Consider the following 144,179-nt stretch of genomic DNA (forward strand, 5'->3'; position numbering starts at 1 on the left):
TGCCACTGAAAATTAGCAGAGACTTTCAGCGCATAGATTGAATTCCCAAGAGAATGTTCCTGGCCAAACTCATATTTTTAATTAGGCTGCACAAACCCCCATCTCTGGCCAATTCACGGACTAGTTATCCTCAGGTCAGGTTCTTGGCCCTGGTGGGATCAACCACGACAGGTGCAGGGAGGATGAAGCAGGTCATGTGACATCAAACATGGCTTCCTGGGCAGGAGGGCTGGGGTTTGTGCAGTTTTCCTTAGAAGGAGTTTTGAACCAGGTGGGCTTTGTGACTCTCCAAGGATGCTTGGAGAGGACAGATGTAAATGACTTAGTACACAGAGTCCTAGAAATAGGCAGCTGGCCAAAAATTGATAGTGGTGATGATGATGATGATGGATTATGCTCACTTGTGATGTGAGCTGACCCCTAGAGAATCCCTTCCAGAGGATTTTTCTCTCAGTGATGCTGATTGCATTGGGAAGGCAGAGAGCTGGGATTCGACATGCCCAGGTCAATAGACCTAGGGAACAAGGGTGTTTTATGAAGGTACCCATTTAAGAAATTAGAGGAGGGAAAATAAAAGTGCTCCTTAAATCATAAAGTGCAGGTAGGTTTTCGGATCTTTGAGAAAATGAACATCTCTAATAAATACTTTAATCACTACTAAATACAGATATTGTACAGCAACCTGAATAGGAATATTGTCTGAATGATTATAAAAGTTGTTCCTTTCATCTCATAAATTTCTGTAATTAAACTAATGTCACAGTTTGCTCTTGCATGGAGGAAACATGACAGAAGTGGAGAATTTTTACTCTGCTGCTGGCTAATTAGGATGGCATGTGATTCTATTTCTTATTTTCAAATGTTCTTTTGGATTTTGTGCTCCACACCCCTCCCCTTCCTCTTTCAAATCCTGATGTCTGAGTCGTTATAAATAAACTCCCAAGCCAGAACATTTTGAAGGTGGTTTGACTTTTATTCTCTTTTAATCCCAAATTAGTTTAGGTGTCAGTAACAATTTAAAGAGAGTTAAGAAAAGAAGACATGACCTGAATTCTGGAGAAGGGGATATGGAGGTTCTGCTCCATTCAGGACTTGGCAAAGCAGGACATAATTTGGTTCCAGGGTGAGAAAGAAAAGTCTAGACATATCTGGGTCTTATATTTGTCTCTTACATTTGAGGAGTTTCTTTTAAAGGAAGTATAACTTTCTCCCAAAGGTAGCAAAATGTTGTAGAAAAAATGTTAATAATCATCTGGGATATAGGCTACCAAATATGGAACTTTAACCACTGGAGTCCTGGTTTCCTCATTTGTGATGAAAAGAACTTACACACTTCCATATACCTACCCATCCATCCACTCATCCACTCACCCACTTACCCATCCATCAATCCATTCACCCATTCACCCATCCATCTATCCATCCATCCACCCATCCACCCCCCATCTACCCATCCACTCACCCACCTAACCATCCATTCATCCATCCATCCACTCACCCATCCACGCACACATCCTCTGGTCCACTCACCCACTTACCCATCTGTAAAGAAATCAAAAGGAGATAGAAAAAGGTGCAGAGGAAGAATGGCTAAATAGCAAAATGGCTGCTCATCCAAGCTGCTGGCTTTATTTACAACAATGGTTACACTTGGTCACTCGCATCAGTAGTACATGATTGATTATTATATAACTAAGCAGGTTACTATAGGTTACAATATAAGATGTTTTGGTTATAGTTATATATGTGCTCCAGCCAAGCATGCATTGGTTATTGTAAGAGTGCCTGGGAAAAACTGCAAAATATTTAAGCCATGGGAAACAGGGGTGCGCTCACCAAAGGAATGCTGTTCTGTATGTTCCCATAGTCAGAACCCTTACACCCATCCACTCACCCACTTATGCATCCATCCATCCATCCATCCATTCCTCCATCCATCCATCCATCCATCCACTCACCCCCCATCCATCCATCCATCCATCCATTCATCCATCCATCTATCCATTCACCCACCCTCTCACCTACTTACCCATCCATCTACCCTCCATCCATTCACCCACCCATTCATCCATCCCTCCATTCATCCATCTATCTACCCATCCATCCATCTATTCATTCATTTGTTCATCTATCCATTTGCTTATTCTACTAGTATTTTCAGAGAACCTAAGACATTCATTTAGGCACCCACATGGGAAAGATAGTGTTTGGCTTCAAATAAATTCCTAGCAGGAAAGAGAACACTGTATGGAGATGAAGAGCCCAGATTCTGAAATTAGATAGCTGAAGTTCTGTCTCCATCCTCTTATAAGTTGCAGACCCTGGCCTAAGTTTCTTCACCTTTCTAAGACTTTTTCCTTATATTTAAAAATGAAGATATTTCTATCCATATCATAGGAAAATATAAAGGTTAAAAATGATAATATCTACAAAGCACACCATTTAGCAGAACAATTCATATAAAATGTGCTAAATTATGGCTAAATGAATTTAAGATGCTCTGTTATGGGTTTGTAGGTAATGCTTGGGGGCCACTAGGAAGGAAACCAGTAAGCCCTCCTGGGATGCACTAAAGGAGCACAGGCAGAGTTTTAAAGGAGGTGATACTGGGTTAGGTTTTATAGGGTGAGAAGGAGTTTATAACAGAGAGATAATGGTACAATAAGAGCAGAGGAGGCCATATATGAAAATATATAGAGACAAAATATTTTTAAGTATGGACAGTAATGTTTTAAGGTTAAACTGCTAGCATATACAGAGAATAGCAGAAATAAATCTAGAAAGGACTTTAATATACTACCTTATAAATAGCTTATTAGTCTGAGGCTTTCGGTTGCAATTAGCAAAAACCCAGCCAGAATTGGCCCCAAAGTAAAAATATTTTCTTTTTGGAATAAGTAAATTTATGACATTTAGAGGATTTTCAAGATGTCAGAATAGAGGAGGTCACTCCTGGCTGCTCCATGGTGTGAAACCAAGAAAGCAGATAAGCAGCTTCTCCACAAGGTGGGTGAACAAGAAAAGGCAGGAAGGGACTTTACTGGAATTTAAAACTGGACATGCAAAGCAGACTGGAGACTCAGGAGGTTGTGTATAATAAATTAAGGAAAAAATCCCCAGGGGCATGCCACAGCCGGACTGGAAGCTCCAGCCAGAGAGGTCCTTCCATGAGCATAGTGGAGGCATAGGGGAATTAAAGGAACCCGTATTTTTGAGAGGTCCATGGCCTGTCTGGTATAGAGTGTTTAGAGATCAAGGACATTGCCCAATAAACCTGAAAGATGCACTACATAATATCCACGTGCAGGGGAAGAAGCCGCCATCTTTCTAGGCAGCATGAAGAGGACAAGGAAGAAACCATTGTGCAGCTGCAGTGTGGGGGCCAACTCCTGGCAAACCAAAAGACAAGCCCAGTAAACACACACTGCATGATATAGAGTGTGCTTAAGTGACCAGGAGAAAAATCAAAAAGGAGAGAGGCTTACACAGGAGGCAACTGGTCATGGAAGCCCACAGGGCTCTACCCTTCCCCCTGCAATCCGACTGCTTGCAGGACCTGCTGGGGAGACACATGGCCAGGAACTCAGAAGGGCGGGGGAGGGGGTGGGACAGGAGAGATTGTTTGGAGATTGACACTAAAACTAGGAAACATGGGGTCTGCAGGTGATGTAGAGGACTAAGAATTGTCTCCCCCAACACAGGAGCAGAATGCAGGGGAGATCCCCGGGGTACAGTCTTCTATTGTGGACTAGCAAGTACTGGGCACTGGAGGAGCACTGCTTTAAAATCTCCAGGCCAATGGGAATTCAGCAGAGAGCCTGGAGCCTGCCGAAGCCTAAACCCTGCCTCCAGGAACTCATCTACTGAATTATGTCTCTCACTCCAGCAATACAGAGGGTGGAGCATCACACTCCAGAAGACCCCACCTAAAGCTGCTGAGAAAAGAAGCTGAGAATACTTTGTACTCCAACAGAAAGAATTCTTTAACTTTTCAACAGAATTTCTTTACTTTTCTTTTTTGATTCTTTTTCACTATTTTATTGTGACCTTAATGGTACATGAATATTTATAATTTTCATATTTGTTCTTTTCTCATTTCTAGTATTTTTGACACCAGATTTTTTCATGGATAAGTTTTTTGTGAACTAAGATGTTTGATTAGAAGATTTTAGTTTTCTTTTGTATTCTTTTATTTTTATTTTATAAAAGTTTTTACTTTATATATAAATTTTTTTCCTCCTACCATTTCCCTCGATTCTCGCTTTTCTTTTGCTAACAGTCAATCTCTGTTGTTCTCTGTATCACTCTTACTTTAATTGTTTACTTCTTTCTTCTCTCCTCCTCCTCCCTCATAATCATCGCATCCTATATCACTTCTGTTCTCTCTGTGTCTGCTATTTGAAATCGTAAAACTTTTTGCAAACTTGCTGTTTTTATTGTAGGTGATAATTGATCATCCCGTTTCTGTTTACTGTGATAATTAACGTTGTACATGTCATAGTATTTGGTTTAATGCTGTATATTCTTTGCTTTAGTCATTGTTTTTATTTGTCTCCCCCTAAACAGTGAGGTACCATAAATACTCAGGAACACTATAAGTCCACCAGGTAGAAACTCTACTGCCTCGGATCCATACTAGTAAACGGGTAGACACAAAAACAACATAAAAAAGCAAGGAAACAAATTGCCCCAAACAAAATTATATACTCTAATAACAGAATTTGTTAACACCATAGTGGAAGAAGTATCAGAGAAAGAGTTCAGAATGCACATAGTTAAACTAAACTGTGAAGTAAAGGATGGTATAAGGAAACAAATCAGAGAGAAAAATACAGGAAGCAAAAGATCACTTCAATAAAAAGTCATAGATTCTGAAGAAAAAAAAAAACAAGCAGGAGTCCACAAAATGAAGGAAATCAACAAAATTAAATAAAAATTAATAGCAACAGAATAGACCACTTAGAAAACCACCTGCACCTCAGAGAGAGCATTAATCTCCAGGATATATAAAGAACTCAAAAAACTTAACATCAATAAAACAAATAACCTAATCAATAAATGGACTAAGGAACTAAAGAAGAAGAAACAGAAGGTGATATACAATCAATCAACAAATATGGTAAAAAAAAATGTTCAACGTCTCTAGTAATTAGAGAAATGCAAATCAAAACTATACTGAGATTTCATCTCACTCCAGTCAGAATGGCAACTATTAAAAATACAAACAACAATAAATGTTGGCAAGGATGTGGGGGAAAAGGCTCACTCATACATTGCTTGTGGGACTTCAAATTGGTGCAATCACTCTGGAAACTGGTATGGAGATTCCTTAGAAAACTTTAAATGGAATCATGATTTGACCCAGCTATCCCACTCTTTGGTTTATATCCAAAGGACTTAAAAACAGCATAGTACAGTAATAAAGTCACATCAATGTTATAGCAGCCTAATTCACAATAGCGAAGCTATGGAACAAACCTAGGTGCCCTTCAACAGATAGATGGATAAAGAAATTGTGGTATATATACACAATGGATAACCGGGGGGTGAGGAACGACTTGTGTAGATCGATACAGCAGGAGTGGGAGCCGTTTATTGTAGGACAACAGAGGTATTTATACATTCCACACAGCTTATCTTAATTAACATAAACGAGATACATCAGTCAACCAATAAGAAATCTCCACACTTAATGGCTCGCTGGTGTTACTTCACAAACCACTCCCTCTAGCATTTTGCCAGGCGCCATCCAGACTTGTTTACAGACTCTAACAATTCCCCCTTTTGTTTAATTTAAATAACGACCATAGTGGTTTTTACACTAACATCATAAATAATCTTCTACAAGCAGAAGGGGAGGATACAAAATGCCACAATACCAAGCCACTTGATGGCTCCATGCAAGAAGCCCTTGGAAAAATTATACCAGCAATGACACCGTTTGCAAAGATACTGAGTTACAATTTGTTGTAGATTACAGTTTGTTGTCTCAGTCCAGGTAAAGCAGTGTCTCAATAGATTAACTCACAGTCCGAGTAAATCACAGTCCAGGTAAGTTCTACAGGCAGCTAGCTTAAATCACAGTCCAGGTAAGTTCTGCAGGCAAATAACTTGATCCGAAGTCTCGTCCGGTTTTCAGCAACACTGGAAATTCTTCCACCCTCGTTTTCACCAGCACTGGGACGAAGGCAGTAACTCTTGCAAAGATGCTAAAGAAAATCCTGTAGCATTCCATTAAGAAAACAACCTTCTGAACAATTTAGTACATTATCTCAAGGTTTTTTACATTTGAAATAAACCTTAATAGTGCTCATTACTCATTAGCTTCCAGGTGTGGGAGAACCATTGTTAGCTTAGTTATTGGCATTGAAAATGACCAAACATCAGGGACGCCAGTAGCGTCTTTTGCTGGCTGTAGCGTCCTGGGAAGCCCCAGATGGCCCTGGGGAGTGTCCCCGACTCAAACTGCTACTGGGCACAGGGAGCAAGAGCCTGCGAGACTGTGCCTCCAGGTCAGGTCTAGATTTGGGCTCGCGGCAGTGGAAGAGCCAGCTCCCCGGCCAGGAGGCGGGGAAGGGCCAGTCGCCGCCGCCTCTTGGAAAATCCTTGCTGCGCTGTGACCAGCTTGCACACTCGGCAGCCGCCTCTCCGCTTCACGCACCCTCCGGTAACGAAAAGTATTTAGTAATAGCCTTTTGCTGCAACTTTTTTCCTGATAATCCTTCTTCTTCTTAACTTTCTTTTTCTTTCTGACTAGAGTTCCTGGGCTTCCATCAACACACGCCCTAACTATTCTTGGTTCCACTGGGGTGCCTCTTTCCCTTATCAATTTACTTAACACCCCTCCCATATTTTCATCACAAAGACAATACAACATTTCAAGACAAAACAAGACACAAACATACTGTATCAATCTTCTCCATTTTCTCAAAATGGCCATTTTTCCTCTCGCCCTATCTGCCTAGGGACGAGCAGATTGCCCCCTCCTATCTATGGGCGGGCAGCTTTTTTTTTCATCACTTACCCCCGAGTGTCCCGGGGCTCCCCGTACGGGCCACCAAATGCCGCAGTCTGGCTGGGCACAAATGCCGCAGTCTGGCTGGGCACACAATCACGAGCCACCACACAGCTTGTAGATTCAAACAGCAACTCTTTATTCCCGAACTCACACCAGCCTTCTACAATCACGTTCTGGGGAAATCCACGTTCTCTGCCCAAATCCACATCCACTGGGCTTCTGTCTCCCAAAAAATACTGTCTGAATCCCGTGAGAACTCAAGGGGAACTCAGGCAGCAGGATACGCCCTATTCCCAGCAGGAATAATCTTAAACCTGGAACCACCCTAAACCCGGATAGTCCTAAACCGGGAACGCCCTAAACTGGGATCCGCCTTGGTCCTTGAGCAAGGTCACCTACATGCAATGTCACTGCAAAATGTCCTATTTCCACGAGTCCTTCCACTAAGCAATATGGGGTACGCTGGCAAGGAAATTGTAATATCTACTTGGCTAATGGCTCCCAGCAGGAATTTGCTGGTAAATGGATGGAACTAGAGAATATAATGCTAAGCAAAATAAGTCAATCCCAAAGAACGAAAGACAGAATGTTCTTTCTTACATGCAGATGCTAATTCATAATGGGAGGGGATAGGGAAGAATAGAGGTACTTTGAGTTAGACAGTGGGGTGTGAAGGTAGGGGAGGAGTATAGGGATAGGAATGATAGTAGAACAAACCGTACATTATTACCTTATGTGCGTATATGATTACATAACATCATGTATAACCAGAAGAATGAGAGGTTATACTTTGTCTATGTGTGATGTGTCAAAATGCATTCTACTGGAGGATCCAAGAAGGCGGGCCAGAGGGAGGCAGCATTCTGTATCATTCCATGACCTGGAAAACAGTAGTGAGAATACTGCTTCTCTGCAAGTGATATCCCTGCTCCTGCACAAGAATCATGGTCACCATGCCCATTCAGGGCTCCAAGCCTCAGCATCAGAGTAGATCTCCCAACTACTCACCCATGCAGGACTACTGGGTACCCGAGCAGGACAATCAGCATCAGCACCTGAGCAGAACTCTTGGCCACCCACCCAAGCAGAAATCACGGACGCCACTCCCACGTAGGACACCCAGTAGCTTCTCACACGCAGGAACTCAATGAATGAATATACTTTCTTCTAAGCAGTACATGGATCCTTCTCTAAAATAGATCATATATTATGACACAGAGCAACTCTTAGCAAATATAAAAAAGTAGAGATACTACCCTGCATTCTATTAGATCACAATGTAATAAGAAATAAATAATAAAATGAAAAATAAAGGCTGTTCTAACACCTGAAGACTAAATAATATGCTACTGAATCAAGGAGGAGTTAAAAAATTCTCAGAGGCAAGTGAGAACACAGATACAACGTGTTGAAATCTCTGAGACACTATGAAGGCAGTACTAAGAGGAAAGTTCATTGCATGGAGTTCATTCCTTACAAGAAAAAAATGTCAACAAATAAATGACTTAACATTGCATCTCAAAGCCCTAGAAAAAGAACAAATCAACACCAAGAGTAGTAGAAGACAGGAAATGATTAAAATCAGAGCTGAAATCAATAAAACTGCAACAAAAGTAACAATTGAAAAAATGGACAGAACAAAAAGTTGGTTCTTTGAAAAAATAAATAAAATTGTCAAACCCTTGGCCATGCTAATGAAGAGAAGGAGAGAGAAAACTCAAATTACTAACATACGTATTGAAAAAGGAAATATTACAGCAGATGCTACAGAAGATAATTAGAAATTATTTCGAAAACTTATACTCCAATAAAATAGAAAACATCAAAGGCATTGACAAATTTCTAAAGTCATATGATTGGCCCAAATTGAATCAGGATGACATACTCAATTTAAAAAGATCAATTTCAAACGATGAAATAGCAGACACCATCAGAAGCCTAGAAAACCAAGAAAAGCCCAGGACTGGATGGATAGCTGAGTTCTACAAGACCTTTAAAGAAGAACTAATACCAACACTTTTCAATTTATTTCAGGAAATAGAAAAAGAGGGAGCACTTCCAAACTCATTCCCTGAGGCCAATATCACCCTGTTTCTAAAACCAGGCAAAGACACATCAAAGAAAGAAAACTTCAGACCAATATCTCTAATGAACATAGATGCTAAAATTCTCAATAAAAGTCTGGCAAATCAAATACAAAAACATATCAAAAAGATAGCACACCACGATCAAGTGGGGTTCATTCCAGGGATGCAAGTTGGTTCAACATATGGAAATCAATAAATGTCATTCATCATATCAATAGACTTAAAGATAAGAATCATATGATCATCTCAATAGATGCAGAGAAAACATTCGATGAAATACAGCATGTTCAAAACACTAGAAAAACTAGGGAAAACAGGAACATATCTCAACATCATATAGGCTATCTATACTTAGCCCCAGGCCAACATCATTCTAAATAGAGAAAAATTGAAAGAATTCCCTCTAAACATGGGAACAAGACAAGGGATGCCCTCTTTTACCACTTTTATTTAACATAGTTCTTGAAACACTGGCCAGAGCAATTAGACAGACAAAATAATTTAAAGGGATAAAGGTATGAAAAGACCTCAAATTAGCACTATTTGCTGATGATATGATTCTTTACCTAGAAGACCCAAAAAATTCCACCAGAAAACTTCTAAAACTAGTAAATGAATTCAGCGAAGTAGCAGGATACAAAATCACCACCCATAAATCAAAGGCACTTCTGTATATCAGTGACAAATCCTCTGAAAGGGAAACGAGGATAACTACCCCATTTACAATAGTCTAAAAAAAAGAAAAAAGAAAACAATACTTGGGAGTCAACCTAACAAAAGAGGTGAAAGACCCCTACAATGAAAACAACCAAACACTAAAGAAAGAGATTAAAGAAGAACTTAGAAGATGGAAAGATCACCCTTGTACTTGGATAGGCAGAATTAATATTAATATTGCCAAAATGACCATACTACCAAAAGCATTATACAGATTTCATGAAATTCCAATCAAAATCCCAATGGTATTCCTCATAGAAATAGAAAATGCAGTCATGAAATTCATCTGGAAAAATAAGAGACCCAGAATAGCTAAAGCAATCCTTAGCAAGAAGAGTGAAGCAGGTGGTATCCCTTTACCAGACCTTAAAGTATACTACAGAGCAATAGTAACAAAAACAGCATGATATTGGCACCAAAATAAACTGGTTGATCAATGGTACAGAACAGAGAACACAGAGACTAACCTACATAATTATAGTTATCTTATATTAGACAAAGGTGCCAAAAACATTCATTGGAGAAAAGACAGCCCCTTCAACAAATGATGCTGGGAAAACTGGAAATCCATATGCAAAAAAAATTAAATTAAACCCTTATCTCTCACCATACACAAAACTCAACTCAAAGTAGTTCAAGGACCTAGGAATTAAACCAGAGACCCTGCATTTAATAAAAGAAAAAGTAGGCCCAAATCTCCATCATATTGGGTTAGGCCCCAACTTCCTTAATAAGACTCCTATAGCACAAGAATTAAAATCAAGAATTAATAAATGGGATGGATTGAAACTTAAAAGCTTCTTCTCAGTAAAAGAAACAATCAGTGAGGTGAATAGAGAGCCTACAGTTTGGGAGCAAATTTTTACCACTTGCACATCAGATAGAGCACTAATCTCTAGGGTATATAAAGAACTCAAAAAGCTAAACACCATAAAATTAATAACCAACCAATAAATGATCCAAGGACTTGAACAGACACTTCTCAGAAGATGATATACAATCTATCAATAAATATATGAAAAAATGTTATTAGAGAAATTCAAATCAAAACTACTCTTAAGATTTCATCTCATTCCAGTCAGAATGGCAGCTATCATGAAGACAAACAACAATAAGTATTGGTGAGGATGTGGGGAAAAAGGCACACTTATACACTGCTGGTGGGACTGCAAATTGGTGCAGCCAATATGGAAAGCAGTAGAGATTCCTTGGAAATCTGGGAATGGAACACCATTTGACCCAGCTATCCCTCTCCTCGGGCTATACCCAAAGGACTTAAAAATCAGCATACTACAGGGACACAGCCACTTCAATGTTTATAGCAGCTCATTCATAATTTGTAATTTTGGGATTGTCTAACTTCACTTAGCATGATATTTTCCAATTCCATCCACGTATTTCTGAGTAAAATTCCATTGTGTATATATACCACATTTTCTTTATCCATTCATCTATTGAAGGGCATCTAGTTTGGTTCCACGGCACAAATGGTGTGAATATACTTTGTATACAACCAGAGATATGAAAAAATGTGCTTTGCTGTATAATGTGAATTGTAATGCATTCTGCCGTCATATATAACAAATGAGAATAAAAAATTTAAAAAATGCATTCTACTGCCATTTGTAACTAATTAGAATAATAAATAAGTAAAATTGAAAAAAATGCATGACATGTAAAACAATGACGGTCTGATGGTCAGCGTGAACACTGGTTTGCTCCCATGACTCCATGAGGTCCCCAAGGAGCTGGTTTCTTTTGATTTCTACTCTTTTTCTCTTTGATGGTATATTTTGCACACTTTGAGTTTGGATGTGTGGTGTCCCCTCAAAGCTCCTGGGTTAATGCAGGAATGTTCAGCCATGAAATGATGGGTTCGTGGGAGCTTTCATCCAACCACTTCAACCTAGTTTGAGCGGACTGGAGGGTCACTGTGGACAGGTGGAGCTTGGTGGAGGAGGTGGGTGGTTGGAGTCCTCTTCCCTGTGGCCCTTTACCCTCTCTTTCTCTGCTTTCTGGTCACCTTGAGATGAGCAGCTTTCTCCTCCCACCATGTCCTTCTGCCCTGATGTTCTGCCTCACCTGAGGCCCAGAGCAGTGGACTTGGACAACCATAAAACCATGAACCAAATAAATTTTGCTCTTTTAAGTTGTCCAGTCATATATTTTGATCACAGCAAAAAAAGAAAAAAAGATGACAGACACACATACTAATGCTGGACGACCCTCATATCACAGGGGGGCTGCTAACTACAAGCCTAAGTGTTTTCCAAGCAACGTCCAGGTAAAGATGTTGTGCATGTGTGGTTGCTTTGGGGACAGTGTTCCAGGCAGTGGGTTAGACTCAGGCACAGGCTTGGAGATATAACAGGGCTTATGTCAAGATGACGGTCCTAGAGTAGCTCCATGTCACAGTAGATCTCCCAACTACTCGCCCATGCAGGACTACTGGGTACCCGAGCAGGACCCTCAGCATCAGCACCCGCGCAGAACTCTTGGCCACCCACCCAAGCAGAAATCACAGATGCCACTCCCACGGAGGACACCCAGTAGCTTCCCACATGCAGGAACTCAATGAATGAATATAATTTCTTCTCAGCGGTACATGGATCCTTCTCTAAAATAGATCGCAACATCCAGGTTAAAAAAAAAAAAAGCAAGTCTGCTCCTGAAGCCGTCCACCGAGAGTCCTGGGCTTTAGGATGATTGACTCACCCCGAACCAATCTCCATGCCTAGAGAAGGGCACGGGCCAGTTGACAAGCCTGAGCTATATCAGTGAATCACGGTGACAACAGGCACGTGATTGCCCTTTGGCTTAAGACCAACGAGGGCCTCCTCTGATCTGGGAGGATCAGTCTTCCTATACTACGTGGCCACAACACAAAGGTGGGGAGGTGGCCATAAAGGGAAGGAGGCAGGAAGGCTCACCAAGTGGCTCATACCAGAAAACTTGTGGGCTATACTGTGAGAGCGAGTTAGAAATCTGAAGTCACTTGGAAGCAAAGATCTGCATATTAGAAAGGAGTCTGGAGGCAGTTCTGGAGCAGGTTGGAGTAAGGAGTCCAGTTCACACCAGCTCCTCACTACTTAGGTTTCTTATAGAGAAAACATCCTAATTTTATGGGAAAACTGGTATTATGGTCCTGGACCCATGGTCTCAGAAACCTCAGTTGCCAGAGTTGAATTTCAACTCAGTATCCCCAACCTGCTGAGAATAGAGGAGGAATGGTTGTCGTGAAATTCAAGGTACTCTTGTACATGCTGATTTTCAACCTGAAAGCCACTTCCAAGACATGTGAGAGCCACATGAGAGGACCTGTTAGACATGATATGAAGGAGGATGTGAGAGCCAGGACCCTACTCCCCTAGAGAACCCCTGGGAGTGACTTGACCTTGCTGAGTCTCTGTCTATTCCTTTGCAAAACAAAGTAATAGTACTACTCTCATGAAGTGGTCCATTTACCCATTAAGCAGCCATTTATCAAACACCAACCATGTGCCCGTCTTTGCGCTACAGCTCAGGAGTAAGGTGACAAAGCAGATACGTTGCATGCTTAGCAGAGTTCTTCTCAAACCTGGGAAGAAAAAAGGGACAGACCCTCAAAACACCAGGTGAATGGGAACCTCTGGTGATCAGAAAGACAGCCTTGAATAACTCACCTGGTGAAGATTTGAAGCCAACCTAGGTGCCCTTCAACAGATGAATGAAAAATAAAATGTGGTCTATATACACGATGGAATATTTCTCAGCCATAAAGAAGAATGAAATTACGGCATTTGTCAGTAAATGGATATAACTAAAGACTATCATGCCAAGTGAAATAAGCCAGTCCCCAAAAAACCAAAGGCCAAATGCTCTTTCTGATATGTGGATGCTAACACACAATAAGGTGGGGAGGAGAATAGAAGTCCACTGGATTAGACTTTAGGGAAATGAAGGGAAGAGAGGAGGGATGGGAATGGGAAAGACAGTAGAATGAATGGGACAGAACTTTCCTCTGTTCATGTATGAATACACGACCAATGAAACTCCACATCATGGACAACCACAAGAATGGGAAGTTAGACTCCATGTATGTATATGTCAAAAATACTCCTTAACATGATGTATATCTAAAAATAAGAAATGAAACAAATAAATAAATTTTTAAAAAAGATTTGAGAGTTGCCTGAGTCCTCTGAGCTCGTGGTCCTCAGGGTCAGTAGTTATTTGGAGGCCACTGGCATTTATTCCATTCAGGGCTCCTCACCACCCCCCTTGTCCTGGGATGACCTGGGAAGTGCTCTTACTGGATACCCACCACCATGTCACATAATTTCCACAACACCTAAAGCATATGCTTTCTCACTTAAAAAAAAAAAATTCAACTTTGCTGACTTGCCTTTTCTATCCTTTCAAGCTCAGGGCTAGAATGATGTATTCAGAATCCCATGTTTTCATAGAACTTGGGCAAACTCACATTTTAAAAATAGACTTATTTCCTATCATGCAGCGAGCACAGCAGTGCTTCCCTGGTTGTGTTTCAAATGATGGTCTTGCCACCCCCCCCACCGCCCAGAGCCCTGATGAGAAAGTCCTGGAAATAAACAAGCTCTGTGCAACTCACACACAGAGAGGCTTCCTCCCAGACAGGAAGGCACCCCTGGACTGGGAGATGGGGCCCACACATCCATTTTCCTCAAAATGCTAGAGCCAGGGAGAAGATGGCTTAAATTGCTATGATTTGTGATCTGGAGATGAATATGTATTTTTATTGCAGTATTCATTATACAGTGTGCAAAAAGTTTTGCTCAAAGCAATCCCTATTTTCACTCGATAAGGATGTTATATTGTATTTTGCAATGCACAACTTCTTGAAGAAATATTTTAAAGAGATTAATACTGGGAAGTTTGGATCTGTGCTACTGGAGCTCGTTGGAGGGATGATTCTCCTTCCGTCTTTATCCCTGAAGCAATTTGACACTGGGCCGCCATTCTGATAACAATGCTTCACAAAAGGTTTTTGCGCTCTATATGCTCTGGTGAAAAAGTATGGAGCTGAAAATTGAATGGGAGAGCCCACAGACATCAGCCATAAGCTAAAGGCAGCACTATTGTATCAGGGAAACAGAGGGACAATGTGTATACCAATTGTCATTATCTTTAGAATGAAATGATTACATGAATCGAATTGTTCTCCAAATCTATGCAAATTAGGACACAGTCAGGATATACATTTCCCATCAACAATTGGTTGGAGGCAATATCTATGATTTTCTGATCATGGTGTCTATCCTGCCTCAACTTCCTCCAGGAGCTGAAAAGAACTTGTCTACAGTCTCACCTCAGGTGAGCAACAGCATGGTTCCCAGGGAGCAGAGAGTGATTGCTGACCCAAGGCAGGCCCATTTATAGCCTGGTCAGAGACTGCTATGGTGGCCAGATACAAAAGGATCTGGTCATTGGCCAAGAGACTACCTCCCTCTTTGATAGAAACTTTGCCACAGTCTGGCTGGGCACAAATCAGGAGCCACTCAAGAGGAACAAACTTTATTTCTGAACTCCACCAGCACACTCCACACCCGCTCCCCAGGAACTCTCCAGAACACCACGCGGCTCCTCCAGCAACCACCAACCAGAAATCCCTCCTCCGGCACCTCCCCAACCAATTCGAACTCTTCAGGAATCCCTGCGAGAGCTCAACTGGAACTCAATGGGAACTCCGGGAGAACTCAAAAGTCATCATCTTAATGGCTCCCTGGAGTCACCTCTCAACCACTACTTCTGGCAAAAATGCCATGCGTCATCCTGACTCGGCTGTGGCCCTCAACAAAACTTGAAAATTTACAGAGGTCTGGAGAACATGGGCAGGTGTATGGGAGCTTCCGGGCAGCAGAGTAGTGGACAGAGATTTCCATTACTCAGGTTCTAAATACTCTTGGGTCCTCGATGAACATCTTGTTCTCTACTTATTCAGTTGTGATCTTCCTGAGTTCTTATAGCATCCAGTCCCCTGGGTTTCCCCATCTCTATCCTTACAGTTGACAAGAATATGGACTCCACCCACATCCCCCAATTATTTGCATAGATTTGAAGGCTGTGTTTTATAGGGGTCATCTGTCATTTCTCGGGAATAGCATCCACTTATCTCTTATTAAGCTACCAATTCATGCCACCACGGTGTTCAGAGCTATGCATGTGGTCCCCTTCCCTTAAAAGACCCTTCTAGGTGACTTAAAATTTAGAAGCTGTCACTAGTGAGGATTTCTCTCATGCCCTTTCATACTCTCACCTATTGAGTTGGCGTGGGGCTCCCTGTACCCCAGTGTCAGAAGTAGGTAGGTTGGCATGTGATGGAGACCTGACCAATCCGAGTCTCCCATACCACTGGCCACATTGATTGGTTCTGGGATGGACATATGATCTAAACCTGAGGCTTTCATTAAAGGTATTAGGAATGCGTTGGTCTTTCGCTGGGATAATGTAAGTCTGGGGATCTTATGATTCCAACAAGTGAAGGGAGACTGCCTGAAAGCTAAATTAACACAGCTAGAAAAAAAAATAGAGAAATGGATTCCAGTTAACATTATTTGGGAACCTTGACCTAGTCCTATGTTATGGTTTGGATATAAGGTGTCACTGGAAAGCTCATGTGTGAGATGATGCAGGAAAGTTCAGAGGTGAGATGACTAGATTCTGAGAGCTTCCACTTAATCAGTGGATTAATCCATTTGATGGATCAAAAATTCGAAAGAACTGCTGTACCAGGTGATGACTATAAGCAGGTCAGGTGCAGCTGGAGGAAGCATGTCACTAGAGGTGTGCCTTTGGGGTTTATATTTTGTCCCTGGCAACAAGCAGAACTCTTTCCTCCACCCCCGCCCTTATCTCCCTCTCCCCCACCTCCCCTCCTTCCTGGTTGCCATACCCTTCCGCCATGATGTGGCCTCACCTTGGCTCTAGAAAAATAGAGTCAGCTGACCATGGACCCAAACATTTTCAAAGCTTGAGCCAAAAACTTTTCCACCTCTGAGTTGTTCTTATTGGTTGTTTTGGTCACCGTGACTGACTAATATACCATATCTGAAGTTTGTTGGGCTATGGCCTTAAAAATACATTTTTTAAGATTTTTACTTGAGTTTTAGTTCACCAACAATCTGTGAGGATAGGCCAGAGATCTCCCACACACCCCACGCCCATTTTCTTCTGTTGTTAGCATCTCAGGGTGGTACGTTACAACTAGTGAGCCAACATGGATACGTTATTGTTAACTGAAGTTCAGACTTCATCCAGTTTTCCTTAGTTTTGATGGAATATTCTTCCGTTCTGGTATCTCATCCAACAGAGCACATTATGCTGAGCCATCAGGTACCCTGAACCCTCTCTTAGTCTCTCAGTTTGCCTTGCTTCTTGTGACCTTGAAAGTTTTGAGGAATTCTGCTCTTGATACCCTGTGGAATGGCTCCCCAACTGGAGTTTCCGACATTTACCTTGTGACTGAACAGGGACTTGGGTTCCGGGAGGAGGACCATGTGGTGGAAGGTCACTTTCATTATGCGGTATTAAGGGTGATCATCATCGTGGGTGCTGACATCGACCTCCTGGCTGAGGTATGTTTATAGGTTTCCCCGTGATGAAGTTCCTCCCCGACTTCTGTACTGTGCTCTTTGGAGAGAATTCATTTTGTGCAGCTCATACTTAGGACCCGGAGAATTGTGCTCCACATCTTCAAGGACAGTGTGTTTTCGTGAATTGTTCAAAATTCTTCTTCATGGGGAGATTTGTCTATTCTCCCTTGTTTATTTATCTAATCACATAATGGCATCAGGATGGACTTATTTCACATTTCTGTTTCTGAGTCAGTATTTCACTGATTCCATGGTGAGTTTGGCCATGGTGAGTTCTTGCAATTGCCTCCTGGTGTTCCCAACCGTGTGTGTGTGTGTGTGTGTGTGTGTGTGTGTGTTGTGTTCTTGAGCACTTCCTTATTTTCTGGAACTATCAAGTTCTCCAAGCTCATGAACTCATTAACTCTATGTTCTTTGCCGCCAGTTCTTAGAACCAGTCATTTCTCCAAGGGATCCTGGTTCCTTTTATGGTGGAAAGGTTTTAGAGACCAAGATCCAGGTGCTGACTAGAGCTATGGATTTTCTAATTACGTGAGCCCAATCATCCACCTCCCCCCACCAAATCGACTGAATTTGATGTGACTTAAGACCCCAAAACTTCAATAAATAGAGACACAAAGACATAAAACAGAGCTTAACCATCTCCCCCCACCATTGAATCAATTTCAATAAACAACAGCCCCATCCAAATCCTCCTCCACACCCTACGCAGTCTTCTTTCAGTCTTGTCAGTGCAGAAAGAACAAAGCCAGAACCCTGCTCAAGCAATGTGCTTGCTCTCAGACCCCCCTACCTCTTCAGCTCAGTTCTCTCTGCTTTCTCCAACCACCCTTTATCTCCTAAGCCTGTGATCTGTATTTACTCCCTTCCCTTTTCTTCTGGCTCTGTCCGTCTAGGCCACTACATCCCAGCTGGCTTGGAAATCTAGTTCAGTGCAACACAAATACAAATATCATAGGATTCTGCTTTCATTTATAAGCTGCTTCCTGCCGTGTAATCCAATTCATGTCATGGTGGTCGGTTCTCTGAGTGAGGCTCCATCCCTTAAAAGGTTATGTTCCAGGTTTCTTAAAACTTAAAAACCACCCACTAGTGGGAACGTCGCTCAGGTCATCATGTTTTTTTTTTTCCTTCATAGAACCTATTTGTAGTTCGTTTTTATTGTAGTCTCCCTGTCCAGCGTCCATACCCCTTAGTACACCATGAGTTCCATCAGAGAAGAGGAAGTCCTGCTGTCCTTCCCAGAATGATGCCTAGTGTAAAATGAGCGCTCCATAAATATTGGTTGAAGGTGTAGGAATGGATGAATGAGCAATCCACCCTGGACTCACAGCCTCTTTGCCGTCTTAGGTTCTAGAGATATAAGGGGGAAAAAAATCAGTCATGTCTTACCCCAGAATACAAGAGAAAGATATCTAGGGATCCTAGATAAGGGAGTAAATAATGCTATCTAGTGTCAGAAGGGTCAGAAAAACTGCTGGGTGTGGAACTTCTAAGCTAGGGCTTGGATTTGAGTAGGAATTCCAGGTAAAGCTGCATGTGTGTGGTTGCTTTGGGGACAGTGTTCCAGGCAGTGGATTAGACACAGGCACAGACTTGGAGATATAATGGGGCTTATGTCAAGATGACCGTCCTAGAGTAGCTCCATGAAAAGAGGAAGGAGGTGGTGGAAGACTTGGAGTCAAACAAAGGTCAGCCCCTGGGAGTATGCAACAGGTAAATAACATGTACTGATGTGGGTTTCAGGAAGATTATTTTGGCAGATAAAGACGGAGGGACAGAGAATGGAGGTAGAAACCCGATGAGGTAGAATCTGAAAGAGGGGTGCTCAGGTCTGGAACCAGCTCCCTGGATGTGGGGTGGTGGGGTGGACAAGGCTGAGTGCTTGGTGGGTCTGCATGTCCCTAGCAGGGTGGTGTGCAGGGGGTTGGGACACACTGCCCTTGAGAACTGACTCTGGGATCCCCTCCCAGTTCACATTCTGTGATGCTGAAGTCAACCATGGAGGGAATATTTACACCACAGCAATTGGCAAACACTCAGGGAAATATTTTTTTTTTAAATTCTTTCTGATTCCTTTTTTTTTTCCTGGAGAGCTAGCATACCAGCCACTGCCAGAAAACCAATCAGAGATTCTGGGAGAGAAAAACATATTTCTGTTTTGCTCTCTTTCCACTGCTTTTATGGTCCTAAAGTGGGTTTGTGCTGGTAGGAAGCTGTGAGTAAATTGGCTGCACAAGAAATGCTTATGCAAACCAGTGAGAAGAAAAAAAAATAGGGCCTGCCATCTTAGGAAAGAAGACAGCATCTGGATTTAATTAACTGAACCTGCCTGCTTGGTATTTTTTGCATTGAAATATATTTTTTAAACTAATTATTTCCCTCGCTTTGGTAAAAATGGGATGGGGGGGGCGGTGAGAATAGGGATAAAGAGACAAAGGAAAAAGAAAAAGATGAAAGAAAGGAAGAGTGAGAAAGAATTGAATAAGAAAGGAAAGGAGGGACAGAGATAGGAAGAAAAGAAGTAAGGAAGGAGGCAGCTCTCTCTCTCTCTTTCACTTTGAATTATACACTGTATCCTCAAAGCTGTGTAATCATTAAAATAACATAACTGCTATATGCACTGAGACCATAGTTTGTGCCCAGTGCAAGAGTGTTTATAGCCCAAATAATAGTTACTATTATTAGCTATCCTCCATTTGACAGATGAGAAAACTGAAGCCTATAAAGATTAAATAATTTAACGTAGTGTCTTAGTTCGTTTTGTGCTGCTATAACAAAATACCTAAGACTGGTAACTTATAATTTAAAAAGGTTTGTTTGGCTCATGATTCTGGTGGCTAAAAGATCCAGAATTCTGGTATCCTGGCTGCATTACAACTTGTCATAGGAACAGAAAGGAAACTGGTCCTATGCAGAAGGGTCCACAGCATAGAATGCCTTCACAACAAGTCACTCTCACAAGACAGCATTAATCAATTCATGAGGGTGGAGCTCCCAGAACCTTCCCCTAGTCCCACCTCTGATAGGTTCCACTGCTTCAGCACCACCACCCTTGAGACCAAACCTTCAGCAAGTCAACCTTTGTGGGACAAACCAAAGCCAGTCACCTCTCCTAATGAGTCACAGAGTCAGGTTCAAAAGGTGAATCTGAGCCTACTCTGTGTCACCCAATGTTGTGCTATTTTGCTACTGAAGTCTTTCCCCAGACAGAGCGATGTGAGGTTCTCAGTAATACATTGGAATACCCATTCGTGGTATAATGGCATCATGAAAAATGTGGGGATAGTCCCGTCCTCAGGAATCAACCCACATTCAGCACAAGCAAACTGAGTACCAGGGGCAGAAGAACTTGGGGACAATGCGCCCAGCCCTACTCCTTCCCACCTTTGCATTGTTGGTACCTAGTGGAGAGCCTGGCTCCCTACACATTTATTCAATGAATAGCATGCATTTGAACTTGAAGGACTGCTTAGATTCTTCCTTCCAGAGAGGAATCTTGCAGGATGTCTTTGCAAGAGAAGAGGCAGCTGAGCCAGGGTGTGCGGTATGTGTGGTGTGCAGAGGAGCAGACGGGGTCATCAGGAGCAGCTCTCAGAACACATTTCAGAGCCTGGTCTGGTCACTTCATTACCTGATGCCCTCTCCTGGAGCTCTGGAGTTCAGACTTCAGTATCAACTCCATCACCAGTAAGTTGTGAATCTGATCATAAATAAGCCATTTTTGTGGATCAAGATGGTTGTGGACCAAACTTGTTCACAGGAAGATAACAAGGAAGGGAGATGGAGTGGGTATTTAAAAACCCGATCTTTGGTCAAATGGAGACTAGAGCAAAAGAATAGCAAGAGAGGTTTCTGGATGATTTTTAAATAACCCTTTCCTCCAGATTCTAAAGCTCATTACCATCTTGGACTTACTCTTCCTCTTGGCTTTTATCATGCATCAGCTACCAGGTCTTACTAGTATAGATGTCTCCTCTGAGCTCTTCACCTCTCCTCTAATCCGCTAATTATAGACATTTTTAAACCCTGTGCCTGGCCCAGAGAAGGCGATCAACATGCCGGAATGCACTGGAGTTCTGCTTATATCTTCAAGGCCTGGCTCAACTGTCATGACCTCCAGAAAGCTTTCCCTGATCCCCAGGCAGAACTAGTTCCTTCCGCTTTCAGTTTCCATAGCACCATGTGGATAGTTGCACTACAATAATCACCCTCCCTACAAATCAATTGCTCATAGATCCGTCCTGCCATTCAACTACAAATGGAAATCATGCCTTACCCTATTTTATACACACTGCATCTGGTACACCTTAGACCTTCGATGTCCAGTGTGGTAGCCACTAGGTACACGGGCTTACTTAAATTTAAACTGCAATTAATTAAAATTAATCTAAAGGCTAATATCTTCCGTTGCACCAGTCACATTTTTATGTCCTTGATGGGGTTAGAGGCTAGAGCAGTGGATAGTGCCTACAGAGAACCCTTCCATTAGCACAGAGTGTTCTATTGGATAGCACTGTGCTAGACACTCATGGTATGAAAAACATAACAACAGCCACCATTTGAGAGTTGACCAGGCATCACTCATTATGCTAAGTGCCTTATGTACATTATCTCATTTCAATATGAGAACTGCACTATGAGAGGAATCTGAGTCAAACAGATAGGGTAAGCCATTTGACCAAAGTCATACCATTAGTAGAGGGTAGGGCCATATTTTACTGTTTCCACAGGCCAGTCTGCACTCAGTAATGCTTGTGAAATATCTCTTCTGTACCAGGGAATACAGTGTTGCATTCATAAAATGGACTAGTGCATTACTTATTCAAAACCTGAACACCCCTTAGAAAAGGTCTTGCTAAAAATGGAGACAATCATAGCTATTTCCTGGGGTTTTGACGAAGACAGAATGAATAATGTGTACGGTGGGCTCCACAGAGTGCACAGCACAGAGCAGGTCTCCAGGGTTCACCCTCAATATTTTAACCTTTCAGGTGTCAAGAACTTCTTAGTAGAGTTATAAGCACCAAGTTGAGTTATGAGCATCAATAACCTATTATAAGTATTATTTAAAATGACTGATTCCTATTCTGAGATCTATCCCTTTGCTCCTTCCCAGTAGTCTTCTTAAGTGAGTTTTACAAATTCTTGGACCTACTGCCCATGCAATTTATGGACTGTTATTAATATAAGAGGACGGGGGTGTTCAATAGAAGCGAACCTGGTTGGCCAAGGAAACAAGAGCTGGCAGGAAGGTAGCAACCGCTTCCATCAATGGGAGCAGAGGAAAATGGTGGAAATTTAACAGGTTTTCAAGCATGGACCCCTGTAGGGGTACAATGCCCACCTCCTCCTCAATGGCTCAATGCCCGGGTACTGCTTGACAGAAAGCAAATGTGCTTCTTACTCACTTGACAAGAGCTTGTGGAGAATAATAAAAGACACAGTTCAGTCAGGCTGTTACCATACCAACTGCAAGGTCAGACCTGGGAATGAATCGAATCATACAAAATCAAGAAGAAATAGATCGGCGACAGGGATAGCCGGTGATGAGGGGGAAGGCTTGGTTGGGTTTCCAAGGACAAAACACTTGGAAGTAGACCAATCTTTCCAGGCACTTTGTATATTTTTTTCCCCTAATGAAATATGTTTATTCCTACTTCTGGGCCTTTGCTCTTAAATATTCTGAGAAATGTGCTCTTCACAGGGATAGTTAGAGCAGCAAGTGATGTCAAAGTTGGCCAACACCAGTGGAAATCCAGAAGTCAAGTAGAACTCGGAGTCACTTGGATTCAGTTGCTCTAGATCTATTTTCCTGGGGTTCCCTTGGACACCCTTTTCTGTCTCAGATTGAAAGCAAGAGGGTTGGCATGGTTTGGAGCCCCACATCTGTGCAAGGCCATGGGGTCGATTAGACTATTGCTCAGAATATTCACCTTTCCCCAACACCCCCTGGGATGTGGATTCATTCGCTCTCTGTTGCGGGTTGGTCTTGTGATCATCTCCTGTGGTGACACAGCAGGTGGGCTTGAAGCTAAGCATAGTCCTGTGACTTTCTTTGGATAGTGGAATGTTAACCAAAGTGATGGTGCCTAGGCAAGAGCTCCAAAGTAGCAGGCCAAGGTGGACAGCAGGGGTCTAATCTCCAATTGAATGCACATCTTAACATAATCATTATCAACTCAATGGCTTGCTGGCGTCACCTTTCAACCAAAAATGCCATGCTTCTTCCTACTTGGCTATGGCTCTTAGCACGGGGCCATGGTGGATATGAAGCACAGAGACAAAATAGTCCTGCCCTTTTCAACCTAAAGATGAATCCAACATGGAGAAATAAAAAGGCATTAGATAGAATCCCTTTTAGTGGAACCATTATTTGACCCAGTTACCCCATTCCTTGGCATATACCCAAATAAATTAAAATCAGCATACTATAGTGACATGGCCACATCAATGTTCATAGCATCTCAGGCCACAGTAGCTAAGCTAAGGAACCAACTTAGGTGCCCTTCCACCAATGAATGGATAAAGAAACTTGGTACATATACACAATGGAATATTACTCAGCTATAAAGGAAAATGAAATGATGGCATTTGCTGGTAAATGGATAAAACTAGAGACTATCAAGCTAAGTGAAATAAGCCAATCCCAAAGGCCAAATGTTCTCTCTGATATGTGGATGCTAACCGACAATAAGGGAATGGGGAGGGAAGACTAGGAGGTCACTGGATTATACAAAGGAGAATGAAGGGAAGGGAGTAGGGATGGGAATGGGAATGGGAATGGGAATGGGAATGGGAAAGACAGTGGAATGAATGGACCTCACTTTCCTATGCTCAAATGTGAACACACGACCAGGGAAACTCCACATCATGTTCAACCACAAGAATGGGAAATTAGACTCCATGTATGTATAATATATCAAAATACGTTATACTTTCATGTGTAACTAAAGAGAACAACTAAAATTTTTAGAGAAGAAAGAATTCCTTTCCTAAAGCTGGAGAGGGGTGAAGTCAGCCTTGTCTAGCACAGGTGCTACTCGGTGAAAGGAGGAGCATCTATATGAAAGCAGAGATCTTTTTAAAGGGGAAGTGGATGTTGAGATGCAACATCCTCCATCTCCTCTATTCTCTGGGTTCAAGTCAAGCCCTCATTCATCCTCAAAACCACCAGAGCCCTTTGGCCTCCCTTGTCTGCTCTTTTCCACAGAGTTCTAACTGCACTGCAGAAAGGGACATTGGCCCATTGCTCCTCAGGCAGCAACCAGAGAGTTTTGCTTCTAAACATTGAGTTTTGCTTTCAACTCAAGTATAGCAATGTGTTTGAAATCATGGGCTCCACAGTCAAACCTGGTTCAAGTATTGGCTCTGCCATTTATTAGCTCTGTGACTTAAAGGTACTTACTTTCTCAGGGCCTCTGTTTCCTCACATATAAAATCGGCCAAGGATAGTACTAATGATGTAGTCAGCATTTTGGCTGCTATGACTAAAAGATCTGACCAGAGCAATTATAGAGGAGAAAAAATTGACTCAGGCGCTCAAGGTTTCAGAAGTCTCCCTCCATAGCAGGCCAGCTCCATTCCTTGGAGCTCAGGGGAGGCAGAACATCATGCTGGAGAATGTGATGGAGGGAAGCAGCTCACATGATGATCAGGAAGCAGAGACAGACTCCACTCACCAGATACAAAATAGATACCTCAAAGCCACGCCCCCAATGCCCACCTCCTCCATCTACACCCACCTGCCTTCAATTACCACTCAAGTAATCTCATCAGGTGCTTAATTCACTGATTTGGTTAAGGCTCTTGTAACCCAATTATTTATTCTCCGAAACTTCTTGCATCGCCTTACACATGAGCTTTTGGGGGACCCCTCACATTCAAAGCATAAAAAATGACTTCAGTGGTTATTGGGTGAATATACCTGTTACAAAATATTAGCTTTGTTTTGTTGGTGTTGTTTTCTATTAGAAAGAAAAGTCGAATTCGAAGAATTTTTTCATGACAGGCCATTCAGTACTTATTCTAAATCTAGAGGGCAATAAAGTTGCTGCTAAATATTGTCCATAAAATGGTCTCTAGCTAGGTTCAGTGGCATATGCCTATAATTCCAGCGACTTGGGAGGCTGAGGCAGGAGGATCGAAAATTCAAAGTCAGCTCAGCAACTTAGTGAGGCCCTAGGAAACTTAGCAAGACCCTGTCTCAAAATTAAAAATGAAAATGTCTGGGGATGTGTCTCAGTGGTTAAGTGCCGCTGGGTTCAATCCCTGGTACCAAATAAAGAAATATAAAATGAATGAATAAATAAATGAAACGGTCTCTAACGCTCAAGAAGGCAAGTGTTCTCTTAGGGGAGCAAAACAGAGTGCCTGGGTGGATCAACAGAGATGGAAGGAGTTAGCTGTGATTTTCTCACCTTCCTTGTAGAGCTGTTAGTTCTGTATTTGGTGAAGTCGCTTTGGGTGGCTGGTGACAAACATCCACAATATCTGGGTTTACTGGTATGTTCAGGCTTCTGTAATAAACCATCACAGAATGGATGGCTCGAGCAACAGAAAGTATGTTCTCACTGTCCTGGAGGGTGGGAGTCAGAGATGGAGGTGTTGCCGGCTTGGTTACTTGGGAGGACCTTCTTCCTACCTTGTTGGTAGCCATCTCCCCAGCGTCCTCATGTGGCGGGGAGAGAGCGAGCTACTGTGTCCTTCTTCTTATTACAATGCCAGTTCCATCAGATTATGTCCCACCTTTATGACCTCGTTCGGCCTTAGTTTCCTTTAAAAGGTCCCATCTCTGTCACGTTCTTGAATCCTCAGAGAGCATCTTCTTCCTCCGCAGACCAACTTTCTCTGTATGTCCGTCTTCATATCACAATTTTTTTCTACCTTTAATTTCTTCATTTATTTTAAGTGGTGCTGAAGTTTGAACCCAGTGCCTCCCCCGTACAAGGCAAATGCTCTACCACTGAGCCACTGCCCCAGCCCCTTTCATATCACAATTTGTCACCTCCTTTTTTTCATGTCCTTTTTCTAACCATTCTCAGAGATTGACCTCCTGGCCAATAAATCCACTTCCAAACCCTGTATATGAGATTCTGTTTGTCCTCATTCAGACCCGGCATCCCTCCATCCATAATGCTGGTGCCAACCGACATGCCTGGCACCCCTCTCAAAAGTTGGGGCCAGTCTCCGAAAAAGAAAGGACTTCAAGCAGGGCTTCAAAGTATCCCAATAACTTCTTTATTCTGATGAAGAATACTGATTCCTGCCCAGACTACATGACACCTCCTGTCTCAGGAATTCTTACAAAGGACATCTGAAGACTGATGTGCCATTTAGGGTGTTTGGAAAGGTCTCCTGACATTTTAATGATTAACAAGTTAAAGATAAACTAGTTTTTATCTTGGAACATTCACAAATATGGTGGAAAGGAAGAACAAGAAGACTTGTAAAAAGAAGACTGGATTTTTTCAACCGAGAGAAAATAAGATCAAGAATCTTCAAGCATACAGAAAGACTCACCCACAGACCATGTCCAGCTGTTTTCTGTCACCACAAAGAGCAGTACAAGAGCATGAAGTTGGAGGCAAGGATATATTTCTTAACAGGAAAAGAAGTCTTAACAGTGGAAAAGCTCTGTATCTCCGAGTCAGGGCCCGTGTACCTGAGAGTTCATGAAGTAGACCATCTGACCTTTGAGAATGCCACATGGTCCCTGGGTCTATGGTCCCCAGGCCAACTTCAGAGCCAAACCTGGCTTGGAAGCAGAAATCCAGCTCTTCCAGATGAAACTCAAGTTACCTAGAGCAAGAAAGGGAAATAGCTCATTCTCATCACTCTGACTGACTCATTTCCTGGTCAATCAAATTGCATGCTCAATATATTCAAGTAAAAGAGGAACAGGTAGCCAGGTGGGGTGGTGCACACCTGTCATCCCAGAAGCTCAGGAAGCTGAGGCAGGAGGATCATGAGTTCAAAGCCAGCCTCAGCAAAAAGAGGCCCTAAGCAACTCAGTGAGACCCTGTCTCTAAATAAAATACAAAATAGGGCTGGGGATGTGGCTCAGTGGTCAAGTGTCTCTGAGTTTAATCCCTAGTAGCTATCCCCCACCAGAAAAAAGGGGGCTTAGATAGATGGATTCATTCCATAGGCACAAGAGAGATAGTGACCCCAACCCCATCTCCTTTCTTTACCCAGTCTTGATACCAGGGTGGGACGCTTTGAAGATCCAGCATCCCTCCTTCCAGCTGGACATGACCCAGTAGTCAATGTGATGCTTACTGAGGGGATGTGGCCTGGCCCTCACCAGACCTTCAGATGCTGGACAGGAGAGGGTAAGCAGGGGTGGATCCAGGACGCTCTCTGATCAAGCAGACTGTCCCCAGGACACACTCTCATTTATCCACTTGCCTCTTGGTTGTTATATCAGATGGAGTGGGACTTGCTGTCATAATTTTTTTTTTCTTTTTCTCTTTTGGTACTAGGGATTGAACCCAGGGTGCTTAACCATTGAGCCACATCCCCAGTCTTTTTATATTTTATTTAGAGACAAGGTTTCACTGAGTTTCTTAGGGCCTCACTAAGTTGCTGAGGCTGGCCTTGAACTTGGGATCCTCCTGCCTCAGCCTCCCGAGTTGCTGGGATCCTAGGTGTGCACCACTGCACCCGGCTTGTCATAGCCTAGGTCTTACTGCCTGGATGCTTACCAACCAATTCTCCTTCTTGGTGTTCTGACGTCTCCACCATTCTCCACGCAGGTGGCTGGTATGTACAATGAGCCAGGGCTTGCCCTCCAGCTCTCTTGCTCTCTCTCCTTCCTCATCTTGCTTCTTTTGGGGCAGCTGGACAGTGAAAGATGCTGGGCTTTGGGTCTGTGAAAGATTATGGAAGCAGTAGGCTCCATAGAGGTCTCAGGTTTTTAACCAGATATCAAGATTACACCAGCTGCAAATAAAGTGGTAGCTTTGTGGATATCTTTATTCCTGAAGTATGGAATGTTCTCCGGGATCTGAGGAGGGAGGGCTGCAGGAGGTTGATTGGCAAGATAGGACTCAGGCATCCTCAGGTCCTGGGAAGCTTATCTCCCCATTCAACCCCCAGCATGTTGAAGTTGATGGGCGCTAGAGAGCCCACACTGTGGTTCTTAGTTGTACTTTCTCTTCACACGCTGGTCATTTGTTCTCTGATCCTTACTTCCCAGATGAAAATGGAACTTCCCAGAGATCCTACACCCAAGAAAATCAACCTGATATTTTGGAGTTGTAATCCATGCATCTTCCTGCCCACCCACAGTGGACTGTTCTCTGAACTTCACAAAGAAGCCCCAAGAGGAAAGAAGAAAGTAACTGGGATTCCCCCAAACACCAGTCCAGACAGACATAGGGCCCTGGGCCACTGAGCCCTTCTACAGTCACTACAACGCTATAGTCCCGCCTCTCATCACCTCTTTCTCTCTACAAACATACCCCCAGACCCAACATGGGACTTGCCCAAAGTGGGTCCCCAAACTTTCATCACTTGAAATGTTCCTCGGAAATATTTCCTAAGGTTCAACAAGTTTGGGAAATGTTTTGAACTATGTTCTCCCCCACTTTTGGGCATCCACAGAGCATCTTGTCCTGGGACCAAAACCAGTAAAGAAAGGAGATAGAGCTGGGGACACAATCTCTTCTGTTCCTACTGAATGTACCCATTGACATATGCTTCTTTTAATTCAATGAGCGGAGCATGCGCTTTCAGGGCATTCACAGGTTAGCAAGTTAAAAGCACCAGGAATTCCTACAATAAGAGATCCCTCTTGATTTTGCTCAGCTTAGAGAATCATAGAGCTCTTTTTTATTTCATTTTTGCAGGATTCCCATTAAAATCTTGAGAAGTGAACTTTGTCCCAAACATCAAAAGGTTGGCTCACATTAACATCTTAGTGGAAGGCATCTGGCCTGCATGGATTTCTCATTGTCCCCACCCACTCTCATGTCTTTCATGTGACATCTGTCAGTCTCACTATAATACTTGGAATATAGATTTTTTAAAAATATTTTTATGTTTGGTACCAGGGATTAAACCCAGGGGCATTTAACTACTGAGCCACACCCCCAGCCCTTTTTATGTTTTTATTTTGAAACAGGGTCTTGCTAAGATGGTTAGGGCCTCACTAAGCACTGAGGCTGGCTTTGAACTTGCAATCCTTCTGCCTCAGCCTCCTGAGCCGCTGGTATTACAGGCATGCGCCACCGTGCCTGTCTGGAGTATGGATTTTTAACTGTTTTATATGTTGTTATGCACTCCCAGTTCTATGAACTGCCAAATGGATCTCTTTATTAGGAGTCAGAAGGCATTTCAGGCTCAGTGAGGTGGCTCAGTTCTCAAGTTGGGGCATTTCAACAAGTCACCAAGGAACTCCTCATAAAGTCAGATCTAGAAAGTTAAGGCGACCCATTCTTTGTAAGAACGGCTTGCCACTTTATTCCACTACTTAGTTAAAATAGCATGTCTGAAGAAAATATATGTAATTTGCATTGTCAGTATCAAAAATGACAGTAATTGTAATTTCTGTGAGCAGAACAATCTGCTGTAAAAGAAATGTTAATACTCTTAAAAAGTCTAAATCCTTTCCAGGGTGTGGCGTGGCCTATAATATGTGTCTTTGTGTTTCCTTTAGACTGTACTGTTTTTAGAGTTCTATTCACAGACCCCGACACCCCAATTTGAATATGTCTCCTGGGATGGCTATTTGCTGCCCCTTACTGACGAAGGCAGGAGGAAGGCGAGAGGTAATCATTTCTGACTCTTGATGGATAGGGGACTCCTCGCTGATCACAGACTCCCTAAAAATGTAGGGAGGTGAGGGTGATTTTTCCCAGCTTGAGTTCAATCCGGCTATCACAGATACATAGGCACTAAATTAGAGACTGATGTGTGTTCGGAGATGGACATCATGTGTGGCTCTTTGAAATATAAGGGCAGACACAGGAGGGACCACAAATCACTTGCTAAACAGCGCTAGCAAGGCGAGCCATGTGGTGGTCAGAGATGGGGGGACAATCACATCTGAAAGTGGTGGATTGGTAAATGGTGAGGAGGACTAGAAATCGGTATTTATGGGTGAGTTTGCCCCCAAAGTATAACTCTGACAAAGAGTTCCAAAATTGTGCATTTTATTGTTTCTGTCAGCCTTTTTAGGGCTGCTGGAAGGAAGCCTGCTGAGTCCAACAAGATCAAAATGCCCCTGGAAATGTTGGAGAATGGGCTGAGCTCATGGCAATTTGAGCTGTCCCCACGTGGTGCCTTTCTGTGGAATGTATGTGGCAGGAAAGGAAAGTGACTCTGCAGAAAATTCACCCACAAACAGAAGGGTGCCTATTCCCAGGTCTGGACTTTTTTTTTTTTTTTTGTACCAGGGATGGAACCCAGGGACACTTAACCACGAGCCACGTCCCCAGCCCTTTTTATATTTTATTTAGAGACAGGATCTTGCTGAGTTGCTTAGGACTCACTAAGTTACTGAGGCTGGCTTTGAACTTGCGATCCTCCTGCCTCAGCCTCCCAAGCCACTGGGATTACAGGTATGCGCCAGGTGCCCAGTAGTTCTGAAATTCTTCAGGGAGAAATTTCCATGTCCTACAAACTCTTGAAAAACTACTGCTGGCTTCCTCTCAGCCCTGAGCAACCCTTCAAGCCTTTCCTGTCACCATGGTCATGATGTTGTCCCAGCTTCTGCAGAGGCTGAGGGGGTGACCACCTGCTAGAGAATTGGGTAGGAGGTACCCAAGGATCCCTGCAGCCAGAATGGAAGATAGGTTCACACTTCCCCTATGTGATCTGGGTTTTAGTCAAAGGATCTGCAGTTGAATAATCTCTCATATAATTTAGAGCTGTTGACACCTCAAGAAAACACTAAATTGGGGATCATCTTCATTTCATACAACAAAAGTAACTCAGAGCGTTTCCTAAGGAGGTGCAGCTACATAACTTGTGGTGCCAAGGACAAAATGAAAATGTGGGCTCCCTTTGTCCAAAATGTAATAACAACGTCCAGAGAATAACATCAGGGCTTTAAACCAGCAGCAGTGCCCTTCTGAGCCCAGGGACCATTGTGACTGCTGGGTCCCTCAGACTTTCTCTCCATTATCTTCATCTCTGTCTCTTTCTCAGACATGAGGGTACTATCCACAAGACTTTGTCTTCTCCCTGTCCCCCATGGTTCCATGTTCTCCAGAGCAGGTCTGCAGAGACCGTCCTGGTCTGTCTCCTCGCTGGCTCCATCTCTGTTCTCTATCATGTAGATCCGCTGTTGGAGTCAGCTTGTCTGCTGCTGTGACTAAGAGACCCGACCAGAATGATTGTAGAGGAGGAGAAGTTGATTCAGAGGTTCACAGATTCAGAGGTCTCTGTCCACGGACAGCAGGCTCCATCCCTCAGGGCTCAAGGGGAGGCAGGACATCATGGAGGAAGAGTGTGGTGGAGGGAAGCAGCTCACATGGAGATCAGGAAGCAGAGAGAGACTCCACTCTCCAGAGACAAATAGAGACCCCAAAGCCACGCCCCCAATGCCCCCTCCTCCAGCCACACTCACCTGCCTCCAGCCACCACCCAGTTAATCCCATCAGGGAGTCATTCACTGGTTGGGTTAAGGCTCTCACCACCCAGTCATGTCTCCTGGGAACCTTCATGCATGTCTCACACATGAGCTTTTGGGGGACACCTCACATCCCAACCATAACATCCACTTTGTCTCATGCCTCCTGGGTTGTCCCTGTTTATCTGACCCAGATTCAGTGCTAAAGGATGCTATAAATCTCACCTGATCCCAGCTTCCTTACAGGCAGGTATGGGGCAGAGGAGATCATAAACACTCAAGTATTTTTATTAGTATTTTATTTGTTAGTATCAATTCATTATTGACACACATCACTTGCTATCAAGTGCTGAAGGCTGTTTATCATCCCTAAAAAGCACATGTCCACCAGATGTGGCGGCTCATGTCTATAATCCCAGCAGTTCAGGAGGCAGAGGCAGGCGAGTTGCATGTTTAAAGCGGGACAGCAATTCAGCGAGGCCCTGTTCCAAAAGAAAAAGTAAGAAGGGCACGGGATGTGGCGCAGTGTTTAAGCCCCCTGAGGTTTAATCCCTGGTACCAAAAATTAAAATTAAAAAAGCAAATGTCTCTGACTTTTAGGAATTTCTACTCTAAAGTAGATAATAATGGTGATGATGTTTTTTTAAAAGGAAGAAATTGGGCATCTACTCTGTGCTAAAACTTTCCTTCTACACATTAGATCCTTTAGTGCTCACCGCTGTGTGAGGGGCATTTATTATTATTTCCACGTGCAGATGAGAAACGGGAGCTGACAGAGGTGGTTGACCTGTTCTTGTTCACACACCTGCCATCTGGCTCTGTAGCTTGGGTTCTCCGTATTATTAGGCTATGCTGCACACACAAATGAGAGCAATTAGCTTCTTTCCCCACCCTGCCTCTCTGCCAGGCATAAATAAGCCTTTAATTAATATTTATGGAATAAATGAATGTGGTAGTTAGAAAGCAAAGGGAAGAAGATGAAAATAATATATATATAGATATATAATGGCAAAGAATTGGCCAACTCTAGTCAGAGGAAGAGAGAGCTCTGTACAATTTCCCATACTATCTTAATCCTCTGGTTTATAGAGTTTTAAGTAGCAATTTCTGAGCAGCCATTTAGCGTTGAAGGGGTCAGAGTCTGATCCAATTCATTTTTTATATTTGCTGCAGGCTTAGTATGGCACCAACTAGTTGCTCAACAAATATTTCCTTAATTGAATTAATTTGAATTGAATGGGATTGAATTAAATCAAAACTTTTTTTTTTTTGTAAGAACGTGGCTTTAAGCTGAGGAAGCTTTAAATGTAGATTAAACAGAGTTAGTCAGGGCTCTTAACCACTGAGCTATATCCCCAGCCCCTTTTATGTATATATATATATATATATATATATATATATATTTTTTTTTTTTTTTAATTTTTGAGGCAGTGTCTTACTGAGTTGCTTAGGGCCTGGATAATTTGCTGAGTTCTCCTTAGAAGTATATAAAATAGGGCTGGGGCTGGGGCTCAGTGGTAGAGTGCTCGCCTAGCATGTGTGAGGCACTGGGTTCGATCGTCAGCACCACATAAAGTAAAATAAAGACGTTGTGTCCTCCTTAATAAAAAAGTATACAAAATAGCCCAAAGAATGTGAACATAGCCTAAGGAGCCCCAGATACCTGAATCTCAGTTTAAGGGAGCTGGGAGAGGGTCTAGGCCTCCACATACCCAATTTGAGCTTGCGTATTCTCCAGTGGTTATGTATGGATTAAATGAGAGGCTACCAGGCCTTCATGAATGGGTATTAAATGAGATGCCAGCACAACTCCATGAATGGATACTAAAGAATGTTCCTTTTTAGCTACCAGAATGGTTGCGTGGGGATTGTGCCTCATCTTTATGGATGACTTGTCATAATTTCTAGAATGATGGAAACCAATCCAAGCCTCCTTTCATGGCAAGGAAACAGCATACTGAATTTTTCTTCCTCTCCAGATCATAATAGGTAACATGACCTTTCCCTACTCTGAATAAGAAGAGATGAATTTAAATATGTTTACTTGCATAGAGTTCTGAGTTGGCTTTAGGAGAGCAGCTCCCCACCCTCACAGGCCTCTACTTCTGAGGAAATCACCGAGGTGGAGGTGTTCCTCCCATGGAGGCCAAGATGGCCCACACAGTACAGGCTGCTCCCCTCTTGCGCTTAACAGCTCCAGGAGAGGGAGACAGTGTTGCTCTCAACAGCTGGTGATTGGAGACAACTCTCCTTTCCTCGTACCCTTCAACTGCCTGGACTCTGCTTCTCTTCCAGCTCCAATTTCCCAAGCAAGATCTGTGGCAGTTCTCACAGGGTCCTGTGAGATGGAAGCAGCAGTCATTTGGATCAAGCCCCATCCCTCACCACACACACACACACACACACACACACACACACACACTAAGATACCCAACCCAAAGTGCGGTCCAGCTAAATGGTCCCGGGATCTCATTCCCAGGCTCTAGCAAAGCTGGGACTCTTATTCCAATATTGAGATCTAGATTGCAGTAAGCTGGGTTTATTTTCCCAATTTGACCCTAAACTCATGTCCCCAAATCCCACTAGACAAACTCAGTAAAGATAGCATAGTCTTCATCATCAGCCTGTTCTGGTTTTTTAGGAGTTTGCTATATGTGAGGAGAAATAACCTGTTCCAAGTCACACGGACAGAAAAGGAAGCGCAGGTCACTTTTCTATGGAGAAATTAACTCAATAATGGCCCCGTGGCAGAGGTGCCCACCTGCAATCCCAACGACTCCTGAGGCCAAAGCAGAAGGATGGCAAGTTCAAGGACAGGTTGGGCAACTTAGTGAGACCTTCAGCAATTTAGTGAAACCCTGTCTCAAATAAAAATTTTAAAAAGAACTGGGGCCAGGTGCGGTGACACACACCTGTAATCCCAGTGGCTCGGGAAGCTGAGGCAGGAGGACTGAAAGTTCAAAGCCAGCCTCAGCAAAAGCGGGGTGCTAAACAATTCAGTGAGACCCTGTCTCTAAATACAATACAAAAGAGGGCTGGGATGTGGCTCAGTGGTGGAGTGCCCCTGAGTCAATTGTTGTGGAATATAGCTGGGATATAGCTCAGTGGTAAAGGATTTCTGCATTCAATCCCCAATTTTTTTTTTTTTTTTAAAAAAGGATAGGTACTGAGTGGATGTAGCTCAAACTGATCTTGGAACAGATCCATTTGTTTGTGAGAGCAGCACATCATTTAGGAAGAAAAAGGAATCTGATCCACTGGTTTTTTGGTCCCCTGGGCTCTGTTTACCTCCCCAGCCCCTGTGAAAAGAAGATCCAGGCACCAAGAGCACTTGCCTCCTACAACCAGGTGCATGCACCTGCACACATGCCACCCCCAAAACACACACCTCCACAAACACACACAGCATGCATGCCTACACACATATGCAGAACCTGAAGAGGGCTTCATGAATTCTTTACTTCAACCATTATTGAGTCCAGATAAGACTTTGGGAGTCATCCTTGGCCTCTGTAATAGGTCCCTACATATTTTGTGGATGGTTCTATTACACAAAATTTCTGATGGCCCCACCAGAAATTCTTTAGGGCTTCCCTCTAGGACCAGCAGTTTAGTTACAGATATTGTCCTTCACCTTCTTTTCCCATCTAAAACATCCATGTTCTCCTTTTTTTTGGGGGGGGGTGAGGGGTGTGTACTCGAATTGAACTCAGGGACACTCACACTCTGAGCCACATCCTTAGCCATACTTTGTATTTTATTCAGAGACAGGGTCTCACTAAGTTGCTTAGGGTCTCGCCTGTTGCTGAGACTGGCTTTGGATTCGGGATCCTCCTGCCTCAGCCTCCTGAGATGCTGAGATTATAGGCATGTGCCACCGCACCCCACCCCATGTTCTTTTGACTCCTTCTTTTCTTCCACCCTGACACTACCTCATCTTTGGGAGTCGGCAGGTCATTCTCTCCTCTACCCATTTCTGTTCTTAAGAAGCTGGAAGCTCACAGTCATGAGGATGAAACATGGAACAGTGAGCTGGGAGAAGCCATTGGAGTGGCTGGCTCATTATTTTAAACAGGGCACATTTCACCCTGTGAAGGTTAACTTGCTGGTGGACTCCCTCAGATGGCACATGATCTCCATTCTTTCTTGGGATTGTTTTACTGCTGCATTTCCACCCAGATACACTAAGTATGTTAAACTAACTGAAATGGAAATTTATTGTTATTATTTGCAGCAATCCAATACCATTCCTTCCTCTCTTGTTAACAGGACCCTAATCTTCCTTTATAACTTAGTAGAGCTATCAAGGGCTTCAGATCTCATTGGACCATGTGACACCTGAAGCTATATGTGCCCATGGAGTATTCAGATAGAAGAGCAATAAAATCCAGTTTGGTTTCGACTGGTTTGAGTTTTGAAAACAAGAATCACCAATAATGTCACCCCCACCCCTCTGGTCAGATCTTTCTGGCCAAGACGCCATGATGTTTCCAGGTCTCAAATGGAGACCTAACAGCTGGGCAGCAAACCATCACTGACTTTTGCTGGGGGTTGCTAATGTGTGGTCAGCAGCACCTGATCAGGGGAGGAAAGTCCTGGTGGCAGAGAGGCGGAGGCCCCTCATGTAGAGTTTCTCCAGCACAGGATAAGGATCCACAGAATGGCTACTGGCACCAAGGGCTAAGAGTGAACTCTCCTTGGGCCCCAGATGGGCCCCCTGCCCCTGCATGTAACTGCAAAAAGATGAGCCTGGGAAAAGACCATGGTACTGGCTTCAAAGCACTCCCAGAATGTCCTCCAGGTTGGGAGAAGAAGGAGTGCCTGAGGGCCCTCATCCAGGAGGTCTTCAATGCCTTGGAAATGTGAATCTTCTTAATTTAAGGTGAAAGTTACTGTACTATATATTTATTCTCTCTCTCTCTCTCTCTCTCTCTCTCTCTCTCTCTCTCTCTCTCTCTCTCTCCCTTTTCTCTGAAAGGGCTGGTCCACCGTTAAAGGGATGGGTCCCAGGGTGAAGACAAAGTTTCTTTATTTAACTACTGTCCCAACTTTCTTTACCTTTCTTTTACCTCCAGGCCTGGTTACCAGGAGTAACCAAAAATGCAAAGAGGTGAAGGGAGCCCCTTGGGGGCTTAAGGCCCAGAGGGCTCAGCTAGAATCAAAGCTGAGCTCGGAGACATGTTTCAACTTGTTCTGCAGATAATTCAGTGTTCTGGACTCTTCTTAAAGGAAATCTCACTGTGTCCCAGAGAAAAAGCAAAGGAAGGCATGTGAATCTTTATCAGACGCTCTGGCTAGATTTTTTGTTTTATATAGGCTAAATGAAGATTGTGTGCTTATTTGTGCAAATAGCCTGGTGTATGCTTGGCCTGGTGACCCAAAGAGGTTAATGTCATTTGTTGAGGAAGGGAATTGTAAGAAAGAGAAAAAAATTTAAATAGCAGAATACTACAAAATATTTTTTTTTCAATCTAGCCTTAGGAAGATTACAGATGACATAGAGCCAGATTAGAATACATAAACGGGTTATAGGGAGAAATGATAGTATATAAATATTAAAGATTCTAGCTAGGCAACGAAGCACACACCTATAAACCCAGCAGTTCAGGAGGCTGAGGCAGGAGAATTGCAAGTTCAAAGCCAGCCTCAGCAATTTAATTGTGAGGCCCTCAGAAAATTAGCAAGACCCTGTCCCTAAATAAAATAGAAAAGGAGTAGGGGATGTGGCTTAGTGGTTGGGTTCAATCCCAGTACCAAAAAATAAAATAAAATTCTATCCACTGCAACCATATACCCTCTCAATACTTGTGCTTGGTCAGTCTTTTCCCCTCCTTTAGAATCCAAGTAAGTTACCTTCAGTAGGGGAGGCCTTCCTTGACCCCCAGAACGTATCAGCTCCCTTGTTCATTCCCATATGTTCTCCTCAAAGGTATCCTTTTAAATTTTTTACATTACAATTTTTTTATATATTTGTCCAATTATTTGACAAATGTCCCATTTTTCCCAACTAGAAAATGATTTGTAGGATAGGGAATGCCTTACATTTCTATTTGTATTGAGATTCCTGTGCACACTACAGTGGTTGACATACATTAGGTATCCAATATGTTTTTGTTGGTTTATTGGGCAAATAAATGACTGATAAATGAGTGGATGGAAGATGTACTTAGTTCCTGAGCACTTGCAGATAACACCCTTAAGAAAAAGGTCTGTCTGTTGGATGTTTAGTCTTATATTGACACCTATTCTCTCTGTGATCCAGGTAAGTGATTTGGTTTATGTCATTATTTTTTTTAAAGAGATATGGAGAGAGATAGAGGAGAGAGAGAGAGAATTTTAATATTTATTTTTTAGTTTTCGGCGGACACAACATCTTCGTTTGTATGTGGTGCTGAGGATCGAACCCTGGCTGCATGCATGCCAGGCGAGCGTGCTACCACTTGAGCCACATCCCCAGCCCTGGTTTATGTCATTATTTGTTCTTTGTGATAACAAAAAATTTTTGAACCTAAAAGACCCAGAATAGCCAAGGCAATTCTAAGCCCAAAAAGCAATGCTAAGGGCTGGGGATGTAGCTCAGTTGATAGAGCGCTTGCCTTGCATGCACAAGGCCCTGGGTTCAGTCCCCAGCACCATACACACACACACACACACACACACACACACACACTGCTGAAGGCATCACAATAACTGACTTCAATTTATACTAAGGAGCTACAGTACCCAAAACTGCATGGTTCTGACATAAAAACATATATATATAGACGAAGAGTACAGAATAGAAGGCACAGAGACAAACCCACACAGATACAATCATCTGATCTTTGACAAAGCTACTAGATATATACATTGGAGAAAAGACAGTCTTTTTTTTTTAGCTTTAGGTGGACACAATATCTTTATTTTATTTTTATGTGGTGCTGAGGATCGAACCCAGTGCCTCATGCATGTCAGGTGAGTGTGCTACTAATTGAGCCATATCCCCAGCCCCAAAAGACAGTCTTTTTAACAAGTGGTGCTGGGAAACCTGGTTATCCATCTATAGAAGAATGAGATTAGACCCTTATCTCTCACTCTGCACAAAAATCAAACTCAAAATGAATCAAAGACCTAGAAGTTAGACTAGAAATGATGCAGTTTCTAGAAGAAAATGTAGGGTCAACATTCCCACATACAGGCAATGACTTTCCCAATAGGACCTCTAAAGTTCAGGAAATAATGCCAGGAGTTGTGAATGGGATGGATGGAATCAAATTTTAAAGCTTCTGAGCAGCAAAGGAAATCACTGAGAATGTGAAGAGAGAACCTATGGAATGAGAGAAAGTCTTTGCTAGCTATGTTGACATAGGAATAATATTCAAAATATATAAAAAATTCTAAAAACTTAACATCAAAAAACCCCCAAATAAACCAAGTAATAAAAGGGCAAATGAACTAAACAGAATCTTCTCAAAAGCAGAAATACAAATGGTCAACAAATATATGAAAAAAAATGTTCAGGATCATTAGCAGGTAGGGAAATGCAAATCAGATGTCATCTCCAGTCAGAATGGCAGTCATCAAGAATACAAATAATAATAAATGTTGGAGAGGATGTGGAGAAAAGGAACACTTGTACACCATTAGTAGGATTGTAAATTACTATAATCACTATGGAAATCTGTATGGAGGTTTCTCAAATGGCAAGGAATGGAACTATCATATGACCCAGCTCTACCACTCTCAGGTATTTCTCCTGAAGAATTAGTCAGTATATAAAAACGATACAAGCCATGTTTATAGCAGCACAATTCACTGTAGCCGAACTATGGAACCAGCCTAGGTATCTGTCAATGGATGACTGGACAAAGAAACTGTGGTATACATACACAATGGAGTTTTATTCAGTCATAAAGAAAAGTGAAATTGGGTCATTTGCAAGAAATTGGATGGCACTTGAGAATATTATGTTAAGTGAAATAAGCCAAACTCAGAAAGTCAAGGGTCATATGTTTTCTATTATATGTGGAAGACAGAGAGGAGAAAGGAAAAGACAAGACAAGTATGTGGGGCGTGTCATGAAAATCGAAGGGAGATCAGTGGGGTAGGGGAAAGGGAGAGGAACAGGGAGGAGGCTAGAGACAGGGGAAATACTGGGTATTGGCCAAATTGTATGGATATATTGTGGCATGCATGAATATGTAACAATAAGTCCCACCATTATGCATGATCATAATGCACCAATAAAAAATTAGAAAAGGAAAACTAGCAATAAAATATGTGAAACTGAATCTTGGGACTTTACCACTGTTTAGATCTAACCCTTTAGAAGGGAAAACTGAGGTCCTGGAGATAAAGTGGCTTGCCCAGAGCAGGGCAGTGTGTCAGCAGCCAGACCAAGATGTGGGCTCCTTTCCTAGTGGAACAATACTGTGGTCACAACAGAAACCATCCTGGGGTTTGGGTTAGTCCATACGAATCAGCCTGAAATATGGTTTTGGCCCCCAAAGGCGAAAAGAATTCATTGGCCTCTGTAGTTTCCTTTTTTGTTCTTTTCATTTGTATGTATTTTTCTGCTTTTTAAAAAATTAATTTTAAGAGAAAAAGTGTTTTGTTTTGTTTGGGGTATTAAATCCAGGGGCACTGAGTTACATCCAGAACCCTTTTTAATTGTTATTTTGAGATGGTATCTCACTAAGTTTCCCAGGTGAGCTTGAACCCGTGACCCTCCTGCCTCCACCTGCCAAGTAGCTGGGATGACAGGCGTGTGCCATCTCATCTGGGTGTTTATCTCATTTTCATTTCTGATTGATTGTAAGCATTTCTCTAAATTCTTAAAAATGGGGTGTTTTCTTTGTATGCCCTATAGTGTGAAGCTTTTCAATAAGTACACTTTTCACTGAGTTAATTTATAAATAAAAATAATAATACAAATAAAAAGGAAAACTGTAAAAAGAGTACTACGGAGTAGTACAAGAAAGAGAAGTGGCATGGGTTTACTTTAAAAGGAAAACCTAAGGGTTTCGTTTAAGAATACTTCCGTGATGCAAACTTTGGAATTCGAAGAAAAACGGAATGTTGTAAGAGAGTGGAAATTACGTTCTTGAATTAAAACTTTGCGAAACGTGGGAAGAAAAAAATGTTAGGGAACCGACTCAAATGTTCGATGTGAGCATCAATAAAGTTAATTATTGCAGTGATCTGCACAGATCAAATATGTTTAAATCTATGAGTTAATAGTGATTGTTTAAAAGTAAGGACTCTCTAAGGAGGCAAGATGGTGGAGTGGAACTGGACAGCAAATCACGAGTCCTCTGCAGTCTGGAATGGAAGTGAGAGCTGATCAGAGAGAGGGGGTGACGGAGGGAATGAGCTAAGACACAATGAGCTGGACAGTCAGCGACTTGGAGGGACTTGGAAATCCTGGAGCAGCCACAGCCAGACCTACTTAGCTTGAAAGAATTAAATCTACATGGTTTTGCTGAGTGTGGTGGTGCACATCCACAATCCCGGGCCTGAGGCTGAGGCAGGAAGACTGCAAGTTCCAGACCAGCCTCAGCAACTGAGCAAGTTCCTGTTTCAAAACAAAAAATAAAAAGGATTGGAATGTAGTTCTGTTGTAAAGCGCCCCTGGGTCCAATCTAGCACTAACATGCAATGAATAAATAAGTCTGCATGGGTTCATCACACTTACCTATAGCAACTAGCTGAAGTAACTAGCAACTAGCACCTAGCTGAAACTAGCTGTCCAAGTAATTTTTATAAAGGAATCACTTTGGGGCTGAAGGTTGCTGAACCCCTTCTCCCACCATCAACAAGGGCAGTGGGGTGGAAGAAGACAGAGAATAAGTCACTCTCAGGGAGTGTAGCATCTCGGGAACAGCAAAGGCCCCAGCTCCTGGCCACACGTATGGGAACTGCAGCAAACAACGGAAGCTGCCAAGGTCCCAGCAGCACTGTGCAAACCACCAACTCCAGGACCCCCAAAGTGGGCCGCAGTAGCCAGCAGAAGCCATCCATGCCCCAGAAATTGCCACACAAACCACACAGGCAGTCCACTGACACATGTTCCAGGGCTGCTGGCCTCATCAAGATGAGGGTCCAGATGACAGCCCACTGACACACATGTTCCAGCCACGGGTGGCCACCCATCCCTCCTATGAGCCACCCAGAACAATGACCACTTTGTTGCTGAAACTCTACCATGAGTTCCGTGATCTGTTAACCTAGAAATCTACAAGGATGGACTCGTACCTATTTTGACACCTCCACGCACACAAAGCATTATTGTAGGTAGGCACACAAGACTGCATTCCCAGCAAGGAGATACCTGTCAGTAGGTCAACAGGCCATCCTGGGTTGTTTCCTTGAAAACAATCAGAGAACTAACCCCTCCAGAGAGCTATTAGGGTCTGGACACCCCCCAAAGAATGGAAGGAGCCTCCTAGATTTGCTTCAGAGGTGGACTGGTGAGGATGCTACCCCCATGCCCAGAGAAACTTACAGGAAAAGCTAAGGAGATAAGAGAATTTACTAATCCTCCCCAAACTTGCTAAGATTCAAATCTGCAAGGCTCAGTAATAAATCTCAACCCACCTACCCCTCCCCCCCTCTCATAGCTTACAATGGAGAAACTAAAACTCTAATGTCAGTTTCTTGTTTCACAGATATTATCTTCTGTATTGACTTGATGTCTCCCTCTATTACTTGACATTATCTACAATAACACAATTTTATGTTTTTATTTTAGTGTCTTCTTTTCATTTTTTCTCCTTGTTCATGTTTATACTTTTTCTTCTTTGGTCTTTTTCTTCTTGCATGATCTGCTCCTGTACCATCATTTTTTCGTTTTCCACTCCCTATATAGTTGAATAGTATTCTACTTTATTTAATAATTAATTTCTCAGCCCTGTTTGGAACATTACTCCCCTTTCCACTTTGGGGTTAGTGCAGTTGTGGAGAATATTTTCAATATTTTTAAAGTTGTATGAGCTTGGATCTGAAGTGGTCACAGGTACTGGTGGTTCTCTCCTCTCAAGGCAGTCCTAGGAAGGAAATACAGCAGCATGATCATGTTAGGTGGGAGTTTTGACACCTTGGTATATAAACAGCCCAGGGCACATAGTAAAGAGAAGAAAGCTCAGTAAAAACTCCCTCATAGAACAGTACAGGAGAGAATCACCCCAGTAGATGCACAAAAATTGATAGTAATAAAGGGAATATGAGGTAATAAGGTGTCCCCCCAAATTTATAACATTCCAATAATCGACTCCATAGGCATCAAAGGAAACACTGGATAAATAATTTTAAAACCTGATTGTTGAGATAATTAGTCAACTAAATGAAAATCTAAGAAATGAACTAAGGGAGAAAATGTAGATACATTTTCTCAATAAAAAGAGATTCTGAGAAAGAAAGAAGTACTAGAAATTAAAAACTCAATAGACCAAAAACTCACTAAAAGATTAATTAGATCATGTAGAAGATAGAATTTGCACCCTTGACGCAAGATATATGAACTTGAACACCCAGAAAGCAATGAAGAAAAAAAGAATACAAGAAACTAGGGATCAGAATATAACAAAAATTCTGGAACAAGAATTTACCATTAAGAAACAAATCAGTAATTATTGTCAACAAGGAAGGAGGGAGATACAACCAAATACAGGTAATGTGTCCAGTGACATAATAGCAGAAACTTTTCTAAACCTTGAGATTGAGGTGCATATCCAAATTCAGGAAACATTAGAACCCCAAATAGACAAGACCCAAAAAGAACTTCTCCACAATGCATTATAATTTAAGTGCCCAAATATACCAAATAATAATTGAATTCTGAAAGATTTAAGAAATAACAGATCATATTTAAAAGGAACAATCAAAACAACATATGATTTCTTAGAAGAAATCAAGCTCTGAAAAAAAAAATAACTAGCATGAAGATTGCTATACCCAGCAAAACTATCCTTCAGAATTAAAGCTGGAATAAAAACTTTCCAAGGTAAATAAACTAAAAGATACATGACCATTAAGCCAGCATGGCAGAAAATACTTAAAGAAATTCTGTGTGTACATAGAAGATGAAAATAAACAGAAAATCTTTGGAAACAATAACTATTAATAGAAGACTACTTAAGAAAATAAGAATTAGGATCAAATAAAATAGTAGATTTAAATTGAAATAGAAGGAAACAATCAACATTTCTCTATAATAACACTGAATGTAACTGGTCTCAACTCTCCAATTAAAAGACACAGACTGGAAGAATTGTCCAAGAAACAAGAGCCAACTTTAGTTTTTTAGAATAACTTAAAGGCAAATAAATCTAGTCTGAAAGAGAAAGGATAGAAAATGATATTTCAAGCAAATTGAGTCTGAAAGAAAGCAAGTGTAGCTACTCTCATACCTGACAAAGAAAACTTCAATTCAATTTTAATCAGAAGAGAAATAAAAGGTCATTACAAACTGGTAAAGGGAATAATTAAACAAGAAGATATAATGATAGTAAAGATGTATGCCCTCAATACTGGTGCACCTAATTATATAAAACAAACTTACTTGACAGAAAGCCTCAGATATATACCAATACAATTACACTTTGGTGATTTCGATACACTTGTCTCACCAATACCTCATGCAGGTGTAAACTGGGTATGTTAGTTATGTCATTTACAGGAAAATGGATGGAACTGGAGAGCACCATGTTAAGCAAAGTAAACCAGATTAGGAAGTCAAGTGTTATACTTTTTTCCTCACATATGGAAGCTAGAGAGAAAAAATAAAAAAGAGGGTGGGGTGTCCATGAAAATTGAGGAGAGATCAATAGAATAGAGAGAGTAGAAGAAGAGGACTTGGTGAAGAGAGGAGGGAGGGGGAAAGGAGAGGTACTGGGATTGAAATCAATCTCATTATATTATGGACAGGTACAAATATATCACGATATTTCACTATTATGTAAAATTACAATACACCAATAAAATATTTAAAATACACAAATATATAAATATACAAAATATACAAAAATATAAAATATACAAAAATATAAAATATACAAAAACTTTCCGGCCATTTTGGAAGATACTGATAAATTATCTCATTATTTTAATAGAAGAAAAGATTCAAAGGTTCATATTGCTTTTCCTATATGATTTATACCATTGTTTAACCAGAGTCAAAGAGATTTTTGAAGTAAAATATTCCAGCAAGCATATTGTAACATCATATTCCAATATCACCTTGTGAAATCCTTAGTCCATTAACTGATCATTACAAACTATCTTTCTCCCCAAAGGACATGGTGATATTTAGGTCCGAGAGCTACCTGATGAAAGCTTGTTTCAGGGCCTTTTTGGGTTGCCTTAGAAAATGGGAAAATGTTCACCTCTTTTTCTCTGGAATCCCCTCCCCAGGTTCAAGGAATCCTGAAACTGAGAAATTGGTTGTCAGGGACAGAGGGAGTCCCTCTTGGAGCTAGTTGTTTGGTTCTATCAGGAGGAGTGGGAAATGGCATTCCTAAAGGTTCCAGGGAGTGAATTACCCTGTTTTTTCTTTCCTCTCTTCTCCATTCTCTTGTACACAAGCTCCGACGACCCACCTAAAACTCTGAGGAAGGCGAAGTTTCTTCTCTAGTCAAAGAGGTTGCCTCCATGAGTATGTGGAAGGGGGACCCCATTACGGTATGCTTGTTGCTCTCTTTCGGCTTCATGATCTAAAGAAGGCCATCATCACAGGCAACGTGCAGCCGAGTGAGACGTGTAACTCTAGTCTGCTGAATGGAAGATAGATAAGTGAGCACCCTGGGGAGCCAGGAAGTACTGGGGTGGTCATGGAGAAGAGGGTGCTTGGAAAAAATGAACCCAGAAAGTTGTGTTTTGAATTCCTGGATTTCACTCACACAGGACTCATGCACAGATAGGATTCCAAACAATGACCACAGCCAACCCCCCCAGGTCCCAGACGGGCTGCTGGCTGACACACAATGATCTGAAGAGCAACGTAAGGGCTTGAAAATGGACTAGACATGGAAACCACATCCCCCAACGGTGCACTGGAACTTTTGGTTTCAATGACTGTTCAAGCAAAACCATCAGCATTCTTCATGGGGTTTAAATAAGAGCCAGAATCTCATAATACAATATTCAAAATTCTGATGATATAATAACAATATCACTCAGCTCAGGAAGAACCAGAACAATCTCATCTCCACAGAACAGAGAGTCCAAAAATAGACAAGCACAAATATAGCTAATTGGTTTTTGACAAACGTTCATAGGCAATTCGATGGAGAAAGAAAAGTCTCTCCAGCAAATGGTGCTGAAACAATTGACCTTCCATCTACAAAATAAGTAAATAATCCACTCAGATGAATGCATAAAGAAACTGTGGTATATATGCCCAATGGAATATTACTCAGGCATAAAGAAGAATGAAATTATGGCATTTGTGGGTAAATGGGTGGAAATTGGAGACTATCATGCTAAATGAGATAAGCCAATCCCAAAAAAACAAAGGACAAATGTTCTCTCTTATATGCAGGTGCTGGGGGAGTGGAGGTTCACCAATTGGGTAGGAGTGAGTGGGGAGAAGGGAAGGGGGATGGGAACAGGACAGACAGTAGAACGAACTGGACATAACTTTCCTATATTCTTATATGAATACATGACCAGTGAAACTCCGCATCAGGTTCAACCACAAGAATGGGAAGTTAGACTCCATGTATTGTATAACATGTCAAGTAGAAACACATTCTATTGTCCTGTATAAATAAAAATAACAAATTTTTTTAAAAAAGAGGTTGAAACGAGTTAAAGCTCAGGAGAAAGTATGACTATGAAAGGATCTTTTAGAGTAATGGAGTTGTTCCATACCTTAATTATGGTGATTAGAAGAATCTATGCGTGTGTTATCATTCATGGATTTGTGTACTGACTAAAAATGATCAGTTTTTCTATATGTTAATCTATAAGATTAATGAACTATCAGAAAAGTTTTATAGATCCCTCAGCTAAGATCTTTAAAACAGATTTTATCAGTACATAAATATAAACAGTTTTATTATTACCCTAACTTCTACTCCAGTGCATTCTGATGCTCTTTTCCAAACCTGGTTCATCAACATGTGATTCGTTTCAATTTGCTTTACCAAGAAGAACCACGACAGATGTGGTGGCACCTGCCTGTAATCCCAGCGGCTCAGGAGGCTGAGGCAGGAGGATCACGAGTTCATAGCCAGCCTCAGCCACTTAGTGAGGCCCTAAGCAACTCAGTGAAACCCTGTCCCTAAGTTAAACCTTTTTTTTAAAGGCTGGGGATGTGGTTTAGTGGTTAAGCACCCCTGGTTTCAATACCCAGTACCAAAAAAAAAGAAAGAAAAAAGATAAAGAGCCACAAATTTAAGGAGAAGCACCCCCCCTTTCCTCAATGTGACAAAATAAATGTCGGTCCACTTTGACTTGTTCTTCAGGGGTACCATCCTTGAGATAATGAAAACCTGATGACGGGAAGTGCTGTTTGACTGCAGCATGATGTCTCCACACACCGCCATTTCTGGACTGGCTCAGGCAAATTCTTCCCAGGATGCCTCAGGTCAGCAGTGGGAAGCAGTGACTCCCGTGGAGGCTGGTCACACTCTGTGGTTCTCCTAGAGCAACAGACGCCTGCCCCTGAGGAACAGGATAGAGAGATGCCGCTGTCACTGAGACCTCAGTTGAAGACACCATGTTCAGAAACTTGAAATGGCATGGCCAACTATGGGCTCTCAAGGTCTGCTCCCCAATTCTCTCATAGTCCTTCCTTTGAGAGGGGGAGGCCAATTCTCCCCTTGAATGAGCTGAACTCGGTGACTCACTTCAACAGTGGAAGGGAAAGGAAGTCCCGGGTGGGAGACCCTGGAGACGAGTTCATAAATGTCACCGTAGTTTCCCGTCTGTTGTCTCTTCTCTCTCTGTCATGACTCACTCCGGGGAGAGCTGACTGCCGTGTCCTGAGGACACTGGGGCAGCCACGTGGAGAGGCTCACAGAGAGAAGAACTGAAGCCTCCTACCAAGAGCCACGTTAGTGAGGCCCGTCACCACACCCCTGTGGACCTCCGCCAGCCTCCACCTCCTGAGGGACCCCAAGACAGAACCACCTAGGAAATCCACCCCTGTATTCGTGACCCCCAAAACTATGAGATTAAAGATAGACAAAGGGGAGTCAAGGGAAGCCAGGATGGGAGTAGGAAAGAGAGAAGGAATGGGGCATCGCTTTCCCATGTTCATATATGAACACACGACCCGTGAAACTCCACAGCAGGTACAACCACAGAACGGGATCCTAATTAGAGTAAGTTAGACTCCATGTATGTGTAATATGTCAAGATCCACTTGACTGTCATGTAGACCTAAAAAAAAAAAAAAAAGATACTGGTTGTTTTAAGATGCTAAGTTTTGGGGTAACTTATTCTGCTGCAACAGATAACTAATACAACAACCATTCTAATGCTAAACAGCTCTTTGATTTAGAAAGAAGTAAAGAAAGATCATGATACATTTTAACATTTTCACCAAACTAAGAAAAACTCGAATTTATGGATTTCTTTTCCTAAAGATAAGGGAATACAAAGATTCAGGGCATTTCTTCTTTCTTTCTTTCTTTCATTTGTTTTCTCTCTCTCTCTCTATCTCTATCTCTATCTCTATCTCTCATTCTTTCTTTCTGGTACTGGGGATTGAACCCAGGGTGCTTAACCACTGAGCCACATCCCCAGCCCTTTTCATTTTTTATTTTGAGACAGGGTCTCACTAAGTTGCATGAGGCTTCATTAAATTGCTGAGGCTGGCTTTGTACCTGAAATCCTCCTGCCTAAGCCTCCAGATCCTCTGGGATAACAGGCGTGTGCCACTGCGCCTGACTCTAGGGCATTTCTTACAAATGATTTTTTAAGTTATTCATCTGCCTAAATAGATATACTCTCTGTGATGTTCCAGGTGATGCTTAGGGAAGCTACACTGAATATCACCGTTGACCTCTTACCAAAGATGCCAAACTGCTAATTTGATAGACAGCTTCCTAAATAGGATATATTCTATTGACTAGACCAAGAACAAAGTCAAACAAAGAACTATGGCCGAAATAGACTCAATACACATATTTTGGCGTTAGCAAAGGGCTGCTAGATTTATTCTTTTACTTAGCAAACGCTGAGCTCACATGGAGTCCAAAGAACCCAACAAAACCAAATGTAGCACCAAGATTAAAAACGTCACCCTGTTTCTTTGCACTCACACATAAAGAACTTTCTTCCCCTTTGGCATATACCATGAGACAGTTGCCCAAGAAGTTACACTAAGAGAAAATATTTGATGTTCACATCTTCTAACACTGAAGAGGGAAAATCTGCCCAGCAACTCACAAATCAGGAAACACTTGACAGAAAAATATGCTTGGGCAGCATTGCTTGTTGCATTCTTTAAAAGGAAAATTGAAAACATAGAACCACAAGGGTCAGGCAGTTATTATTGGAATCCGGCTCTTATAAAACATAATACATACCATTTCTCCCAACTAAATTGCATTACTTTGTCCAAGTCACCCGATGGGGCCCAGGATAAGGTGTTTTTCTGATGTAGATAACCATGTAGGCTTCCAAAAGCACATCCACTTAAAAGTGGGGCCTCGAAGAACACCAACAGTGACAGAAAAATGATATTTTTCTGTAACCTCAGCATCACAGAGAATAGTTCCCCAAGAAATAGTTGACCAAAAAAAAAAGGAAAACTTTATTATTAAACACATAGAGTGCTATTCAGCAAAATCTGTCGCTGAGGGCAATTTCCAAAACTGGGCCTTCTAGAGAGTCTCCTTTGGAACTAGGCTTTTAGGAAACTAGAAACATTTTACAGATCAAGGTATCTTTATGACTTATGTGTGTGTAAAGAAGAGGAAAAAATTTGAATACCAAATAAACAGCAACTATCAAAGTAGTGGAGGGAAGGATACAATAAAGAACAAGCCGAGCCACAGTTTCACATGAGCTTGCAATTTGAACATGTTTTTTTTTTACTTATTTTTAAAAATGTTCTTTTTAGATATACAGGACACTGGAGTCTATTTTGACATATTACACATACACGGAGTCTAACTTTCTAATTGGGATCCCATTCTTGCAGTGGGACAGAATGTGCATTTATATATAAACAGGAAAGTTCTGTCTGATTCATTCTACTCTTTCCTATTCCCACCCCCTCACCCTTCCCTTCCTTTCCCTTTGTCTAATTCAATGAATTTCTGTTCTTCCATCCCCATTCTCCTTATTATATGTTAGCATCCACGTATCAGAAAGAGCATGTGGCCTTTGGTTTTGGGGGACTGGCTTATTTCACATGACATGATAGTCTTTAGTTACATCCATTTACTGACAAATGCCATAATTTCACTCTTCTTTATGGCTGGGTAATAGTCCATTGTGTATGTATGTCACATTTTCTTTACCCATTCATTGTTAAAGAGCATCTAGATTGGTTTCTAGCTTAGCTATTGTAAATTGACCTGCTATGAACATTGATGTGGCTGCATCACTATAGTATGCTGATTTTTAAGTCTTTTGGGGATATACTGAGAAGTGGGATAACCAGGTCAAATGGTGGTTCCATTCCAAATTTCTGAGGAATCTCTACACTGCTTTCCAGACTGGCTGAACCAATTTGCAGTCCCACTAGCAATGTATGAGTGATAAGAGAACATTTTCCCCCACATCCTCACCAACCTGTATTGTTTAATACATAGTTTAACCATGTTTCTAAGGTCAGCTAGTTACAAAATTCTGCAGATCTCATAGTCGACCTATGTAGGCTTTTAACAAAATGTCACTTGAATACCCTAATTCAGAAAACATCTAATGTCATGCTGGTGTTGAGAAGCTAATGGCCAGAAACAGGAACTGAGTCTAGACTCTGGAATAGGATGCTATTATTGTAGAATCTTGAAGGAAGAACACGTCTCAGTGTTTCTGTCTGATCCCAAACGATATTCCTCTAAATGTACAGCCATCGAAAATGAAATGGGGACATGGTGTATACATTCATGGTGGCCACATGTTTCAAGAGAGAAGAAAAGATGGATGTGGAGACAAGAAAAATTTATTTAGAAACCCATTTTAACCAGGCATGATGGTGCACAGCTGTGATCTCAGCAGCTCAGGAGGCTGAGGCAGTAGGATCTCAGGTTGGAGGCCAGCCTCAGCAATTTAGCAAGGCCCTAACCAACTTATTGAGACCCTGTCTCAAAATAAAAAATCAAAAAGGCTGGGAATGTGGCTCAGTGGTTTAGCACCCCTGGTTCAATCCCTGCTACCAAAAAAGAAAGAACGAAAGAAAGAAAGAAAGAAAGAAAGAAAGAAAGAAAGAAAGAAAGAAAGAAAGAAAGAAAGAAAGAAAGGAAAACTCACTTTATTTCTAGAAATCATCTAGAATTTCTCAACTCAGAAGCAAAAGTTAGAAAAGGGATACCCATTTGGAAGAAGGTAAAATTTTCTCCTTTTCGAAGCAGAACCAGGTTACCCATCACTCTCCCCTCTAAAAGGTCTGATGTATCTCTTACCTCTCTCCATATTGAAAATGAAGCCCAACCTCTTTCCAACAACAGCATCTGCTTAGATCCCATTCCCACCTGGGTTTACATGGTGCTTTAATGTTTCATCCTCAGAGTCAGACATCCAGTAAACAGGTAACAAGCACCTGTGAGCATGGATGCCCTAGACCTGTAGGTAATCTGAAAGTAACTAAGTGACCCTGGGGATAAGAACATGAGCTAATTTCCCGTATGTGAAATCCCCAGTGGCCACTCAGACAAACTTAAATTCTTCCTGAGCAGCAGGGATCCCTGAAAATCTGCTCCCTGGAGGGCTCTGTTGCAACCTCCTGTGTCTCTAGAACAAATCTCACCTTTGTTCATATCCCCACCCAAAGGCAACTGGAAAGCTAAAGCATAGCCTCCGTTAGAATCACCCGAGGAGCAAACTTCAGGACCCTCTCTTCAAACCTAGGGAGGGTGGAACCCTAGGTTTGCCCAGATTGAAGAAGAGTCCACGGGATCATCGAGCACGCCACAGAATGCTCCCCAGCCTCATCCTTCACATCCACATGTGCCCTCGGAACTCAGGACACTTTCAGCAGCCCAGCTGTGGTCCAGGTGTTATTTGTGGGCGCATCCTGCAGACGGTTCAAGTGACTACAAAAGAAACACAGCTCAACTTTGGCAAAGGTCTAGACAGAGCTGTAATGATCTCAGAATGACATTTGCTCAGTGTGGCCAGTAGTAGTGTGATGGCAGGATGTTTTGGTGAGTCTCTTTTCAATCTGCAAAAAAAAAATCACTGTTATTTCCCCATTCTACAGATGAAAAGATGGAGGCTGAAAAGGGGATGAATGATTTATTTGTTCAGTGACACAGAGCTGGGAAATCAGAACCAGACCCTGCTGACTCCAAAGCCTTTATCTCCTTTCCCACTGACCCATTCCCCACCTAAAAGCACCAAAGGAAATATTCTTAATTTCTTCAAGATTATTTGTCATTTATCGGCGTGGTCCCTAAAAGACCCCTGCTGAAATGTATAGGGGGGTGGGCAAATAAAGAAGATGATTCTATTTGATACATTTGTCTCTGACATGTTGACCAGATTCCCGAGTGACATATTTAAGATGCCATTGACACCTCTATGGGATGATTGGGCAATTGTGTGCCATTCTCTGGCTTGAAACATTTAACTCACCCAAGTGAATGAGATGTGATAAAATGACATTCAAAATGGAGTTTGAGGAGGTTCTGTGTGAGCATCAAAGACATAACCCATAATAGGGCACAGGATTGGAAATGTCCCCCCTAACACCCATCTGTCTACAGTGCTATTTTTAATCTCTTTACCCAGCAGCAGGAAAAAAAAAAAAATGGAAGTCACTTCAGGTAGCAGGGGGGTAAGAGAGAAAACTGATAAAGGAGAAAATACTGTCACAAGAGACCAGGCTTTTTAATTGGTTTCATCTCTTGAATCCTCCAGGCCAATATTTTGAGCAAGAGGGAAAAACAAAATCACCACCCACGCAGGCAATTCCATCCAACCTCCCACCCTGAGACGGAACACTCCAGATAAGCCAAGACACCTACACAAACAGCTCATATCTTTATTTAGAAACTCTCATCCCACTGTTGGGAGAGAGTTCCTAATCAAGACAGCGAGAGATGAAACTGTCGAGCAGAAAGAGAAATCACACAATTAAGAGAGACTCGGATCCCAGCTCCTCAGGCTCTCGTTGTTCCTAGGAGTGGGCACGGGAGCCCCCTGACCACCTCCCCAATAGGCCCTCCTCATCCAATCTAAAAAAAAATGCAAAACACCCTCAGTTCAGCCCAGGAGCCCATGGATGCCACATAAAGGTGACGGGGACCCAAGAACTTCCAGCATTTTCCGACACTGTTAATGATGTGAACTTTGTTCCATCTAGAATGTCTCATCCTGGACTCGTAGGAATCGCAAGGTAACCAGAAAAATGGCAAAAAGTGCTTCTGCCTCCAAGAAAGCATAAAACAAATAATGCCTGGCGCTCCATTTATTTGAAGTCCCAGCCATGCTACGTTATAGTTAATGGACTTTGCCCGTCTCCATTCTGGCAGGGCCGAATTGGAACAAAGAAGGAGTTACAGTGAAGAATTTGTGCAGCTATTTCTGGGGACCCAAGCGGGCCGACGGCAGCAGGCCAAATGGTGTCTCTTAAGATGAACGGTCCCAATCTTGAATGTCTCTACCATATGCTGTACCATAATGTCTCTGCAATGAGATGGATTAAGGGTTCCAGTCTGCCACCAATAGCCAAAGGACATCCACTGATAATCACATATTTTGTTCTACGGACAGGTAACAGCAGCCCACAAATGAGATGCGCCTCCTCTCACGCACATGGTTACATGAAATCAATACTTAATTACAGCAGGCCTGCATGTGTCCGTGGTGGTCAGGTCTGGTGAGGAAGTCGCACAAAGTTCCTCCAGTGAGTTAATGAGACTCAGAAGGGTTGGGGCATGCTGGAAAGACGGTGGCCCCTTAGTAATCTCTTTCTGAGTTTTAGAGTTAATGAATCCCCGTGTGTGAACACTAGGTTTGGATTGGAAGGAAGCTATGAGCAACACCTAACGATGCCATTGAGGGGAAGGTGCTGCCCCAGGGAGCGGTTTCTGGAATGCTCTTCAGATCTCAGCATTCCCTGGTGGACACGCAAAGCCTCCTGATACAGACCCTGGGAGAAGCAGGCAGCATCCTCGGTTTAAAAAAACCAGAACCTTCCACAGGAGGGTTAAGATGAAATGTGCACTAAAGTATCGAAGCCTTTCTGGGTTTCTGCTTATAAAATTGCTAAACAGGATGCATCCAGGAGCATCCCAAAGGAAAACTATCGAAAGAACTGAAAACATGGAATCAATAGGGTGCCGTGGTCATGGATCCCGGCCCTCCTGTCCCCAGAAGCTGCAAAATACCTTGCAGTTCAAGCTACTTGTCCATAAAACAGGGATGACTTTCTTCTGACTAAACCAGAGGGCCACCGTGAGAAAGATCAGAGAGGCAGAAAGTGCTTTGTGAACTAGGAGCTTCCAGACCCCCCTGTAAGAGATTATTATTATTATTTTATTTTAGAAGTGATAGGACCTGGGGATTGCAATCTCATGAATAATCGAAAAGAAGTGATAGCTCCATTTGTTAAGTTCTCAAAGCAATGTTAGGCAAGGTCACCCTGGGACACACACACACACAAGAAAAGAGGGGAATGAACTTGGAGAAAAGATTCCAACCACCAAAGCCAAGGATATAGGCAGGGGGAAATCCTGCCTTCATTTATCTATGCCACACTCGGGAGACTATGCCAAAGAGCGTTCTACCTCCAGGATGTATGTTCCTGCAAGAGATTTTTCATTGTCCTTCAAAAAATTTTTTTTCACTTTATTTTATATAGTCACTCCTTTTCGGAATGTATTTATTTGCTTTTATCAAATACAAAGTTCTATGGGTTTATTTGTTCAAGAAAATATACCGAATCATTCCTTGAAAAAAATAAATGAATTGAAGAACCCTAAAGATATTTTTAGAAATAATATTAAAGATATGATAGGGAAAGAGAATGAAATAAAACAAGAAGAGTCTCCTTCACAGGATAGCGGAGGAGTATGGCCTTCAAAGGAGGGGTGGGTGGCGCTGCTTGCAGAAGAGAACCCAGCTCTGTAGCTGGGCTGGCCTCACCACTGGCCAGCTGTGTGACTTTGGGTGGGTGACAAGAATTCCTGGGGTCTCCATTGCTTCATCAGCAAGATGGCACACGAAGACTTCCAAGGCTTGTTACAGGACTCCTTGGGCCAAGGTTAGCAGAGGGGAAGCCTGCACCCTTCCACATGCTTCCAGAATGTTCTATACCCACCTTCTGGCTATGCCTGAGCTAGCAAGAAGCCCTCCTTGAAACCAATCACTGAAACCTCCCTTAATCCTAAGTCAAGTTTGCTCCTGTGACTTGTATCACTCATCACCTCTGCAAGAGCCGAGAGACGTTTCACAACTGAGAAATCATCCTTGCACAGAAATGAAAACTCTTCATTCAATTCACAATGGGTGTGTGTGAAAGCAAGAGGGAGTTGTCAGACATGAGTGCCCCGGTTTACTAAAACCAGAACCTTCTACAGGAAGGTTAAGATGAAATGTGCACTAAAGTAGCCAGGCCTTTCTGGGTTTCTCCTTATAAAACTGCTAAACAGGATACTTTAGGTAATTGATATATTGCTAATTTAAACCATATAGTACTCCAGCAAGTTGGGGCATTGTAGATGGTACAGATATTGCAACCCTTATGAAATTGCAAAGCTACCATGATTAATGCAGATTTGAACTACAAGAATTCAAAATGATGTGACCTGGAATAGGTTGAACCTCTCTTTATGGACAAAATTGGAAATAAAGCAACCTATCCCCACCAGATTCAAAGTCTATTGACAATCACATACTTTAAACTCAGGGGGAAGCCCAGCAAACTAAAAGCTGAGTTGACGGTAGAGTCACATTGGGGACATTGATTTTAGCTGGTAAATGAAACTCCCTTCTATTTTTTGTCAGTATTAATCTTGATATATATGAATTTTGAATATGCAAGGACTTTAGGGATATATTCTTCAAATACAGTACCACCTCTCTGTGTTTGATTGTCATTTATCATTTAGGAACTAAAAATTTAGACAAAATGCCTAAAGCCTAAGGACTACTGGGAACCAGCAACATGGAATGGCATATTAGTCAGGGTTCTCTAGAGGAACAGAAAGAACAGGAGATATACATATAGCTATTATTACAAGAAGGGGATTTATTAGGTTGGCTTACACAATCAGAAGCCGGATAGTCCATAATGGCCAACTGCAGGCTGGAGAGCTGGAGGAACAAGTAGCTGCGTGTTCCAAGATGCTTGGCTCAGAACAAGAGGGATCAGTGACACTACCCCAGACTGGGACCAAAGGCTTCTGGAAACTCCCTGGAGAATCACTGATGGAGACTGAAGGAACTGACATCCTCAGGCATTTATAGCAGAAAGGCCTAAGGACTAAGGAAACAAGCCTGCATCTGATGTCACTTCTTTGTTCTTCCAATATTTGTTCCATCCAAGCCTCCAACCTATTGGACAGTGCTGCCCACACTTAAAAAGGGTCTCCACTTCAGTTCGCTATTGCATGTGTCAATCATTCCTAGTCACACCCTCATTGACACACCCAGAAGCCTCTTAATCTTAGCCATCTCTTAATCCAATCAAGTTGACAATTCAAATTCATCATTACAAATGGATGGTTTTCAAAAGAAGAAAGAGATTTTGCTTTACAAGTTACAGCCTACACCTGGAGGATACCCAATCATTTTACCCGAGAGGACACACATTTATAAAGTGACATTGGTCTCAGTATCTACAGCAGGCTCAGGATCTCAGATATGCTGCTGGGGCTTTGTGTGTCTCTCTCTTTAGGCTACTGTAGTCACTAACTGATGGTTCTCAAACTCACAGGAACATTCAGGAACTGCTCTTGAAGTATTTTCACATACATTAATGCAGATTGCTCCTGGTGTCCTTAATAACTCTGTGAGGTGGCAAGATGGGGAAACGAAAATGCAAAGAGAATAAGAGGGTTGCACAAAGTCACAAAACTGAGCAGTCTGAGAACCAGATCTTCAGCCTCTATGCCAGGAGGTCACTATCAAGCCAATGTGAGCTTGTACTTTGGAAACAGTCTGAGAGGAGAAGGTAGGCTCTCCATTCAGGGTCATAGTCATCTTCACACCGTGGACTGTGTGCTTGCTGTTTGGAGTTTCTCCATGTTCATCCTTTTAAAGATACCCCTGCTGTATTCATCAGCAGGACAGCTGAAGGAAGTGACCCATTCTCTCCTTCCAAGGTTGACAATGTGAGCAGATAATTCAACTGGATGATTCCTTTCTGGAATCTCAGTGTCAATCAATGAAAGAACAGAAAGAAAATGGTTGGGTCTCATTCAGGAAGCCACAAACTCTAAGGATGTTACAAAATAATTCTTACTAACTAGAAGAGCCTTGGGTCCTAACCTCCAGGTTGATTTTTTCGGTTTCCCACTGATTCTATAAGCAATTCTAACCCAGCCAATTCCTGTTTGGTTAAATTAGCCAATTGGTTACTTGTAAGCAAAGAAACTAGTTCAGAACCAAATTATGTCTATATCTTTGCATATACACTGGGGCCCAAAGTATAAGAGAAGTGAGAGTTTCAGTGTGTGACCTCATATGTGTGTACATCATGTATGTACACAGGTGTAAGCTTGCTGTCTCAAAAGCATAGGCCTCATGTACAAAAAATGACTTGCAATTTTATTTCTAATATATTATATCTTCTGGTTATTGAAAATACTGGGCTAAATTTTTCATGACCTAAATGGGAACTTAAGAGAGCTCTTGCTGGGAGAGAAATTTAGCTTCATCTAATGTGTTTTTTTCTTACTATTTTATGCCATGTTTCATTATTCTGATTTTTCTTGTTTATAACTAAAAATCAAAACAATATATTTGTGTGATAATTGGGTTGTATGATTTTTTTTGGGGGGGATAGAATATCATTCCAAACTACCATCATGCTTCTGATAATGTACTTGGCCTGCCGTGTGTGTGTGTGTTTTGAAAATATTCCCTTTGTCTTTGAGAAAGTTGAAGCAGTTACCCAGAAGTTGTGGATCAGGAATCCCCAAGATATCTATCAAACTTAAATTGACTTTATCACATTTCTTCACTCCATAGCTTACTTCTTTGATGGCATGCTTTTGCCCATGATCCCAGTAATTCCAAAGCAATGACATTTCCAAGAAAAGAAATGCAATAAGCAAAGTAAATTCATAAAGCAGGGCTCTGAATGCTTTTCTACCATCTTGGGTTTGACGTTTGATCCTAGAAGATGTACACAGAGATGCGGGGAGATCATTTATAATCTTGAGTCTGATGACAGCAACGATGCTGAAAGATGCCCTCCCATGTCTGGAGATACTTGCTCAATTCTTTGTAATTAAAAAAAAATTGTATTGGGTATCAATATATGCACAGCAGGATGCCATCCCCCTCAAGTTTATGATCATGTGGCTAGAGGATTTCAGGCTAGACATGGGCTGAAGTATCTAGATCTCATAAAGATAATCATACTGATAAACTGCTTCCCCAAGTTTATTGTTAAGGTTTTTGCCTGAATTTGGATGGATTTATGTGTCTTTGCTGACACTGAACATTTCTAGAAATATCATAGATAAACTGGGGTTACAGAAGAAAGGGAGGAGAGAGGAAAACAGGAACAAAAGGAAGGAAAGATATATTGTTTTCTACTTCCACTTATAGGCTAATTACTTATCTCTAGATTTATCGCTATTGGAAAAATGTCAATCCTAGACTTCCCCATTACTTGGCTCCTATCATATTCTCTCCTTTGATTTATCAATTATATATTTTCTTTTCAGAATGTGCAAACACATGTTTATATTATCTCATTTTAAAAGTATCCTTAGGAAGGAAAGTACCAGGCTTTGTGCAGGATAGGCTTTATCAGACAGCCCAGTGGAGATGGATTTTTTAAACAAATTTGGTTTGAGGGGAATTATCTATGCTGATCTTCCCTCTCATTAATGCAAATATTTAAAAATTAACTCTATGCACAAAATACACTTTTGTCAAAGAGGCATGCAGACTTAATTAAGAATTTAACTGTGAATGTTACTGTAAAAGAATTACAATTGCATCTAATGTGAAAGATTTTAATTTTTCCCCTGTCTAGTTTATTCATAATTGAGGTAAAATTATGATAATCAGGTATTATATGCCAGGTTACACAAATGAATAGCAGGAGCATCAAGTTTTAAAAAATGATCATCTACTCCAGCTTTTCATTCTATCAAATTTGGGGAAAGTTTAGGTTATACATATTGATGAGGCTTTATTACTATTTCAGTTCGCCAACTAATCATCCGTCCAACACCCATTCTGAAAACACAGCTCTGCGTTCAGGCTACCCAGGTACTACCAGTGAGTCCATCAATGGAATGCATTCTTATTCCTATGAATTCCATAAATTTCCCATCAGGGATCTAGGCTGGCACCACCATCTCGGGAAGTCTTCTTACTCTCCCTTGCCCTGGATTTGGGAACCCTCTTGCATGTTCCCATAGCAAGATGTCTGGCCTCTGAAAAGAAAGAATTCAACCTACAGTAGTAAATGCTTGTTTCTCATAGTAGATGGTGAATTCAGAATACAATGACCATGTCTCCTGCCTGCTATGGTACCCACAGAAATGTTCATTAGAAGACATCTTTAAATGAGTGGATGTAACAATAGAATAAATACTGAGCATGAGTTAAATGTTCTCTTTCTGGGGATATGACAATATGCAAGGTAAGAACCCGAGTCTTTATGAAGCTTACATCCTACTGAAGGGGATGCTCTCCTCTCTTATGATAAGATCCCAAGATTTGAGTATGGGTTTCTTGTATGCATATTTTTGAAGTTTCCTTGTTGGCTGCTTTGTTGATTGGTTGAGGTCATTTTACTTAATGGTTCTCTAGTGGGGTGTTTTCTACCAGGTCAGACAAGGATAAGGGATTATTCCTGCTTTTTCCATGTCATTTTTTTCTTGTGACTCATTCTCCCTTGAGAACCTCCCAGGAAAGAGAAGTGACTGGGTTAAGGCAGGATCTGGCATTTCCAGGATTTCTGATTGAATTACTCTCTCATAGCAGTCACCATTAGCCATCCCACCCCTGTTTGAGCAATCCACCCTGATCTAATTCTCTGAGTCCCTGTCTTGTTAATCCATTTCATATCATTAAGTTGGGTCATATGAAAAATGCTGATTATCGACATGTGCCTACATTACATATGAACTAATATTCCTGTCTTGTTACATTTGCACTTATTTCTCACAGCTTTATCTATTGCTTGCAATAATAATCTTTATGATTCACCTACCTCCAGTTTATTTTCTATACCAGAGGCAGAATTATCCTTTATAAAATAGGGGTATTAGACCACCACTCCCCAACTCAAAGTTCTGCAAAGACTCCCCATCACACTTGGAAAGTCCTTACCACATCCCCAGAGGCCTCCTTTCATGATCTGATTCCAGTCTCACCCTTGAGTCTCTTTTTCCCACTCCCTTGAACTGACCTTGCATCTCTCAGAATATGCTCAGCCTGTGGCCATCTTAGGGACCCTTCTGCTCTTAAAACCCTTTTTATCAGATGGCTGTTTGAACATTTAATTATAAATCCCTTTACTTATTACTTCAAACAGAAGTCACTACAACACTGTGTTTTCTGGCTTTATTTTTCTTCCAAATCACTTGCCTTAGGTGTTCATTTGCTTATTGTCTGTCTTTCCTCCTGAATGTAGACTCAACTAGTGAAGCCCTTGGTTAGTTATATCTCTACCTTAGGGATTGAAGCACTGTCCGACACATAGTAGGTACCCACCAATTTCTGTGGAATGAATGAATGAAGAAATTATACATTTCCTTGTTGACAAACTGCCCAACTAGCTGTCCTTTAGAGTATCACCTCCTCCTGAGTTATTAGTACTGAGTTCTCCCACATCAACCCAAGTAAGGACCTTGCAAGCACTAATAGTTGTGTACACCTGCACAGTCCAATATGGCAGCCATGAGCTGCACATTGGTACTGAGCCCTTGAAATGTAACTAATTCTAATTAAGATGTGCTCAAAATGTGATATACACATCAGATTTCAAAACTTTAGCATGAAAAACAGAATGTAACATATCTCATTGAGATTTTTTATTGCATGTTAAAACAATAATAATTTGGATATAGTCAGTTAAATAAAATGTGATTAAAATTAATTTCATCTTTTTATCTTTTTTAAAATAACTATCCAGGAAATTTGAAATGATACAAGAGTTTGCACTTGTGGCTTGACTTATATCTCCATGGGTCAGCTCTAGACTAGGACTCATCTCTATGAAAATAAAGTATAAAGGGATTTGAGTCGTATGATTGGAATTCTGGACTTTTCGTTGCTAGCCACAAGGTTGAGCAGATGTAAGTTTTATGAACCTCATTTGCTTGTCCATTTCATGTGTGCAATAGAAGTTACATTGGAAGATGGTTGTGAGAAATAATGAAATGACAGATATATGAAAAGGGCTGATATTGTAAGGGTAAAAGAAATTGAAGTTAAAGTGTAAAAGTTAAAATGTAAAGGACCAGGCATTGTAAACCTGCTTCTAAACTGCAAAGCATGGGTTAAATTCCTGAGGCAGTTAAGACAATGCCCTCCTGGCCATTTAGTTGATTTATAGCATTCAAGACCCTGTGCAGCTTGTCACTTAGGCATTCAAGACCCAAACCAATCAGTTTGAATGTAACCCCCTCCTTAGGAAGGACCTATCACTCCAGCCTGACCTGTTCCCGCCAATGTATGTACTAATCAAATCTAAGAATTGTTGTTTGACTTTCCCGCGGTGTATGATGATTTGTTAAATGAGACTGTGATGTATGTAAAGTCCTGCCCTCCCCCAAAAAAGTGTACTTAAGCTTTGCACAACCCCTGCTCTGGGCTCTGGGCTGTTCTCCCTTCTTGAGTGGGCACGGAGCCCTAGAATGCTAGATCAATAAATCCCCTTCTGCCAATTGCATGAGTGGTCACTTGGTGGTCTCTTTCTCTGAAGCTTCGCCGGACCCTTACAATATATCCAACGCATGGAGAACATTCTGCTTTTTCCCTTCTGTCACTGAGGCTAAAGTCCTGGCACCCATTTTGTCAATTCCCCCATACTTACACCTGACCAGGCCAGTCTGTGTCCAGAGCACTGGTAGAAATGAAACATCTGTATAGTCATTTCACAAGGATGTTGGAGCATCTGCTCTGTACAAGGAATTGTGCGGGGCCAGGTATGGTGGTGAATGCCTGTAACCCCAGAGGCTCAGGAGACTGATGCAGGAGGATCATGAGTTCAAAGCCAGCCTCAGCAAGGTGCTAAGCAACACAGTGAGACCCTGTCTCAAAATAAAATACAAAATAGGGCTGGGGATGTGACTCAGTGGCCAAGTGCCTCTGAGTTCAATCCTTGGTACAAAAAAAAAAAAAAAAAATTAAAAAAAGGAATTGTGCTGGACTGGAAGTAGGGAACAAGATTTTCAAAACTCTGGGCAAAATGAGGAAGAAGGGGCCTTACAGTGTCCATGTGGGAGACAGACTTGACCCCACACCTGTGCATTGTCCCATTCTCCTCCTGGGCCAAAAAGGAGAGTCTTCTGCCAATTCTCTGTCCCTCAGTCATGGCCTGTTGGCAGGTAGGGCCTTCCCATCGCAGGCCTGTGTGGCTCTGAAATCTGTGCCCCAGAATCTGCTTGAGAGCAAAATACACAAACCAACAAGCTCTGGCAACCAACCATGCATGGTTTCTCAGCCCTCTCCCTGACAGTATAGGGTAACTCCAAGAAATTAGAGTTTTGGGTTTTTTTTTTTTTTTTGGTACCAAAGATTGAACCCAGGGGCACTCAACCACTGAGACACATCCCCAACCCCTTTGCTCCCCCTTTTTAAAAATTTTTATTTAGAGACAGGGTCTTGCAAAGCTGCTTAGGGCCTTGCTAAATTGCTGAGGCTGACTTTGAACTCCTGATCCTCCTGCCTCACCCTCCAGAGCCTGGGATTATAGGCATAACCCACTGGACCAGGGATTTGCATTTTTAAAAGCTCCAACAGAATATCCTGATGCATATACAACTAGGATTAAGAACACTGGGAAGGGTGTTCACAAGTCTTATGTTAGCATTTTCACCTCCAGGCAAATCATAAAGCCTCCCAGAATTTCAGATTCCTTGTCTGTTCTGATACCTATAAAGAAGGAAGATGTCAGGATTGAATGATGTAAGGTTTGGGAAAGCATTAGGTATCCACATATGGTAGCGATTTAAGTGTCATTAAGAAATAAAAGGGGGAACAGTGGTATAAAAGAGAGCCTCTTGAACATCATTTCCTATTTTCTGTGGCATATTTTCCTTCAAATTTTGAGCCATCCATTTTTTTTTTCTTTTTTTAATTTGCTAGAAAAGTTGTAGATTCACAGCAAAACCGATCAGGTGGTACAGAGATTTCCCATATGTCTCCTATCCCCACAAAACCATAGTCTACCCCACCACCAATACCTCCCACCATAACAGATGAAACCTATATTAAGGCCTCATTATCACCCAAAGCCCAAAGTTTACACTAGAGTTCTTTTTTTCTTTTTATTTCTTTTAGTACTGGGGATTGGACCCAGGGGCACTTAACCACTGAGCCACATCCCTAGCCCTTTTTTATATTATATTTAGAGACAGAGTCTCGCTGAATTGCTTAGGGCCTTGCTAAATTGCTGAACTCATGATCCTCCTGCCTCAGCCTCCCCAGCGGTTGGGTATTCATTCTCGATGGACATCATATTGATTTGGACAAATGTATAATGAACCACACGAATCTACCATTATTGTCTCCTGAAGGTTTTTCGTTTCAGCTGCCCTTCAGAATCTCTGTGCTTCACCCATTCATCTCTCACAGCCTCCATACTCTGGCAATCACTGATCTTTTGACCATCTCCTTAATTTTGCCTTTATAAGAGTGCCATATTGTTGTCATTGTACAGTACGACGGCTTCTTTTTTCATATTGGCAACTTTCCTTTGTAATATGCATTTCAACTTTCCTTTGTAATATGCATTTCAAGTCCTGCCATGTCTTTTCCTAATTGGATAGGACTTTCATTTCCACAGTGGCTAACATTGCATTCACCCGCAGATTTTTAGTTACTCATCCGTTCACCTACTAAAAGGTGTCACAGTTGCTTTCAAGTTTGGAAATTAAGGATAAACTGCTATAAACAAACATGGGCTGTTTTTTAAGTGTACACATGGTTTCAATTCCAAGATGCATGATTCCTGGACCATATGTTAAGGGTATGGTTAATTTTAAAAGAAACCAACAAACTGTCTTCCAAAGTGATTAGACCATTTGTATTCCCAACAGCAGAAACAAGAGTTCCTGTTCCCCCAACATCCTCATCTGCACTGGTTGTGTGGTGTCTGTGTTCTAATAAGTAGACAATGGCAGCTCATTATTTTGTAATTCCCTAATGATGAATGATGGCAAGCATCTTTTCATATGCTCATTAGCCATTTGCATACCTTTTCTGATGATGTTCAGATCTTTTTCATCAAATGGTTCAGTTTCTGATTGTTGCATTTCAAGCCTTCTTTGTGTGCTTTGGATAAGACTCCCTTCCAGATGTCTTTAACAAATATTTTCTCCCAGTCTGTGGCTTGCCCTCTCATTCTTTCAAAAGCCATCAGTTTTTGTTGTTGGTGTTAGTTATTCTCAAACTTCTAGGACAAATGTTCTAAGTGCCAACCTAATGGGGCATTTTATATTGGTGCACCAAAGCAATTACCACTGAAAATCCAATCACACTGTCGATGTTTTTAGTTAAGACTAATGAAGACATGTCTCCTGTGGACAATGGTCGACTCTTTTTCATGCTGTGCAGATTTTCAGCTTTCTAGCTGAAATGTGACTCCATTACCCTCCGCCCCAGAACACTACCTTGGACCTTACCATATGAATCCGCATTGACTGGCACAGTAAAGAAAGAGTTGGAAAGAAGCTACCCTGGGATGGTTGATTTAGGATTTTTGTTCACAAATCAGATGGCTAAAGTTTTTTAAACTTCCCCAGAGGTTGCAGACAGTAGCTGGAGCACATCTGGCGCTTCATTTCATCTTAAAAGTAAGCTGAGGCCCAGCTTTTCTCTGGGCTCCTGGTCCTGGGCCTTGGCCAGGAAGCCATTTAGCTAAAGAGAGGAAAAGGAAAAGTTAAAGAATATTTCTGGGGGTTGGGGTTGTAGCTCAGAGTAGAACACTTGCCTAGTGCGTGTGAGGCCCTGGGTTCGATCCTCAGCACCACATAAAAATAAATAAATTAAATAAAGGTATTGTGTCCATCTACAACTATATATGTGTGTATATATATATATATATATATATATATATATATATATGAAAAAAAGAGAATATTTCGGGTATTCACACAGAGGTCTGTCTCAATTCTCAGAATTGTCAGTCGAATTTCCAGGAGAATAGGATGGTATCTCCATCCAATTGTTCTTGTATGATTATATGTATAAACACATAGAAATTTCTTAACCAGGGGCTGGGGTTGTGGCTCAGTGGTGGAGGGCTTGCCTGGCATGTGCGAGGCACTAGGTTCAATCCACAGCACCACATAAAAATAAATAAATAAAATAAAGATATCGTGTCCAACTACAATTAAAACTATTTAAAAAAAAAAGAAATTTCTTAACCATGTTGTGTAGCTATTTCTTCAAATATCTTCTTTCCTGCCTTCCCCTGAAGTCCAGCCACAGAATGCAGGTATCAGAAAAAAGAAAAAAAAAAATCAAGTGCTTTGATTCTGTTCCCTAAGTTCCATGTCTAGTTCATTATTGGGTAACAGCTTTGCCTGGTGAGGGAAAAATAAACGAACACGAAGAATCACCTAGGTTTTTATTCTGAAAACAAAAACAAAAACACATATACAGGTAACAAATCACAACTGTATTGTTGTTCCTGGGATGGTAATACAGATGTAACAAATGTGACAGAAGGAACAAATCAACATTGTAATCACTGTAAGAGCCAAACAAAAATCCTTCCACACCACAAAAGATCCTGTTATCCAATGGTGACAAGTGCCTGTCAGAAGCCCTTAGTCCCCCAAACTCTCTCCAGGTAGCAGCATGAGGCCACTGGCCAGCGGCTCTCCCACATGGCTGGCAAGGATGGCCCAGCTTTAAATCACTGGGGAAAGCCACACCTCCTGAATGTCCTCTCTAATCTGAAGCTTGGTTTCTCCTTTCAGACTTCCTTGGCTGAAGCCCTTCCCCTTTCCGTGACTGGTTTTCATGAGCAGTCCTGCCATTTCATGAAATTCTTTCTTCTTGATGTTTTACTTTTTTTTTTCTATGGCTTGGGGGTGGGGTGGAGGATGGGAGATTTCCTAGTCCCCCAATCTTTCGATTTAATCTATGTTTCTGAATCGATAGACTCCATTTCTGTAGTACACCCAAAGGGCTGAGGTGATCTCCCAGCCCAGAACAGAAAATCAACAGCAAGATTTCATTTAATGAGAGCTCGATACACACAGATCTGTTTTTTGGACCACTCAAGGGCAATTATAATGGATTGAAAATATTGGGCCCATTTTTAGTGCTGTGAGTTTCCCTTAAAGTTAAGCAGCTGGTTTAACTTAACTCCTCAATCGAAGGAGTTTAATATTTAAAAGAGTCAATATGTAGAGTTATTTCTTAGGCCTTAAAGAAGAGAGTAATATAAAAATGATGAACTAGTCTGAAGATACTTAGTTTTAACTCTGTATAGCTTCTATGGCACATAGAACCATCTGTGTTACAAACCACATTGGAGAGAAAAACTGTGCATACTCTAATGTCATTTAAAAAAGCAGTTTAGTTGGGTGTGGTGGCTCATGCCTATAATCCCAGCAGCATGGGAGGCTGAGGCAGGAGGATCACAAGTTCAAAGCCAGCCTCAGCAACTTAGCCAGGTATTTCACAACTCAGTGAGACCCTGTCTCCAAATAAAATACAAAAAAGGACTGGAGATGTAGCCCAGTGATTAAGTGCCCAGTACCAAAAAAGAAAACAAACAAACAAAACAAAACAAAACCCCACAGAGTTTAATTTCACAAGTGTTTTTGGTGGTGGTTTGCAGTATTAAGAATAGACTGAAGAATAAACATAAGAAAGAAAGAATGCAGAATCCAGGGGACTCTACTCTGTTCTCAGGGTCTACCTCCTCTTTGGATAAAAAATAAATAAATAAAACCCAAAGGAAATGGGCCAGGCATTATGTAAGTGTGTGCAAAACACAGGAAAGGGGTCCTGTCCACTGTCACTTATCCAAAAGACACTAACTGGTCAAAGAGAGCTAAGTACAGTGCTCACCAGTCAGGAAGCATAGATCACAAATGGCTTCATCACTGGGCCTGATGCCACAGATGGATTCAGCAGGGACATGGTTGGACATAGACAATCTGAAAGTAATTGGAATTAATATAATGTAACTAGAAAATATATAAATTTTCCTCATAACCAGGAAAATAAAAATGCCTTCTTTGGTTTTAAGGTATGCAGAACAGGTGTTAGAAATTCATTTCACATGTGGGGAAATGGAAATGAATTAATTTGCTGCTAGCTCCCAAGTCAAAGAGGTCTGAGTGAAAGTTAGGTCTGATGACTCCAATTCTCAATTTAAGGAGAGTCAGTTTCTATTGCAAGTCCATCCATCCCATTTATCAGGAGTTTCTCTCTATCCATATGGAAACTTTAGCTCTGATGGTACATAGAGCATCTATCTTGCTGTCAATTCTGATACAGTGGTAATGGGAGACATCACTAACCAGCCACAGCATTCCATTCTACTGGCACAAGATGCAACTTTAGGATCATTCTTGTTGGTCGCCCTGGCTCCAAAGACTAACTTCCTCATCCCCTGCCCCCCCCAGAAGAGCCGTCCAATGGTGAGCCCTGCTGGCTCACATGATCCTTACCCACCAATCAGACTAGCCCTGCTGGCTCACATGATCCTTACCCACCAATCAGAAAGCACCCCATGCCAACTGTCAAACCATTCAACCATTAAACTGTCATAACTGTCATAACTGTCAAACCACCCCCGGCTCTATAAATATGCAGAGCTGTTCCTCAATAAATGGGCATTTTCTCCGACGACAAGCCTTGTTCGTTCTTTCACTTCTCAAACCACTTCTCCAGGCAGCTACTTCCTCAGGGGGGTTATCATTGGAAAAGTATTCTACCAGGGGCAGCAGAAGAGCCATGAGGACCTGCATGATAGCATGAATTTGTTGTCCTTGCTTTATCAAATCATGCACCCTCTGCAATTAGATGTGTGTACAGCAGCCCAACCACGTCTTTAAATGCATTGATCATGTTGCCTCTTATGTATTATAAAGTATGGGGAAAACAGGTAGAGGCCAGGCTTAAATCTTGTTTTCAAAGGGGCCTACATTTTATTAGGGAAGACTAAGATGCATAAAACTTGTGCTACATGGAGAATTCTAAATATCAGTGATGAGTGCTCTGTGCAGAAAACCAGACAATCTGAAAGTAATTGGAATTAATATAATGTAACTGGGAAATATATAATAATATATAGAGGAGGCCAGATTGCCTCCAGACAGAGGGGACACAAATAAAGCTTCACGATGGGGCTAGAATTTGAGACGGGGCTTTGTAGAATAGGGAAGACATGACCATGGGGATGACAAGGAAGCAGAGGAGGAGAAAAGAACATTCTGGCCATGAGAAACACCACCAAATAGGCACAAAGGAGGGGCCATGTAGGGCATATATAGGAAACAGTGGGTAGTTCAATACTGGATTGGCAAGCGCTTAGGAATGGTAGGAAATAAAAATAGAGAGTTAGTTGGGGTCAAAGAGGAACAGGCACTGAAGACCAAGGTAAGGCTTTTGAGATTTACCTTATGGAGAGTGGGGGGTTAATGACAGCTTTGAGACGATGGAATGGGCCCCCTGGTAAAAAGCTGTCCAGAAGAATATGGCCAGCAGCGTCATGTAGAAATCCGTGGAAACAGGCCTGAGACTCAAAGGGTTTTGCAAAGGGAGAATTACAACTCCCAACCTCAGGTTGGAAGATGTTACTGCCTCTTTTAGATAGCACAGCTGGAGGAGAAATAAATACTTCTGACCAGTTTTAGTACCTGCTTCTCTCTCCTGTATTCAGAGTCTGTGTTGACCTGACCTGGAGGGATCTGGCTGCCACCTGAGGGAAGATAAAATATGACCAGCTCAGTAATGGAAACCAGGGTCACCGACGCAAACTTGCAGGAAAATACATCAAGAATTCTCTCTGCCTCGCCGAGTTGGAGCCCAATTTATCTGCAAGCTCACGGGGCTTCAGCATGCTTGTAGACAGAAAAGGGGAAAAAGAGGAAGAGGAGGAACAGAAGGAGGAGAGAGGTCAGGCCAAGGCACCAGAGTGTCCTACCCCCAGAGAGCTTGGTGACAGCAGGCAGGTTCCAGAGAACTCACGACCGGCCCAGACTGAACAATTTCTGGGCAACTAGTACTTTGGAGGTGTCATCTCATTTAATCCTCACACAGCATTGTGGGGAGTTCATATCATTCCTACCTTATAGAAGAAGAGTCCCCAAACTCGGACTCAGTGAAATCAAACAGCTGAGAATTTCTCTGTGAGTTGGAGAAAACTGGCTTGGCCAAGATTGGAAGTCCCAGCGGCAAGCGGGCAAGCTGGATCTTATCTTGGGTCCACCTGGGGCCATATTTTCCCACTGAGCAACTCAGCCTTAAGCTCAGCTACCTGCACTGACTGTGTTGCCCAGGTTACCCCCAGGAGCAGGCATGGTGGCCGTCATTATCTTTGCTTTCATTCATTCCCTTGATGCTCTCCTCTGTATTGATCTGGATTTTTTTTTTCTTTTGGCCTTTTGAAGCAGTGTGTTCATTTCCAAGGAATTTTCCAGATCAGCCTCAGAATGACTTGTCAAGCTGTGCCCCCGTGTCGGCTGCCTGACACGCTGTAGCCGCGCCACTCTTCCCTGATGTTTACCTTTCTCATCCAGATTTCTGACAGGGGTGTGACAGCTGTGTCCCCCACTCTATTCCTCTCCTGTGTTTTATTTTCCACTCCACCACGCTGAGCTTCACAAATCCATTTCTTGGTGTCGATCCCTCCAAGGATGCCCTGGCAGCATAAGCGTATCCCCTGTTATATATTGCTTGTCTTCTCCATCTTGGACATGCACAGGCATATACCCCTTATTGCTTAAAAAATTAATGCTGCAATCCAGAATGTCAGATCAGGCAGACGGCAGCAGGCAGGGAAGGGTAACAGCAGCTGGGGAAATACATGGAGCCAATTGTGGACTCAGAGGCCCTGATGACAGGCATCAGCCACCCCATGTGGACCCAGGGATTTTCTTTTTGTTGTGACTGTGGTTAATTCAATCCTATCCCAGTAGCCTTTAACCTACGCATCAAAGTGCTCCCTGGCCAGCAACTCTTACATTTTCTCAGCTCAGAAAGATAATTCCCTGTAAGGTCGGCAATGGGAAAATTTTGATGAAAGTCTATGGGGTCAAAATAACAGGGCATTTGATGCTGAACCACAAGATGCTTTGTCCGTGGCATGGATCTTTAGCCCCAGAGTGCAAGAAAGGGAACAAAGACCTCAGTCTTTTTCAGTTACTGCAAAATGGAGATATCGTCATTGATTTCTTTTCTACCCTTTAGCAGTAATGTGTGCCAATCGCAAGACTTTAAGAATTCTATACATGTCTACCCTCTCTACTGCATAAGATAATCTCAGTTAGCAGTATAATAAATATTCTTAGTAATAGGTTAGGAATATAAAATGTATTTTTTAACCCAAAGGGATACGTACCTAGCGAATGCTTTCTTATGTCTGACTCTGTATTGTAGTCACATCTCCATATCAAAACATGGTCTTCCAGTTAAAGATGAAACAGTACAGATATTTTAATTCAACTTCTTTCTAAACTCATACAAAACAACTTGAAAAAAATACAAAACTCATACAAAACAACTTGCCGGGCATGGTGGCGCACGCCTGTAATCTTAGCACTGGGAGGCTGAGGCAGGAGGATCACAAGTTCAAGGCTAGTCTCAGCAACGTAGTGAGGCCCTCAGCACCTTAGTGAGAGCTTTTGTCAAACTAAAAAATTAAAAGGACTAAGGATGTGGCTTAGTGGTTCAGCACTCTTGGGTTCAATCGCCAATACCAAAAAAGAAAATATTAGACACATTTATACACATGATCGCCACAAATAACATAGGTAGGTAAACTAAACTCCAAATCACATGCCATGAACCACAAACTGCAAAGTCAGCCCTGTGCTTTATTAAAAAAATTTTAATTTGTTTTAATTAGTTATATATGACAATAGGATGCATTTATGCACTTTGATATATCATACATAATTGGGATGTAATTTCTCATTTTTCTGAGTGCACATGTTGCAGAATCATATTGGTCATGTAGTCCCACATATACATACAGTAATAATGTCTGTTTCATTCTACGATCTTTCCTATCCTCACATCCTCTCCTCTTCCCTCCCACCACTTCCCTCTGTCCAATCTAAGGTAGATCTATTCTTCCCTAGTGCCCCCCACCTCACCTTATTGTGAACTAGCATCCGCGTATTAGAGAAAACATTTGGCCTCTGTTTTGGGGGGGATTGGCTTATTTTGCTTAGCATGATATTCTCCAACTGCATCCATTTATTGGCAAATGCCATCATTTCATTCTTCTTTGAAACCTGGTCCAAAATGAGAAAAGTTGTTGAAGGCTACACAATTCACCTCTGTGGAAATTAGGTATGACATAGGATTCCCTCAATATGCAAATGACTCAGTCCTAAAAGGCTAAGATGATAACCCATTGATGAAAACAATGAGCCATAGAGACATAGGAAGGCCAGAGGAAAAATAGTGTACTCTCTCTTTCCTTCTGCTCCAATAAAATACTGTATATACTGGGTAATTTATAAAGGACAGAAATCTATTTCACACAGTTCTGGACCCTGGAAACCCCAAGATCAGGGCATTAGCAGGTTTACTGTCTGGGGCACCTCATTACTGCATTCTCATATAACCAAAGATAGAAGAGGTCTAGCCAGTTACCTGCAGCCTTCTTATGAGAGTACTAACCCATTCTTCAAAGTGGAGTCCTCATAATCTAATCACTTTACAAAGATCATAGCTCTTAATACCGTTCCATTGAGAATTGGGGTTCAACATGAATTTTGGAGGGAACACAGACATGAAAACCATCACATGAGGATAGTTCCTGCACAGTTCCATGTTCCACTCTACAGAAGAGAAGCTATATAAACAGGTGGAGCTCAACAAGGTACATGTCATTTTTATTGTCCCAAATCCGAGTTCACAATGTGGCTGGATGACCTGATTTGCCCATTTCATGCCTTGTGTTTAGTGTAATTAGAAATAGCACCTGGCTTCCACACAGAGCGAATGATCATCTGAAAAAGAAATTCCATGGTCTCTCTCTCTATTACTAAAAGAGTGTTTTAATCAGATTTTGTCTGCTGAAAATAAAGACCCAACCAGAACAACTATAGAGGAGAGAAAACTTAATAATGAGGGCTCATGGTTTCAGAGGTCTTAGTCTATAGAAGGCTGCCTCCATTCCTCAGGGCTCCAGGTGAGGCAGAACATCATGGTGGAAGAATGTGGTGTGGAGGAAAGTGGCTCACAGGATGATCAGGAAGCACAGAGAGACTAAGATGAGCTCACCAAATGTGTACCCCAAAGCCACGCCCCCAATGACCCACCTCCTCCAGCCACATCTTAGCCACCTTTAGCTACCACTCAGTTAATCCCATCAGGGAATTAATCCACTGATTGGGTTAAGACTCTCATGACCCAATCATTTCTCCTCTGAACCTACTTGCATTGTCTCACACGTGAGCTTTTGGGAGACACCTCACACCCAAACTGTAGCAGAGATTTCAGAGATGAAGAAAGATAAGCCAAAGATAGATAGCATTAATCACCAAATTATAATTTCAAGACCACAAACAGGGAGGGGGATCCCATCTAAAGTTTGGTGGTCTCCATTGTTATGGTGTGGACATGAGGTGTTCTCCAAAAGTTCCTGTTAATGGTGGAATATTCAAAGGTGAAAAGATTGTAAGAGCTGTTACCTTTTGGTCCATCTTAATTTGAATAGTTATTAGCTGTAGGCAGGTGGGGCATGGCTGGAGGAGGTGGCTCACTGGGAGCAGGCCTTGGAAGGGTTCATCTTTCTTGTGGCCCTTCCCCAACCTGTTTCCTGACCCCTCCATGAGCTGAGTAGCTTTCTTCCCAAGGGCCCTTCTTCCATGATGTGCTGACTCACCTTGGGCCAGAGCAAGGTCATCAGCTGTCTATGGACTGAGATCTCTGAAACTGTGAACCCCAAATAATCTTTCCCTCCTCTAAGTTGTTCTTGTCTGGTATTTTGTTCACAGTGATGAATAGCTAACTAAAACATGTATAAAACAAAAATTAAAGACAAAGGAGGATGAAATGACTGAAAATTGGAGAGCAGAGGTCAAGAAAGAATGAGGTTACACATTAAGGGGGTTTTAAGGGTTCTCTTGAGTTTTGGGTAACTACAAGGTTGTGCATGCATAGAGTAAAACCCTGCAAGCTGGGGAAAAGGATGACAGAGTTGGAAAAGCGGAACAATTTCCAGAGCTCAACAGAATTGTAAGGTGTTCAAATTTTGACCAGCCAGAGTGAAATGTCCACAGTAATCACCAGTGACATTCAGTAAACATCCCAGAGGGATCATGATCTAGTAATGGCAAAATGCCTACAGCAAAGCCTCCTCTAGACAAATCTTCACAAAGCTTTAAAAGAGGATTCCAAGAACTTAAAGGTGCTTATAAATAAGTGCTTATAAACTAGCAGAATGTTAGTTCAAATGCCTTTGTGTTGACATGACCTAAGTCAATTTTTTGACAGAGATGTTAAGTTTGTTTGTAAGATAAACATAACAATGTCATTAAAGTTGCAAAACTAATTCTCATTTTGCTTAGGTGACTGGCCTATTAACTAATTGGGATAATATTTGTCTCTATTAGGTTTTTAAAATATAATGTTCATTGCTTTTCATGTATGGTAAACTTTTAATGTTTTGACAAAGAAATAACTTAAAAGGTTAACTGTGTTTGATTTTCATGGATAAAAATTGCTGTTAAAATTAAATGAATTGGGTAAATACAAATGGGATAGATTCCCATGAGGGTATATTTTAGAAAAATATATCTAAGTTATTTGTACATTAAAATACTATAATATCAATTGCTAAATGTAAATTCACCTATTCTTGGTTTCTTAAATTCTATAAATGAGAATGTATTGGGGGCTATTAAATGTGTCTTTATAAATTATTGATACATGTAAAAATAGCTCAAGATTATCTTTTTTTCTGGGTCTTCATTAAAATATAAGATAACTAAGAACTTAAATTTTTTTTTATTAACAGGTAATTCTATATGCAAAGAGTTCAAAAAATTAAACTGTGTTTTAAAGATGAGGAAAGTATCAAAAGGACATGCTATTCTATTCAGAGGAGAAGTTATCTAAACTCACAAGTTGAGCAAGGATTGTTTCAAAATGTAAATTTTAAAAATGATCAGGCAAAATAAAATAAACAGTAAATAAAAAGAAATATGAGAAAGTTATAGGTATGGGGATATACTGTCAGTAAGAATGGTTAAATGTAAAGACTATGCTTTGGAATGAGAGGCAGTTTTTGGAGGGTCGAACAAGATTTTCTTGCCCTAAAAGAGAATGACTGGATTGTTTCAGGATAGAAGGAAGAAAGATGGGTGGGAATTGGAGATGTAAAAAAATTGTACAGGTCTAGGTAGATTATAGAGTGTTTATGAAGGACCAGTGTTTCTGGAATGAGATTTGTGTGTGATCGAGTTGGCAATAATTTAAAAGTTATTTGAGGGGTTTTCTAAGATCAAAATTTGGAGCATGGATATCTGGTTCTAAGTTTAAACAACAAGATTTTCTTAAAACAGAATTCTGCTCTTAGAAACATTTACAAAGAACCTGCTTTAAAAAGAAAGACTTTGTGCTTTATGCAGACAATTTTATGTGTCTTTTGCTGATTGTTGGGTTTTCATTATTTAGGGAAACTATGTCTTGAGAACTGTACGGTTTACTTTTAACTCTCCAGTTGAATGGCCAACTATTATTTTAGGTTCTTATGGTATATTTTATACCCTAGATATCAGTGACTAGGGATGTTTATACATCTGAGGGATAAAGATGCTGCATGTTTGAGGTGTTTTTTTAAAAATACCTTTTTAGTTGTCAATGGACCTTTGTTTCATCTATATGCAGTGCTGAGAATTGAACACAGTGCCTCACACATGCTAGATAAGCACTCCACCACTGAGCCACAACCCTAGCCCCAGCATGTTTGAGTTTTATCTAAATGTTATAATATAAAATTTTGTTAAGTTATAGGCACACAGGTTTAATACATACATGGTAACTGACAAGTCCTTTCTTTTATACAATATACATTGTATATGGACATTAAACATGTAAAATGGCCAATAAAACTTATGACATTACTATCTTTTGTTTGTTTTGACTAAACACATGTTTTGTTACAGTACTTGTGAGATGCACTTGTAAATCAGGTAATATGTCCATTTGTGATCTTAATACTGTTTCCTAAACTTATAAGATGTCAAAAGATATCCTTTGTTTTTTTCTGTTTGCTTGTTTTGTTTTGGTGCTCTTAACCTATGCAGACCTGTTAAAGGCAAAGCCACATAATAATAATTATCTTACTGAGCTATAAATTCTAAATTTCACTTTGACAGTTAAAGCTAAATTAATATACAAAAAGGACTTCTGTATAACTGTGATGCTAATTATTACTGGCTTCTTTTTATGCTGAAAGTATTCATGTTTCCTAAGTATACAAGCCTTCTAAAATACAAAGCTTTGGAGAACATTGACCATGTTGGTGTTTTCCAAACTGAATTATTTTTTTAAAAAGAAAGAGAGAGAGAGAGAGAGAGAGAGAGAATTTTTAAATATTTATTTTTTAGTTTTCGATGGACACAACATCTTTATTTTATTTTTATGTGGTGCTGAGGACCGAACCCAGCACCCTGTGCATGCCAGGCAAGCCCGCTACTGCTTGAGCCACATCCCCAGCCCCAACAACTAAAACTTTTTTTTGTAGAGACAGTCTTTAATTTCAGGATTGTTTAGGTGCTCCTCATTGCATTATGATTTTAAGTGAAGATAGGTAGACGTGCCCAAACAGGATGCAGTCCAAACAGTGCCACTCTGATTAAGAGATCAGGCATTGATCACCCAGGGAGCACACACGTAAACAAGTACATTCAATTTTATTTTTTAAACATTTCCTTTATTCTTAAAGGAAAACAAGTTGGGTGGGTATTTATTTATGTCCTTTAATATTTTGTAATTGGATCAAAGTAATCTTTTATTAAAAAGTTAGATTTCCCAGGCTTGATGTAGTGGCTCATGCCTGTAATCCCAGTGGCTCTGGAGTCTGAGGCAGGAGGATCATGAGTTCAAAGCCACCCTCAGCAATTTAGGGAGGTCCTGAGCAACTTTTCGAGACCTTGTCTCAAAACATAATATATAAAGGGCTGGGGAATGTGGCTCAGTGGTAAAGTCCTGGGTTCAATCCCCAGTACCAAAAAAAAAAAAAAAAATTAGATTCCCAGGAAAACTGCTGGAGAAAATTTCAGGCAAGATGGAAAGAGATTTTGCTGGTTTTTTACACTTAAATGTAGATTTAAATGTCTGGAGATATTAAGAGTCTGTTGGTCATGTAATAATACTATCATAATTTTTATCATAAAATGTTGTATACAATGGAAAAAATGAGACTGTTTTTTCAATTGCTAAACTTTCCTCAAAACACTAACAATGGCTGTTCTATGTCTTTGTCACCCACAGTTTTCGTTCTTCTCTTAAAGCATTTGCGAACATAGTCATAAAAACGATTCTCAGGGGACTGGGGTTGTGGCTCAGCGAGTGGTAGAGTGCTCACCTAACACATGTGGGGCCCTAGGTTCCATCCTCAGCATCACACAAAAATAAATAAGTGAAGGTATTGTGTCCAACTACAACCAAAAAATAAATATTTTTTAAAAATGATTCTCAGGTTACTCTTAGATATAGTTTTCTGACAAAACTAGGCTTTTTTTTCAAATAAAGTTGTTTTCATGGAAACATCTTTGATAAATATTTGTATTACTCCAAAAATTATTTCTTGATTCAGAAATATCATGCAAACTAGATTTGTTTTGCTCTTATTAATTTTGTTGTGTATTTTCCTTGTAAAACTCGGTAACTGTTGCCTGTTCTTTTTTTGTTTTTTTTTTTTTGCAGAAGTACAATTTCTAACAGAACAACCTGAGCAGTATTTTTGAAATGAGAACCATTACCCACAGAGCAGATAGGATATGGCCCTCCCTCTGTATACTAACACTGACCTCCACTCACTGAAAGGAGTAACTCTAAAATTACTAAAGTTAAAATTAAAACCCACCAATCTCATATCAAAAATGGTGAAACGAGGGCTGAGGCTTTAGCTCAGTGGTGGAGCGCTTGCCTAGCATGTGTGAGGCACTGGGTTCAATCCTTAGCACCACATAAAAGTAAGTAAATAAATAAACTTAACTTATTTAAAAAATGGTGAAACTAGTCTTCTAGGAATTCAACAGTTGAGACTAGGAAGCCCAAACCTAGGAAGATAAAAGGGCTAAGAGGAGGGACAATATTTTTGGCTTGTGCCTTCCAAGGACAGCCAGGTCAGTGTCCCTGAGTCACCTGACTTCCTGGCAGAGGATCACAAGGAGTCCAGAGAACGTGAAGTCAACCTGTGTGTTCTTCAGAGAGAAAGAGGTCATTGGAGAAAGGAATGTCCCGAGTACTTCCAAGGGAAGCCACATGCTCAGAAAGACCGTGACACATTCTGGCAGATGGCGTAATGGTAGAGGAAAAAACAAAAGGATTCAAGAGTTACTCCCAAGACCCTAAAAAGTAACCCCTGAGGAGCCTCAACTGGTCTTAAGGGAAAATACCTGATTTTTGACCAACATAGGAGCAGTTTGTTCACTCAACAGGGGAGTACAACAAATGTGCCATCACTGGGATAAAAGCCATACATAAAAGCCAAAGTTGAGCTGGATACAGTGGTACTTGCCTGTAATCCCAGTGACTCAGAAGCCTGAGGATGCAGAGTTCAAAGCCAGCCTCAGCAACTTAGTGAGGCATTAAGCAACTCAGTGAGACCCTGTCTCTAAATAATAAATACAGAAAGGGCTGGGGGTGTGGCTCTGTGGTTGAGCGCTCCTGAGTTCAATTCCTAGTACCTGCCCCTAAAGGTCAAAGTTGACTTTAGAGTTCTTAGCCCCCAGACTATAACCCATTCAAAGACCAGTAGCTTATTTCCCAAAGAGTTTCACCCTGTGACCCACAGATGGCCCAACAATTTGAGATTAATAGCTACAATGATGATGATTTTGTTATTGAGGTCTCTAAACTGATCTTGGGATAGGCTATCCATACACAGGCCAATGAGCTATAACCAAACCAAGGGCCCCAGCACACACCTGTATAAACCTGTAATCAGACTGATTCTTGTAGACACTATGGGAACAGTCATATCTCTTGCTCCCTGGGGTAAGTAATAGAAAACATAAAACCTTAATTAAAACCCTTCTCAAAAAAAAAAAACCTAAAAAAATAAAAAAGTTATACTTGCTGGCTTGCTTACTAAACTCCTTGGCTATTGGGAAGCATTAGAATTTTAGCAGAGGAGGGAGGAATTTGTGTACTCTTAAATTCCATCGGCTGTGCTTGGTTATATACCTCAGAACAAGTAAAAATTAACATTAAGGAGATATACAAGGAAACCCTATGGCTATATAAATATAACCAGAAAGGATTTATCGAGTTATATACCATCTCATCTGGCTTCTACCACTTTGGGGGCCATTATTCACCATGATCCTACTTCTGATTTGGGGGCCTTGCATAATTAACACAACTGTAAGATTTATGTCTTCTTAATTTCACCAGTTCCAAGTCAAGCTGATGTGAACCATGGTTTTCAATCCATCCCAGACAGAAAGCCTGGGCCACGTTACTTGTCCTATTTAGATTAGTCAGTGGAAGATTTTATGTCAATAGACATGTAGGGTCAGTATCTAAATGTCAGCATGAAGAAACTACAAGAACATGAAGACCTCTACTCTTTCCCCCACAAGAATAAGGAGGATAAAATCTCTCAGTGGGATAAGAGGTCATCCGCAATCATAATAAGGGGCAAAGTGGCAGATAGACTCTTGGGCCTCAATTCAAAGTCTTTTCCAACTCCCCAGCAATGTGTCTTTCCCCACCACCTTTTTCTTAACCAGGTCAACCACAAACACCAAGTATAGGCAACTCCAGAAGGTAACCTGCAGGAGACTGTCACAAAAAAAAAAAAAAAAAAAAATGGACTCCTTAAAATCTGTACCGTAAGAATGCTAGACCCTTCCTGTAATAAGGCAAGAAAAAGAAAAGAGCAGAAAAGAATGATTAACATTTTTAAAATTAGGAAATGGCATGCAAAATCTAAAAAAGCCTAAGAAACTACAAAGGAAAGCATGAAACTGCTAGAACTCCTAAGTAAGTTCACCAGATGTGTCAGTTGAGTAAGCACACGAGAAGATATTACATGATGAAATCATCTCCACAATTATGAAAAGATAGAAGAAAAATGTAGAAATAATGATACAACATAGGATTTTATTCCACATGCCAATTTTAATGTTTTTATTGTAACAATTACAGAGAAATGCATTATGCATAGTTACTTGTGGTATCTATAACATATATACAATATACCAATTAGCTTTAGCCTGCATAGCATTTCACTGAACAGATGTATCTTAAATTATTTAACCACACTCTTTATAATGGAAATAGAAATCCCAGACTTAATAGTATTCTAAATAACAGTGCAAAGAATATTCTTGCACAAACATACAGGTTTTAAAGGAAGGGATGCTGGGTTTCCAGTGGTGTTAAGGAGACATTATTGGGTGCACATCCAGAATACACACACACACACACACACACACGGTGTGTTTATGTGTATAGAGACAGAGAGAGAATGAATGAACCTATACGCAATGACTGCCCAGAAGAACAAACCTGTCGCCAGAGACCTTCATGTGCCTGTGACAATCACAAACTTGTCATTCCTATGAAGTTAACTTATTATTTCCTTGAATAAGTTTATGATTTAATCTTCCATACAAGCAAACCTGAACAATACCATGTAATTTCTTCCTATCACTTGGAACTTAGAATGTAAGAATTCTTTTTTATTTGCTTCTTTTGCTTTAACATTATGTTTAATATATAAACTGTTTCTGAGAGCTATGATTTGTTCATTTTCTTGTAGTATAATATTCTCTTGTAAACCAGCGGCCACCATCTTGGAGAGCTGAAGTAACCACCGCCACTCTCCGACAGATTGCAACAATAAAACAGGTGCGTTTTACTCAGCTCCTCTCCCATACAGTGGGGAATTCGCATAAAATCTCTCCTAGGTTCTCTGTGGGAGGGATTATCAGAGCAAACCTACATAAAGACGCAGGGAGAACTAGAGACGCCCGACCTTCAACTCCCCCCTCCCATCAGCGGGGAAAACGAAACCTGTATTGCCAGCACGGGGGAAGGGGCAAGTGGAAAAAATCAAAACAATAGAGTGCCGGGGGGGGGGTTCTCAATAGCCACCCTCCACGCCCAACAAACGTCAGGCCCAGAGTACAGTTTGAACTGCCGAGAGGCATCACTCAGGGGAAAACTGGTCTAGCAGGAGAAACCAGGACTAGCAGGAGAAACCAGGGGACTAGAGGCCAGGCCCTTGTGACTGGGCGGCTGGAGAAACTCCACCCGCTGCCCGCGAGACTGGGTGGCTGGAGTCCTCCCCCCGCCTTTGACCGACCGCACGACTGGGCAGCTAGAGATTGCCTGCCCACCAGCTACAGCCGGCCCATTGCCCCTGCGACTGAGCAGCTGGAAACCGCACGCCCGCCGGCGACCAATCGCCCGCCGGCTGCCAGCGCGACTGGGCAGCTGGGGACCGCCCGCCTGCCGGCGACAGCCAGCCCGCTGCCCGTACGACTAGGTGGCTGAAGACCGCACGCCCACCGCTGACCGATCATCTGCCCGCTACCTGCGCGACTGGGCGGCTGGAAACAGCCCACCCGCTGGCGACCAACCCCGGGACTGGGCAGCTAGAGATCACCCGCCCGCCAGCGACAGCCCACCCGCTGTCCGCGTGACTGGGCGGCTGGAGACCGCCTTCCAGCCGGCGACTAATCGCCCACCGGCTGCCAGCGCGACTGGGCGGCTGGAGACTGCCCGGCCGCCAGCGTCCGGGAGCTGAAACCAACCAGAGACAGTCCAGTCCAACCCCTCCATTCGGACACCCCAGTAAGGAGCCTGGGGCCCGCCATAGCAGGGAGGTGACGTCACTGGAGCTCGGCCATCAGAATTCCTTCTCAGCGGAATCCACTTTAGCAAGCATAGTCTACCAACACAAAAGAGAGATAACAGAGATATAAAAAAACAAAACAAATTTATAGAAGAGAGCAGAAAAACAGCAATCAAATAGAACTGGAAAGGAGCGTGAACATCATGAAAAAACAAGGGAAAAAAGGAGTACAAACAATGCAGGACAACTTAAATCTACAGGAGGACCTAGAAGCATCAGAAACAGGGATAGGGAAAGAACTCAAAGCATACCTAACTCAGATGGAAAGGAATATTGGAGAAGACATGAGACAGCAAGTCCAAGCAATAAAAGTATATTTTGAAAATGAATTAAACAAACAAATTCAAATGGCAAAGAATGAGCTTTACCAGGAGATAGAGATCTTAAAAAAAAATCAAACAGTAATCCTAGAAATGCAGGAAACTATAAACCAAATTAAAAACTCAAACGAGAATATTACAAATAGACTAGATCAAGTAGAATTCAGAACATCAGATAATGAAGACAAAGTTTATCAACTTGAAAAGAATATAGTCAACACAGAAAAGATGCTTAAATCCCACGAGCAATCTATTCAAGAGATATGGGATGTCATTAAAAAAAACAAATCTGAGAGTCATCGGGATAGAAGAAGGCACAGAGAATCAAACCAAAGGAATGGACAACCTATTAAATGAAATAATTCTAGAAAACTTCCCAGAGATGAAAGATGGAATGGATTGCCAAATCCTGGAAGCCTACAGGACCCCAAACATTCAAAACCATAATAGACCAACTCCAAGACATATAATTATGAAGATAGCCAACATACAGAACAAGGAGAGAATATTAAAAGCTCAAGAGAAAGGAGGCAGATTACATTCAGGGGTAAACCAATTAGGTTAACGACTGATTTTTCATCACAGACTTTGAAAGCAAGAAGATCCTGGAACAATGTATTTCAAATGCTGAAAAATAATGGATTCCAACCAAGAATACTGTATCCAGCAAAATTAAGCTTCAGATTTGACAATGAAATTAAAATCTTTCACGATAAACAAAAGCTAAAACAATTCGCAGCCAGAAAACCAGCACTGCAAAGCATTTTGAGCAAAATACTACAAGAAGAGGAATTGAAAAATAGTGCCCAAAACTAACAGCAGGAGGTATCTCAGTAAAGGGGGAGGAAAACAACCAAAAAGTAAAAACTAGCCAAACAAAAATAAATAAATAAATAAACATGACTGGAAGTACAAATCATATTTCAATTGTAACCTTAACTGTTAATGGCCTAAACTCACCAATCAAGAGACATAGGCTAGTAACCTGTATCAAAAAAACAAATCCAACAATATGCTGCCTTCAGGAGACTCATATGATAGGAAAAGACATACACAGGCTGAAGGTAAAAGGTTGAGAAAAATCATATCACTCACATGGCCCTCGGAAGCAAGCAGGAGTGGCCATACTCATATCAAATAAAATCAACTTCAAACCTAAGTTAATCAAAAGGGATGAAGAAGGACACTATATAGTGTTAAAAGGAACCATCCACCAACAAGACATAACAATTATCAATTTGTATGCACCAAACACTGGAGCTGCAACGTTCATAAAACAAACTCTCCTCAAGTTCAAGAGTCAAATAGACTACAACACAGTAATTATGGGTGACTTCAACACACCGCTCTCACCATTAGACAGATCCTCTAGACAAAAGCTGAATAAAGAAACTATTGAACTCAATAGCACAATCAATAACCTAGACTTAACCGACATATATAGAATATATCAACCATCATCAAGTGGATACACGTTCTTCTCAGCAGCACATGGATCCTACTCAAAGATAGACCATATACTATGTCATAGGGCAACTCTTAGTAAATATAAAGGCATGGAGATAATAACATGCACCATATCTGATCATAATGGAATGAAACTGGAAATCAATGATAAAAGAAGGAAGGAAAAATCCTACATCACATGGAAAATGAACAATATGTTACTGAATGATCAATGGGTTACAGAAGACATAAAGGAGGAGATAAAAAAAATTCATAGAGACAAATGACAATACAGACACAACATACCGGAATCTATGGGACACAATGAAAGCAGTTTTAAGAGGGAAATTCATTTCTTGGAGTTCTTTCCTCAAAAAAAGAAAAAACCAACAAATAAATGAACTCACACTACACCTCAAAAACCTAGAAAAGGAAGAGCAAAATAACAGCAAATGTAGTAGAAGACAAGAAATAATTAAAATTAGAGCAGAAATCAACGAAATTGAGACAAAAAAAACCATTGAAAAAACTAAAAGTTGGTTCTTTGAAAAAATAAACAAGATCGACAGGCCCTTAGCCATGCTAACAAAGAGAAGAAGAGAGAGAACTCAAATTACTAACATACGGGATGAAAAAGGCAATATCACAACAGACACTACAGAAATACAGAAGATAATTAGAAAGTATTTTGAAACCCTATATTCCAATAAAATAGAAGATAGTGAAGATATCGATAAATTTCTTAAGTCATACGATCTGCCCAGATTGAGTCAGGAAGACACACACAATTTAAACAGACCAATAACAAAGGAAGAAATTGAAGAAGCCATCAAAAGACTACCAACCAAAAAAAGCCCTGGACCGGATGGGTATACAGCGGAGTTTTACAAAACCTTCAAAGAAGAATTAATACCAATACTTTTCAAGCTATTTCAAGAAATACAAAAAGAAGGAGCTCTTCCAAATTCATTCTATGAGGCCAACATCACCCTGATCCTGAAACCAGACAAAGACACTTCAAAGAAAGAAAACTACAGACCAATATCTCTAATGAACTTGGATGCAAAAATTCTCAATAAAATCCTGGCGAATCGAATACAAAAGCATATCAAAAAAATTGTGCACCATGATCAAGTAGGATTCATCCCTGGGATGCAAGGCTGGTTCAATATACGGAAATCAATAAATACTATTCACCACATCAATAGACTTAAAGACAAGAACCATATGATCATCTCAATAGATGCAGAAAAAGCATTTGACAAACTACAGCATCCCTTTATGTTCAAAACACTAGAAAAACTAGGGATAACAGGAACTTACCTAAACATTGTAAAAGCTATATATGCTAAACCTCAGGCTAGCATCATCCTAAATGGAGAAAAACTGAAGGCATTCCCTCTAAAATCTGGAACAAGACAGGGATGCCCTCTCTCACCACTTCTATTCAATTTAGTTCTTGAAATATTAGCCAGAGCAATTAGACAGACAAAAGAAATTAAAGGCATAAAACTAGGAAAAGAAAAACTTAAATTATCGCTATTTGCGGATGACATGATAATATATTTAACAGACCCAAAAGAGTCTACAAAGAAACTGCTAGAGTTAATAAATGAATTCAGCAAAGTGGCAGGATATAAAATCAACACGCATAAATCAAAGGCATTCCTGTATATCAGCAACAAAACTTCTGAAATGGAAATGAGGAAAACCACTCCATTCACAATATCCTCAAAGAAAATAAAATACTTGGGAATCAACCTAACAAAAGAGGTGAAAGATTTATACAATGAAAATTACAGAATCCTAAAGAGAGAGATAGAAGAAGATCTTAGAAGATGGAAAAATGTACCCTGTTCATGGATAGGCAGAACTAACATCATCAAAATGGCGCTATTACCCAAAGTTCTTTACAGGTTCAATGCGATGCCAATTAAAATCCCAACGGCATTTCTTGTAGAAATAGATAAAGCAATCATGAAATTCATATGGAAAAACAAAAGACCCAGAATAGCAAAAGCAATTCTAAGCAGGAAGTGTGAATCTGGAGGTATAGCGATACCAGAGTTCAAACTGTACTACAAAGCAATAGTAACAAAAACAGCGTGGTACTGGTACCAAAACAGGCAGGTGGACCAATGGTACAGAATAGAGGACACAGAAACCAATCCACAAAATTACAACTTTCTTATATTTGATAAAGGGGCTAAAAGCATGCAATGGAGGAAGGATAGCATCTTCAACAAATGGTGCTGGGAAAATTGGAAATCCATATGCAATAAAATGAAACTGAATCCCTTTCTCTTGCCATACACAAAAGTTAACTCAAAATGGATCAAGGAGCTTGATATCAAATCAGAGACACTGCGTCTGATAGAAGAAAAAGTTGGCTACGATCTACATACTGTGGGGTCAGGCTCCAAATTCCTTAATAGGACGTCCATAGCCCAAGAGTTAATAACAAGAATAAATAAATGGGACTTACTTAAACTAAAAAGTTTTTTCTCAGCAAGAGAAACAATAGGAGAGGTAAATAGAGAGCCTACATCCTGGGAACAAATTTTTACCCCTCACACTTCAGATAGAGCCCTAATATTCAGAGTATACAAAGAACTCAAAAAATTAAACAATAAGATAACAAATAACCCAACCAACAAATGGGCCAAGGACCTGAACAGACACTTCACATAGGAGGACATACAATCAATCAACAAGTACATGAAAATGCTCACCATCTCTAGCAGTCAGAGAAATGCAAATCGAAACCACCCTAAGATACCATCTCACTCCAGTAAGATTGGCAGCCATTATGAAGTCAAACAACAATAAGTGTTGGCGAGGATGTGGGGAAAAGGGTACACTTGTACACTGCTGGTGGGACTGCAAATTGGTAAGGCCAATTTGGAAAGCAGTATGGAGATACCTGGGAAAGCTGGGAATGGATCCACCATTTGACCCAGCTATTGCCCTCCTCGGACCATTCCCTGAGGATCTTAAAAGAGCATACTATAGGGATACTGCCACATCAATGATCATAGCGGCACAATTCACAATAGCTAGACTGTGGAACCAACCTAGATGCCCTTCAATAGATGAATGGATAAAAAAAAATGTGGCATCTATACACAATGGAGTACTACGCAGCAATAAAAAATGACAAAATCATATAATTTGCAGGGAAATGGATGGCATTAGAGCAGATTATGCTAAGCGAAGCTAGCCAATCCTTAAAAAACAAATGCCAAATGTCTTCTTTGATATAAAGAGAGCAACTAAGAACAGAACAGGGAGGAAGAGCATGAGGAAAATATTAACATTAAACAAAGACGAGTGGGGGGAGAGAAAGGGAGAGAGAAGGGAAATCATATGGAAATGGTAGGAGACCCTCAATGTTACACAAAATTACATAGAAGAGAATGTGAGGGGAAAGGGGGGGGGAAACATGGGAGAGAATTGAACAACAGCAGATGAGGTAGAGAGGGATGATGGGAGGGGAGGGGAGGGGGGATAGTAGGGGAAAGGAAATGTAGCAGAATACAACAGTCACTAATATGCCATTATGTAAAAATGTGAGTGTGTAACCGATGTGATTTTGCAATTTGTATTTGGGGTAAAAATGGGAGTTCATAACCCAATTGAGTCAAATGTATGAAAGATGATATATCATGAGCTTTGTAATGTTTTGAACAACCAATTAAAAAATAAAAAAATATATATTCTCTTGTATATTACATTACAATTTATTTAATGATCCTACTGTTGATAAGTGTGTTTGTCAAGTTTCTGTTACTGTAACAAATACCCGAGTTAATCCAGTTATAAAGAGATAAGGTTCATTCTGGCTCACAGTGTCAGAGATTCCATTCAGTTGGCCCCACTGCTTTTAGGCCTGTGGTAAGTCAGCACATCATGGCAGAGCGTGCAGGGAAGAGCAAAACTGCTTACTTCTGGGCTGGGAAGTAAACGAAGGGAAGAGGAAGGGGCAGGAGTTCCCCTATCCCCTTCAAGGGCACCCGCCTAATGACCACATCTGCCTCTCAATATTCAAGTTTTCATGACCTTCCTATAGAGACAAGAGGGAGACCAAGATTTTGACACATGAGCTTTTGGGGGACATTCAACATCTAAGCTATGACAATGAATGTCTGAGTTGTTGGCAGTTTCTATTTTAAATATACTTTAAAAAGTAGTTTTGCATCTGTCTATCTATCTATATACACACAAACATATATACATATCCATACATACATCTGTATCATATGTATATATGATTTTACTTTCCTCACATATATATGTATTATATTTTTATATATTTCTTTGTATATATCATACATATATATGATTTTACCATCTTTTTTGCTATCCTCTGAAGTACTTAAACACTAAAATAATAACAATAAATAATGTAACACATGTAGCCAGGTGCAGTGGCACAATCCTGTAATCCCAGAGGCTCAGGCTGCAGAGGCAGGAAGATCTTGAGTTTAAAGCCAGCCTCAGCAACTTTGTGAGGCCCTAAACAACTCAGTGAGTTGTCTCTAAATAAAATATAAAATAGGGCTGGGGATGTGGCTCAGTGGCTGAGGGCCCCTAAATTCAATCCCCATGACCCCCCAACCCTGAAAAAAAATAATAAAACACATGCAAATTTGCTCCAGCCTGAATAGTATTTCCTTGACCCCAGGTGTACCAAAGTCTTTAATTACTCTTCTTATAAAGGCAATGGAAGTTGCTAATTTAAAAGAATCATAAACAGCAGTGCAACCAACAGTCAACACACTGGTGAGGGAGGAGACAGCTGCTGGGTGTTGGACGGTGCAAGGGATGGCATCTGCCCAAACGCAGGATAACTTCCTTTCCTCACCTCACCCTTCACATGTTCCCAGGAGAAGCACCCCTGCAAGCTGGTTCTGCAAGGGGAGATAAAGTAAGAAAAGAGCAAGATGGAAAGAAAGATAACAGAAGACAATAGAAACAGGAATTTAAAAAACGTAAATAGAAAAGTTGAAAGAAAAAGGCAAGGAATTCACATAGAGAAGTCACTTAAACAGGATGTGTTAACTCTTCACAGTAATTGCTTCATATTTGCCTTTTTATCCAAATCATTTGGGGTGGTTACCAGGGATTGAACTCAGGGGCACTCACCCAGTGAGCCCCATCCACAGCCCTGTTTTGTATTTTATTTAGAGACAGGGTCTCGCTGAATTGCTTAGTGCCTTGCCTTTGCTGAGGCTGGCTTTGAACTTGTGATCCTCCTGCCTCAGCCTTCTGAACCACTGGGATTACAGGCGTGCGCCACTGTGCCCTGCTTTATCCAAATCATTTTAAATGAAATTGCAGACATCATGATACTTTTCCCTTCAATATTCCCACCTGCACCTCCTACAAAAGGCGAATCTCCTATGTTCTCAACATATCATTGTCCTCAAGAAAATGAAACAGTAATTTCCTAATGGTGTCTACATAAACTCAGTCCAGTTTTCAAAGCAGAGCACCGGAAGAGAGAGAGTCATTATAGATAATGTGGACATTCTAGGGAAACAGAAAAACAGGGCAAAAAGTTATCCATGAGCCCATTCCTTTGCACAGAAAAACAAAATCTTCACCATCTCATTGATATGTGGAATGTAAAAAGTCAAATTCTATGTTCAGAGAAGCAAAGAGTAATATATTAGTTTCCAGAGCCCAGGGATGAAAGTGTTACAGAGATGTTGGTTAAAAGACACAAAATTTTGCTGGGCACGGGGGCACGTGCCTGTAATCCCAGCAGCTGGGGAGACTGAGGCAGGAGGATCAGGAGTTCAAAGCCAGCCTCAACAACTTCGTGAGAACCTAAGCAACTTAGCCAGTCTCTCTCTAAATGATTTTTTTTTTTTTTTTTTACAAATGGGCTGGGAATGTGGTTTAGTGGTTAAATACACTTAGGTTCAATCCCTGGTGCCAAAAAAAGAAGAAGAAGAAGAAGAAGAAAAGACACAAAATTTCAATTAAACAGGTAGAATAAATTCAAGAGATCTATTGTACATCGTGACTGTGGTTAATAACAACCCTACATATTTTAAAATTGCTTAGAGAGTGGATTTTAAGTACTCTCACTTCAAAAAAAAAATCCTGTGAGGTAATACATATGTTGAATTATTTTATTTAACCATCCTACTGTGTATACATACATCAAAACATCATGTTGCACTCCACACACAATTTTTACTTAATTAAAAACAAATTTTAGGGGAGGAGCTGGAAGATGGCGGCGAGGGGAGTGCATTGCCCCCGTGTGCTGCTTCACTGTGTGGGAGTATGACAAGTCAGGACGGCTAAAGGCTATCTTGTTAGGAATTCCCAGCAATAGTGGGGTGCTCCGGAACCTGGAGGAAGGATTTCCATCACACGAGGATTGGCTACGGGGACTCAAATGCGAGAGGTTTGTCGCACGGAGGGTAACACTGCTTATTCAGCAATTCGCCCCGCCGCTAGAGTCTGCAGCACGCACTGGGATAGAGACGCAGGGTTACAGCGCTGCAGTTTCTGCCAACCGCGCAAGCACCGTACTCAGGGCTGAATTCTGGGTTCGAGACGGGGGAAGGAAGCGGTCCATCTCGGTTCTCCACACCGGTCCGACCACAGAGGAGGCCAGCAGCCACCATGTTGGTAAACTGACGTCACCTTCCCTGTTTTCGACTGACCGCAGCTCATTCAGCCATAGATCAGGTAATTTCAGGCTGCGATTCGCCTGCGGCTTGAAGACAGATTGCTAGGGTTCAGCGCCTGGGTGCTTCTTAGAATCTGATCTTATCGGAGCGAACACCGAGCGCGGGGCGGCCGAGTTCCGGCTCCCGGAACCATCCCGGAACCGCCCTGGCCCAGGGCTGCGGAGCCTGCGGAGGCTGCTGCTTGGACCCTGCTCCTATCAGAGTATACACCAAGCACTAAGCAGCCGAATTCCGGCTCCCGGAACTGAGCCCGCGGGGAATGCTTCTTGGAGCTTACACTTATAGGAGCTTACACTGAGCATGGAGCGGCCGAGTTCCGGCTCCCGGAACTTCCCTGAACCGGGACTAGGAGCCCGCGGAAACTGCTTCTCGGTCCGGGTCCTCCTGAGGGCCGGTCAGGACTCACCCATTGCTTGGGTTGCCCGGCAAGGGGAACGAAATGCTGCCATTCGCATAGGATACCAACATGGCAGAGATCTGATGTCAGCAGAAAGCGGCGGAGGAGAGAACTTCATCAATACCAGCGGTGACATAAGCAGTTGGTCTCCTGATAGGGGGGGTGAGGCACAGTCACCCGAGTCCCCTCAATTTGTCGTCGAGCCAGAGGGGAGGAGCCGGGCCGCCAGCGCCCGGAGCAGGCCCAGCGGCTCGTCAGCGTGGTGACCGCATGACCCCAATTGGAGAGGGGGCGGAGCGGAGCCGCCACTTGCACCCGCAGGGTGGGCAGACCCGCGACCCAGTGGTACATGGGCGTGGTAGGAGGGGCAGGGCAGAGCCGCTGTTCGCGCTTGCAAGGTAAACAGACCTGTGACAGCCTGGCGGGTCAGGCCCAGTGGCCTGCCAGTGTGGAACACACGTCACCCAAACTGGAGTAGGGGCAGAGCAGATCCTTCTCCCATGCCCGGATCAGGCCCTGCTGGTGTGGTGGTCACATGACCCCAATTGGAGTGGGGGCGGAGCGGAACCGCCACCCGTGTCCGCAGGGTGAGCAGACCAGTGATCAACCTGCAGATCAGGCCCAGGGGTCCGCAGGCTTGGTAGGAGTGGCAGGGCAGATCAGCCGCCCGAGCCTCCAAGGTAGGCAGACCTACAACAGACCAGCGGATAAGGCTCAGGCCCAGGAGCCTGCCCGCGTGGTACAAACACCACCCTAATTGGAGTAGTGGCAGAGCAGAGTCGCCGCCCGTGCCAGGAACAGGCCCAGCGTCCTGCAGGCGGGGTAGTCACGACACCCCAATTGGAGTTGGGGCAGAGCAGAGCCTCCACCCGTGCCCGAAAGGTGGGCAGATCTGCGACCGACCAGCGGGACAGGCCCAGTGGCCTGCCGGTACGACAGACACGTCACCCCATTTGGAGTAGGGGCAGAGTAGAGCCGCCGCCCGCGCCTGCAGGGTAGGCAAACCTGCAACCGACTGGCGGATCAGGCCCGGTGGCCTGCCGGCGTGGTACACTCCAATTGGAGTAGGGGCAGAACAGAGCCGCCGCCAGCTCCCAGAACAGGCCCAGTGACCTGCCGGCGTGGTAGCCACGACACCCCAATTGGAATAAGGAGAGAGCAGAGCCGCCGCCCGCGCCTGCAGGAAAGATACGGAAGCAGTATGAAAAGAAAAGGAAAGAAAGGACCACAAGCAATGCAGGTCAACGCAACTTTAGAAGAGGTAACAGCTGCAGCAGATGGAATATCAGATAAAGAATTCAGGATATACATGCTTCAGATGATCTGGAGTATCAAGGAAGACATTAAACAGCAAAATCAGACAATGAAAGATCACTTCGACAACGAATTACACAAACAAATCCAGGAAGCAAAGGATCAACTATACAGGGAGATAGAGGTTATAAAAAACAAACAATCAGAAATCCTAGAAATGCAGTAAGCAATAAACCAACTTAAAAACTCAATGGAGAATACTACCAGCAGAGTAGAACACCTAGAAGATAGAACATCAGACAATGAAGACAAAGTATTTCAACTGAAAAAGAACATAGACAGCTCAGCAAGACTATTAAGAAACCATGAGCAGAACATCCAGGAAATATGGGATAACATTAAGAGACCAAACGTAAGAGTCATTGGGATACAGGAAGGTACAGAGCTCCAAACCAAAGGAATGAGCAGTCTATTCAATGAAATAATACAAGAAAACTTCCCAGACTTGAAGAATGAGAGAGAATCCCAAATCCTAGAAGCCTACAGGACGCCGAATGTGCAAAATCATAAGAGATCCACACCTAGACACATTATAATGAAGATGCCCAACATACAGAATAAGGAGAGAATTTTAAAAGCTACAAGAGAAAGGAAGCAGATTACATTTAGGGGAAAGCCAATCAGGATAACAGCTGATCTTTCAACACAGACTCTGAAAGCTAGAAGATCCTGGAATAACATATTTCAAACACTGAAAGAAAATGGGTTCCAACCAAGAATTGTGTATCCAGCGAAATTAAGCTTCAGGATGGAGGATGAAATTAAAACCTTCCACGATAAACAAAAGTTTAAAGAATTTGCAGCTAGAAAACCATCTCTTCAAAACATCCTCGGCAAAGCATTACAGGAAGAGGAAATGGAAAATAACAATGAAAACCAACAGTGGGAGGTAGGACAGTAAAGGGGGGGGGGAATAATCAAAGAGGAAAACTAACCATGTTTAGTAACAGAAATAAACAAATATGGCTGGAAGAACAACCCATGTCTCAATAATAACCCTAAATGTTAATGGCTTAAACTCACCAATTAAGAGACACAGGCTAGTAGAATGGATCACAAAACAAGACCCAACAATATGCTGCCTACAGGAGACGCATTTGATAGGAAAAGACATACATAGGCTGAAGGTGAAAGGTTGGGAAAAATCATATCACTCATATGGACTTCGGAAACAAGCAGGCGTGTCCATACTCATATCAAATAAAATAGATTTCAAGCCAAAGTTAATCAAAAGAGATAAAGAGGGACACTACATACTGCTTAAGGGAACCATACACCAACAAGACATAACAATCATAAATATTTATGCCCCAAACAATGGTGCAGCTATGTTCGTCAAACAAACTCTTCTCAAGTTCAAGAGTCTAATAGACCACCATACCATAATCATGGGAGACTTCAACACACCTCTCTCGCCACTGGACAGATCTTCCAAACAAAAGTTGAATAAAGAAACTATAGAACTCAATAACACTATTAATAACCTAGACCTAATTGACATATATAGAGTATACCACCCAACATCAAGCAGTTACACTTTTTTCTCAGCAGCACATGGATCCTTCTCAAAAATAGATCATATATTATGTCACAGGGCAACTCTTAGACAATATAAAGGAGTAGAGATAATACCATGCATCTTATCTGATCATAATGGAATGAAACTGAAAATCAACAATAAAAGAAGGAAGGAAAAAGCATACATCACTTAGAGAATGAACAATAGGTTACTGAATGATCAATGGGTTATAGAAGACATCAAGAAGGAAATTAAAAAATTCTTAGAGATAAATGAAAACACAGACACAACATATCGGAATCTATGGGACACATTGAAAGCAGTTCTAAGAGGAAAATCCATTGCTTGGAGTTCATTCCTTAAAAAAAGAAAGAACCAACAAATAAATGATCTCATACTTCATCTCAAAATCCTTGAAAAAGAAGAGCAAAACAACAGCAAAAGAAGTAGAAGGCAAGAAATAATTAAAATCAGAGCTGAAATTAATGAAATCGAAACAAAAGAAACAATTGAAAAAATTGACAAAACTAAAAGTTGGTTCTTTGAAAAAATAAACAAAATAGACAGACCCTTAGCAATGCTAGCGAAGAGAAGAAGAGAGAGAACTCAAATTACTAGCATAAGGGATGAAAAAGGCAATATCACAACAGACACTTCAGAAATACAGAAGATAATCAAAAACTATTTTGAATCCTTATACTCCAATAAATTAGAAGATAGTGAAGGCATAGATAAATTTCTTAAGTCATATGATCTGCCCAGATTGAGTCAGGAGGATATAGAAAACCTAAACAGACCAATATCAATTGAGGAAATAGAAGAAACCATCAAAAGACTACCAACTAAGAAAAGCCCAGGTCCGGATGGGTATACAGCAGAATTTTACAAAACCTTTAAAGAAGAACTAATACCAATACTTTTCAAGCTACTTCGGGAAATAGAAAAAGAGGGAGAACTTCCAAATTCATTCTATGAGGCCAACATCACCCTGATACCTAAACCAGACAAAGACACTTCAAAGAAAGAAAACTACAGACCAATATCTCTAATGAACCTAGATGCAAAAATCCTCAATAAAATTCTGGCGAATCGGATACAAAAACATATCAAAAAAATTGTACACCATGATCAAGTAGGATTCATCCCTGGGATGCAAGGCTGGTTCAATATACGGAAATCAATAAATGTTATTCACCACATCAATAGACTTAAAAATAAGAACCATATGATCATCTCGATAGATGCGGAAAAAGCATTCGACAAAGTACAGCATCCCTTTATGTTCAAAACTCTAGAAAAACTAGGGATAACAGGAACATACCTCAATATTGTAAAAGCAATCTATGCTAAGCCTCAGGCTAGCATCATTTTGAATGGACAAAAACTGAAGGAATTCCCTCTAAAATCTGGAACAAGACAGGGATGCCCTCTCTCTCCACTTCTCTTCAATATAGTTCTCGAAACACTGGCCAGAGCAATTAGACAGACGAAAGAAATTAAAGGCATAAAAATAGGAAAAGAAGAACTTAAATTATCACTATTTGCAGATGATATGATTCTATACCTAGCAGACCCAAAAGGCTCTACAAAGAAACTATTAGAGCTAATAAATGAATTCAGCAAAGTGGCAGGATATAAAATCAACACGCATAAATCAAAGGCATTCCTGTATATCATCGACAAATCCTCTGAAATGGAAATGAGGACAACCACTCCATTCACAATATCTTCAAAAAAAATAAAATACTTGGGAATCAACCTAACAAAAGAGGTGAAAGACTTATACAATGAAAACTACAGAACCCTAAAGAGAGAAATAGAAGAAGATCTTAGAAGATGGAAAAATATACCCTGTTCATGGATAGGCAGAACTAACATCATCAAAATGGCGATATTACCAAAAGTTCTCTATAGGTTTAATGCAATGCCAATCAAAATCCCAACGGCATTTCTTGTAGAAATAGAGAAAGCAATCATGAAATTCATATGGAAAAATAAAAGACCCAGAATAGCAAAAACGATGCTAAGCAGGAAGTGTGAATCAGGCGGTATAGCGATACCAGACTTCAAACTATACTACAGAGCAATAGTAACAAAAACAGCATGGTACTGGTACCAAAACAGGTGGGTGGACCAATGGTACAGAATAGAGGACACAGAAACCAATCCACAAAACTACAACTATCTTATATTTGATAAAGGGGCTAAAAGCATGCAATGGAGGAAGGATAGCATCTTCAACAAATGGTGCTGGGAAAACTGGAAATCCATATGCAACAAAATGAAACTGAACCCCTTTCTCTCGCCATGCACAAAAGTGAATTCAAAATGGATCAAGGAGCTTGATATCAAATCAGAGACGCGCCGTCTGATAGAAGAAAAAGTTGGCTACGATCTACATACTGTGGGGTCGGGCTCCAAATTCCTCAATAGGACACCCATAGCACAAAAGTTAATAACTAGAATCAACAAATGGGACTTACTCAAACTAAAAGTTTTTTCTCAGCAAAAGAAACAATAAGAGAGGTAAATAGGGAGCCTACACCCTGGGAACAAATCTTTACTCCTCACACTTCAGATAGAGCCCTAATATCCAGAGTATACAAAGAACTCAAAAAATTAGACAATAAGAGAACAAACAACCCAATCAACAAATGGGCCAAGGACCTGAACAGACACTTCTCAGAGGAGGACATACAGTCAATCAACAAGTACATGAAAAAATGCTCACCATCTCTAGCTGTCAGAGAAATGCAAATCAAAACCACCCTAAGATACCATCTCACTCCAGTAAGATTGGCAGCCATTATGAAGTCAAACAACAACAAGTGCTGGCGAGGATGTGGGGAAAAGGGTACACTTGTACATTGCTGGTGGGACTGCAGATTGGTGCAGCCAATTTGGAAAGCAGTATGGAGATTTCTTGGAAAGCTGGGAATGGAGCCACCATTTGACCCACCTATTCCCCTTCTTGGTCTATTCCCTAAAGACCTAAAAAGAGCATGCTACAGGGACACTGCTACATCGATGTTCATAGCAGCACAGTTCACAATAGCAAGACTGTGGAACCAACCTAGATGCCCTTCAATAGACGAATGGATAAAAAAAATGTGGCATTTATACACAATGGAGTATTACTCTGCATTAAAAAATGACAAAATCATAGAATTTACAGGGAAATGGATGGCATTAGAGCAGATTATGCTAAGTGAAGCTAGCCAATCCCTAAAAAACAAATGCCAATTGTCTTCTTTGATATAAGGAGAGTAACTCAGAACAGAGTAGGGACGAAGAGCAGGAGAAGAAGATTAACATTTAACAGGGATGAGAGGTGGGAGGGAAAGGGAGAGAGAAGGGAAATTGCATGGTAATGGAAGGAGACCCTCAGGGTTATACAGTGGAGGAGGTAGAGAGAGAGGAGGGGAGGGGAGGGGAGAGGTGGGGAGGGGGGAGGGTGGAGGATGGGAAAGGCAGGGGAGCACAACAGACACTAGTATGGCAATTTGTAAATCAATGGATGTGTAACTGATGTGATTCTGCAATCTGTGTATGGGGTGAAGGTGGGAGTTCATAACCCGCTTGAATCAAAGTGTCGAATATGATATGTCAAGAAATTTGTAATGTTTTGAACAACCCACAATAAAAAATTAAAAAAGGAGAAAAAAAATAAATAAATAAAAACAAATTTTAAAAATACGTGGTTCTGCATGAAAATTTTTTTAAAAAGATTAAAAAAAATCAATAAAATTGATGCAAATAAGTGAGCATGCACAGGACAAATGGTGCTCAGAACAGATCCTGCTCATCCTGGTTCGTCCTCCTGGCTGGTGGAGACCGTGGGCCCATGAATTCCACCCCAGACTTAGCCACATTTCGGCCCCACCATTTGTCACTTGGAAACCTGCCTAGGACCTGCTAACAGAGATTTGAGATGAACATTCTGTGTCCAAGTGCCAAAGCCAGGACTTATTATAGACCCTCCACAACTCTGCCTACTTTCTTGAAAAAAAAAATTACTTTTCCTCCCCCAAGCAGAAGCTCCAGATGAACTGTCTTGACAGCTTCCGGTCCCCTTGGACTCATCAGAGAGTCTGCAGACGTCTCAAGAAGAGGGGAAACAGTTTCTTGGTAGGAAGGCAGTGTTTGGAGACTGCAGCTAGAGCTCGAAACATAAATAACTTCAAGATTTCTCTGCGGCAGGCAGTCAGCCTGTACCAGGGCACGCTCTCAGCAGACGGTGTTCCAAGGGTTCAGCCTTCCTTCCGTTTTTTGTCACACGGGGGATATTTGTGAGCTAGTTAAACCACAGCCGGGGGTTCAAAGGGGTAACTCTAGGCTTTGGGAGGAAGGAAAAGCACCCTGCTGCCTCCTCTCTTCCTGTTACCCTGCTTGCCCCCAACACACTCTCCAACTGCCACCTGCTTCTCTCTCAGTGCCAGTTCTTAGGGACAGGTGTGAGATGACAGATCAGGAGAGAAACTCTCCTGCAGATCTAGGGCCCTTTCATTCTCAGCACTGCTTTCAACCTTTTCTTTAAGGTAACACTCAAAACACAAAGGGAGTAAAATAATGCACTGCTCTGAAGGACAGTCTCCTTCCTGGCCTGGGCCCCCAAGGATGGGTCAGATATTCTACACATAAGTAGCCTTTTGCTGCTGTCCTTCATCAGCTTCGCGGATTCCCCTCCATCTCTGCACACATCCAGTGTCTTCCGGGACACTGGCCCTCACCTGAATTGTGGCATCTGTCATTTGGATTTGTAGCTGGTAGCTCCAATCCTGATGGATGATAACAATGATAATAAAAGCTCTTTTAAGTTTGTGTAAGTCACTGCAACATGCTGGCTGGTTCTCACAACTGGGGTCTGCCTTCTCTCTGGGTTTGGATTAAGCACCCCCCAGTGCTCCTCAGTGAGCTCTCTCAGTCTCTCCTGCTGTCTATAGACCCAAATCTCGGCATTGTCTTCTTCCATGCCACGTGACAGAGGGGCCCATGGCAGAGCCATAGCTCCGCTCAGGGTCCATGATGTCAAGCCCAGGAAGCTAAAGCCTAGCATCTCCTTCTACCACCTGTACCACTTACCCCAGTAAATGCAGGGGCAGCCCCAGATGAGTTACATGTCCAAATTCCTCTATGGGCCTGAGCAACAACTGCCCATCTTTCCATTAAACCCTCATTTATGAGGGTTTAAAGCCAAGCATGGGGAAATCCAGACCATTCCCCTTCTTCTTGCTCTCGCTCCCCACAGGCTCCTTTGTCCCCCCTGTCCTTTTCCAGGCCAGAAAAGTGGTGGCATATTGGCCTTTAACTTCTCCAGGGCCAGCCTCATTGCAAGAACAGAGGGATGTGCTCCACAGAAATCAATTAAACTGGGTCATTAAATCTATAAACTGGGTCCTTCCTCTGTGCCTGTCAAGAACCCACCGCACCCCAAAAGAGGGAATCAAGTGTATTGCAAGAAAATGGTTGAATTTGCAAGGTGTCATGATGTCTAATCTGCTTTTGCATCTCAGAAGCTAAGGATTATCTTCTTCCTTGTCTGTGATTTCCAACCTTAACAAATCCTAATCTTTCATCCCACACATCCTCTAACCAGGCAGATGACAGCTCTTTTGGTTTGAGTCTGGAATGTCTCCCAAAGGCTCTTGTGTTAAAGGCTTGGTTCCCAATACAGCATTGTTTAAGGTAGGACTTTGGGGGAAGTGATTGGATCATAAGGGCTCTGAGCTCATCTGTGGAGATATCTGAATGGACTATTGGGAGATGGTGGAAACTGGAAGAAGTTGAAGCTACTTAGTGGGAGCTGATCCTTGAGGGAATGCTCTTGGGGACTATATGCTGCCCTCAGCCCTTCCTCTCTGCCTTCCTGCCATGATGAGGTGAAAAGTTTTGCTCTGCAATGCCCTTCCACCATGATGTTCCTACCTGGCAGCCATCTGACCATGGACTGAAACCATGAGCCAAACCAAATCATTCCTCCCGAAAGGTGTCCATATTGGGTATTTGGGTCATCCCAATGAAAAATTAACACACCGGCGGCCTTGACAATGATCACAATAACAAAGACCACATCCACGAAAAGAAAAAGAAAAAGCCCATTAATAGTTTCTAATAACTCCTATATAACAAGCAACCCTCCCCTTGGGTTATACAGAGGTTCAAATAAGATTTTGCATGTCAGATGCTTAGGAAAAAGCCTGATCAATAAGTATGCAATAAAATGTAGCTGTTCATTATTATTTGTCATTTACAGTGTCACTTAACCTACTGAGACACAGGAGACAACTTGAGCAGCTGTTGCCATCTTACAAATTAGAACGATGTGGCTCAAAGACACTCCTACTTTCTCTGAGTCATATGAAGACTGAGCCATGGGACCAAATTGGAATTCAGAGTCTGAACTCTTGTATTCAGAGTTTTAATCGTTCTTCTTTTTTTGGGAGGGGGAGGGTACCAAGGATTGAACCCAAGGGCACTTAACCACTGAGCCACATCCCCAGACCCTTTTTGAATTTTATTTAGAGACAGGGTCTTGCTAAGTTGCTGAGGCTGGCTTTTGAACTCGTGATCCTCCTGCTTCAGCCTCCCAAGCTGCTAGGATTAGAGATATGTACCATTGTGCCCGACCTTCCTTTCTTAATCAGGTTCTATCACATTTTACAAAGTCTTCTGGGACCCTTAGATCAAAGACGAGCATACCTTTTTAATAAAGGCCCAGGGAATAATTTAGGTTTTCCAGGCCAAAAAGTCTCAGTCACAACTCAATTCTGCTGATGTAGCATGAAAAAAGCCTCAGACATGAACACACAGGTATGGCTATGTGTCAATAAAACTTTATTTAGACAATCAGGTAGTGGAGTGGATTTTTGCCTATGAGCTGCAGTTTATCCACCTTGGCTGCAAAACAGTAACAAGTGCCTTGGGCATAATGAGATCCAAAACCAGTTAAGATGGATAAATGAATAGAACAATACCCCATTCTACTCTAAATTCTGTTATTCCAGTAAGTGTCTATCTAATCTAGCATCAAATTACACATGTCCTTGGATTATTCAGAATTGTTTCATATGCCTCTCCTTTTTTCCATATGTGAAATAATACTGAATTCATATGAGCCTTCTGAGTTTGTAGTCAAAGAGGACTGGAAATGAGGCCTAACTTTTTCAGTTGAGTAATTTAATTCACCTTGAACTTCTGTTACCACATTTACAAAATGGGGATAGGAATGCTTACTGGTGATAGGATGAAGTTCAGAAATTGCATTGGCACAGTGCAGAATGAATAGTAGTCATTATTGCAAATGAACTTGAGACAGGGGCTAGGTCTTCTTTTTCAACCTCTTACCCAAACCTTGTTTTAGTGTTCTTCATTGATTTAAGAGAGTGAGAACTAGGGAAATGGTGTGTTGGGCCTGGCCCGCAGGGGAGGGAGACACACCACATGTTGAATTGCCTAGATGTTGTCTCCTCTCTCTTGCTGTGACTGACTGCAGAAGTTTTGCAAAGGACCAGGGAAAGGTCTCTACTTGTGACCTAAGCTCATGGTTTCTGAGAGATGGACAATGTGTTCAAGACCTATGTTTAAAGGCACTGTTGAAGATTTTCATATTTCACAGTCTAGGTTAAACTCTTCAACTGATATACATAAGAAAGTAGTAAGTCTTCTATGTGGTAAACACAAACTAGAAGCAGAGATATGATCAGTGGCAGAAGAACTAATCTTCACTACATTCCTGAGAATTAGAAGATAGTCCTAGCCAGGTGGCCCACGCCTGTAATCCCAACAGCTCGGGAGGATGAGGCAGGAGGATTGTGAGTTCAAAGCCAGCCTCAGCAACTTAGCAAGTCCCTAAACAACTCAGTGAGACCCTGTCTCTAATAAAATACAAAAAAGGGCTGGTGATACGGCTTAAGGGTTAAGCACCCCTGGGTTCAATCCCTGGTACTAAAAAAAAAAAAAGAAGAAGATGACACGTCAGTGGGTCAGTGGTGCCTGTCACTCATTATCTGTCTGAGGGCAAGGCAGACCCACCCTCCTTACTGGGAATCAATATTTTCCAAATTTCAGAAACTTATATACCAACCTGATGGTTTTTAATCATGTCCATGTACCTGTTTTAATATTATTTTCCTTTCTTGTTGAGAGCCACGGCCCAGTCAGAATGACGCCTGGCATTTGCCAGAGAGAATGGTTGAAAGATGACGCCAGCGAACCATTGAGATGATGATTTGAGTTAAGCTGTATATAACTGCTGTGATGCTGGATTGATTGAATTGTATATTTGACCTTTACTGTCGGGCAGTAGGGCGGCTCTTGCTGCCTTGGTTGCCCCATGCTTTGGAGTTCCCGTGCAGTTCTCGCGGGGGTTCAGAGAGATTGGACGGAGCCCAGTGGAGGGAGTGTGTTCCTGTGTGGTGTGTGCAGTGCCGGTGAGAGTTGAGGAATAAAGGGTTGCTGTTTGAATCTACAAGGCTTTGTGGCGGCTCGGTTATTTGTGCCCAGCCAGACTGCGGCACTTTCTATTTCAAATAAATCAACTAGTTTATATTTTACTTACTGTGTTCTACAAAACACCTATAATATATCTTAATATATTAGTTATGATACATGCATATTTTTCCTATCATGCACGGTAATAAATGCACACATACCTATTGCAACTCTAATAATACAAATGCTTCTTTATGCAGCACTAAGTGTCATCCCAGGTTTCACCAAGAGTGGGTGTTCCCACGTTTGGAAACATTGCATTTGCTCATGGTTAGCTACTGTTCTTTCCACATTGCTGGATTCTGTTTCACCCTGAGCAGCACCTGTGCGGCACCATGTCAGACACACACTTGGTATTTGCATTTACATAGAAGCCCTTCCATTGATATTTATCATCTCCAAAGCACTTCAATAGAGATGGGAAGGAGATGGAACACACAGGAGAGAATTTCCTTAAAGGTTTGCATAAACTCAGCAATGGAGAGAAACAACTGGAAGATCCCAGAAGGAGAACCAAGCCCCGTTTGCTCACTGTAAAGAAGAAGGCACTACTTCTGGGTGAGAGGAGTGGCCTCCCTCCAAGAGAGCGGATTTCTTTAGAGGGTGTTGATTCTGATTGCAGAACCTTAACCTTGAGATTTTATGGTCCCTTAAAGTGTCTTGCTCTTTGCACTAACAAGTACTTGCTGATAAGTTATCTGGCTGGATTGCTAGGAGGAAAGTCGTGAGATTCCAGGCAACTTCAAGACATTATTAAAGCAATATATTTTGATATTATTACCAAGCTTAATCCTACGTTGAATCTGAAGTTATGGAGTTCATTCTAAGGCACTTGATTGTACCCAGAAGAGAAATCGTCTTATAAGGAATTTTCTCAAGCATGCTTGAAAGAAGGGTAGTACATAGCTCAGTAAATACAACAGCTTGGACAGCTATAAGCTATCAAAGTAAGTTGAATTGTCTTACTGATATAACCTGCAGTGAATGAGTTCCATCTCTGAGATGCTCGTTGCAGAGCATATGATTTTATGAACATCTTATGATTATCAATATAGATAAGGACTGATGCTGTCTGATATTTGGGGGAAGACTTTTTGGACCACATGACTAATTTGTTTGTGATCAACAAACAAATTTAGTGGCCATTAAAATCATTTAGCTTTAAAAATCACTATTAATTTTTGTAATGGTCAGCTGCCCTCTTAGGAGATAAATAAGAGTAGATAAGGGTGAGAAGGTATAGCTTTTTTTTTTTTTCAGAAATCCCTTCATGTTCTTGCACTAGTTTATGGTCAAGTGTCTTCCATTAGGTAAACTAAAAAACTTAAGCTATTTGTGCACCAAACTCCAAAGCTGAACCTGATTGTCTTCCTAAGGAAGCCACTTCTCTGAAGCTGCATACCTCACAAGGATGCTGAATTACTTATTCAGAGATTTTGAGCTGAGGGTGGTGATGCACTCCTGTAATCCCAGCAGCTTAGGAGGCTGAGTGCTTTAGTCAGCTTTTTAGCTGCTGTGACTAAAAGATCTGAACAGAACAATTATAGAGGAGAAAAAATTTATTTAAGGGCTGACAGTTTCAGAGGTCTCAATCCAGGGACAGCAGGCTCCATTCCTCAGGGTTTAAGGTGAGGCAAAACATCATGGAGGAAGAGTGTGGTGGAGGGAAGCCGCTAACATAATGTTCAGGAAGCAGAGAGAGACTCCACTCTCCAGAGACAAATAGAGACCCCAAAGCCACGCCCCCAATGCCCCCTCCTCCAGCCACACGCACCTGCTTCCAGCCACCACCCAGTTAATCCCCATCAGGGATTCATTCACTGATTGGGTTAAAGGGTATAACCCAATCATTTTTCCTCCAAATGTTCTTGCATTGTTTTACACTCGAGCTTTTGGGGGATACCTCATATTGAAACCATAACACTAAGGCATCAGGACTGCAACTTCAAAGCCAGCCTCAGCAATTTAGCAAGCTCCTACGCAACTCAGCAAGACCCTGTCTCTAAATAAAATATTAAAAAGGGTTGGGATGAAGCTCAGTGGTAAAGTGCCCCCCCCCGCCCCGGGTCCAATCCCTGGTCCAAAAAAAAGAAAAAGAAAGAAAGAAAAGAAAACCCACAATCCTTATTTAGCCTCATATTCCAAAGAGTGGCTTCAAACTAGGACATACCCCTGCCTAGGTGAGATACAAATAAAGTTCTCAAGGCAGGCAGAACAGGAAGAGTCAAAGAAAATCAATGTATAGATCCTCAGCTCTTCACCAAGTTTGATCTGCCTAAGAAGTGTCCTGAGGCTGGGGGTTTCCTATTCCAAATTCTCTTTATGCAATCTGTCGAAAGATCTTGAAACATTCTCACGGAGAAGCTGCTCCTCACATGCCTAACTAAGGCTGGTTCTTGAGCAAGGGAGGGGTCCTGCACCTTCAGCCCCCAAATTTCCTTGTTGAAGAACCTATCCTCTGGAAAGAGGCCATGAAGTGGCCATCAGTTTTATCTTGAAGAACTTGAACTGTTTATGTAAGAAATGGAACTGGACCAAAATCATGGTGCTATGATTTGAATGTGGGTTTTCCCTTATGAGTTCATGTGTCAGAAGCTTGATCCCCAAGGGTGATGGTATTGAGGTGGGGGGGGCCTGTAAGAGGTGGAGCCTACTTGGAGGTCCTTAGGTTGCTCTCTGGCTTCCTGGCTGTGCCCTCCTTCCTTCCATCCCCCACCACACTCCTTTCCTCCTCTCACTCTCTTTCTCTCTCCTCCCCCATAGATGTTTCAAAACATCATCATTCACCATTACACTTTCACCAGAGACCAAATCAATGGGATCACCTGATCTTGGACTTTCCGCCTCTGAAACTATACTCGAAATAAACCTCTTTTCTTTATAGATATCCTGGCTTCAGGCATTTAGTTATAGTAACAGAAAACAGACTAAGTCAAGCTATGTGATGGAACTAATATTGCTTTTTTTCCAATTTAGCAGGTCAGTGATATCTCATTTGAGTATAGGTCACATAACTAAATTCATCTGTTGTACGGATTTTACTTTCCTTAAAGAGCAGTCTTTTCTTGCACTTAATGATCATATGTACATTATGTTAATATATTAAATCTTACACATGACACATGACTCAGAAACACCTGCATGGATATGGGTACTATTCTTTCATAAAATTAGCCTAGTTAGTTTTGGTTTTCCAAGATCAAAATACTGACCAGTTACACAAAGATAAACTTATGTAGTTTATTTTCATTCTCTAAGTAACTGATTTATTTTTCTACCACTTCTTCCAAATTGAACCTCTTATCTTCAATCATTTGCCAAAGAGTAAAGGTCATTAAAAGATTTTTTTTTTTTTGCTTCATGTGTTTATGCCATAAGCATTGGGTAAAAAATGAACGATTTAAATAAGGGAAATTGTTTCACATTTATCAATTTTGGTATAGTTTCCAATTTTCAACTTAACATTTTTCAAACATAGAAAACTAAAAATTGTTTAGGCCAGTGACTGTAACTCACTTAGGAAGCACAGATACATTTAGGAAAAGTAAAGTCATTATTACACAGGTTAATACCATTTTTTTCCTATAGAGTGAGGCAATCAGTCATTACAAATTAAAACTGTAGATAATCAATTGCAGTGATCTGGTTGATTACTAGCCTCTACTAATTTGCAGTTGATAAGCCTAAAGTTTGGCTCTGTACCAAAGGTTACTGTTTACTCTAAAATTACCCTAGTGTCAACCTTAGTAGGACCACTCATGAATAAGCTAGTGGCTTTCATCAAGGACAGAGTAAACATAGTTCAGATGATGGTTCTGCGTACCCACTATCAAACCCTAGACCCAGAAGGAGAATCCTACCAAGATGTAGGGCTTGTCCAAATAGACCCCCAACTGAGGGAACCATGATTGGTCCCCAAGTTTCCAGACAAAGGGGGGAATGAGAAACTGATGTGACTCCATTTTTAAGAAACCAGCTTCTACCTCAAGTCCTGTGCAGAGGGAGCAGGCGTGACCCTTATCCTTGGAAAAACCCACAGAGCCCTCCTAGGCACACACCCACCCTGCTGAGTTGTTTGCGAATTAACAGGAGGGGTCTGTGGTGTCAGATGTCCCTGACTCAGTTACACTAGGTAAGGACCCACAGCAACCCTCCAGCAACCACCAATCAGCATGAGACAGGGAAAATACCTGAAATGTCAGGTGACCCTCCCAGTAGTTTCGGTGGTTGATAACATGTTAGGAAACCTATAGTTTGGCACATACAGCCCTCATGGATTAAACCAATCAGTTCAAAGGAATCCCCCTCTTGTACTAACCAATCACTCTTACCCAACTTGTTCCCGCCAGTGAATGTGCTAATCAATGTTAAGAGTTATTGTTTGATTTTCCCACGGTATGGAATGATTTGCTGTGTGATGTTGTGATGCATAGAGTATCCCCCCAAAACCTATAAAGTCTCACTGAACTGAGGGCCAGGACTCATTCCTCGGGACTGCTGCATCGGAAATGGTTGTGAGTCTAGGCTTGAGCTTGCAATAAAGACTCTTGTGTGATTGCATTGGAAAAAAAAATGAGTGGACAGCTAAGGGCTGCTGAAGCCTTTCACGTAAACACTATTAGCGGTCAGTGGCACAGGATCTTGCTACTTTTGAGCTCTTGGTGCAAAGTGTGCCCTGGTCTGAGAACAGAGTAGCCTCATGGGGAGCTGGAGAGAGTACCATCTCTCTTTTAAACATCATTTTGCAATCTGTTTTTGTTTTGTTGTTGTTGTTTTCAGTGGGTGAGTGTACCAGGGATTGACCTCAGAACCATTCCACCACTGAGCCACACCCGGAGCCCTATTTTGAGTTTTATTTAGAGACAGGTTTTCACTGAGTTGCTTAGCACCTTGCTTTTGCTGAGGCTTGGCTTTGGACTTGAGATCCCCCTGCCTCAGCCTCCTGAGCTACTGGAATTACAGGCATGTGCCACCGTGCCTGGCCCTGTTGCAATTTGGATGCAAGTTCCACCAAGGAGGACTGTGGTCCAAAGGCAGCAATCACTTCTTATCCATGGGAAGGGCTCAGTTACAGTAGGTGAGGACCCATAGGTGAGTCTCCAGCATGTTGCCAGGATTCAGAGCGTGCCTTTGGGTCTCCATCCTGACCTGGGATGGTACATCTTCAAAGTTCTTCAAGGGCTACCTTTTGTTTGTTAGGGTTGCTCATTTTCTGAGTTGTTCACATTGACTATCTTAATGTAATCGTTGGGAAAGAACTGAAGAGATAGGATGCTGGGCTGCGAACGTAAGAACGTCCTGCCCGGAATGGTACTTCTTGCTCTGTACTTAATTCAGTTTGTTGGGAGGCCGTCAGCAATCAAAACTGTCAGGCTCAGGCTGCAGCAATGGCCCAGTGGTAGAGCGCTTGCCTACCATGTGTGAGGCAGTGGGTTTGATCCTCAGCACCACATCAAATAAATAAATAAAACAAACAAACAAATAAAATAAAGTTTTAAAAAATAGCTGTCAGGCTTGATTTTGAGCCCCACCTCTTCGACTTAACTGGTTGAGTGACCTTGAGAAAGTCATCCTCTTGGTTTACTCATGTGGACAATTATGATAATAAAAGCATCTGTCTCTTAATCTCCTAAGGCTATTGTAGAGAGGAAATGGAAGAATATAAATACAGTGTTGAGCACAGTCTCCAGCATGCTGCCAGGATTCACAGCATGCCTGCTCCAGATCGCCATCTTGACCTGGGATGGTACATCTTCAGGCTTTCTCCCGATTTATCGAGACTTCCTTGCCACAAGCACACCCATTTCCTATATGGCTGAGAATGCGCCTAGAGATCTGCCAGTCTTCCTATTGGCAATCTCCCCATTTCCCCTACAAGTCTCCTTATTGCCCCAGTCCATGAGGCCCCAAACGTGCTTATTTATATATCCCACAAAGCCGTGATGAGCACTGGGATAGCCCAAGCCTTGTGGTAAGCCCAGGGGTGAGCAAAGCAGGCAGGGCCCCTACTCTTTTGAAACTCACAGTCTAGCAGGAAAACAAACTATCAGTGACAATAACTAACAAATCTGGGTAATACCAGATGCCCTGGGAAAGCACAGCAGAGTTACCTGTCCTTATTGTGGGAAAGATAGTCGGGGATTAAGGGGAAGTTAACTTTGCTTTCTTGAATAATCAAAGTCTTGCACCCCCCTCCATGCCAACCAGCTATCCAAAGTACAAATCTCTGTTACCAAGAAGACCATATAAGCAAGTGGGAGATGTGCTAATGTAACCATATTTCAGATGCCATCAGCAGCACCCTCTTGGACATGAAGCATAGGTATTTATATGGTTGACTCTCAGAGTGAACAGTCAGTGATTTCCCAGGTATAGAAAATACATTTTCCATTTCACAGCTCAAACCGGAGTCTGTTTCTCAAAGGCATGTACTGGATGACAATATCATTTCCAACACAGAATCTTGAACAATTTTTTTAAGAGAGAGAAAGAGAGAGAGAGAGAGAATTTTAATATTTATGTTTTTTTTGGTTTTTCAGTGGACACAACATCTTCGTTTGTATGTGGTGCTGAGGATTGAACCCGGGCTGCACGCATGCCAGGCGATCACGCTACCGCTTGAGCCACATCCCCAGTCCCAATCTTGAACAATTTTTAGACTTTTAATCCAGTACTTCCATAAATATTATGAGATAAGATCCCCACCCCCTATAGACAGTCTATCTCCCCATATCACTTGCTGAATAATCTTTCATCTCTTCCACATTCATTTTCAATTTCTACTCTCTCATATACAAAATTCCCATTTATTTACAAGTTTATTTGGGGGCTCTTGGTCTTGATCCACTTGTCAATGACATACTTTTCTAATTGCTACCGCTTTATGTTTTGGTACCTGATGGGGAGATGCCCCCTCTTTGTTTAATTTTTTCTTGGCTGTCCTTTGAAAACCATAATATACTAAATATCTTTACAAAACAGCTGAATCTGAAAGTCTATTCTTTTTACCTATTTCTCAATATGAAGGTCTAATTTATGGAATATGCATTGCTTTTCAATATTTATTATTTTCACAGATTTTTTGACATCTTTATATCAGATTCTATTTGTATATATAACAAAAAATGGGGTCGTGGAAACACTATGGGCTTAATAATCAAAGGATCTATATTTGAGACCAGAGTCTGCCATTTGCCAGCTGTGTGACCTGGGAGACACCAATCACTCTCCCTGAGCCTGGGTTTCTTCATTTTTAACATGGAGGTAATAACAGCCTCTCTCATAAGGTATCATGAGGATTTTATAGGAGAATCCATCTAAATATTTTAACAAAGATGCCGGCACACATCACAGAGATATTAGAAGCTATAGGTGTAAAAAAAAAATAGGCTATAATTTTTTTAATGGTACATAGTATTCAGTACCACTGTTGTAGAAATTGGCTAGAACATTTCACAAGCAGAGAAAATCTTGTCCTGGAACTGTAAATCTATATAACCTACGGTTTGTGGATAATGGACATTTTGATGATCTCATCAGATTCCGTGACTCCTATTTTTCAAGATGTGTGTCCAAGTCTTTGGCTTTGAACTCCAATCAAGAAAGGAGCCCCCTCCCCACCAAAAAAAAATTAAAACAGTGCATTTGCTAAACACAAGTGGGCTGTAGTTGTCATTAGGGTGTCCTAAGAGATGAAGGTAACTTATAAAGCAATGTGTAAACAAGATAAACTAGGGAGTCCCGGAGTCTGCATCCCAGGAAAGATTACCTTATTAAATGATTATCAGGAAATCAATCACTTTGGCCTGTAAATAACTGCCATGTGTGGTAATGTGGTTGTCACACTATATTTGCCACAACTCAACTAGAAGAAAAGGAAAATGCAAAAGTGTGAATATAAGTCCATAAATATCTCCAAAGAGACTACTGCAAATTTAATTAACTGAGCAATTGAGTCTGACTTCTTTAAATTTAGATCTGAAATATGAGGCATTCCTCCAGAGTATTCTTCTTATTAGAATGAGGGAGGGTAGGAGAAGCAGGGAGAAAACAAAACAAAACAAAGGCTCCATTGAATTTTAGCTCAGTAATGTTTTATCATTAGAAGAGATTAAAAGAAGGAATCCTTATGTCTCTTATAATCAGCTTTTGAGTCAGCTTTTTCCCTGATATAGCTAAAAGGACCCAACCAGAACAACTGTAGAGAAGGAAGTTTATTTGGGGGCTCACGGTTTCCGAGGTCCCAGTCCATAGACAAAGGCTCCATTCCTCAGGGCTCGAGGTGAGGCAGGACATCATGGAGGAAGAGTGTGGTGGAGGGAAGCAGCTCACATGGTGACCAGGAAGCAGAGAGAGACTCCACTCTCCAGAGACAAATAGAGACCCCAAATCCATGCCCCTAATACCACCTTCTCCAGCCACATCCACCTGCCTCCAGCCCCCACCCTGTTAATCCCATCAGGGATCCATTCACTGATTAGGTTAAGGCTAGAACACAACCATTTCTATTCTAAATCTTCCTGCTTTGTCTCACACTTGAGCTTTTGGGGGAACACCTCACATCCAAACCATAACAATCAGTAAAGTATATTAGGCAAACACCCTGATGTGGCTGTTTTTCCCAAAAAATAGGACAAAGTCCTCAGTAAATAATTCCACTTCTGCAAACATTGTGATCCCTATTAAATGTAAAGAACCAGCACTATACAAAAAAAAAAAAAAAAGATATGGCACATAAGACACCATATCTTGGCAGAGCACCATATCTTTGGCTTCACTTTCCAGGGACCAAAGTTCAGAGGAAGGTAGACATGTGAGTGTGTGGATCACGCGGTAGAGTGGGTAGAGCTCTTGGTAGAGGCACAGATTCAAACAAAAGAAGACAGGCATCAATCAGCAGTCATGGGCCATATTATGGAAGTGATCAGGGACCACAAGCAGAAGTGCCTTAAACAAGATACACCCTCCTGCAGCCTCTGGCTCCACACTGAACCATGTGGAGTCATCTGGGCCATAGCAGTCCCAGGGGGCATTCAGTTTTGCCAATAACCCATGACAGAGTCTTTTCATCTCCTTCAGGCAGCAGGCTAGGTACATGGCCTTGGAGCTGGCTCTGCACACCCAAGTCCCCTCCCTTCTCCATCCTTCCTTTCCATTTTCTTCCTCTCTCTCTTTCTCTACTCCCTCCTTCTCATTGTTTCTTGCTCTGATGCCCGTATACCTGTTCTCTCTCCAACACACTCAACACACACACCACACACTATTTGTGTTGGGGTGGGACAGGAGGCCCCCACATGACTGCACGTCTTCTAAATGTAGCTTTTGCCATGCTCTTATGCTGGGGCTGGGGTGGTAGGAGTCGAGGACTCACAAGAATAACATCATTGAGGCAATGCTCTGTTTCCCAGGAGGCCCACCCCACTGTGTTTGCCCAACTGGGGCTAAAGGGAGCACCAAGTCCTAGACTGGAGAAATTCACACAGGCTGACCCAAGGGGAGACCATGTCTTGGAGAAGCCAAGATTCGAACCAGGCTTGGAATGCAGCATGAGCCATATTATAGTTGGGGAAGTCAAGACCTGAAGGGAAGCCCAGAAAAGTACAAAGCATCTATTATAGTTTAGGTATGAGATGTTCCCTAGGAGCTCATGTGTGAGGCATTGCAAAAAAAAATGTCAGAGGTGAGATAATTAGATTATGAGAGGTGTGACCTAATCAGTGAGTAGATCCACCCACATGGATTAACTGGGCTGTAACTATAGGCAGGTAGGGTGTGGCTGGAGGAAGTAGGTTACTGGAGGTGTGCCTTTGGGGTTGCAATTTTGCCCCTGGTGAATGGAGGTCTTGCTCACCTTCCTGATTGCCCTTCTCTGAGCTGTTTTCCTCTGCAACATCCTGCCACCCTGATGTCCTGTGTCACCTCAGTAGCAGAGCTAATGGAGTCAGCTGTCTGAAATTATGAACCAAAATAGACTTTTCCTCCTTTAAGTTGTTCGTGTCAGGTTTTCTGGTCACAGCAATGCAAAGATGACCAAATCATCATCTCTCTGCCTCTGCCTTCCTGGACAGCTGGATCTTTAAGTCTAAGGCATCTGTAAATAAGCTTTGTGGTACTTGGAATCACACTATGAGTTCCTTGTCTTTGAGCCCCATCCCCATGTCAGGGTGAGGCCTTAACAATGCCAGGAACATGTTTATTCCCAAAGGACTTGGGCCCATATTGCCATAGTGATAATGAAATGAGGACAGAAGCCAGATACTTCACAAATAGGTGCCCATACCCTGGGTCCAGAATTCCTCAGGCTGCTTCTAAACACCCTGATAATTGAGCATCTGCTTCAGATATCGGGGTACATATGAATCACTTTCTTGCTCATAGGAAATGGTATACTTCTTTGGGGCTCATGATCACAGTTGAGGACATCATCAGCAAGAGAGGGCACTATCAGCTTGTCAATGACACTAGATGACTGAGGGGGTGTGGAGAGCTGTGGCTCAGATCATGATCTCTGTCTGCCTGGTGGTTGTGTTTGCACTGGGAACTTCCTGTTCAAAGGTGCAGGTCAAGAAGGCCCAGTTGTTATGGCGACGCCTGGCCTGGGGAAGCTTTCTGTGCAAAGGTGCAGAGCTATATCAGTATGGTCCTTGAGCTCAGGCACCAACTCCAGGGGATAGAGTATTCTGAGCATAACAAGATGACCACGATGTCTCGCCAGTTCCCCTGTGACCTTCAAGTCTGAAACTTTCCCACAAGAAACCTTTTGATGATAAAAACCTATATAATAAACATGCTGATCGAGCTCTGGGTCATTATTCCTCCATTAGAAGACCGTGTCCCACCTGGTCCCAGCTTTTCTCTCTACGTGTGTCTATTTGTCTTTTTTCAGTCCCCCAAGGCCCCTTGCCAGTTTCTGAATTAACCACCGTGCAGGTCATGGCAATAGGGTGAGGAAAGAGGGCAGCTTTTGTGGCTTTAATTATGTAGGGGTCCCAGGTGCTTTTAGCTTCACTCTACGGGAATCCTGTGATCAGCCACCATTAGCACAGTATTCTCCCTTTCCAAAGGAAACAAAGGAAGAAAGACCATATTTCTTCCACCAGTGGATATAAGGCAGAATTCCAGGTCCAAGGGGCTGTGGACTGGGGTCAGGGTGGAGGCAGAGATCTCTTTTTTTTTTTTTTCCCACCACATCTCCCAAGCATCTGCAGAGTGCCTGGAACACGTTAAACCCTCAGTAAATACTTTGTGGATGAATGAAGTGGCTGTGACAGGAACCCATCAATCTGGCTCCAGAGTTTGCCCTGGACACCCAATGTCATCTCTCTCTATTCTCCCCTGCATTTCTCCATCTTCTCCCCAGGAAGTTGGTTCTCAAGCCTGCAGGGGAATCACCTGGGCAAGCTTGTTAAACACAGATCGCTGGACCCTGCCCCAGGATTCTGATCTGTAAGTAGGTCTGGAGGGTGGGGGGGGGATTTTCCATATCTACCAAGCCCCCTGGTGAGGCCGCTGCTGCTGATCTAGAAACCACACATTGAGATCCTCGGTTCCAGGCCATAAACCCCATGTTTTTATTACCAACCATTTTTCCCCCACAGGAAGGAAATCTCCTCCTGCTCACCATGGTAGGAGTGGGAAGGAACAACTGAAAACTGACCCATCTGTTTACAGGCAGAAGCAAATTTCAGCAGCCGCAGCAGGACATACTGAAGTAATAGGGCCCATAATTGACAATCGGGAAACCAGGGATTTGAGTCCTAGGCCTCCTGACTGCAGTAGCAGTCAGTTGATCTTTCTCCTCCTCATTCGGTCTAAGGGGCATGTGCAACCCTCCCCCCTCCCCCCGCCTTGCTACATCCATAAGTGTCATGAGAAACCAAGGAAGAAACCAAGGAAAACACTCAGAAGACACTCATGGATGGTAGATCCAGCCTGTGTGATTATGCAGTCAGCTCATGAGGTCCTAACGTTGGTCTTGAAACTAGAATGACCTCTGGTGGGTGATGGCTGAGTTCAGAAAGAAGCCTGGGCTCCCTTTGTGTCCCGTGCCATTGAAACAACAGGAAACAGCAAGATGTTTCCGAGTAGAACATGGAAATTAAAGCCATATACTTCCAGGTGAAATATACTTCATTATCACAGGGCAAACATAAAATAAATAGGGCAGAAATACAGCTATCTGTTCCCCATAAAGAACGAGGAAGAAATTTGGGGAACAATTCCTGAGTAACTTTAACTGCCTCTTCTATCTTTTCACCGCAGAGCCAAGAAGGGCAGAAAATTATGACAAACTCATTATGATGATGGATGGGGAGCCAGTCCCTTCCGTTGGCGACATTGCTGGAGCAAAGAGCAGTTCTGCAGCTCGCATACTTCAATAGGCAAGACACTCCAGATGATAATGGGCAATACAGATTAACAACATTATGTTAAAACAGGATAATTATTCTTTTTCATTTCCTAGTTCTTTCCCCGTGAACCTGGTCCTGCCTTACATTTTTCTGTTTCTTGTTTCCAAGGCGCTATCTGCCTCTATCAGGCAGGCAGGCTCCTTTCCTGCTAATTAAAGGTGATTTTGTGCTTGCTTTTCCTGGGGCTTCCAACAGCAGGGGTCCAGAGAACAGGGATTGATGAATCCATTTCAAGGGAACCGCCTTTTCCAAAAGCAGACCGAGGTCATTGGATGACCAGGGACACAAAGCAAACAAGCTCTGCAAAAACAAATCCTATGATTGTTTTGTTTTTTTGTTGTTGTTTTTTCCTTTAAGTGATTTTTTTTTTCAGGAAAATTATAAGAGTGCATGAAGCAGTCGTCTGGTGTGAGGGGGATGAGTTCAGAATTAAGCAGTGGACATTTTTTACTTCCGCAGGAGGTAAATTCTAGGCAGCATCACCTAATTAAGCAGCCATCTGGGTATGCAAAGGAATAAATTTGTTCCTGCATGCATTCATTCATTCAGGTAGTCAATCAGTTAGTCATAACAAGTGTCTATTAAGAATGTACACCATGCCAGGCACTGAGCTAGACCCTGGAGGTACAAATATAGACTCCAGCCAATATTTCTACCATAAAAACTGCATTAATGACAATTTCTCAAATTTGTATCTCGATTTACAATGCATTTTTAGGACAATGTTCTAATTTAGGGAAAAGTCAAACAAACACAGCAAGGAAAATATGCACCATGTTTGCAACCCATAATGAAGTGTCATAAAGATAGGAACACGGGGCTGAATGGAGACCGATAGAGAGGTTTACTTTAGGTAGTGAACTCACAGAAGCCACCTCAGAGGAGGTGGAGGATTAGCTGACACTAGAAGGACAAAAGCCAGCTAAACATTCCAAGCAGGGGAGAAAGAGAGTCAAGAGAGCAGCATTTGCAAGGCAAAACACATGTGGCTCTCTTGAAAAGCTAAAAAAATTCAAGATGGTGGTTGGTCGCAGAGTGAGATCAAGAGGGGCAAGATGTGGTTGCAGAAATACACAGGGACCAGTTTAGACAGGACGTTGTGGGCCACTCCAGACACAGGTGTGGAGTCCAGAACTTATTTCTAAGTAAATGGGAACACATGGGAGGGGGTTTTCATAGGGGTGTAAAGTGACTTCCCTGGCCTTTAAAGAATGAATGAAAGGTAAGAGGAGGAAGTATAGAGCCACAGGGGACAGAAGTCCAAATAAGAGGAGGTGGTGGTGGGGTTGGTGAAGATAGATGAAGGAAGGAGTGACTAAAGGCAGAATCTGGAGTAGGATGGATGGGACTTGCTGATGGATTGCTCAGGGATGAGGATCACAAGGGAAGAATCACAGATGACCTGGGAGCTGTGGGATTGAGTGCCTGGGTGCATGGTAGCACCTTTTATGGAGACCAGCCATAAGAAAATTAAGTTCCAGGGCAGAAATCTCTCACTGCCTTTGGAATCCCAGAAATTACTGAGCGTTCTGCCAAAATGGGTCACTTTCCACCTAGACCTCAGTCCATTTTCAATCTACATGAAGTTGTGTCCTCAAAAAATACCTGGAAATGGTGTCCTAGGAGAGTGTTCCATTCTGACCCATGAGGTCCCTCCACCAGCAAGGCACTCAGCCACATGCCACAATCCTGTTGTCCACAATGGGGGCTGAGTGGTTTTAAACCAAGAGCCTGGAAGTAACATGGGAGATACATATGCAAAACACGGCCATATTTCCACCATAGAAACTGTGCCAGTGACAGTTTCTCATATTTGTATCTCAATTTGTAATTTACAGTGCATTTTTAGGAGAATGTTTCTTAAACTTCAGCATGCATATAAACTCTCTGGGTATTTTTGTGAAAAATGCAGATTCTGATTCAGTAGGTCCAGGGTAATGCCTGAGATTCTGCATTTTTAGCAAGCTCCTAAGTGATGCTGAGATTCCTGACCCACTGGTGACATCTTGATTAGAGTATGCATTAACCCATGTGATCCTACACAACCTTAGGGGAAGTTTAATCTCCATTCTACAGATGATAAAACTAAGAGCATCTCAAATTATATCTTATCTAAACATGGATCAATCCATAGAAGACAGATCTAGGGTATAAATCACAACTCACCACTACTGGTTTTAATAAATCATAATTAGAAAATTCAAGAGGCTATGCAGTTTGTAAGATTTACTTAATCAGTGGTTCAGTGGTAGAGCGTTTGCCTGGCATGTTGGGTTCAATCCTCAGCATCACATATAAATAAATAAAATAAAACATCCATTGACAACTAAAAAACAATTAAAAAAGAAAGATTTACTTAATCAATTTGTCATTTGGAAAATAGGTCAAAGGAAGACACATTCACACTAGAACTAATCAATATATTTACATGAGGTTAAATTTTAAAAAGAACAACGTTTGAGAATCACTATATTTAACAGAAATCTTTGTGTGTGTAATTTTATTCATTTTTAAATTGAAATATAATTTACATACACTAAAGTACACAGATCTGAAGTGCTCCGTTTTATTCATCTTTAATTGAGGTTTGATTTACATACATTAAAATGCACAGGCCTAGAGTGTAAATACCAACCCAAACAAGATATAGAAACATATTTCCATCATTCCAGAAAATTCCATCACATCATTTATGGGCTAGTTCTTTGATCTTTGTCAGCAGTGATGGATCTTGCCTATTAATGAACTTCATATAAGTGAAGCCATATGATATGGATTCCTTATGTGCCAGCTTTTTAAACTAAGCATAACATTTTGAGGTTCATAACCATTATTTTTTTTAACAAGAAATGTTCTCTCACTGAACAGTATCTGCAGTTATATTTCAGCGTGATTTTCTGATACCCCTATAATGAGAGGTTTCTCACTGGGGATTAAAGTTGTAGAAGTTACACATTGACTACCCACTGGGCTTTCAATTGTAATGAGTTTTGGCCAAACTTCCTGTTCAAGTAAAATACTTTTAAAGCAAGTTTGTCTTTTGCTGAATGACCTTGTGAGTTACTTAATTGCAAATAGTGGATTTTCTCATGCCTCTGAACACTCTAAAACAAGAAATTTTCTGAAATAACTTTAAGACAAAGAAATATTTTTCAGTCTCCTTGAACACACACTATTTCATTTTACTAAAAGTAGGACGGCACAGATGTGTAAAAGGAGTAATAACACAGTTTCACTAACAAAGGATAGGGTGGTTGTGTAAGAATCAGGAAGACAATAAAAAATGTACTTTGGAAAAAAATTTTATGTCCGGAAAAGTTCTTTCAAGTGATCACAATGCTTTCGAACACACACAAAAAGATCATGCTGTAATTTTTATATTTTTTACCAGTTTCAAAAGTAAGTGTTCATAGCTCATGATTTTACTGCAATTACTCAGTGACAATCACATGCAGATATATTCAGTAGCATTTAATCCCACAGGCATTCACTAATATATTAGAATTATGCTTCAGTATTAGATTTTTAATCAAGAAATGATCACCTTTCTCATGAATACTGACTTGGGAGTATGTTAAAAAAATACTATTTTGAATCGTAAGTCATATTTCTCACAAAAATGATATTTTGTCAGCAATACTTTTATAAAATTGCTTGATTTGGAGCTGTTTCCTTGCAGATCCACTGTTATGGTTTGGATGGGAGGTGTCCCCCCAGAAGCTCATGGGTGAGACAATGCAAGAACATTCAGAGGTGAAATGACTGGGTTATGAGAGCCTTAACCCAATTAGTGAATTAATCCCCTCATGGGGATTAACTGAGTGCTAACTGGAGGCAGGTGGGTGTGGCTGGAGGAGGTGGGCACTGGGGGTGTGCCTTGGGGGTATATATTTGATGATCTGACCTTGGTCTCTCTCTGCTTCCTGATCACCATGTGAGCTGCTTCCCTCCACCACACTCTTCCTCCATGATGTCCTGCCTCCCCTCGAGCCCCGAGGAATGGAGCCTGCTGTCTATGGACTGAGACCTCTGTGACCATGAGCTTCCAATTAAACTTTTCCTCCTCTATGATTGTTCTTGTCAGATCTTTTAATCACAGCAGTGAAAAAGCTGACTAAAACATCCACTTTATCAGATGAGGCAGGAAAATACAGGAGAATAGAGGGAAGAAAACACAGGACAGGACAGTTCTTGTCCTGCCAACACAGGAACAAATCCTCTCCTGCTCCTGGCTCTTGCATTCGCTTTTCTCTCTCCCTGGAACGCCCAGTTCCCAGCTCATTCCCATATCAGGATTTTGCTCTAATGGTCTCTGCAGAGAAGGGATCAATCATGGAGGCCCTCTGTCAGGATACCCCCTCACTGTGCAGTTATCTTGTCTGATGCCCTGTTGTTTCCTTCCTATAAGAAAAACTTTCCTTCCTATAAGAGAAACTCCATGAGGTCAGAGTCATATGTGTCTTCTGTCCAGCCCCCATACCAGGGCCAGGCACAAGGCAGGCACTCAATAAATATTTGAAGAAGAAATAATTGAATGTATGACTCACTGTTTTAGTCAGCTTTTTCCTGCTGTGACTAAAAGATGGGATCAGAACAATTATAAAGGAGGAAAAGTTTATTTGGGGGCTCACAGTTTCAGAGGTCTCCTTCCACAGACAGCAGGCTCCATTCCTTGGGGCTCGAGGGGAGGCAGGACATCATGGCGGAAGAGTGTGGTGGAGGGAAGCAGCTCACATGGTGATCAGGAAGCAGATTGAGACTGAGCACTACTCACCATATATATACTCCAAAGCCACGCCCCCAATGCCCACCTCTTCCAGCCACACCCTACCTACCTTCAGTTATCATTCTGTTAATCCCCATGAGGGATTAATTCACGGACTGAGTTAAGGCTTTCATAACACCCACCATTTGTATCTGCACGTTACTTTGCACACAACTGGAAGAATCTGAAGGCTTTCTCTAAAACCAGCCTCCCAGGACTTAATGCCTGCAGGAGGCAATTAGTCACCACCTTTCAGGTTCACTGGCTATTTCTTTAAATTCTCATCATGACAGGAAAATTATACAGTAGAGAACTGTTCCGATATCACAGATTTGGCTCATATGAGGAAAAATAGGTAAGAGTCAGTGAGCTGCTTCTCTGATGTTTCTGCGACAGTTCACATGAGATATTGCACCATGATTCACAGTTAGTGCTGAGTGTCTGCAGTTGGCTCCATGGACACCTCAGAAATTGGCCACCTGAGAGGCAGTGTGCTGATGAGAAAGTAAAACAAGGTGGCTATGACATCATTGTCTTTTACTCAGAATACCTACAGCATATAAATACCCTCTTGAGGGTTTTCATTTCTGTTGTTTCAATCATGTGCATGTTAATTGTTTTGATCAACAACAGAATCACATATGTTGATGCTAAGATTGCAATAGGGCTGAAAATTCCTATTGCCTAGTATTTTTGCTGGGCTGTGTCTCTGTATTGATATGGTTAGATACACAACTACGGACTCATTGCATTACAATTGCTTACAGTACTTAGTATAGTAATGTGTGTACAGGTCTGTGGCAAAGGCTGTTTTATATAGCCTAGTTGTAGAGTAGGCCATGACATCTAGGTTTGTGTAAGAAAGCTCGGTGATGTTCACACAATGGTATATTCCTCAGAATGTACCCCCATTGTTGAGCAATGTGCAACTATACTTTCACTCTGAGTAGTTCATGCTCATCATATAAAACTCAAAGAAAAGGCCTAAGAGCATTAAGATATCCAGAGAAGATCAGCACCACATGTCTAGGTAGTAGAGCATGGCTTTGAAATGAGACTACCTGGATTTTGATACCAGCTTGAGCATTTACTGATTTCATTATTAGAATAGATTCTAAGCACTCATAAATTCCTCCCATCCCTGTATGCCTGCTCTCTTACGATGTGATTAGGTCATCCCTGCCCCCACAATAAAAACACAGAATCCACCCTTTTATCCCCTTGAATTGAGATTTGGCCCAATAGGACTTACTGTGGCCCGTTGGTTTTAGCAAGTGAGATGCCAAAAACAGCTTGGGTATTTGGGTTTGTAAGCCTGAGCTCTTCTTCTGGGGGGTTAAGCTTCATGGAGAGAGGCCCAACCACCTTGCTGTCCCAGTGAAGTTCTAGATAGGTGAGTGAGGCTAATGCTGAACAGTCAACCTCCTCCATATTGCTCCAGCCCAGAACTATAGCCACACACACATTATTGGGAATAATATTTGTTGTTTTAAACTACTGTATTTAGTGAGCAAAAGCTAATGGTACGATGATTTTGGTAGCATATTTTATCTCCTTAAGTCTCAATTTCTTTTCTGCAAAAATCAAGATAATAATACTGTAGGTTTTACTTCATGTATTAAATGAGATAATGTGTGGAAATCAGTTGGTCTCCTACCTGGAACATAGCAACTGCTCAATACATTTTTATTTATTTCCTCCAGGCTTCTTAAAAACGAAAGACTGTTGTTGTCTGTTCTGTTGTGTTGACATACTATTATCCCACCTAATATTTAGTCAGAAACCACTGCCTCATTGCTTATGTAGGTTTGTTATAGACTGAATGTGTGTGTGTTGTGTGTGTGTGTGTATTGTCCGTCCTTGAAGCAAAGAGAGACGTAAAACACTATGTCCCTGGATGCTCCCTTTCTGTTCCCGAAAACCTAGCCAAGAGAGCAAGCCTGGGCCAAAAAGTCCAGATGCATATTATCTTGAAGGACCCTGGCTCTCCCTTACGTACACTGGGAGCTAGGGCAAGTTAGCGTTATCTGTAGGAAGCTATTGTCTTTGACATATGGCAACACAGTTGCTCTTTGGGATGCTGCCATCCAAGCTAACTAAGCAAGTTAATATTGATAAAGCCACTACTTCTGCAGTCCAATCCACAAACCCCTCTCTCACTGGCCACTGAGGTGGAACGGAGGGCACATGTCACTCATTCAGCCAGCTGCAGCTGAACAGAATGCCTAAGGGAAAGAAGCTTGGCAGAAGAGGGAAGGATGGAGCTTGGATCTGTCCTGTCCCTCACCATCACCACTGGACTTTTCCCCCCCATAAACATTTCTCAGTCAAGTCTCAGGCCTTACATGTGGTCTCTGAGCATTTTCTTTGGTCTCTCAGCAATCCATTCCCCTGCCTTGGAACAACTGGGCTGTGGACCTGACATTCTGCACCCCCAAGTTCATACACTGAAACCTAATCTCCAGTGTGCTGGTATTTGGAGCTGAGGCCTTTCAGTTGAAAGTAAATAATGAGGGGATAGCCCACAGGATGGGATTAGTACCCTTCAAAAGTCAGAGAGAGCTAGCTTGCTCAGTTTCCCAAATGAGAGGCCCCTCCACAAAAATCCAACCAGATTCCACCCTGATATGGGACTTCCAGTCCTCCAGAACTGTGAGAAATAAATTTTTGCCATTCACCAGTTGCCTGATCTATGGAAATTTGCTGTGGCAACTTGATATGACTGAAGCAAAACTGTTTCCAACTCTTTGTTTCCAGCTTTTTAATTTGTAAACCCATCAGAGTCACATTGAATTACTACTCCCTCCGCCATATTGAAATGGAAGGTGGCTTTTCCAGAGCAGTCAGGCACCCCCGTGAAACTGTTGTAAGGGGAAGGAAGAAAGAATCCTCTTGTGGACCAAACAGGATTTGTTTTTTTCTGGTTGATCTAGTATAGCAGTGTTTTTAAAGCAATAAGATTGAAGAAGGGAGGTGATGAGCTCTAAGAAGCACAGAGAAAACTCCTTGGTTGCTCATATCATGTGCATTTGTTCTGAGACAAAGATGCTTCTGATTGGCTTATGTTAACTCCATAAGGAAGGGGTTGTTGCCCACATTATTAGAGGTAGCTCCTCCGTGGGGTGAGGTCTGCATTATCCCTCAAGCAGCCCCTGACAGAACATTGGGCAGATCCCTGTAGGTTGCTGGTGCAGAGGCTGAGGCCAAAGGTCATGGCGACAGCACACCCTGTGTGCTAACTTCCTGCCATGATTCTCGTGATTCATGTTTTCAGGGGTCCTGATGGAAGACCAGCTCCTCTTGTGTAGGCTGTAGTCTCAGCAAATTCTAGAATGTGCACTTTGACTCTGAGACCTCAGAAAAGTGCTTCCTGAGGTTTGAAGCTGCAGGTAAACCATCAGCTGTTACCTAGAAAAGAAGAAAAGGTAAGGATTCCCTGTCAAGAACGGGGAAACCGTGAACTTCATGACAAAGACTGAAAGAACTGGGGATTATTGATGGTGTATGTCTCTATCCTCAGGATTAAAGTTAATGGGGATGATGATACAAAAATAGACAGACTTCACATTCATGGACTGGTGAGCCCCTGGTCTTCCACTAAACCACTGAGCTGCTTCTTCTGAGCAGCTTGTTATGCATTCCGTCCATGCGATCTTCTTTGACCTACTTTCCTTACTTTGCAAGATGGGAAAAATCTCTGCAGGAACTAGACTCAATCAATACCCAAGTTCCAACCAATTATCAAGCCCACCGAACCACAGTTTCTGCCTCCAATTTTTTTTTTTTTATGGCAGAGCTTCAAGAAAAAAAATAGAGCTTTTTTTTTTCTTTAGATTTATATCTTGTTCTCACTCTATATAATTTGTGGAATTTTGTTGGTGAATCCAGGACAATGAAAACAGATGACAATAGATTTACTTTGGCTTCGTTCCCTCTAGAGAGAAACTTCTTCAAAAAATACTGGTACGCTTGACTTGGGACTCAAATCCCAACTTGTGCTGTCAATCATGATGTTCTTACGTGGCCACTTAGACAACAGACACACACATGCTGAATGTCTGCCTTGACATGTTTATTTATTGCCTGTTTTCAAAAGGTATCTGAGGCAGCTCACAATAAAAGATAGACAAGATAATGCTATCCAAATAGTAATGGGAAAAAAAAAGATATAAAAAGCCAGACCGAGGGAGTGAAAATCTAAATATTATAACCACATTGGTGAATACAGAAGGATAAGCATTAACTTTGTCTCTGACAATACAGGAAACAATATCATGTATTGGAAGGGATTTGAATTAAGACAAACAGGCTTTAGATCCCAGAAACTTTCCTTCACGGGGGAATTTAGGCAAATTGCTGATTTTTTTCCTAGGTTCAAGTTGTTTCTACTCCAAAGTTAATTTAAAGTCATGGACTGGTCGCCTGGTCTCTCTTCCCTTTCCTGTTGGTCTCCCTTCCTCCTCTCCTTTTCTCCTATCCTATCTGGTTTCCCTCAATGACACTTCAATCCCTTACTCTTAAGTGTGGATGAAGGTTGAAGATTCATCTTCCAGAGCTATGCCAAGCTGACAAGAGGTTTGGCCCTGTCTATCCAGGGATCAAAGTCTCGCCCTGACTGATTTAAAGGAGACACAGGAAGGTTGAACTTGTTTTTAATATTATTATTATTAGTTCTTTTTAGTTATACATGACAGTAGATATATTTTGCCATATTATACATACATGGAGTATAACTTCCCATCCTTTTAGTTGTTGAATTTGGATTTTTGAGATGGTTCAGAATCCATCACCTTATTGTAATCCATAGTCTTTTAAAAATCGCACACATCAATGCTTTTTTGTGTGTGTCTTTCTGGAAGGAAAAGAAAGAATGAGATACTTATTTTTCCCTACAGGATACACTATGAATCCCTAGACCAGGATTAGGACATTGGCATAACCTTTCTTTGTAATTACTATTTTATAAATTTTCAGACTCTTTACACATGCTCATTCTGAACTTGGGTTCGGCAGCGTAGGTCTAACCCACATTGTCATCTGCCCCTCGGTCAGATGTCCCTGCTACTGGCAAAGCCGCCCAGGTTTGAAATGAGCAATTTTAGCTCATTCTTTTCTACAAATTACCAGTGGTTTAAGCATCTTCACCTCCAATAAGCAGATACGATTCTTGTTTCCAGACATTGCTAAAGTCCCAGGATCCACCAAGCCCTTCCAGGGTCCTATAGGATCCTTTGAATCATATTTCATAAAGGTTGGATCTTTAGTTCTATATGAAAAGAACTAAAGACACACACCTGTAATCCCAGTGGCTGGGGAGGGTAAGGCAGGAGGATCACAAGTTCAAAGCCAGCCTCAAATAAAAAATTTTAAAGGGGTGGGAAGGTTAGGGTTAGGGGTTGTGACTCGGTGGTTAAACATCCCTGGTTCATTTCTTGGTACCAAAAAAAGAAGAAAAGAAAAAGAATATCTCTGAAATCCTAAGTCATCTAGGGTAATTGACAACTTGTACTTTTTGAAATAGCAAGGATATATAGGCTATGTAGAGAGTTTTAAGAGGGCTTGGCCTGGTAAGGGGTTAAATGGGACTAGGTTACATAAAATTCAGTGGAAGAAGAATTATTTAAGGCTGATGTTTATTCCATGTTCAAGGACAAGCTTCATAGGTTAGAGTGCCATCATTCTTTAACAGTCTTTTTCCATCAAGTTCTTTTGGAGAACCAAGAGGCTAACGGTGTTAGATCAGGCTCATATGGAATCAAGATGAACTTAAAATTCTAACAGTCTTTTGTGACAGTTATCATTAGGCAAATTAAAAAAAAACAAAAAACAAACAAAAAAAAAACCTTCCTTTTATAACCTACTGGCTTTACTTAATTTTGACTAGGGCAGACACATATGACTCCATCTTGAATTGGCCAGCTATTATATTTTTTCCCCATATTCTCCCATTATATTTGAAAAAGTTTTTTTTAAATATATTGCTGATCAATCATCCTGTTTGAGCATTCTTTTTTTAATATTTATTTTTTTAGTTTTTTTTTTTTTTAGGTGGACACAATATCTTTATTTTACATTTATGTGGTACTGAGAATCGAACCCAGTGCCTCATGCATGCTAGGCGAGCGAGCTACGACTTGAACCACATCCCCAACACCCCCTGTTTGATTATTCTTCATTGCCGGGATGTATCCATCCTAGCTGCTGTCTAATCTGGGCCCATATTGGAGAGGAAGTGATTTATGATTGGGAGTTAGTATCAAAAACCCTTTGGCCACATTTGAGCAAGAAGAAGGTTAGAAGTAGTGGTTTGGGGGCCACACTTACCTGGAGTCCACTGTTAGATTTTAAAAAATCTTATCTGTACTATGGGTGATAGCATCTGAAAAAAACATTGAACCAGACCACTCTGGTAGGTGTGATAACGTCACAGAGGCAAAAGTTGCAGAGTTTTGAAAGGAAAATATAAAGCAAAAGGAACAAAAGCAAAACAAATTTAGTTTGTGCAGTAGGTTTGAATCAAGAAGCATCAGTTTTCTCGTCGTTCATTTTTTACCAAAGATAATCAAAAGAAAACCAATTTGCCTGTAAAATAGGTTTAGTTTTATAAGAAAGAGCTGTAAATGAATACTTGTTAGAGGGTTTTCCACGAATCTGACAGAGCTTCAGTGACAATCAAAACTGAATGTAAAAGACTCAGAACAGCCATGGGTAGGATTTGGATGAGTTCAGCAACTGACAATCTAGTTCCTTTTGCTGTATATAGCATTTTAAGATAATACTCATGAACAACAGCATTATTCTAGGACCATCAGACTTTTAAGTTTTATAAAATCTTTAGAACATGTTGTCAATACCATATATCAACCACATCATTATAAAACAGCAATTGCTCATTCAGAGTTATAACCCAGATTTGGCTAGAGTTATAAAGGAATCATTTAAAGGATTTTAAAACAAATAGATGCTTAATAAACCTTAATTAATTGTTTAAAGACTCCAGTTTCCTAAGAAATCAGAACCTAATAAAAATAGCAGAAAACTCAAGAAGTTATCTTAATAAAATATAAAATCTTTGCTTCCAAGGCCAGGTTTTATAAACTTTACAAAGAGAAGACCAGTATCTTAATAAAACCATGTTTTAAACAGAGAATTAGATCCTGGCTTTACATAAGTACTGAAATTTTGATCTTGTGGGGGAAAACCCCTTGAATAACTTAATTATAGCCAACTTAAACATATGAATTTTTCAAAATTTATCTTGCATTAAACTTCTGTGACTCACGTAGACACTTCACAATTTGTTTATATTTATTTCCATGCTAGAAATATGTATCTTGGACATTAGGACAAAAATCTTACTTTATCATATAAAATCCCTTTTTCATTTAAAAAACATTCTTTAAAAATATGTCTTCATATTTTTAACCATTTAAAATCTCCTTTTAACCTGATTTAAAAATTTTCCCCTTAAATTTAATTTTCAAAACAGTCCTTACAAAATTGCTGAATTTAAACAAATTAGTCTTTTTTTCTCTCAATTTTCAAAATACTTTTGTCTTCCTTATAGTTCTATCATCAAAATACAGCTTAAGTTTTTCATTTTTATACATAAAATTACAGGTTAATTAGAATTTCAACTCAGTAATCTTGTTTTTTTGTGAAGATCTCAAAACAAAGTAATCTTAAGCTATATTTTCCCATGAACCAACAATTTAGTAAAATACATTTAATAGATTCAAATGTTATCTTATAGATTTTAAGAAGCTAAGAGTATTTGAATTTGCATTTAGTAATTTATGTTGTAGTATTACAATTTAATTATAAGTGACTGATATTTTAACTCCATAACTTTTAGATTTTAAATTATAGGAAGAGCAATTTTATAAGCATTTATCTTATTTATATTTATCTAATTTATTTTCATCATTTACTTACAGATTATCCATGAAAACCAAGATATCACACAAGCATGGTTAATATTTTAAGTTGTTGTTGTTGTTGTTATTATTATTATTATTACTATTTGTCAAAGAAAACCCCTAAAAGTTATGGACATTGAACTTGAAACATCTTGTACATACAAACACAATCCTGATTGGCTAGCCACTTAGAAAAAGAAGTGTGGATTAGTAATTTTAAAGGCATCTCTAATTCTATCTTACTGATAAATTTAAACTAACTAACAAATATTTAATTAAGTCATATGAACTAAAAGGCATTTGGATTTATTACCTTTTAAATTTAGGAGTGCTCCTTTGTTTATAAGCATATGTTGGTACACAATACATAGCGATAAATACATATGTAGACACAGTTTATAATACACATGTTTACACAAACATACATAAAAATAGACATGAAGCAAAGACTTTATAGCTTTCATATATCAGGTATTGGGTCCCCACAACTGGGAGATAAGAGTTACAAATGCTTACTAAACAAAGCATGTGCCAGATACTTTAAGTAAGGTATTCAGAACTCAAAATGAATTCACCAGGAAAATCATGAGCTCAAAAAATTATTTTTCCACAAAATAAAACGGCTGTAGCTACTGTAGTAAGAGAACATTGATGTTAGACCAGTGTGTCCTTTTTGATTGGATGACCGTCAGCCCAGATATCCCAAAGACTGTGAGAGCCCACAAGATCAGGAGGGTCGTGGCCTAGCAGATCAGAGACTTCCGGCCATATGACACACAGATTTGTTTTAGCCCAAGTCTACTATATGCTTGTATGCCACAGTTGTCTACTCAAAGACACTCCTTTGTTCCCTCTTCTTTTGTCAGAAAAGGGTTAAGATAAAGTGCCCTACAATCTGAGAATTGGTTCCCCAGAATACAAGGGAGTAAAAACAGAAAAAAAAAAAAGTTTCCAGAAGACCTTTGTCAAAGGCAGAAGAGAAAGAGATCTCAAGTTTAAATCTTGTAGCAGGTTGGATTTTAAAAGAGACGTTCTCACCACCACTACCCCCGACCCACCCCCACCACCACCACTTTGGTTTCAAACAGTCAGGGAATTAACACACGATGATGTGTGTATACCAGCTAAGCCCAGGTCAGGATAGCAACCCTGAACAATTATCTTTTTATTCACAGCAGGAGAAAGAGAAAATAAAAATAAATTAAAATAGACAGAAAGCTACAGCCTTCTGAAGTTAACCCTATAATTGCAGTATAAGAGAAAAGGTGAAAGTAAAAGCATTTAAATATAAAGAACGGTGGAGTCAAGTACACTTAGCATTTAAAGACTCCACCAGGTCCCCAAGGATGGCATTGATTACCAACAACGGCCAATTGAATCAGCAGGGCTTAGAGATTTGAATCAGCAGGGCTTAGAGATTTCCCAGCCACCCAAGAGCAGGAGCCATGCCAAGTTCAGGCAGACAAAGCTCAGGCCCTTTGGTTTTTAAAAGCACAGGCCGCAAGGGGGGAGGGGGAGGAGGGGGAGGAGGAGGAGGAGGAGGAGGAGGAGGAGTATAATCCCAGCCAATAAATGGGTAAACTAGTAAACATACCAAAGTTGGTGCCTCAGTTTACCCCCTGGCTGGCTTATCACAGAAATATGACTGGAAGTTTCCCAGAGGTCCACAGTAGGGTGAAGGGAATCTCAACTCAGTCCTGGCAGCCCTTGACTTACACTACAGAAAGAAAATTTAGGGTGCATCAAAAAAGGTACATGTAAAGACTTATTCAGGAAAGCAAATGGAACAGGACACTCACTGAAAGGGACACTTGAGAGTGATATGTGCTTTGGGCAGGTCTCGGGCTCCTTTTAAAGAAAATCTTATAAATAAATGGTGCACATGAGAAACATAGGGGGTGGCGTCAGCCCAGTGAGCTCAATTCCTTGATTGTGGGGCCCACAGCAGGCTGAGTCTGGTTCTTCTCAGAATCTTCAGGTTGATTTTATCTATTTAATATGAAGCACATGACAGTACCCATGTCATGGGTCTTGACCAATCTCTCTCTCTCTAGATTTCTTTTAATCAGAGTAAAAATACATTTTATAAACTAACAAAGTAAACAGCACTACTTAACTGGATTTACAGCATTCTTATGGTTTATTGGGGCTTTTAAGAACTCAGGACTGAAAGAAAACAGGTCTGGGATGGGGTGAAGGTGATGGAGTTATTTTTTTGTTTGTTTATTTGTTTGTTTGTGCTGGGCATTGAACTCAGGACACTTAATCACTGAGCCCCATCCCCAGCCCCTTTTTATTTTTTATTTAGAGACAGGGTCTCACTGAGTTGCTTAGGGCCTTGCTAAGTTGTTGAGGCTGGCTTTGAACTCACAATCCTCCTGCCTCAGCCTCCTGAGCCACCGGGAATGTTCATGGAGTTTTTAGATAAAAAGTTACAGGTCCTCTTTCCTTTTCTGTTGGTATCCTTTCTACCTACCCTTATTTCTTCTATCTTTACCTCATTTCTATTACTGTTTTCTGCTTTCTCGCAGCCAAAATAAAAAGGGAAATATTTTATTTGTGTGTAATATATATGTGTGTGTGTGTGCATGTATATGATATTATATTAAAAATATACATACATACATACATACATATAGACACAATATAAAATAAACTACATTCAGAAGAGCCTCCATTACCTGTACTGGGATTAAATTACTATACAATTTAAAAATTTTAGCTATAGCACTATATGTTTAAAGGAAACTTTATTCTGAATGTTAAGAGATAAAAGGAAAAAAAAAGAATGTAGAGTACTTTAGGCAGTTTGAATATCTCCCTAATGTTGAAAACACTTCATGATTGGTAGAACCCCTGAGACAACTTTGGAAATCCTGGGGTTCTTCTGCAAGGCATGGTCTGAAACCCTCTTACCAGTTGCTTATCTAAGGAACCAGGAAATAAACAATGCCTTCAAAAAGGATTTAGAAGATGCAGAGATATTGGTTGTGTGGCCATTTCTTACAAGGATCCCTCAGGAAGACCAAGGACAGGCCATCCAGGAACAACCCAAAGGCCTTTCTATAGAAATCTAAGCTGCCAAGGTTCAGGTAGGCAGATTGCTGGTGGTCCTGGGGTCTTGGGAAGCACCTGTGTGTTTCTTAATGTACAGCACCGGAACTTCCCAGGATGCTTGCTTACTAAATAGAGTCTTGGTCTCCCGCCCTGACCTTAGAAAGCCATGTCACAGCAGAAGGCAGGGATGATGCCATTGGTGATCTGTACCAACAAGTCCCATAGGAGATTCTTGGGCATGCTAAGGGGGTCAACCGCCACGATCTTGCCTTTTGCAGGGTTTAATTGGGTTGGTGAGTTGGCATGAAGGTGGGCTGCGTCATATCTGCAGCTCCACTGGCTGAAAATTCTCTTCTTCAACTTGCTCACCCCATAATACTCCCCATGAGATGCCCGTCAGCTCTTCTGGGTGCTCATCCAAAAGTCTGCTTCAGCTAAATCCTACTGTTGTTTCAGTGACATTGGGGAATAAGATCAGGGAATCTGGGGAAAAGGAAATTGCACAATATCTGACATGTGTCTAAGCAAGGTGCAGCCTCACCAGCAAGGGGCTAATTCAGCTCAGCATTACCTGAAGCAAGGGAGAGTGGAGGCTGCAGTAGCTGTCCAGAGACAGCGCTGATGGCAGACTGACAGATTTAAGCATCACTCATTCTGGATCAGAAGTTCGCATTATGCACTTGAGAGTTTTCTTAAGTACTAAAGGTAAGAGCAATTAATTTCCACTCTTTCCCAACTTACAAAATCTTGGATTTCAGCATATCTGTGTCCAAAAGATTATACTGAAAGAAACGGAGTCAGCTCTTTCTCTCAGGAAATTATTCAAGGGGAAAGAGACCAGCTGTACTTTATGCTACTCTGGACAATGTGGTCACTGGTAACATCGCTAAGCAGTACACTTTACAATTACTGCCAGTTCAAAGGGGAAACCAGCATGTTTTTTAATCTTTCCCACTCCCCCCCCACACACACATACGTGGAATATTATGATCAATTTAAAATATAAGAACACAGTGGGTTTTAAATTGGCTTCATAGTTTGAATGGACAGCCAGAGAAAAGGAAAAAAGAAAAAAAATCTGTTATTTTAAAAAATTACCAGCAAGCATGGTAATTTTTAAATTTTTAAAATCTGCTTTGCAGCCAGGCCTGGTGGAGCATACCTGTAATCCCAGTGGCTCAGGAGGCTGAGGCAGGAGAATTGCAAGTTCAAAGCCAGCCTCGGCAAAACTTAGTGAGGCCCTGAGCAACTCAGCGAGACCCTGTCTCTAAATAAAATATATAAAAGGGCTGGGGATGTGGCTCAGTGGTTAAGCGCCCTGGGATTCAATCCTCGATAACCCACCCCCCACAACACACACACACACACACAAATCTACCTTGCACCTTAGTGCTTAGTGCAAGTTTAGCATACTTTAACACAGTGTGTGAATAAGTAAATTAATGGCTACTGCTTATTTATTAGGCAAAAGCCTCACATATAAATTAAAGATAAAACTGAGACATTTGTATAATCTCTAGGAAGGGAATACTGGTAGTTTTTTTCCCTATTTTTTTCTAATTTGTAATACATGACAGTAAAATGCATTTCAGTTCATGGTACACAAATGAAGCACAATTTTTTATTTCTCTGCTTGTACACAAGTAGAATCACACCATTTGTGTCTTCATACATGTACTTAGGGTAATGATGTCCATCTCATTCCACCCTCTTTCCTACCCCCATGCCCACTTCCTTCCCCTCTCTCCGGTTTGCCCTATCCAAAGTTTCTCCATTCTTCCCATGCTCCCCCGAAATCCCCATTATGGATCAGCATCCACTTATCAGAGAAAACACTCAGCTTTTGGTTTTGGGGGGCTGGCTCACTTCACTTAGCATGATATTCTCCAGCTCCATTCATTTACTTGCAAATGCCATGATTTTATTCTCTTTTATTGCTGAGTCATATTCCATTGTGTACATATACCACAGTTTCTTAATCCATTCATCTACTGAAGGGCATCTAGATTGGTTCCACAATTTATTAACTATTGTGAATTGTGCTGCTACAAACATTGATGTGGCTGTGTCCCTGTAGTATGCTGTTTTTAAGTCTTTTGGGTACGGACCCAGGAGTGGAATAGCTGGGTCAAAAGGTGATTCCATTCCCAGTTTTCCAAGGAATCTCCATACTGCTTTCCATAATGGCTGCACCAATTTGCAGTCCCATCGGCAATGTATGAGTGTGCCTTTTCCCCCACATCCTCACCAACATTTATTGTTGTTTGTGTTCTTAAGAGCTGCCATTCTGAATGGAGTAAGATGAAATCTTAGAGTAGTTTTGATTTGCATTTCTCTAATTGCTAGAGATGATGAACATTTTTTTCATATATTTGTTGATTGATTGTACATCCTCTTCTGAGAAGTGTCTGTTCAGTTCCTTGGCCATTTATTGATTGGGTTATTCTTTTTTTTGTGTTAAGATTTTTGAGTTCTTTATATATCCTAGAGATTAGTGCTCTATCTGATGTGTGAGGGGTAAAAATTTGCTTCCAAGCTGTAGGCTCTCTATTCACCTCACTGATTGTTTCTTTTGCTGAGAAGAAGTTTTTTAGTTTGAAACCATCCCATTTATTGATTCCTGATTTTATTTCTTATGCTTTAGGAGTCTTGTTAAGGAAGCAGGGGCCTAATCCAAAATGATGAAGATTTGGGCCTACTTTTTCTTCTATTAGGTGGGTTTTAAATTGGCTTCATAGTTTGACTGTTCTTACCTTCTGATATTTCTCTTCCTTTTCTCTCTGGTCTAATTCCTAGGTCCTTGATCCATTTTGAGTTGAATTTTGTGCATGGTGAGAGATAGGGGTTTAATTTCATTTTGATACATATGGATTTCCAGTTTTCCCAGCACCATTTGTTGAAGAGGCTATCTTTTCTCCAATATGTTTTTGGCACTGTTACCTAGTATGAGATAACTGTATTTATGTAGGGTTGTCTCTGTGTTCTCTATTCTGTACTATTCGTCTACCAGTCTGTTTTGGTGCCAACACCATGCCATTTTTGTTACTATTGCTCGATAGTGTAGTTAAAGGTCTAGTATAGTGATGCCACCTGCTTTACTCTTCCTGTTAAGGATTGCTTTGGCGATTCTGGGTCTCTTAGTTTTCCAGAATTTCATGACTGCTTTTTCTATTTCTATGAGGAATGTCATTGGGATTTTAATTGGAATTGCATTAAATCTGAATAGTGCTTATGGTAGTATGGTTATTTTGACAATATTAATTCTGCCTATCCAAGAACAAAGGAGACCTTTCCATCTTCTAAGTTCTCCTTTAATTTCTTTCTTTAGTGTTCTGTAGTTTTCATTGTAGAGGTCTTTCATTTCTTTTGTTGATTCCCAAGTATTTTTGTTTTTTGAAGCTATTGTAATTGGGGTAGTTTTCCTAGTTTCTCTTTCAGAGAATTTATTATTGATGTACAGAAATGCATTTGATTTATGGGTATTGATTTTGTATCCTGCTACTTTGCTGAATTCATTTATTAGTTCTAGAAGTTTTCTGGTGGAATTTTTCAGAAACTCTAAGGATAGAATCATGTCATCGGCAAATAGTGATAGTTTGAGTTCTTCTTTTCCTATCTGGAGATACTGGTTCTTAACTGTGGTAAGAGAAATAATTTTGTCCCATGTTTTCCCTTATTTATGCTGAATATATATTTTGAGGACAACAATGCAAACTTTTAAAAAATGTAGAATTAAAAGAAAATGCCTATGCCATAAAATGTCATGGAAAAATTTTAAATTCAGAGAACATTAGTAACTTGGTTTTGAAAAGAAAAAAAAAAGAAAACACCTACATTTGACTCTCAAAATCATCTCTTTTAAATGTTGAAGGAATGATGTCGTGATTTTCAATAGCTAAATTTGCTTTTGTGACTATTCTTGCCTTCTGACATTTCTCTGCCTTTTCCCTCTGTTCGGCCCTCATTGTGTGACATTTGAGGAAAAGCAAGAATTTACATCAAAACTATATGAGAGCCGGGCATGGTGGTGCATGCCTGTAATCCTAGCAGGTCTGGAGGTTGAGGCAGGAGGATAGCAAGTTCAAAGACAGCCTCAGCAACTTAGCAAAGCCCTGAGCAACTTAGTGAGACTCTGTCTTAAAATTTAAAAAAAAAAAATGAAAAGGGCTGGGGATGTGGCTCAGTGGTTAAGTGCCCCTGGGTGCAATCCTTGGCACAAAACAACAACAACAATAAATAAATAAATAAATAAAACAAAACCTGTGTAAGCCACAACTATGTGGTTCACTGCACCACATATCAAAGTTGTCTCTCATCATACTCAACAATAGCTATCCTTTCACAAATCTTCACACTTAACAGATATATCAACAAATGTTTGAGGAGTCCCCACAGGTAGCAGACACAATGTTAGGCTTGAGAGATGGAGCAAATCCCCACCCCCCAGATGATGAGCGGCATAGTCAAGGAGGCAGACAGATACTAAATGATCACACCATCAATGTAATTCATCAAGATTATAATTCGGGCTCTCGGCCCTAGCACCATCTTCTTGGAAACCTCTGTGCCATGAGAGCCAAGTGGAGGAAGAAGCGAATGCGTAGGCTGAAGCACAAAAGGAGAAAGATGAGGCAGAGGTCCAAGTAAACTAGCTTGTGCACCATGGAGGCCAAAGGAGTAGAAATAAGGAATGCCAGAGGCCTGGGATATTGGTACAAGTTGTTGGACTGCCTGCTACCGTCCAGATTTTGTCTCAGTGGATTTAGAACTTACATCATCATCCCATTGCCAAGACCACCACCGAGAGAAGACCCACCTTGCTCTTAACAGCCCCTGTTGGACCTCTGCCTGGAACTTTGGCATTCTGGACTCATGCATTTCTCAATTGTGGCCAGTGTGATGTGTGTACCATAAATCATTCCTTCTGTTGTTTTAGCTGAATTTTTTTTAAAAAAAGCTTATAATTAGGGATAAGAAATCAAATATAGTTTCCTTTCAATAACAGAGCTACAAGATGAAGAAATATGGACTGATCCTTGACTATGGACCACCACTGTAGGGTTTTCCACCTTGAAGTGACATGACTGGGTCTACCATAGTGTAAGTTCACTTTGGCTACATTGAAAGAGACTAGGAGAGAAGAAAGGGCAGATGCTGAATGATCAATGAAGAGTCTACCACTGTGTTATTTCTAACAAATACCAGGTGATATATTATCATGGCATGTTCTAGAAGAGCAGTTGTAGAGATGCTGAGACGAAGATCAGAGATGAGAACAAGAGAAAGGTTGCCATGTGCTATGCCACTCTCTGAGTTTAAGCAATTTCCATCATCAATTGATTTAATCCTCATTATCCTATAAGTGAGTTCACTATTATCATTCCTGTTTTATTATTCAGGAAACTAAGGCACAAAGAGGTCCAGTAAACTGTCCATGGTCACAAACCTTGCAGGAATATGGACTGAGAGACTCATTTGCTAGAGCTCAAGTTTGCAACCACTGGACGCACTTGCTAACCTGAATGAGACCGCCTTCTGGAAGCTCAAACGGCTATCTGGGTTTTATCTAATATTGGCATTTTTTTCATTTCCCGGTTCAGTCCTTCCAATGCTATTCAACAGGTTCAATATTTTCTCATGGGTCAGTTCCACAGAGCACCTTTCTGTGGGAATTTTCTCTGCCCTGTTATTTCCTATGCTCTCTCTAGTCTCAAAATTGAATGTGTCTCGAAATTGCATGTGTCGACCTGTGCTGAAAATTAGCCTTGGAATTTTTTCCTATGAAATTGCCATCAGCACAAACCATGGGTCATAGACCAGAGTTCAGCTATGAATTCTGATGCCTCCATTTGAAAAGATCTGTTAATGTTGAGAATAAAGATGACTTAGCCATCTGGGTAGTAGATGTAGACCCAAGAAAATTGTTGATTTACAGGGTCACTTCACTATGGGAACCTGAACAGAAATGTCAATTTAAAAGGTGTGACCCTATTACTGAATTTACTGTTTTAGACCGTGCCCCCCATTAGAATGGACTTGATGGACCAGGGGCTGGGGGAAACCCTGGTTAAGTCATGCCTTTGAAAACCCAGATGACCAGGAGACTCCTAGGGCTTGCCAGATAGGTGTCTGTGATGTCCCTAATGGGATTAGGTAATGGTGTTAGAGAGGTCTGTCAGTCAGGGAGGAAGGAGAGGAAGGGGAGAGAAAAATTGAGGTGTCAAGAAGAGTCAGGGATATTAAGCAATTGATTACTGAAAAGAAAAGGAGGGTTAGAGGCAGGAAAATGGTGGAGCACTGGGAGAGGAATCTTGAAGAAGAAGAAGAAGAAGGTGTTCAGGATCAAGTTTTAATGATAGGACTGAGATGCAAAAATGACATAAACCTGTGCTTTTGCAACAGCTACTTAAGCTTGGTTATGTTGAACATAATGGTTCATTCAAGCAGTTGGTGCTTTTATTTGCCAGAAACCATGCAAAGATAGTGTGATTCAGAAATGAATCCAGGTATCATTTCTGCCCGGAAGGAATCATAGACCAAGAAGGAAGAGCTCACCTTTTTGAGAATTGAAGCATACAATAAAAGCAAAACTTACCATGAAACAGACTCGATTTGGAGTCCCCTCTTATCCATCCTAGGGTCAGGATAATGCTCAGGCCACTCTGGGGCTAACTGGCCCTCACCAGGTCCCAAACATTTCCCAGTTGGTATGAATTGAAGTTGTGCACGCAGCTGTTCCAATAAAAACTAAAATATATACTTGGTAGGCCCCGTCTTACACATATTTTCACGCCATGCTCTGCGGAAAGAAAATCCTTGCGGCCAACATTACAGAAATGTGGCTTTTGATTTATAAGAATGTAGGAATGGTTCTAATAAGTTGTTAAATCTTGTTTATTTCTGGGACTTCGCTGAATTTTCACTTTCATTAAATTATTATTTAAAGTTCTAGTTAGTGAATTAATGTGAATAATTTACATGAATTTCTCTATATGCAATTATCTCGGATTGGAAGGCCATAAAACAGTCGGAGGTACTTTTTACAAATGGCATATATTTTTTTTTTCCCCTTCACGTGCTCCACTGAAGGCCTTAGAGAAAGTTACCGCTGTAATTTCACATTTAAAGTGGAAGTATTTGGTTTAGAGAAAGTTAGGGAGATTTTAAAAACCCACGTGCTTCTCATCCGCACTTTAATAAAAACATCAGAGAGGACAGGATTTCTCATGGATGATATTCAATCCTGCTCCATGTATTTGGATTTTTGTCTTAAAATAAATTGGTTTGGGGAGAAAACAGCCCAAAGAGAGAAGCTAAACTTTAAGGAGATAAATAAATTAATACATAATGTGTTTTTCATCTTATGAATAGCTAGCTAATGAGTTTCCTAACTTGTAAAAGTATTGGGAATTTTTTTTTTTTTTTAGAAAAAAATAGGGTTTCCTATCATCTGGGAAATGTAAAGACAGTTACAAGAAAGGATTAATGATTAAAGAAGACAAAGGTAATGTTCTGACTCCCTAAAGTTATTCACACCTGAAATTTTAACTAGTGGATGATATACACCAGTTGGGAGATGATATTAAAATATTGCAGACTGTGCTCTGGAAATAGCAAAAATTAATGATGACAAAAAATCTCTGAACCAATGTAGAGAAAGAGGACCGAAAACCTGATTTATCTTCTATGAAAAAGTAGAGCAGATTAGACATACTTTATTTACTTTGAGGATAATGACACTGATCCTTTGGAATCCGGAACATATTAGAGCAAACCATGAATATAAAACAAGAGAACAAATTAGATTAAAAATGGGAGACCCCGCACACAACAGCTGTTGGTGGACACACATTTCTCCTGTTAATAAAATTCAAACCACTAAATTACCAGAGGCATTCTATCCTGCCTACCCTCAAAATGAAAGCCAGGCAGAGCAGGGTAAAGTAACAGAATAATGGAATCCACAAGGATAGCAGGGTAATGTAACAGGATAATGAACGCCACTCTTATTCATTCAGTCTGGAACCAAAATTAGTCCATTTCAGAACCAACCTGTTCACATCATTTAGCATATTTTATAAAGTCAAGATCGAAAAGTATATGGGCACAGTTTATCTCCACATAAAATATTGCAGAAACATACAGATGTCACTCAAATGTAAAGAAATATGGCCAGGAGCAGTGGCACGCACCTGTATTCCCAACGGCTGGGGAGGCTGAGGCAGGAGGATTGTGAGTTCAAACCAGCCTCAGCAATTAGCAAGTCCCCAAGCAACTCAGCAAGACCCTCTCTATAAACAAAATATAATAACATGACGAGAGAGCCTACAAATTGGAAGAAAATCTTTACCACATGCACCTCTGATAAAGCATTAATCTCTAGTATATATGAAGAACTCAAAAAACTTAACACCAAAAGACAAATAACCCAATTAATAAATGGGCTAAGGAACTGAACAGACACTTCACAGAAGAAGAAATACGATCAACAAATATATGAAAAGTGTTCATCATCTCTAGCAATTAGAGAAATGCAAATCAAAACTACTCTAAGGTTTCATCTCACTCCAGTCAGAATGGCAATCATCAAGAATACAGGCAACAATAAATGTTGGTGAGGATGTGGGGAAAAGGCTCACTCATACATTGCTGGTGGGACTGCAAATTGGTGCAACCATTATGGAAAACAGTATGGAGATTCCTCAGAAAACTGGGAATGGAATCACCATTTGATCCAGCTATGGCACTCCTTGGTGTACTTAAAATCAGCATACTATAGTGATGCAGCCACATCAATGTTTATAGCAGCACGATTCACAATAGCTAGACTATGGAACCAACCTAGGTGTCCCTCAATAGATGAGTGGATAAAGAAAATGTGGTTTATATACTCAAAGGAATATTATTCAGCTTTAAAGAAGAGTGAAATTAAGGCATTTGCCAGTAAATGGTTGGAGTTGGAGAATATCATGCTAAGTGAAATAAGCCAATCCCACAAAACCAAAGGCCAAATGTTTTCTCTAATATGCGGATGCTAATTCACAAAAAGGTGGGAGGCACTAGGGAAGAATATCATTACCTCAGATTAGGTAGAAGGAAGTGATGGGAGAGGATAGGAGAGGATGTGGGGATAGGAAAGATAGTAGAATGAAAATAAAATGAAGTAGCTCCAAAAATTATTTTGGTGGCAGTTAAGCCATATGCAGTGACCATGTTTGAGATACCCTTCATTATTACTGTATGTGTATATGTGACTGCATGACCTATATGATTCTGCAACAATGTACACTCAGAAAAATGAAAAATTATAATCCCTCTATGTCTGATATATCAAAGTACATAAATGTATTCTACTGTCATGCATAACTAATTAAAACAATTTTTAAAAACATGTTTAAAAAGGAATGGGGAAGCAGATCCATATTGAATCCAGAGCCTCTGGATTCAATCTCTGGTAAAGGAAGGAAGGAAGGAAGGAAGGAAGGAAGGAAGGAAGGAAGGAAGGAAGGAAGTTAATATAATCTTAAATTTGTTTGAATTAGTAATTCTGTAAATTGCTGAAGCTTCATAAAACTCTAAGAGGTAGGCAATGATATTACTTTCATTTCTCAGAGGAGGAAAATAAGGCACAGGAAATCACCAACTTTTCCCTAGGACAGGCAGTTGGTCCCTGGTTAAAGCCAATGTGGACGTAGGCATTCTGGTGGCCTTCTTCATAGTCTTACCCAAGATATGATTATTCCCCTCCTACAGAGATTCGTGTTTAACTGTTATCATTTCTACATGAATAAATGTAGGTTTCTTGTGACTGTGCCATGAAAGCCTAGGTACAACGGCAGGTTGGATTATCTAGTTTCCATGTGCTCACCCCATGCAGAGCACTGGTCTCAAAGAGCACCCACAATAAAAGTGTAATGTCTCTTTAACCTCATTTTAAATTTTTCAAATACAGATTTTTTTTTTCATGAATTTATTTTCATCCGCATGCACTGAGTTTGCATCTGAGACTTACAGACTCAGGTATATGTCTGATTGGTTATGGCTTTTATGCACAGATTTAGAAATCATAAGGATTCAGTTAGCATTTCCACAAATGCAGCCAAAGTCTCTACATAAAAAGAAAAACTTACCCATGGTTCACAGAGTGGGTCACAACCCACGTGTTGGCATCCCAAATTATAATACTCAAATCTCAATACATCCTAAGAATCTGGATAACCTTTTGAGGGTTATGGTGGCAGTTAAGCCATATGCAGTGACCATGTTTGAGATACCCTTCAGTTGCTTTTGATCAATACCAACTCAGATTCTTCCGACAACACATATGAAGGAAAACAAGTGGGAGAAAAGAGAGATAAATCTGGCTCTCAGAGGAATTCAAAATAATTTTTGGAGCTACTTCATCTTCAAGGGAGGGGAACATAAATCCTCAGTCCTTAAGTGTGGGCTGTATATAGTGACTTTCTCCCAAAAGTACAGTATAGAAAAGGAGGGGGGAAAACAGAGATTTTATCCTGGAAAAACCCGACCGCGACTACCTGTGATCAAGGTCAACATCAACACTTATAAACTGTGTGCTCTTCGTATGGTGGGATGAAGTTGGCACTTTGCCTCTATGGTCTTCCTCCTGAAAATCTAATCATGAGGAAAACATCAGGAAAATTCCAGTTGGGGGTCATCCTACAAAATATTTGACAAGTACTTCTTAAAATGGTCAAGGACATCAAAGCAAGGAAATCCCAAGAAACTCACAGCCAAGAGGAACCTCAGGAGACATGACAACTAAATGTAATTTGATATTCATGATGAGGATGTTGGAACACGTGGTGGAGCCCGCCTGTAATTTCCAGTGGGCTCGGGAGGCTGAGGCAGGAGGATCGCAAGTTCAAAGCCAGCCTCAGTAACTTAGCGAGGCCCTAAGCAACTCAGTGAGACTCTGTCTCTACATAAAATACAAAAGAGGGCTGGGGATGTGGCTCAGTGGTTGAGTGCCCCTGGGTTTAATCCCTGGTATCCCTTCCCAAAAGAAAGAAAGAAAAGAGACAGGGAAAAACTGATTAAATCTAGTAAACAATTGACTTTAGTTACTACTAATAATTATTAGTTCATAATAATATCGGTTTATTGATTGTAGCAAATTTGCCACACTATATAACATAAGATGTTAATTACAAGGGAAATTGGGTGTCAGATACTCTGGAACTCTCTACACTATCTGTTTTTCTGTAAATCTGAAATTGTTCCAAAATAAGGTCCCTTTAATTTAAAAAAATACATATGAAGCCGGTCTTCTAGTAATAACAGATAAAATGGAATCGCCTAATTCCATTTGGCATACATTTTAAAATATTGATTCCATTGTTCTGGGTGGGGCAAGATGGAGCATAAATGCCCTTTCAAGGCCATGCACAGAAGAGGAGAGGCTCTGCTGGAGATCTTTCCTAAAATGCCTCTGGTTTTATAGCTGGAGGTGCATAAGCCCCTCCTCAGCTGCTGTGCTTAGGCATTTATGTAATTCTGGAGAACATGGAGCATATTAGCCAGAGCTACTGACTTTGATAAATCACCTGGGCTCTGTGGAATGCAGAGGGATATTGTAAGGAGAAATGCAATACTGTCTGTGATAATACTTTGAGGTCTCCAGAGAAAAGCACATATTTAAATATGGCCAAAGCCTGGGAATGAGAATCACAGTATGGCCAGGATCTAGTTTTAGCTCCACCAAGTGGTCAGTAGTAGTAATGGTGATCTATCTGCCACCGTCCTGAACACTGTCCAGGAGAGCACTGCATGCTGTCTGTCCATCATCTGCCCTGGGATGGTCATCTTAACCCCTGCACTCTACCAGGGATCCGTCATACCAGGTTTGTTTTACTCTTTGTTTTAACACGAAAAACAACATTTTGATCAAGTCGTGCTAAGTTTTTATGTGCCTGTATTGTATTGATGGTATCTTATATCAGCATGCAGCCAAACCCGTCTTCTTATCATAATTAAGCCTCCCTCTATAACTTAGTGACGACAGAGGGGGGAAAATGTTATAGTCAGGGTCAAAATATCAATCCCTAAGTCCTAGCCAGTCCACTAATTAACTTCATGAACTTAAACCTCCCCTAAAGCCAATAACCCCTGATCATCTTCATGGTGGACAGAAGAATCTGATAGCTAAGAATGTACTGAAAATGCTTTTAAAAAATGGTATTTTTTGTTAGTTCTGCCAGTGAAAAACTCCTGAGTAAATATAAAATAATTTAAAATATGCCCTATGCTGTGTTCACATGTTGTTTAAATATGTTTTGTCCCCACAAGGGCTTGTGTGTTAGAAGCTGGGATCCGCGTGTGGTCATGTGAAGGGGTGGCAGGGCCTGGAAAGGTGGGTCCTAGTGGGAGGTCGTTGAGGGCACCACCCCCAGAAGGAATTGAAGTAATTCTCATGGAACCCAAGTTAGTTCCCACAGGAGCAGGTTGGTACAAAGGGGTAGGCCTCTTCCCTGCACTTCCCATCTCGCCATGTAATCTTTTCTTTTCACATGTACTTTGCCATGAGGTCTTCACCAGAGCTGAGCTGTTGCTGATATTATGCCCTTGAGCCTCCGAAGCTGTGAGCTAAATTAACCTCTTTTTGTTATAAAGTACCTAGCCTCGTATATTTCATGATAGTAACAGAAAAGGGACTAGTACAACCTATATACAGGTGTATATGTTAACATGTAGACACATACGTAACAGAAACCTATGTTTATGATGGCATCTCTCCATGTGTACTCATGCATCCTGAAACATGTCCTGCTGGTTTCAGATCTTACATATTCAGTGCATGGATAATCATGCCCAGCCCAACTTACTGTTAAAAAAAAATTATTTTCATAGTGATTAATAGTCATTTTTCTCCCTAATACTGCTATTTAAGCTGAGCTAGAGATAATCTTCTCAGGGGAGAAAAATGAAATTTCCTTAAAACACTATTCATTATGTTCAAAAATAGCCATAGTCCACTTTAAAACTGAGTTAATGATAGATTTTCCTAAGCAGAATTCCCCTTTTAGTAATTTAGTAGCAAAATGTTTACTCCTGGAAAGTGCCTGTTTCCCAGGGATTATTAATCACACTTTATTGGGAGGTAATCAGTTACATAGTTTACTTTTCCACCCGTTTTAGAAAATTTAAATGCTGAGATACACATTTTTTTTGCTATGAAAATCTACCCAGTAATTACCATATTTACTTTTCATTTATGGGGGAATAATCTGTTTTAATTAAGCCTAACTGAAGAACTTTTATCAGATGTAATTATCCCTTTCGATAAATATGTCTCCACTAATTACATTTAACCATGGGATTTATAGCTCTTAAGTCATTTAGTAGGAAACATAATAAATCTTTAGTAATACATGCTAAATCACTATAAATTAATTCAGATCATTAACATAATAAACAAATTAGGATAATTTTGCTTAATTAGTTTGGGTGGTTAACTCGAAATCCCATGTAAGCTTCATGATAATCTTGATTTTCATCATTATTTCTGGAATGACACATTTTTTCAACAAATCTATTTTAATATCTAAACATTAAGCCGACCCTTTGTCTTCGGTCTTTATTCTGATGACCCATTTCCAACCGAGGAAATATCATTGACTGTGTCCTTTGGTTCTTGAAGTTTGTAAAAGTTGACTATGTAAATGTATTTCAAGTCACAGTATTTTATATTATGTCCTTACGTAAACGAATTTGCATTTCATGTTTCAATAAATGTGTCCTAATAAAAATCTTGCATGTGTGAAGGAAGAGTGTGTGGGTGTGAGTGTGAGTGTGTGTATGTGGGTAATAATCCAGCTTCAGGTGCTTCATAACGGAAGCTTGAGTCTTTATTTAGGTTAAAGAAGCAGACGTGCATAGCAAGTGGAAGGGAATATTAAACTAGGAAGCATTTAAAGAAATCCAGAGCAAATAAAAGCAAGTCTGTCTTTCACAGTGAATGGAGACCTTATGGAAATCCGCGATCCCGAGAGATGGTGCAGACTGGAAACCTAATTATCTTCCAAAATAGTCCAGCTAAATTCACAGGC

The sequence above is a fragment of the Marmota monax genome, unplaced genomic scaffold (assembly GCF_021218885.2).
Source record: "Marmota monax isolate L192 unplaced genomic scaffold, Marmota_monax_Labrador192_F-V1.1 WCK01_AAM20220418_F8-fsc00042, whole genome shotgun sequence".
Taxonomy (NCBI): domain Eukaryota; kingdom Metazoa; phylum Chordata; class Mammalia; order Rodentia; family Sciuridae; genus Marmota; species Marmota monax.